The sequence below is a fragment of the Salvelinus namaycush genome, chromosome 12, assembly GCF_016432855.1.
Source record: "Salvelinus namaycush isolate Seneca chromosome 12, SaNama_1.0, whole genome shotgun sequence".
NCBI classification, from domain to species: domain Eukaryota; kingdom Metazoa; phylum Chordata; class Actinopteri; order Salmoniformes; family Salmonidae; genus Salvelinus; species Salvelinus namaycush.
Genome location: NC_052318.1, coordinates 34,596,747 through 34,722,832, shown reverse-complemented (window position 1 = coordinate 34,722,832; position 126,086 = coordinate 34,596,747). Strand labels below are relative to the sequence as shown.

Below are 126,086 nucleotides of genomic sequence, written 5' to 3'. Positions count from 1 at the left end.
AAAAGCCGTAATAATGTCTGGCTCATAATAATGTCTAGAACGGAGGAAATGGAAAAGCATCAAACACATGGAAACCATGTTTTTGATGTCTTTGATACCATTCCACCTATTCTGCTCCAGCCATTACTACGAGTGCATCCTCCCAATTTAAGGTGCCACCAACCTCCTGTGATGTAAATACATTTGACTGGTCATGGTTATTGGTCTATAGGTTAATTTGCATAATTTAGTGGAATGAAATTGGCACGTGTGTACAGTATATTCATTATGTATCTTATTTATCACACGCGTACAGAATACAGATAGAGAGCCCTTTGAGCGGAAAATGTGTCAGACAAAGCAAGAGCTGACGCTGGAGCATTTTGTGGGGCTTTCAAGGCAACTGGGAACTCGGAAAAATACGAGGTCAAATCATGACGTCAGTGATCTTCAGGTCGAAAAGTTGGAGCTCTAGAAAGAGTCAGAGATTTCCGAGTTCCCAGTTGTTAACTCAGCATCAAACGGCAACGGAAGGAAGGCTTCATCAGCGTGTCACACACCACTTTGCAATGAGCTGGAGGCAGTACCCATTTTGAAAACATATAATTAATTGTTTGAAACCTGAACGTTTGAATACATATTATGAGGCATGTCTTACCTTGCTTCAAAGTAGCCTATTAGAACTTCTCTCTTTCTAAATTGCTAACAGTTATTTTAATCTATGTCACATGAAACTGCTCGCATGTGCAGTGCCCTTTTGACAATGCTGTTTTCCTGCTAATTACATTATGGAACGAATATTCGGGCCTAGCCTACTGCCTTGTGTGCATTGCTGCGCTTATGTGAAAAAGTATAGTTTATTAACATTTAAAGCTAAACGTTCTGATCTGTTGCATCAGACTCATTGCTTTTGAAAAAAATATTATGTAGCATAGGTTGTACGAATTTGGGATCTATTGCCCGACAACTGTCCCAGAGTCGGTTTGGAATAGGCTAGTTCTTTCTCGACAAGCTGACCAATAAAATAGGTAGCCTAAACTTTTCTACTATAATAGATTGATATACGCTAATGATTTTGCTGTTTGATACTCATCTTATTGGCTGATGAAAAGTAAGTGTGGGCAGTTATTCTAACATGTTTAAAGTACACATCAGAATTCAGTAAGAAGGACCGCAGATCATTGCATCCTTGACTTGCATGTTCTGTTAATATGAATTACCATATTCTAAATATGATTTTTGTCATTCTTAGCACCGTGGATGGATGCACTAATCAGGTTACGCACCCAATGCATATGGGTCCGGTAAATTTCTCAAATGTCTGGTAAATTAAAATGTTGCTGCTCAAATGTCCGGCGCCACATTTTCCTAATTGAAACCCTGCTCCCAAGTGGGAAACTCAGGATCCGACTTCCGCCTAGGTTAGCAAGTCTGAAATTTTTTCAGAGTTTCCGACATGACGTGGACTCGGCATCAATCTAACCATCATGGCGTTCCGACCCAAGAGCAGCTCAGTGTAAACAAGCGTAATGGTAGGGTCCAAATCTTCTGGCTAGTGAGAGCAAATTAATGGCAGTCTGCCCATCACATAGAAGTCATGTTCCCCTGCTCAGGCCAGGCAAGGCCCCAGGCAAAGATGGTGGATAAATGAAGATAGTTCACTCAGGCCGTTTACCTTTTTTTATGGTAAATTCCGGTCTACTTAAATGGGTGTGTCTCCCATAGACACCAAAGCAATCGAGGGGTTGGTTGTTTAGCAACAAAATCGATGCCTGCACAACTATGGGTCAAAAATACGGGGTTGGCTTAGATTGTTGACAACATGTAAACTATATCTCATCGCCAATGTTTATTGAAAAGATAAATACATTTGCACATGGAGCAATTGTCTCTCAAATACATCATTTCAGTTGTTGGTTAGTTAGCTAGCGAAGTTTAGCCATATTTGTATAGACATGACATCAGTCAAAACACCTCAAAACAAGACATGGTATCAAGAACAAGATCAAACTAGCTGAAACGAGCCACCTTTGATTCCCCACATGGCAGCTTGTTGTTATTAGCTAGGATTCCATCCAATTGGCGACAGATTTTCATACAAATATTCTCAAATCTGCATGAAGAAAATATGCACATTTTCCCACCAAATGGCCGTGGTGCAGATAAAAATGCGTGATGACATAGTGCACACAAAAAGTAATTTTCATGTACCGAATAAAAATCTCAAGTTGAATGTGTTTCCATCGCATTTTCAACTCTACCGATAGTTTTGTCTCAAATGTTTCATTAAATAGCAAATGTGCCTACCCTGGTCTTGACATGTGCGCTTAAGCCAACAGCTTGCAGATACAGTGCGGGTAGACTGTGTGGGTTGTATTTGTCAAACGGCAGTCAAGCATCAATCATCATGCCACCAGAATCAGACCCTCGATATTTATTGGAAAGGAGCATCAAGATCACTGTGCACAAATCATAAATGATTTAGTCTGAAGCCTAATTAACTGCATGGTTTCCCGAGTGGTAGTGGGAGGACAACACACTATATCATCGCGTGACTCGAAGTTTAATTCGATATGATGGTTATTATATCAATATTTGCGCATAAAGGCAACATTTCTGTCCAACATTTCCACCAACATTTCTATCATTGTTAATTTTACAGACACAAAAAGATCCCACTATACATTTACATTTACATTTAAGTCATTTAGCAGACGCTCTTATCCAGAGCGACTTACAAATTGGTGCATTCACCTCATGATATCCAGTGGAACAGCCACTTTACAATAGTGCATCTAAATCTTTTAAGGGGGGGGGGGGGGGGGGGGGGTTAGAAGGATTACTTTATCCTATCCTAGGTATTCCTTAAAGAGGTGGGGTTTCAGGTGTCTCCGGAAGGTGGTGATTGACTCCGCTGTCCTGGCGTCGTGAGGGAGTTTGTTCCACCATTGGGGTGCCAGAGCAGCGAACAGTTTTGACTGGGCTGAGCGGGAACTGTACTTCCTCAGAGGTAGGGAGGCGAGCAGGCCAGAGGTGGATGAACGCAGTGCCCTTGTTTGGGTGTAGGGCCTGATCAGAGCCTGAAGGTACGGAGGTGCCGTTCCCCTCACAGCTCCGTAGGCAAGCACCATGGTCTTGTAGCGGATGCGAGCTTCAACTGGAAGCCAGTGGAGAGAGCGGAGGAGCGGGGTGACGTGAGAGAACTTGGGAAGGTTGAACACCAGACGGGCTGCGGCGTTCTGGATGAGTTGTAGGGGTTTAATGGCACAGGCAGGGAGCCCAGCCAACAGCGAGTTGCAGTAATCCAGACGGGAGATGACAAGTGCCTGGATTAGGGCCTGCGCCGCTTCCTGTGTGAGGCAGGGTCGTACTCTGCGGATGTTGTAGAGCATGAACCTACAGGAACGGGCCACCGCCTTGATGTTAGTTGAGAACGACAGGGTGTTGTCCAGGATCACGCCAAGGTTCTTAGCGCTCTGGGAGGAGGACACAATGGAGTTGTCAACCGTGATGGCGAGATCATGGAACGGGCAGTCCTTCCCCGGGAGGAAGAGCAGCTCCGTCTTGCCGAGGTTCAGCTTGAGGTGGTGATCCGTCATCCACACTGATATGTCTGCCAGACATGCAGAGATGCGATTCGCCACCTGGTTATCAGAAGGGGGAAAGGAGAAGATTAATTGTGTGTCGTCTGCATAGCAATGATAGGAGAGACCATGTGAGGTTATGACAGAGCCAAGTGACTTGGTGTATAGCGAGAATAGGAGCGGGCCTAGAACAGAGCCCTGGGGGACACCAGTGGTGAGAGCACGTGGTGAGGAGACAGATTCTCGCCACGCCACCTGGTAGGAGCGACCTGTCAGGTAGGACGCAATCCAAGCGTGGGCCACGCCGGAGATGCCCAACTCGGAGAGGGTGGAGAGGAGGATCTGATGGTTCACAGTATCAAAGGCAGCCGATAGGTCTAGAAGGATGAGAGCAGAGGAGAGAGAGTTAGCTTTAGCAGTGCGGAGCGCCTCCGTGACACAGAGAAGAGCAGTCTCAGTTGAATGACTAGTCTTGAAACCTGACTGATTTGGATCAAGAAGGTCATTCTGAGAGAGATAGCAGGAGAGCTGGCCAAGGACGGCACGTTCAAGAGTTTTGAGTTTTGACTATGTCGAACGAACAAATTATCTTTAGGTATTTAGACAATTGTACCGAAACTTCCTGTTTCCATAACTGCTGTCGTGATTTTTCTTTCATACGGTATGACTTTACTCGCATAAAAACTAGATGGAAACGTGGTTAGAGTTGCTAGCTATCTGGCCATCCAGAATCCCAACAACACACGGACTTCTGCCCTATTGAATCGTGCGCCTCGTTTTCGTGACATTGTCAGCTAACCCGTCTATATTGCAGCTGGGTCTGGTCTACTTCACTGACTTGAAGTGAACCAGAAAAAAACTAAGTGGGATGTCTCGCTTCCTCTTCCGTCTGGCCCAGGGGTGTAACATTGGTCATACAAAATATATATATTCTGTATTTGGAAGAGATGCCTGCCCTTAGTGACTCAATTCCACTGCTCCTGCCACCGCTGCACCACCACTGTCCTTATCAGGCTCTTAGCCTCTGCCTTGCTCATGGAAACCTCAACATCGTACTCCCCATCGCTAACGGCCTGCTTCGATAGTACATCAGATCTGCCTCATTTCACTCCGCCAAAGTAAATCAAAGTAAATCTAGGCTATATACCCATCTATATTAGTCGACCATGGGTTAGGATAATCTCATATAGCCGGTTCTGTCTGCTACGTGAGCTAAATGATAACTACTCTGTTTAGCTTGACTTCCTCCACCCACTGTCAAAGCCAACCGTATGACCATCAACTCTGTCGTGTATACAGCCAGGTGGTCTGTCATACCCCCAGTCAATACGGTGGGTTCGGAACTATTCCGTTTGAGACCCGGGGGCCTCGGCATCAACTCGGACTCGGGGGTGGGGCTTCATACCGGCGGAGCTCTTCCCGAGTCCGGGAGATTCATATTACTCTGGGTTCCGGCTAACACGGAACCCAAACCGGCGGCGCGCGTGCGCCATCGTGCGCTATCATGCATACATTTATTTTGCCCCCCCACACCAAACGCGATCACGACACGCAGGTTAAGCACGGAAATCGACTCTGCCGCTCGAGCATGCTTTTGCGGCACAGTCGATAGCGCGCCGGACCTCGGGCTAGAAGGTCGAGGGTTCGAGACCTGCGCCCTGCTGTTTCATTACACTGGTGTCAGAAGTGGGATCGGACCTTGCATCCACGACAGTGCGTGTGCTTGGCCGGTGAGCGCATTCCTGTAAGACGTAGAGTCGCAAGCTAGCTCGAGGACGCGCTCTTTGAAAGGAGGGAGTAGTGTAACGACCCTGGGTTTATATGCGGAAATCGACTCTGCCGCACGAGCATGCTTTTGCGGCACAGTCGATAGCGCGCCGGACCTCGGGCTAGGGGGTCGAGGGTTTGAGACCTGCTCCCTGCTGTTTCATTACAGTATTACCACGACAACCGGCAACAAAGTTCGTCTTTCAATCACCCACGTGGGTATAACCAATGAGGAGATGGCACGTGGGTACCTGCTTCTATAAACCAATGAGGAGATGACTTTCAGCGCGATCTTCGTCAGAAATAGGAACGACTTCTATTTTAGCCATTGGCAATGGCATACGCTCGTTGGCGCGCGCGAGCAGTGTGGGTGCAATAAATGAATAACATGGATTTCTAAATTTATTTTGCAACGCTCGCGCACGCGACGTGTCCCGTCTGGTCAGCATGTAATGGTACTTGGGTCGAGTCCACTTCAGCATATCTGTCTGTCCCGATAATTTTTTTCAGAAGTAGGCCATATGAGGTTTTTATTTGGCAGGTGATAGAATAATAAAAAAACGAATTAATGTAATAATTTCACCTCTAAAATTGGTCCCATTAGTCTATTAGATGGAGAAGGACCCTAGATAATCTATGCTATAAATTAATTAGATTTTACAACTTTTTTTTTTGGAACACCACTCACACTAATTCTATTCATTTCAGTGCTTTGGCCATTCCTGGCTTAATATAGTGTTATTAGCGATATTTAGGCATATGCTGGTGGCTATGTTAATTAAAAGACGACTTGGGATAGATGATCCACGACAAACAGCACATCTCAATGTCATAGGCCTATTTTTCTAAGGTAGACCTATCTGTAAACGACGATACATCATAACAAAATACACCATATGAGTGGCCCAATGTAGTTTTATGGACCTTCTAAACTGTCGAGAATAAACCCATAACTGATACAAATGGTTGTATTATCGAGGCTTTATTTCGGCATGAAACACAAAAGGCCGTTTGAGTGGTTATTCAAATTAGCCTACATCGCTGCAGTTTACAGCCTAGACAATAATTGTGTACTAAACGCTCAAAACGTCATGATTGGGTTTGATTCCCGGGCCGTGAACGGAAAATGAATGCATGCATACTGTCGCTTAGGATAAAAGCGTCTGTTGATGTCACATTTATTATTTTTTGCACACCTCATATTTGTGATGCATCGAACATTTACCTGCATGGAACTGTTGACATTCTGCGCATTCTGAAAGGAGAAATTCTCATGTATTGTTTATGTTTATGTTGTTCATAGTTCGGTTGATAGCTGCAATATTACTACCTACGTTTAATATAATATTACTACCTACATTTAATATTCACTTTTTTTTTTAAAGGGGGGGGGGGGGGGGGGGGGGGCATTGCTGGGCTGATTCTGTCCCTAAAATTGCAGCTTTGGCTCAGTTCAGGCTGCCAGATCCGGACCAAGTCTGTACCGTATTTCATTTCAGACTCAGGCTGGCAGTTTTAGATCTGGCATGTCGGAATCAGGCCAGGTGGGGGCCAGACATTTTGTGCTACCTGGGACGTTTCCTGACTGCAACCCCACTTTCCTAAACAACAAAGGCTATCCCAGTCCGACATGTCCTTGGGTCTTTTGATCCATCTGTGTATATGGGCATAAAATCCTGATATACAGTATCCAGTCATCTTTTAAATAACTTGCATGGATCAAACCCCTCCCTGTCTTTCGGTAATCTCTCCAACACTTGTAAATCAACTACTGGAGGTGGGAGTAGCCATGGTGGTGGACTCACAGGGATAGGTACCATGGGGCTGAACTCCCTGCCAAACAGTCCCATCTGCCTTGCCTGGGTATCAGCCACCCATCCAAAGCTTGTATTCTGTCCACAATCCATATCCCTGTAAGTTAACCCAATAGTTAATTGCCAGCTGTTGTTTTCTAATATGTAATGGAGTCTCCCCCATCCCCACCTGTAGAGCTGACTCTGGAGAGGTCTGAAAGGCCTCACTACATATTCTGAATCCTTGCGTCTGTATGACATCAAGCCTTTTCAGTGATGTCCTGTCTGCCGAATCATACACTATACTTTGTTACAGTCTATTACAGATGGAATCAAAGCAACATACATGGTCCTCAGTGAGAAATGCCCAGCCACTAACTCATCCCTGTGCATCACATATAGATATTTTTTTTACATTTTCCTACTACTCCCTCAATGTGTTCTGCCTAGGTCCCGGTTTCCCGATAGCGATGGAATTTAGGCTTAAGAGTGTTTTAAAGATGCATATTTCCTACAACTGCTGAAGACATAACATGCATTTATGTCCCAAAACACCACAGAGCAGCCTGGTCTCATAGACTAGATGTAACATAGTAGATGTAAATCCAAGACAATCATATTAGTATGATATGTTACGTTTGGGATGGTTACATAAGACAGAGATTTACTTAGGGTGGTTCCTCAGGATGGAGCAGTGGGTGTATAACTAATGTGAATGTCCAGCAACCCAAAGGTTGTGAGTTCAAATCTCATCATGAACAACTTTAGCATTTTAGCTAATTAGCAACTTTTCAACTACTTACTACTTTCTAGCTACTTTGTAACTACTAAGCATGTTAGCTAACCCTTCCCCTAACACCTAACTCCTAAACTTAACCCTAACTTGAACCCATAACCCTAACCTCTAGCCTAGCTAACGTTAGCCAGCTAGCTAGAATTCGTGACATATTATATGTTTTGCAAATTCGTAACATATTGTACATTTTGCACATTCATATCATACAAAATGAGTGATAAACATCCGCAAATGAATACATACCAGACGAAACATAACATACAAAATGGAGTGTCACGGATTTACATACAGAATAATACGAAATGCTCTGAGACCATTGTACATTTTGTTAATTCATAACATATTGTAACGACCCGGTATTGTGTTCTGTGTTTGTGGGTGTGTTATGGTTCTCATGGCTACTAGCAGGGGTTAAATATGTCAGGACAGATGGAAAGGTTGGGGGGGTATGATGGGTAATCCCGCGGGGTTTGGAAATGCATAAATAGGGATTACTGTCTCATCTCTCTCTCTTCTGTTCGGGGCCTTGATCTGTTCCTATGAGAGTGACCCTTAACTCGACATGGTATAATTGTGTACGTTCGGCATTTAGCGGCGTGGGCTGTGGCCTGAACAATAGCCCAGTTTAGGAATAAACCTGTGTTCTGACCTGCACACCTAGAGTCCTTCTCTTTTCTCCTTATGACCCAGCCGGGTCATTACATTGGCGTCAGAAGTGCTTTCGAACTACGGGATCGAGACTAGGCGAGTTAGCTGTTCAGTATAGGCCGGGTTGGCTTTAGCGTGACTCGCATCTACGGTCATGATGCTTGGGGCGAGGCGGAAAATTAAGGAAGAGTCGGACAAAGTGTCCGTTGTGGGCTCGGGGGTACCCGGTCGGGAGGGTCGGGCGGCGACTGCCGTAGAAGAGCTGGAGAGCCACATGGCGGGAGTTAAATTGTCAGTCAGCAAGATGGCAGAACTGGCGGGTTTTCCTTCACACCGCTCGAGAGCAGACGTCACGGCGACGGGGATATCGACGTCACCGGGTGCGGAAATGGCTGGACCTGCTTATGTAAACAGAGATGGCAGCGGCCTATTGCCATTAGCCACGGTAGCGGCTAAACTACCAAAGTTCAATGGACAAGGTAAATGGGAAGTTTTTTTCACTCAATTCGAGTTGTTGGCTAGAGCCGGGAGGTGGTCTGACGAGACGAAAGCGTTACAGCTTGCCCTGAGCCTGGCAGAGGAGGCGTCGGAATGCCTGTTAACGCTAGCCCCGGACGAGAGGGGCGACTACGGTGCGCTAGTGGAGGCATTGGGGGGCCGTTTCGGCAGCGACGCGCAGCCCAACATGCTGCGGATTGAACTGAGTAACAAAAAGAGACTTCAGGGGGAATCATTAAAGGCGTTGGCAAGTGGTATTCTGAGCCTGACCAGGCGGGCTTATGCAACTATGCCGATTGGGGTGCAAGACGAGCTGGCACGGGACAGTTTTATTAGAGCGCTCTCTTCCACCGAACTGGGTAAGCATGTTCAGATGGCGGACCCACCATCTCTGCGGGCTGCAGTGGAGATAGCCAGGAAGAGGGAGCTGATCTGGGGTGAGGGAGTGAGAGTGGAAGTCGCCAGTCAACCAGAGGTGAGAGCAGCGTTGGCTGGGGTGCCAGGGGTCACAAAACCAGAGTGGGTTGACGAGTTGGGCGGGCTAGTCAAGACTGCTTCGCTTGTCATGGAGAGGGGCTCCAGGCAACGTCGCAGTGTCAGCTCAACTCCTATTGTCTGCTGGGGTTGTGGCCAGCCTGGCCACATTCAGCGGGAGTGTGGCAGATTCTCCCGTCACCAGGGAAACGACAGCGGGTTCTCGCGCAGGGGGCAGCGCGGGCCCCCCCCCCGCCCCCGAACCCACTGTAAGCAAAAGAGGTACCCAGCAGCGCAGACAAGAGGGTGGGGACCTGCTCCCCCAGGGTGTAGCTGCCGCCGTGTTTCCTAGTCCGGTAGTTGTGGTGGGACGTACCACCGTTGGGGACTTCTGCAATGTCATCATCAAGGTAGAGGGGGTGGAATGTTTGGCCCTGGTCGACACGGGCTCTACAGTAACCCTGGTGAGACCAGACATACTACCTTTTGGGGTGCGGATGGAGCCGACCCTTGTCCAGCTACGGACTGTCACGGGGGAGCTAGCCCCCATGTTAGGGAAGTGTCAGCTATCTGTGACTGTGGGGGGGAGAACTGTGGGGTGTCCGGTGTGGGTAGCAGCGGTGCAGGACCCCTGTATACTGGGAATGGACTTTTTGAAAAACTGTGGGGCTCAGTTGGACTTAGCGTCGGGCACTTTGAGGCTGTCGGGGGGGCCCACAGTGGGAATGTCGCCTTCGGGAGGGCCAGCAGGGGGCAGGGCTGTCCCTCCGTCTTCCTCCAAGCTTGCAGAAACTCCACCGGTCATCCCGGCTGCTCCCTTGGTCGTTGTGCCATCCCAGCAGCTGTCTCCGGCGGCGACGGCCTTCACTCCCCATCATGGTGCAAGCACAGGCAGCCCAGTAGCCCAAAACACACTGGCTCCTTCACCCCATCAGCCCGACGGGGGGAAGGAGGAAGCTATCGACGCCGTCGAGGCTGTGTGGCTGAAGAACTGTCAGGGTCTGGATGAGAGACAACAGAGACAGTTAAAGCAGCTGCTGTTGGACTTTAAAGATAGCTTCGCTTGGGGGGAAGATGAGGTAGGACAAACGCACCTAGTTCAGCACGAAATAGACACTGGGGACGCCCGACCCATTAAAATTCGGCCCCGTCGTATCCCCCTTGCCAGGAGGGAAGCAGCAGACACAGCTATTGTTGACATGTTGCGGGCTGATTTCATTGAGCCATCAGATAGCCCATGGTCCGCGCCGGTCGTCATGGTGCCTAAGAAAGGGGGTAAACTTAGGTTTTGTGTTGACTACAGGGGCCTAAATTCTGTCACCACTAAAGACTCTTATCCCCTACCGAGGATTGATGAGTCGCTAGACCACGTGAGAGGGTCCTCGTGGTTCTCCTCCCTTGATCTGCGCAGTGGCTACTGGCAGGTGCCCCTCTCGCCAGGGGCACGTGAAAAAACGGCCTTCTCCACAGATAGGGGCCATTGGCAGTTCAAGGTGCTGTGCTTCGGGCTCTGTAATGCTCCTGCCACCTTTGAGAGGCTCATGGACAGAGTGCTGGCGGGGGTTCCGAGAGACGAGTGTGTTGTGTACCTAGACGACATATTGGTGCACGGCACATCGTTTGAGGGGGCACTGGGGGCAATTAGGCGAGTGTTGGAGAGGATCTCGGGGGCGGGGCTAAAATTGCATCCGGGAAAGTGCCATTTCATGCAAAGGGAGGTGGCGTTCCTGGGGCATCAGCTGGGTGGTGAGGGCATCAGCACGATGCCAGACAAAGTAGAGGCTGTGAGGGGGTGGCCAGTTCCAGGGGGGAAAAAAGAGGTTAAGAGCTTCCTGGGGCTGGCATCCTACTATCGTAGGTTTGTGAAGGGGTTTGCGGGGGTAGCGGCTCCTTTGAACCACCTTCTCAAGGAGGACACTGTTTTTCAGTGGACCGAAGAGCACCAGCGGGCATTTGAGGCCCTCAAACGTGCCCTGATGGAGGCCCCTGTCCTGGCCTCACCAGACCCGAACCGTCCGTTCATCCTGGACACCGACGCAAGCAATGAGGGTTTGGGGGCTGTGCTGGCTCAGCGTGGTCCTGATGGGGAACACGTAGTAGCTTATTACAGCAGAACTTTTGATAAGGCTGAAAAACGCTACTGCGTGACAAGGAGAGAGCTTTTGGCTGTCGTGGCAGCAGTACGCCATTTCAAGTACTACCTGGGGGGCCTGCCGTTTGTGGTCCGGACGGATCACTCCGCCCTGCAGTGGCTTCTCTCCTTCAAGGAGCCAGAGGGTCAGATTGCCCGCTGGCTGGAGGAGCTGCAACCCTACGACTTCCAGGTGGAGCACAGAGCCGGCCTTCGCCACAGCAATGCAGACGCCTTGTCCCGCCGCCCGTGTGCTGAGGATGGCTGTGGGTACTGCGCCAAACGGGTGGAGCGAGAGAGAGAACTGTGCAGGGAGGAGGGAGTCACCGCCACGGTGAGTCAGCTGAGTGTGACAGAGTGCCGGGAGCTTGAGGCTGTGGACGTTGGGGAGTGGAGGCGTCGCCAGGAGGAGGACGCAGAGCTGCGTCCTGTGCTGCGGTGGGTGGAAGAGAGAAGACGACCGCCGTGGGGGGAAGTAGCCCCTCTATCACCAGTCACCAAAGGACTGTGGGCTAAATTCACAGTCCTTAGAGTGGCTGAGGGAGTGCTCCAGAGGGGGTGGAAAAAGCCAGCGACTGGAGAAATTACGTGGCAGGTAGTGGTGCCCAAAAGGCTGCAGGGGAGCGTGTTACAGCAGCTTCATGGGGGAGTAGGCGCAGGGCATTTTGGGGTCTCCAAAACGTTAAAGCGCGTGCGTAAAGGCTTCTATTGGGCCAGGCACAGGAGGGATGTTGAGGACTTTTGTAGGCAGTGCGACGAGTGTGCTGCTAAAAAAGGACCTCCAGGTCAGTCACACGCCCTCCTACAACAATTCCCAGTAGGGGAGCCCATGGAGAGACTGGGGGTAGACATAGTAGGGCCGTTTCCAACCACAGACAGCGGTAATAGGTGGATTCTAACCGCTATGGACTACTTCACCAAGTGGCCGGAGGCTTACGCTCTCCCAGACCAGGAGGCAGAGACAGTAGCTGATGCGTTGGTGGGGGGAATAATCAGTCGGTTTGGGGTGCCACAGTCTATTCACAGCGACCAGGGGAGAAACTTCGAGTCACGGGTGTTCTCAGAGTTGTGTAGACGGTTAGGCGCGGAGAAGACGAGCACTACTCCGCTTCACCCCCAGAGTGATGGGCTGGTGGAAAGATTTAACAGAACATTAGCACAGCAGCTGGCCATCGTTACCTCAAAACACCAGAGAGATTGGGACACCCACTTACCGTTTATTCTTATGGCGTGTAGGTCGGCTGTTCAAGAATCGACTGCGTGCTCCCCAGCACTACTAATGTTAGGTCGTGAGTTGCGCACCCCAGCCGAACTGATGTTTGGCCACCCTCCTGATAATGACGACGGGGTTTTGCCTGGCCCGAACTATGTGTGTCGTCTGCAGAACCGGTTAGAAGCGGCTCACACCTTCGCAAGAGAGCAACTCGAGAACGCAGGGGTGCGCCAAAAGCGCCACTACGACTCGCGCGCTAGGGGGAGGCACTTTGGAGCGGGAGAATGTGTGTGGCTTCACAACCCCACTCGCAAGAAGGGGCGGTGCCCAAAGCTGGACAGTGCATGGGTGGGGCCGTGTCTGGTGATAGAGAGAGTGGGGGAGGTGACGTACCGGGTGGAGGTCCCCCCACGGAGCAGGAAGGTGGTGGTCCACCGGGATCGATTGGCACCCTACAGAGGGAGGAAAACGGTAGGGAATGGGAGTGAGGTCTCTGATGTGAGCCCACGGGAACAGTCTAACGAGGAGACTCTAGCGCAACCTGAGCCTGGGGAGGGGGCTGCTTCTTCGGAGGGCGCTGGAAATGACATTGGGGCAGAGGAGTGTTCTGGGGGTTCACCGGTGAGAGTCACGGGGAGGCCCAAGAGACTGATGCGACCTCCGGGTCGTTTTAAGGATTTTGTTGTGTAACCCTAGGGGCTAGGGTTTAGAAAGGGGGGGCTATGTAACGACCCGGTATTGTGTTCTGTGTTTGTGGGTGTGTTATGGTTCTCATGGCTACTAGCAGGGGTTAAATATGTCAGGACAGATGGAAAGGTTGGGGGGGTATGATGGGTAATCCCGCGGGGTTTGGAAATGCATAAATAGGGATTACTGTCTCATCTCTCTCTCTTCTGTTCGGGGCCTTGATCTGTTCCTATGAGAGTGACCCTTAACTCGACATGGTATAATTGTGTACGTTCGGCATTTAGCGGCGTGGGCTGTGGCCTGAACAATAGCCCAGTTTAGGAATAAACCTGTGTTCTGACCTGCACACCTAGAGTCCGTCTCTTTTCTCCTTATGACCCAGCCGGGTCATTACAATATAATACGAATTATAATTTGTAACATATTTTTTTTTTAAATGGTTGATGGACAACCACAAATTAATACATACCAATAAGAAACGCAACATTTCATATTAAATGATGGATCTCTGATTTATTTACAGAATGATAGGAAATGCTCTGAGACCAGTGTTGTGCAGAGAAAACGTTCGCTAAGTGCGTCGTTGAGGCATGATGTGTCGATACTGATAGGATCGAAAGAAAGGCAGCTCTGGTCTCAGCTTTCTCCTTTCAAAATGTACTTAACATTAGAATTATTCCACAATACTGACGGCGGATCAGCCCCTACCTAGAGAGATATTATCACCTATGGCTGCAAATATTGTGACAGCTTATTCTATTGCTTACTCTATAATAATGCACTAAATCAAGGTTTAACACATCATTGCGCCGACTTTTACATATCGTTTTTTGGTGGCTACAGCAAAGATGCAGATGTCACTTGGTTAGCTAGCAAGAAATGTAAATCACTTTGCTAGCTAGCTATGCTGATGCAAAATGTATTTGGCATCGATTAAATGGCTGTTCAGGCAGGCAAGTTCCCACTCCGTTGTCAAAACCTGGGTTGGGAAAAACATGCATTGGCAGGCAAGCTGCAGAAGGGTGAGCAGGCTACTTACTATTCCCCATCGTCTATCTGTGCAATATTGACAGCCAACTACAAACTGAAAAAGTTTGAGAGGGTTTATCTACTGTTCCCTCGTTAGATTACTGTGGTTAAGCCACCCACTCTGACGTTTACTTCTGAATTTTTTAAAATATATATATATTTTTTTTTAAATATATATTTTCTTCTTCTGAATGTAGTGAGCAAATACACAACACCTTACGGTATCGTGTGTTTTCTGGTAGGGAAACTGAGTCGGATGCACGCAGAGATAGAGTAGAGAAGACAGCTACAAATCATTCGAAGCAAACAGTTTGAATCACACTTATTCAATCATCCATAATAAAAAGTATACCAAATCGTTTATTTCAGCCTAACGGGGGTGCCTTTCCGCAAATGTTAAATTGTTAAAGCAAGATGTAAATACAGTCATGACATACAAACACTACAAACAGCACACAAAGTAGATTTGTTTAATACTACGAAAAAACACTGTGTGACCCTGTTTTAGCCCACTGCAGTAAAAAGGTAATGGATTTAATTGTCATTGTTTGTCAACACTCTACACTTCAAAAATCTTCAAACTATGTCAAATTGACAGCAGCATATCACCCTGCTGGCTTGCCTCTTAACCTAATCAGGGTTGCTCCTGGTCAGTTGCAGAATGGGAGACCAGCTGCTGCTGGAAGTGGTGTTGGAGGGCCAGTAGGAGGCACTCTTTCCTCTGGTCAAAATAATAAAATTACAATATATGCCCCAGGGCAGTGATTGGGGACATTGCTCTGTGTTGGGGGATGTCTTTCGGATGGGAAGTTAAATGGGTTTCCTGACTCTCTGTGGTCGCTAAAGATCCCATGTCACTTATTGTAAGAATAGAGATGTTAACCCTGGTGTCCTGGCTAAATTCCTAATCTGTCCCTCATACCATCATGGCCACCTAATCATCCCCAGCTTCCAATTGGCTCATTCATCATTGTAACTATTCCCCAGGTCATTGCTATAAATTAGATTGTGCTTTCAGTCAACTTACCTGGTAAAAAAATGGTCGTTGATCATGGCTAGACAACCATTTTCAAGTCTTGCATAGATTTTCAAGCAGATTTAAGTCAAAACTGTAACTCGGCCACCACTATGCTTGAAAATATGGAGAGTTGTACTCAGTAATGTGTTGTATTGGATTTGCCCCAAACATAACACTTGTATCAGGACAAAAGTGAATTGCTTTGCCACATTTATTTGTAGTATTATTATCAATCAATCACATTTATTTACATCCGCCGATCACAAAGGGCTGTATAGAAACCCAGCATAAAACCCCAAACAGCAAGCAATGCAGATGTAGAAGCACAGTGGATAGGAAAAACTCCCTAGAAAGGCAGAAACCTAGGAAGAAACCTAGAGAGGAAGCATGCTCTGAGGGGTGGCCAGTCCTCTTCTGGCTGTGCCAGATTGAGATTATAACAGTACATGGCCAACATGTTCAAATGTTCATAGATGACCAGCAGGGTCAAATAATAATCACAGTGGTTGTAGAGGGTGCAACAGGTCAGCACCTCAGGAGTAAATGTCAATTGTTTTTTCATAGCCAAGCATTCAGAGTTAGAGACAGCAGGTGCGGTAGAGAGAGAGTTTGCCTTGTTGCAAACAGGATGCATGTTTTGGAATATTTTTATTCTGTACAGGCTTCCTTCTTTTCACTGCCAATTAGGTTAGTATTGTGGAGTAACTACAATGTTGTTGATCCATCCTCAGACATCAATCTCTGTAACTGTTTTAAAGTCACCATTGGTCTCATGGTAAAATCCCTGAGCAGTTTCCTTCCTCTCCAGCAACTGAGTTAGGAAGGATGCCTGTATCTTTGTTGTGACTTGGTGTATTGGTACACCATCCAACGTGTAAATAATAACTTCAACATGCTCAAAGGGATATTCATTGTCTGCTTTTTTATTTTTACCCATCTACCAATATGTTCCCTTCTTTGCATGGCATTGGAAAACCTCCCTGGTCTTTGTAGTTGAATCTGTGTTTGAAATTCACTGCTCAACTGAGGGACCTTACAGATAATTGTATGTGTTGGGTAGAGATGAGGTGGTCATTCAAAAACCATGTTAAACACTATTATTGCACACAGTGTGAGTTCATGCAACTTATGTGACTTGTTAAGCACATTTTTTGTCCTGAACTTACCATAAGGGGTTGATTACTTATTGACTCAAGACATTTCAGCTTTTCATTTTTTTAAAATAATAAAACATTATTCCACTTTTATATTATGGGATATTGTGTGTATAGGCCAGTGACAAAAAATATAAATGTAATGAATTTTGATACAGATTTAACACAGTAAAATAGGATGGTAAACACTCCCACTAGTACATCACAGTGAACTTTGAGTGATTTTAATTAAGGCATTCATTCATGCAGACATGTGACAATGTTTACCATCCAATTTTACTGTGTTAAAATTAAAATGATAGTCCATCAAATTGCACTGTAATATAAAGTAAACTAGTGTTTTTCCTATATTGTAGCTGGCATGTGGATTAGGGACAATGGATTAGTGATCTACTAGTGGCAAACGTGTGACCAATTGTTTAACATCCATTTTTACTGTTTTAAAATTGAATTATGTTCCCTCGAAGTTCACTGTAATATACTGTAAACTAGTGTTTTTCCAATGTTGAAGCTGTCCTAGTATGGGCATGTTATACTGAATCAATAAGGCAGGAGGAGGTGTGATATATGGCCAATATACCAAGGCCAAGGGCTGTTCTTATTCACGACGCAATGCGGAGTGCCTGGACGCAGCCCTTAGCCGTGGCATATTGACCACATATCACAAACCCCCAAGGTGCCTTATTGCTATTATAAACTGGTTGCCAACGTAATTAGATCAGTAAAAACAAATGTTTTGTCACACCCATGGTATACGGTCTGAAATACCATGGCTGTCAGCCAATCAGCATTCAGGGCTCGAACCACCCAGTTTATAATTTGCAATGTTAATGACAATGGATTAGTGATGTACGAGTGGCAGACGTGACAAAATGTTTACCATCCATTTTTACTGTTTTCGAATGTAATTTAAATCACTGAAAGTTCACTATAATATACAGTAAACTAGTGTTTTTCCAATGTTGTAGCTGGCATAATATGGGCATGTTATGCTTTGCATTAAAAAGTACAATGGATTGGTGATCTACTAGTGGCAGACACAGGGATTGGAACCAAAATTATTTTCCAATCGTTTCGTTCTAAACAGAACCATTATTGTTTTTGTTCCATTCCACTGTTCCAGCAAAATAATGTTCTGAACCGGTTCGAAACTGTAACGTCCTGACCAGAGTTCTTATGTGTTTTGCTTGTTTAGTGTTGGTCAGGACGTGAGCTGGGTGGGAATTCTATGTTGTGTGTCTAGTTCGTCTGTTTCTGTGTTCAGCCTAATATGGTTCTCAATCAGAGACAGCTTTCAATCGTTGTCCCTGATTGAGAATCATATATAGGTGGCTTGTTTTGTGTTGGGGATTGTGGGTGGTTGTTTCCTGTCTTTGTGTTTTGTCTGCACCAGCTAGGACTGTGACGGTTAGTTCGTTTGTTATTTTGTATAGTGTCTATGTCTAACGTTAGTAGCTTGTGTATTGCACTTTTGTTTGTAGCTTCACGGTCGTTTGTTGTTTTGTATTAGTTTGTCAGTATCTTGTCTTTGTGTTAATTAAATTCATGGAAAATTACCACGCTGCACATTGGTCCTCCGATCCTTCTCTCCTCTCCTCGTCCGAGGAGGAGGAAGAGCTAGACTGCCGTTACAGAACCACCCACCAAACTCGGACCAAGCAGCGTGAGTACGAGCAGCAGCGGCCCACTACACAGGAATCCTGGACATGGGAGGAAATTCTGGAGGGTAAAGGACACTGGGCTCACATTGGAGAATATCGCTGCTCTCGGGAAGAGATGGAGGCAGCTAAAGCCCAGGAGCGGTGGTATGAGGAGGCAGCACGGAAGCGTGGCTGGAAGCCCGTGAAGAAACCCCAAACATTTCTTGGGGGGGGGGAGGCTAAAGGGTAGTGTGGCGAAGGTAGGTAGGAAACCTGCGCCCACTTCCCATGCTTACCGTGGAGAGCGGGAGTACGGGCAGACACCGTGTTATGCGGAAGAGCGCACGGTGTCTCCTGTACGTGTGCATAGCCCGGTGCGGGTTATTCCACCTCCCCGCACTGGCCGGGCTAGATTGAGCATTGAGCCAAGTGCCATGAAGCCGGCTCTACATATCTGGCCTCCAGTACGTCTCCTCGGGCCGGTGTACATGGCACCAACCTTACGCATGGTGTCCCCAGTTCGCCAACACAGCCCAGTGCGGGTTATTCCACCTCCCCGCACTGGACGGGCTACGGGGAGCATTCAACCAGGTAAGGTTGGGCAGGCTCGGTGCTCAAGGGAGCCAGTACGCCTGCACGGTCCGGTATATCCGGCGCCACCTTCCCGCCCCAGCCCAGTACCTCCAGTTCCAGCACTCTGCACTCGCCTTATGGTGCGTGGCCCCAGCCCAGTACCACCAGTGCCTACACCACGCACCAGGCTTCCAGTGCGTCTCCAGAGGCCTGTTCCTCCTCCACGCACTCTCCCTATGGTGCGTGTCTCCAGCCCAGTGCCTCCAGTTCCGGCACCACGCACCAAGCCTCCTGTGCGTCTCCAGAGCCCTGTACGCACTGTTCCTTCTCCCCGCACTCGCCCTGAGGTGCGTGCCCTCAGCCCAGTACCTCCAGTTCCGGTACCACGCACCAGGCCTATAGTGCGCCTCGAGAGTCCAGTGTGCCCTGTTCCTGTTCCCCGCACTAGCCCTGAGGTGCGTGCCCTCAGCCCAGTACCACCAGTTCCGGCACCACGCACCAGGCCTACTGTGCGCCTCAGCAGGTCAGAGTCGGCCGTCTGCCCAACGCCGCCTGCACTGCTCGTCTGCCCAGCGCCATCTGAGCTGCCTGCCTGCCCAGCACCATCTGAGCCATCCGTCTGCCCAGCGCCATCTGAGCCATCCGTCTGCCCAGCGCCATCTGAGCCATCCGTCTGCCCAGCGCCATCTGAGCCATCCGTCTGCCCAGCGCCATCTGAGCCATCCGTCTGCCCAGCGCCATCTGAGCCATCCGTCTGGCCAGCGCCATCTGAGCCATCCGTCTGGCCAGCGCCATCTGAGCCATCCGTCTGCCCAGCGCCATCTGAGCCATCCGTCTGCCACGAGCCTTCAGAGCCGCCTGTCTGTCCCGAGCCATTAGAGCCGTCCGCCAGTCAGGAGCCGCTATAGCCGTCCGTCAGTCAGGAGCCGCCAGCCAGTCAGGAGCTGCCAGAGCCGCCAGCCAGTCAGGAGCTGCCAGAGCCGCCTTCCAGTCATGAGCCGCCTTCCAGTCATGAGCTGCCTTCCAGTCATGAGCTGCCCTCCAGTCATGAGCTGCCCTACAGTCATGAGCTGCCCTACAGTCAGGAGCTGCCACTCAGTCCGGAGCTGCCACTCAGTCCGGAGCTGCCACTCAGTCCGGAGCTGCCACTCAGTCCGGAGCTGCCACTCAGTCCGGAGCTGCCACTCAGTCCGGAGCTGCCATTCAGTCCGGAGCTGCCATTCAGTCCGGAGCTGCCATTCGTCCTGAGTTGCCCCTCTGTCCTGAGTTGCCCCTCTGTCCTGAGTTGCCCCTCTGTCCTGAGTTGCCCCTCTGTCCTGAGTTGCCCCTCTGTCCTGAGCTACCTCTCTGTCCTGAGCTACCTCTCTGTCCTGAGCTACCTCCTAAATCATGTGGGGGCCTTGGGGAGGATTCTTAGGCCAAGGTCGTGGGTGAGGGTCGCCACTCAAAGGACGCTAAGGAGGGGGACAAAGACAGTGGTGGAGTGGTGTCCTCGTCCACCGCCGGAGCCGCCACCGCGGACAGTTGCCCACCCAGACCCTCCCCTTGAGTTTTAGGGGTGCGTTCGGAGTCCGCACCTCGGGGGGGGGGGTACTGTAACGTCCTGACCAGAGTTCTTATGTGTTTTGCTTGTTTAGTGTTGGTCAGGACGTGAGCTGGGTGGGAATTCTATGTTGTGTGTCTAGTTCGTCTGTTTCTGTGTTCAGCCTAATATGGTTCTCAATCAGAGACAGCTTTCAATCGTTGTCCCTGATTGAGAATCATATATAGGTGGCTTGTTTTGTGTTGGGGATTGTGGGTGGTTGTTTCCTGTCTTTGTGTTTTGTCTGCACCAGCTAGGACTGTGACGGTTAGTTCGTTTGTTATTTTGTATAGTGTCTATGTCTAACGTTAGTAGCTTGTGTATTGCACTTTTGTTTGTAGCTTCACGGTCGTTTGTTGTTTTGTATTAGTTTGTCAGTATCTTGTCTTTGTGTTAATTAAATTAATGGAAAATGACCACGCTGCACATTGGTCCTCTGATCCTTCTCTCCTCTCCTCGTCCGAGGAGGAAGAGCTAGACTGCCGTTACAGAAACCACCAAAAAGTATCAGTTTATATTGTTCCTTTTTAAACCTCTGAAATACACTGCTCAAAAAAATAAAGGGAACACTTAAACAACGCAATGTAACTCCAAGTCAATCACACTTCTGTGAAATCAAACTGTCCACTTAGGAAGCAACACTGATTGACAATACATTTCACATGCTGTTGTGCAAATGGAATAGACAAAAGGTGGAAATTATAGGCAATTAGCAAGACACCCCCAATAAAGGAGTGATTCTGCAGGTGGTGACCACAGACCACTTCTCAGTTCCTATGCTTCCTGGCTGATGTTTTGGTCACTTTTGAATGCTGGCGGTGCTCTCACTCTAGTGGTAGCATGAGACGGAGTCTATAACCCACACAAGTGGCTCAGGTAGTGCAGCTCATCCAGGATGGCACATCAATGCGAGCTGTGGCAAGAAGGTTTGCTGTGTCTGTCAGCGTAGTGTCCAGAGCATGGAGGCGCTACCAGGAGACAGGCCAGTACATCAGGAGACGTGGAGGAGGCCGTAGGAGGGCAACAACCCAGCAGCAGGACCGCTACCTCCGCCTTTGTGCAAGGAGGAGCACTACCAGAGCCCTGCAAAATGACCTCCAGCAGTAAGATATAAGACGAACACTGACACGAAATACACTATATAATTACAAAATAACAAACGCACGTAGACAGACCTGAACTAACGAACTTACATATACACGAAGAACGCATGAACAGGAACAGACTACATAAAATGAACGAACAAACCGAAACAGTCCCGTGTGGTGCATAGACACAGACACGGAAGACAACCACCCACAACAAACAATGTGAAACAACCTACCTTAATATGGCTCTCAATCAGAGGAAACGTAAACCACCTGCCTCTAATTGAGAACCATATCAGGTAACCCATTAACCAACATAGATACACATAACATAAAATGCCCACCCCAACTCACGCCCTGACCGACTAAACACATACAAAACAACAGAAAACAGATCAGGAACGTGACATAACCCCCCCCTCAAGGTGCGAACTCCGGACGCACCAGCATAAAGTCTAGGGGAGGGTCTGGGTGGGCATCTGACCACGGTGGTGGTTCAGGCTCTGGGCGAGTTCCCCACCCCACCATAGTCACTACCCGCTTTCGTAGCCTTCTCCAAATGGCCACCCTCCACATTAACCCCACTGGATTAAGGGGCAGCACCGGACTAAGGGGCATCACCGGACTAAGGGGCATCACCGGACTAAGGGGCAGCACCGGACTAAGGGGCAGCACCGGGATAAGGGGCAGCACCAGGATAAGGGGCAGCACCAGGATAAGGGGCAGCTCCGGACTGAGGGACGGATCCTGGCTGGATGGCGGATCCTGGCTGGCTGACTCTGGCGGATCCTGGCTGGATGACGGCTCTGGTGGATCCTGGCTGGACGGCTCATGGCTGGCTGACGGATCTGGCTGCTCATGGCTGGCTGACGGATCTGGCTGCTCATGGCTGGCTGACGGATCTGGCTGCTCATGGCTGGCTGACGGATCTGGCTGCTCATGGCTGGCTGACGGATCTGGCTGCTCATGGCTGGCTGACGGATCTGGCTGCTCATGGCTGGCTGACGGATCTGGCTGCTCATGGCTGGCTGACGGCTCTGGCTGGTCATGGCTCGCTGACGGCTCTGGCTGGTCATGGCTCGCTGACGGCTCTGGCTGGTCATGGCTCGCTGACGGCTCTGGCTGATCCGGTCTGGCGGAAGGCTCTGGCTGATCCGGTCTGGCGGAAGGCTCTGGCTGATCCGGTCTGGCGGAAGGCTCTGGCTGATCCGGTCTGGCGGAAGGCTCTGGCTGATCCGGTCTGGCGGAAGGCTCTGGCTGATCCGGTCTGGCGGAAGGCTCTGTCTGCTCCGGTCTGGCGGAAGGCTCTGGCTGATCCGGTCTGGCGGAAGGCTCTGGCTGCTCCTGTCTGGCGGAAGGCTCTAGCGGCTCCTGTCTGGCGGACGGCTCTAGCGGCTCCTGTCTGGCGGACGGCTCTGTAGGCTCATGGCAGACGGGCGGCTTTGCAGGCTCATGGCAGACGGGCGGCTTTGAAGGCTCAATACAGACGGGCAGTTCATGCGGCGCTTGGCAGACGGACAGTTCAGGCGCCGTTTGGCAGACGGGCAGTTCAGGCGCCGCTTGGCAGACGGGCAGTTCAGGCGCCGCTTGGCAGACGGGCAGTTCAGGCGCCGCTTGGCAGACGGGCAGTTCAGGCGCCGCTTGGCAGACGGGCAGTTCAGGCGCCGTTGGGCAGACGGCAGACTCTGGCCGGCTGAGACGCACTGTAGGCCTGGTGTGTGGTGCCGAAACTGGAGGTACCGGGCTAAGGACACGCACCTTCAGGCTAGTGCGGGGAACAACAACAGGGCACACTGGACTCTCAAGGCGTACTATAGGCCTGGTGCGTGGTACCGACACTGGTGGTACCGGGCTGAGGGCACGCACATCAGGGCGAGTACGGGGAGAAGGAACAGTGCGTACAGGGCTCTGGAGACGCCCTGAAAGCCTGGTGCGTGGTGCCGGAACTGGAGGTACCGGGCTAAGGACACGCACCTTCAGGCTAGTGCGTGGAGGAGGAACAGGGCTCTGGATACGCACTGGAAGCCTGGTGCGTGGTGTAGGCACTGGTGGTACTGGGTTAGGGCGGGGAGGTGGCGCCGGAAATACCGGACCATGCAGGCGTACTGGCTCCCTTGAGCACTGAGCCTGCCCAACCTTACCTGGTTGTATACTCCCCGTCGCCCGACCAGTACGGGGAGGTGGAATAACCCGCACCGGGCTATGTAGGCGAACCGGGGACACCATGCGTAAGGCTGGTGCCATGTAAGCCGGCCCGAGGAGACGCACTGGTGGCCAGATATGTAGGGCCGGCTTCATGACATCCGGCTCAATACTCAATCTAGCCCTGCCAGTGCGGGGAGGTGGAATAACCCGCACCGGGCTATGCACACGTACAGGAGACACCGTGCGCTCTACTGCGTAACACGGTGTCTGCCCGTACTTTCGCTCTCCACGGTAAGTACAGGGAGTAGGCGAAGGTCTCCTACCTGACTTCGCCACTCTCCCTTCTAGCCCCCACCCAATAAATTTTTGGGGTTTACTCACAGGCTTCCGTGCTAGACGCGTCCCCTCATAACGCCGGTTCCTCTCTCCGGTTTCCTCCGCTCTCCGAGCTGCCTCCAGCTGTTCCCATGGGAGGCGATCCTTTCCAGCCAGGATCTCCTCCCATGTGTAGCAACCCTTGCCGTTCAAAACATCCTCCCATGTCCATTCCTCCTTCGTGCGCTGTCTCTCTCTCCCGTTACACCGCTGCTTGATCCTTTGTTGGTGGGTGGTTCTGTAACGATCGTTTTTGGGTGAGAGAGTGGACCAAGGCGCAGCGGGTGATGAATACATAATGATTTATTTGACAAGACGAACACTGACACGAAATACACTATATAATTACAAAATAACAAACGCACGTAGACAGACCTGAACTAACGAACTTACATATACACGAAGAACGCATGAACAGGAACAGACTACATAAAATGAACGAACAAACCGAAACAGTCCCGTGTGGTGCATAGACACAGACACGGAAGACAACCACCCACAACAAACAATGTGAAACAACCTACCTTAATATGGCTCTCAATCAGAGGAAACGTAAACCACCTGCCTCTAATTGAGAACCATATCAGGTAACCCATTAACCAACATAGATACACATAACATAGAATGCCCACCCCAACTCACGCCCTGACCGACTAAACACATACAAAACAACAGAAAACAGGTCAGGAACGTGACAGTGTGGATGTTGCCTGTAATCCATGGCTTCTGGTTGGGATACGTACGTATGGTCACTGTAGGGACAATGTCATCGATGCACTTATTAATGAAGCCGATGACTGATGTGGTAAACTCCTCAATGCCATCGGATGAATTCTGGAACATATTAGAGTCTGTGCTAGCAAAACGGTCCAGTAGCTTAGCATCTGATTCTGGTACTTCCTGATAGAGTTTTTGCTTGTAAGCAGGAATCAGGAAGATAGAGTTATGGTCAGATTTGCCAAATGGAGGGCGAGGGCAAGCTTTTTATGCGTCTCTGTGTGGAGTAAAAGTGATCTCGAGTTTTTTTGCCTCTAGTTCACTGGTGACATGCTGGTAGAAATCAGGTTAAACAGATTTCCGTTTTCCTGCGTTAAAGTCACCGGCCATTAGGATTGCCACCTGTTGGTTATCATTTTCTTGTTTGCTAATGGCCCTATCACAGCTCTTTGAGTGCAGTCTTAGTGCCAGCATCGGTTTGTGGTGGTAAATAGACAGCTACAAATAATATAAACTCTCTTGGTAAATAGTGTGGTTGCAACATATCATGAGGTATTCTAACTCAGGCGAGCAAAACCTCAAGACTTCCTAATATTAGAGATTGCGCACCAGTTGTTGTTAACAAAGAGACACACACCACCTCTGAGCTTCTCCCCGATGCAGCCGTTCTGTCCTGCTGATATATAGGAAAACTATCTAAATTTACATTTACCATGTCCTTGTCCAGCCACGACTCTGAGAAACATAGGATATTACAGTTCTTCACATCACATCTAAAGGATAGTCTCGAACCGAGCTCATGCAGTTTATTCTCCAGTGGTTGCACAGGTGACATGCCAATAGATCGAAGGGTAGAGGCGATTTATCCACTCTCCAACATAGTCTTTTCAGGTATCCCGCACACCGGCCTCTATAGGCCCGCCTCATCCATCCTTCTTCGAGTGTCAGGATTTGGGCCTGGTCCACAATAATCAATATGTCTCAGACTCATTGAATTAGAACTCTTTGTCCAAATGGAGGTCAGTGATAGCTGTAATGATGTTCAGAAGCTCTTTTCGGTCATAGGAAACGATGGCAAAAACATTATGTAGAAACAGGAAAAAGTCTTTGCACACTTCCAGTCAGATGCAAATGTTTTTAATTATAGCTGAGCTTTCGGTCAGTCGACCTTCATCAGAGCATATCTCCACAAACAATAGCGGGACAGATAAGGCCACACAGCGAGCCAGAGGTAATTGCAGACACCTGTGGTAATCTAAAGTACCCAAAAGGGCCACAAGGTGTCATAATATCAGATACAGGATAAAATAGAACATGTTATAGATGTATTTCTACTAGAACAAAAACACATGTACACAGGGAATGTGGTTACTATAATTAATCCATACTCTCAAAGATAGCAATACAGGTGAAAAACTACAAAAAAAAGAAAGAAAAGGAAAACATATACAACACTATATACATATGCAGAACCAGGAGAAATCTAGAAAACAACCAGATAAAGGTAAACTGTCGGGGAAGTATCGGGCCACTAGGGCTGTCATGAATACAGGACACCCTAATAGCAGGGAGGGTGTGTGTGTGAAGCTAAGATGATGTAAAGATTATGTACAAAAAAGTTAAGATCAGCCCAATACAAAAACCAGGCCCTGATCGTGTGCAAGTTAGTAAATGTACACCCCTTACCAAGATGAACAGTCTACAGTCTATTATAATCAAATCATGTTGTGGGCCAATAGTTCCATCCCACTTGAAATTCCCTTTAAAGGTAGTTTAGTAATTGGTAGCTTGGAAGACTATATTTTCAGAGTAGCTTCCCCAGTGCTAACCACTGCTCCTATAGGGTTAACCCACTTGGGGGAGATTGTAACCCTAGGCACGGGTTGTTACTTGTTCCACTACCTACCCTCTTCATTCAGGAGAGTGTGGCTGTGGCCACAAACGCCTTTCCAATGACACCATCCTACTTATGATACCAGTGCAGTGAACAAAGACTGTGCACTGCCTCTTTCGGGTATTGAACTTGTGTCTCTTAGACCACAGGCAGACTTGCGAACCACTGCTCCAATAGAGGTTAACCTTAGGTTGTTGCTAATGTGACTAGAATGACGTTGTAAGTAACAATAAACTTTCCAGGACATAGACATGTCTTATATGTGTAACAGTATAACTTTACGTCTGTCCCCTCGCCCCCAGACCCGGGCGCGAACCAGGGACCCTCTGCACACATCAACAACTGACACCCACGAAGCATCGTTACCCATCGCTCCACAAAAGCCGCGGCCCTTGCAGAGCAAGGGGAACCACTACTTCAAGGTCTCAAAGCGAGTGACGTCACCGATTGAAACGCTATTAGCGCGCACCACCGCTAACTAGCTAGCCATTTCACATCGGTTACATATGGGCAGAAAGCTTAAATTCTTGTTAATCTAACTGAAGTGTCCAATTTACAGTAGCTATTTCAGTGAAAAAGACCATGCTATTGTTTGAGGAAAGTGCATAACAACAAAAACTTTTATCACGGCAACTGGTTTGATACATTCACCTTCAAATGTAGAAACTGGGTTCTACAGTTTGAACCCCTGCTGTGCCTGGCCCCACACCCACCCCGCCCGGCAATCTAGATGAATGAAGGTTATTATCTTTTCTGTAGGGAAGCTAATTATCCATAATTTATGACATTCCCGGGAGTTTGTAAACTTGTTTTTTTATTACCATATAATTTTTGTATGTTCTCTATAGTTATGTACTTGAAAATGTATCAATTGACCAATTCGGCACATTTGGGCAGAGATGATACAACATTTTGTGCAGTAATGCAAAGCTTCAATGGATCAGTCTGAAACTTTGCACATACACTGCTGCCATCTGGTGGCCAAAATCTAAATGGCCCCTAAACTCCTATGTGATTTAATGGCCTTTCTCTTGCATTTCAAAGATGATGGGGAAAAAAATATAGAAAACGCATGTTTTTTTGTTTGTATTATCTTTTACCAGATCTAATGTATTATATTCTTCCATCTTAATTTCACATTTCCACAAACTTCAAAGTGTTAACTTTCAAATGGTATCAAGAATATGCATATCCTTGCTTCAGGTCCTGAGCTACAGGCAGTTAGATTTGGGTGTCATTTTAGTCGAAAATTTAAAAAAGGGTCCGATCCTTATTAACCCACTTAGGGGATATGGTAAGGATGACCCAAGGGTCTTTACAATACTAATGTGGCGCCCAGGCGTTGTGACTGTGAGATCATCTGCGCAACTCGAGTAGCCTACTATAAAAAGATGTCCAGGAAGCGGCCAAATTAACATTTGAACTCAAAATGCCTGCAGCTCCGACCACACAGGACAGACTGGAACGCGCCCATTTTCAAATTTGCGCAGTCGCAATGATGAAAGCATTCGAGAAACACCGCCATTATTGCGTAGCTAGTCTGACTATTGCATTGTGTTATCGACCTAAACAAAAATTACCTGCAATAATGAGGGAAATTGTGGAATTTTGTGGGAGTAAGCCCATATAGTGCGCGCCGTTTGCATAAGGTGCCTTTGACCAGCTCAAGATGTCCGCAGAGATGCTCAGGTAACAAACATATCGACCGTTCAGCTGCCTGAGCAAGCCACTGTAGCTAGTAGGGCAAGCCGTAGATCGCTAACCTTAACTAGCTAGCTTATTTGCTGCCTGCTAGCTTCCTAAAGTCCTAAAGTAGTCAGTCCTCACATTCAAGCTACTAGTCCGACTTCAACTTCTGACATTTACATAATTAGTACATACATCAAGAGAGACCTAGCTATGTTTGCCCAACGTTATTGTTTGGTATTTATGTAGCTAGGTAACAAGCTTTACTGCTAGCTAACTAGCTATAAATTAGTTGAATGACGTACATTAACGTTAGCTAACGAGCTAGATAGTTAGATAAGTGATTTGTCAATGATCTGAGCCCGGTTTCCCAAAAGCATCTTTAGGCTAAGTTCAACGTTAGGAAAATATGGTGTATTTAGTCTTAAGATACCTTTGGGAAAACAGGCCCTGGTATTTTTTAGGGTAGCTCTCGGGAAAAACCTTAGTGTTCAAATGCAATAATTTCAAAGATTTTACTAAGTTATAGTTAATATAAGGAAATCAGTATGCTGAGTTAAATTCATCAGGCCCTGGATTTCACATGACAGGGCAGGGATGGAAGTCATGGGCTGGCGTGGTTGCATGTGGTCTGAGGTTGTGAGTCTGGGTGGATGTACTGCCAAATTCTCTAAAATGAAGTTGGAGGTGGCATAAGGTAGAGAACTTAACATTAAATTCTCTAGCAACAGTTCTGTTGGACATTCCTGCAGTCAGCATGCCAATTGCACGCTCCCTCAAAGCATGAGGCGTCTGTGGCGTTGTGACAAAACTGCACATTTTAGAGTGCCCTTTTAGTCCCCAGCACAAGGTGCACCAGTGTATTGATCATGTTTAATCAGCTATTTGATATGCCACACCTGTCAGGTGGATGGATTATCTTGGCAAAGGAGAAATGCAATCTAGCAGGAATGTAAACTAATTTCTGCACAAAATTTGAACGAAATGAGCTGTGTGTATTCAACATTTCTGGGATCTTTTATTTCAGCAGATATAACATGGGACCAACACTTTACATTGCGTTTTTGTTCAGTATACAATTCCGACACTGTTTTAACGTTTAGAAAAGCCAATCATCGCTTGCAAAACGATTTTTGAAAATACATAGCCCTTTCATATCAGCCAGAAAGAAACTTTCAAATAAAACTATACACTTACCGTAGCAGATTTGTACAGATCATATGCTGTGTGCCTCCAGTTGGAAAACTACACTTCCTCCCCAGTTACTTACACACAGGTGTTCGAACAGATAGCTAATTGGCACAGGTGATCGCCTCTGTGTACCTTCTGTAAACAAGTGCTGTAACATGGACATTAGTCTGGTTAATCAGGCTGTAATACACAATTAATTGGTATATCGCCTGAAGCTAATGCTTGCAACATCATGTAACTGTTCCTTACAAGCCAGAATGATTAATACAATTAAATTCAAACTTAACCGGTTGTGCATGCTCAGACATGTCACCCATTGAGCATGTTTGGGATGCTCTGGATCGAATAGTACGACAATGTGTTCCAGTTCCCGTCAATATCCAGCAACTTTGCACAGCCAGTGAAGAGTGGGACAACATTCCACAATCAACAGCCTGATCAACTCTATGTGAAGGAGATGTCACTCTAATGAGGCAAATGTGCTAATGAGGCAAATGGTGGTCACACCAGATACTGACTGGTTTTCTGATACACTCCCCTACCTTTGATTTTAAGGTATCTATTCCCAGTCATATGAAATCTGTAGATTAGGGCCTAATGAATTCATTTAAATTTAATATTTTCCTTATATGAACTGTAACTCAGTAAAATCATTGAAATTGTTGCATGTTGGTGCACCTTGTGCTGGTGACAATAAAAGGCCACTCTAAAATGTGGACTTCTGTCACACAACGCCACAGATGTCTCGTGTTTTGAGGGAGCATGCAATTGGAATGCTGACTGCAGGAATGTCCATCAGAGCTGTTGCCAGAGAATTGAATGTTAATTTCGCTACCATAAGCCTCCGTTGTTTTAGAGAATTTTACAGTACTTCCAACTGGCCTCAAAACTGCAGACTGTGTAACCATGCCAGCTCAGGACCTCCACATCCGGCTTCTTCACCTGCAGGATCGTCTGAGACCAGCCACCCGGACATTTGAATTAACTGAGGAATATTTCTGTCTTTTAATAAAGCCCTTTTGTGGGGAATAACTCATTCTGATTGGCTGGTCCTGGCTCCCCAGTGGGTGGGCCCATGTCCTCCCAAGTCCACCCATGGCTGAGCCCCTGCCCAGTCATGTGAAATCCATAGATCAGTGCCTAATTTATTTATTTATTTAAATTGCCTGATTTCCTTATGAACTGTAACTCAGTAAAATCGTTAAGTATAAATGTGATTTCTGTCATTCTGAGCACCGTGGGTGGACACCCTAATGGGTTACACACCCAATGCGTAAATGTATGGTACATTTCTCAAATGGCCGGTAAATTTAAAATCTTCCTGGTCACGTTGTCCACTGCCACATTTTCCTACTGGAAATCCTGCTAAATGGAGATAAACAGTTAAAGTTGGAAGTTTACATACACTTAGGTTGGAGTCATTAAAACTCGTTTTTCAACCAATCCACAAATTTCTTGTTAACAAACCATAGTTCTGGCAAGTCGGTTAAGACATCTACTTTGTGCATGACAAGTAATTTTTCCAATAATTTTTTACAGACATTATTTCACATATAATTCACTGTATCACAATTCCAGTGGGTCAGAAGTTTACATACACTAAGTTGACTGTGCCTTTAAACAGCTTGGAACATTACAGAAAATTATGTCATGGCTTTAGAAGCTTCTGATAGGCTAATTGACATAATTTGAGTCAATTGGAGGTGTACCTGTGGATGTATTTCAAGGCCTACCTTCAAACTCAGTGCCCCTTTGCTTGACATCATGAGAAAATCAAAAGAATCATCAAATCAAATCAAGTTTATTTGATATAGCCCTTCGTACATCAGCTAATATCTCGAAGTGCTGTACAGAAACCCAGCCTAAAACCCCAAACAGCAAGCAATGCAGGTGTAGAAGCACGGTGGCTAGGAAAAACTCCCTAGAAAGGCCAAAACCTAGGAAGAAACCTAGAGAGGAACCAGGCTATGAGGGGTGGCCAGTCCTCTTCTGGCTGTGCCGGGTGGAGATTATAACAGAACATGGCCAAGATGTTCAAAATGTTCATAAGTGACAAGCATGTTCAAATAATAATCAGGAATAAATGTCAGTTGGCTTTTCATAGCCGATCATTAAGAGTTGAAAACAGCAGGTCTGGGACAGGTAGGGGTTCCATAACCGCAGGCAGAACAGTTGAAACTGGAACAGCAGCAAGGCCAGGTGGACTGGGGACAGCAAGGAGTCATCATGCCCGGTAGTCCTGACGTATGGTCCTAGGGCTCAGGTTCTCCGAGAGAGAGAAAGAAAGAGAGAAGGAGAGAATTAGAGAGAGCATACTTAAATTCACACAGGACACTGGATAAGACAGGAGAAGTACTCCAGATATAACCAACTGACCCTAGCCCCCCGACACATAAACTACTGCAGCATAAATACTGGAGGCTGAGACAGGAGGGGTCAGGAGACACTGTGGCCCCATCCGATGATACCCCCGGACAGGGCCAAACAGGAAGGATATAACCCCACCCACTTTGCCAAAGCACAGCCCCCGCACCACTAGAGGGATATCTTCAACCACCAACTTACAATCCTGAGACAAGGCCGAGTATAGCCCACAAAGATCTCCACCACAGCACAAACCAAGGGGGGGCGCCAACCCAGACAGGAAGATCACGTCAGTAACTCAACCCACTCAAGTGACGCACCCCTCCTAGGGACGGCATGAAAGAGCACCAGTAAGCCAGTGACTCAGCCCCTGTAATAGGGTTAGAGGCAGAGAATCCCAGTGGAGAGAGGGGAACCGGCCAGGCAGAGACAGCAAGGGCGGTTCGTTGCTCCAGAGCCTTTCCGTTCACCTTCACACTCCTGGGCCAGACTACACTCAATCATATGAGCTACTGAAGAGATAAGTCTTCAGTAAAGACTTAAAGGTTGAGACCGAGTCTGCGTCTCTCACATGGGTAGGCAGGCCGTTCCATAAAAATGGAGATCTATAGGAGAAAACCCTGCCTCCAGCTGTTTGCTTAGAAATTCTAGGGACAATTAGGAGGCCTGCGTCTTGTGACCGTAGCGTACGTGTAGGTATGTACGGCAGGACCAACTCGGAAAGATAGGTAGGAGCAAGCCCATGTAACGCTTTATAGGTTAACAGTAAAACCTTGAAATCAGCCCTTGCCTTAACAGGAAGCCAGTGTAGGGAAGCTAGCACTGGAGTAATATGATCAAATTTCTTGGTTCTAGTCAGGATTCTAGCAGCCGTATTTAGCACTAACTGAAGTTTATTTAGTGCTTTATCCGGGTAGCCGGAAAGTAGAGCATTGCAGTAGTCTAACCTAGAAGTAACAAATGCATGGATTAATTTTTCTGCATCATTTTTGGACAGAAAATGTCTGATTTTTGCAATGTTACGTAGATGGAAAAAAGCTGTCCTTGAAACAGTCTTGATATGTTCGTCAAAAGAGAGATCAGGGTCAAGAGTAACGCCGAGGTCCTTCACAGTTTTATTTGAGACGACTTTACAACCATCAAGATTAATTGTCAGATTTAACAGAAGATCTCTTTGTTTCTTGGGACCTAGAACAAGCATCTCTGTTTTGTCCGAGTTTAAAAGAAAGTTTTCAGCCATCCACTTCCTTATGTCTGAAACACAGGCTTTTAGCGAGGGCAATTTTGGGGCTTCACCATGTTTCATTGAAATGTACAGCTGTGTGTCATCCGCATAGCAGTGAAAGTTAACATTATGTTTTCGAATAACATCCCCAAGAGGTAAAATATATAGTGAAAACAATAGTGGTCCTAAAACGGAACCTTGAGGAACACCGAAATGTACAGTTGATTTGTCAGAGGACAAACCATTCACAGAGACAAACTGATATCTTTCCGACAGATAAGATCTAAACCAGGCCAGAACTTGTCCGTGTAGACCAATTTGGGTTTCCAGTCTCTCCAAAAGAATGTGGTGATCGATGGTGTCAAAGGCAGCACTAAGGTCTAGTAGCACGAGGACAGATGCAGAGCCTCGGTCTGACGCCATTAAAAGGTCCTTTATCACCTTCACAAGTGCAGTCTCAGTGCTATGATGGGGTCTAAAACCAGACTGAAGCATTTCGTATACATTGTTTGTCTTCAGGAAGGCAGTGAGTTGCTGCGCAACAGCTTTTTCTAAAATTTTTGAGAGGAATGGAAGATTCGATATAGGCCGATTCGTTTTTTTATATTTTCCGGGTCAAGGTTTGGCTTTTTCAAGAGAGGCTTTATTACTGCCACTTTTAGTGAGTTTGGTACACATCCGGTGGATAGAGAGCCGTTTATTATGTTCAACATAGGAGGGCCAAGCACATGAAGCAGCTCTTTCAGTAGTTTATTTGGAATAGGATCCAGTATGCAGCTTGAAGGTTTAGAGGCCATGATTATTTTCATCATTGTGTCAAGAGATATAGTACTAAAACACTTAAGTGTCTCTCCCGATCCCAGGCCCTTGCAGAGCTGTGCAGATCCAGGACAGCTAAGCCCTGGAGGAATACGCAGATTTAAAGAGGAGTCCGTAATTTGCTTTCTAATGATCATGATCTTTTCCTCAAAGAAGTTCATGAATTTATTACTGCTGAAGTGAAAGCCACCCTCTCTTGGGGAATGCTGCTTTTTAGTTAGCTTTGCAACAGTATCAAAAATAAATTTTGGATTGTTCTTATTTTCCTCAATTAAGTTGGAAAAGTAGGATGATCGAGCAGCAGTGAGGGCTCTTCGATACTGCACGGTACTGTCTTTCCAAGCTAGTCGGAAGACTTCCAGTTTGGTTTGGCGCCATTTCCACTCCAATTTTCTGGAAGCTTGCTTCAGAGCTCGGGTATTTTCTGTATACCAGGGAGCTAGTTTCTTATGACAAATGTTTTTCGTTTTTAGGGGTGCAACTGCATCTAGGGTATTGCGCAAGGTTAAATTGAGTTCCTCAGTTAGGTGGTTAACTGATTTTTGTCCTCTGACGTCCTTGGGTAGGCAGAAGGAGTCTGGAAGGGCATCAAGGAATTTTTGTGTTGTCTGAGAATTTATTCTGAGCAGATTATTTGTTGCGATTGCAAACGTAATAAAATGGTGGTCCGATAGTCCAGGATTATGAGGAAAAACATTAAGATCTACAACATTTATTCCATGGGACAAAACTAGGTCCAGAGTATGACTGTGGCAGTGAGTAGGTCCAGAGACAAAACCCACTGAGTCGATGATGGCTCCGAAAGCCTTTTGGAGTGGGTCTGTGGACTTCTCCATATGAATATTAAAATCACCAAAAATTAGAATATGATCTGCTATGACTACAAGGTCCGATAGGAATTCAGGGAACTCAGAGAGGAATGCTGTGTATGGCCCAGGAGGCCTGTAAACAGTAGCTATAAAAAGTGATTGAGTAGGCTGCATAGATTTCATGACTAGAAGCTCAAAAGACGAAAACGTCATTTTTTTTTTTGTAAATTGAAATTTGCTATCGTAAATGTTAGCAACACCTCCGCCTTTGCGGGATGCACGGGGGATATGGTCGCTAGTGTAACCAGGAGGAGAGGCCTCATTTAACACAGTAAATTCATCAGGCTTAAGCCATGTTTCAGTCAGGCCAATCACATCAAGATTATGATCAGTGATTAGTTCATTGACTATAACTGCCTTTGAAGTGAGGGATCTAACATTAAGTAACCCTATTTTGAGATGTGAGGTATCACGATCTCTTTCAATAATGGCAGGAATGGAGGAGGTCTTTATCCTAATGAGATTGCTAAGGCGAACACCGCCATGTTTAGTTTTGCCCAACCTAGGTCGAGGCACAGAAACAGTCTCAATGGGGATGGCTGAGCTGACTACACTGACTATGCTAATGGTGGGAGCCTTCGGCGTCTCAGACCCCGTAACGGGAGGAGTAGAGACAAGAGAAGACTCGGCCTCAGACTCCGACTCGCTACTTAATGGGGAAAACCGGTTGAAAGTTTCTGTCGGCTGAATGAGCGACACCAGTTGAGCATTCCTACAGCATTTCCCTCCAGAAGCCATGAGAAAGTTGTCCGGCTGCGGGGACTGTGCGGGGGGATTTATACTAACGTTGCTATCTGTACTTACTGGTGGCACAGACGCTGTTTCATCCTTTCCTACACTGAAATTACCCTTGCCTAACGATTGCGTCTGAAGCTGGGCTTGCAGCACAGCTATCCTCGCCATAAGGCGATCGTTCTCCTGTATATTATGAGTACAGCGACTGCAATTAGAAGACATCATGTTAATGTTACTACTTAGCTTCGGCTGTTGAAAGTGCTGACGAACCATGTCCAGATAAAGCGTCCGGAGGGAAAAAAGTTGTGAAATCAGCCAAGACTTCAGAAAAAAAATTGTAGACCTCCACAAGTCTGCTTCATCCTTGGGAGCAATTTCCAAATGCCTGAAGATACCACGTTCATCTGTACAAACAATAGTACGCAAGTATAAACAGCATGGGACCACGCAGCCGTCACACTGATCAGGAAGGAGACGCGTTCTGTCTCCTAGAGATGAACGTACTTTGGTGCGAAAAGGGTAAATCAATCCCAGAACAACAGCAAAGGACCTTGTGAAGATGGAGGAAATGGGTACAAAAGTATCTATATCCACAGTAAAATGTGTCCTATATCGACATAACCTGAAAGGCTTCTCAGCAAGGAAGAAGCCACTGCTCCAAAACCGCCATTAAAAAAGCCAGACTACGGTTTGCAACTGCACATGGGGACAAAGATTGTACTTTTTGGAGAAATGTCCTCTGGTCTGATGAAGCAAAAATAGAACTCTTTGGCCATAATGACCATATTTATGTTTGGAGGGAAAAGGGGGACGCTTGCAAGCCAAGAACACCATCCCAACCGTGAAACACGGGGGTAGAAGCATCATGTTGTGGGGGTTCTTTGCTGCAGGAGGGACTGGTGCACTTCACAAAATAGATGGCATCATGAGGGAGGAAAATTATGTGGATATATTGAAGCAACATCTCAAGACATCAATCAGGAAGTTAAAGCTTGGTCGCAAATGGGTCTTCCAAATGATCAATGACTCCAAGTGTACTTCCAAAGTTGTTGCAAAATGGCTTAAGGACAACAAAGTCGAGGTATTGGAGTGGCTATCACAAAGCCCTGACCTCAATCCCATAGAACATTTGTGTGCAGAACTGAAAAAGCATGTGCGAGTAAGTAGGCCTACAAACCTGACTCAGTTACACCAGCTCTGTCAGGAGGAATGGGCAGAAATTCACCCAACTTATTGTGGAAGGCTACCCGAAACGTTTGACCCAAGTTAAACAATTTAAAGGCAATGCTACCAAATACTAATTGAGTGTATGTAAACTTTTGACCACTGGGAATGTGATGAAAGAAATAAAAGCTGAAATAAATCACTCTACTATTATTCTGACATGTCACATTCTTAAAATAAAGTGGTGATCCTACCTGACCTAAGACAGGGCATTTTTACTCTGATTAAATGTCAGGAATTGTGAAAAACTGAGTTTAAATCTGTTTGGCTAAGGTGTATGTAAACTTCCGACTTCAACTGTATGGCTTTGTGGAAATGCTAACCCTATAAAGGTGCTACACATAGGATGTTTTTGAATATTTGCATTTTAATTTCAGAATTTACATAATATATCTGCCGCTAATAGTGGAATGATAGTGTTTCACAGTATTACTTACCCACAATAGTTGTGATATTCGCCTATTGATTTCTCCCGCCGGAGCGGCATCTGTTGTCAAACTGGGAAAGCTGTTTTGACTTTGGCTGTGTTATCTAGTGGAAATCTCAATTTTATGGTTCCTAAAATTCTACGCTGTTAGTTCAGTTTCAGTTAGAGAACAAGCACTGGGTAATGTAGGGAATCATTGTATCTAAATCGTTGGGAAATACACTACATGACCAAAAGTATGTGGACACCTGCTCGTCAAACATCTCATTCTAAAATCATGGGCATTAATATGGAGTTGATCCCCTTTGCTGCTATAACAGCCTCAAGTCTTCTGGGAAGGCTTTCCACTAGATTTTGGAAAATTGCTGTGGGGACTTGCTTCCATTCAGCCACGAGCGTTAGTGAGGTCGGGCAATGATGTTGGGCAATTAGGCGTGGCTTGCCGTCTGTGTTCCAATTCATCCCAAAGGTTTTCGAAGGGGTTGAGGTCAAGGCTCTGTGCATGCCAGTCAAGTTCTTCCACCGATTTTCATCAAACCATTTCTGTATGGACCTCGCTTTGTGCACGGGGGGATTGTCATGCTGAAACAGGAAAGGGCCTTCCCCAAACTGCTGCCACAAAGTTGGAAGCACAGCCGCTTCTAGAATGTCATTGTATGCTGTAGCATTTCCCTTCACTGGAACTACGGGGCCTAGCTAGACCCATGGAAAAACAGCCCCAGTCCATTATTCCTCCTCCACTTTACATTTGGCACTATGCATTGGTGCCGGTAGCGTTCTCCTTGCATCCGCCAAACCCAGATTTTGTCCGTCGGACTGCAAGATAGGGAAGCCAGATGGAGAAGCTTGTTTTCGTCACTCCAGAGAACACGTTTCTACTGCTCCAGGGTCCGATGGCGGCGAGCTTTACACCACTCCAGCCGACGCTTGGCAATGCACAAGGTGATCTTAGGCTTGTGTGCAGCTGCTCGACCATGTTCTTGTGCTGACGTTGCTTCCAGAGGTAGTTTGGAACTCCGTAGTGAGTGTTGCAACTGAGGACAGACAATTTTTATTTGCTGCGTGCTTCAGCACTCGGTGGTCTCATTTGGTAAGCTTGTGTGGCCTACCACTTCGCAGCTGAACCGTTGTTGCTCCTTGACATTTCCACTTCACAATAACATCACCGCCTTTGTATGACAACTGCTCGGCATCTGACCATAAGGCGCTACAGAGGGTAGTGCGAACTAGAGGTCGACCGATTATGATTTTTCAATACCGATACCAATTATTGGAGGACAAAAAAAGCCGATACCGATTTAATCGGCCAATTTTATTAAAAAAAAAATATATATATTTTTTTAAATATATATCATACACACACACACACATACATTTTTTGTAATAATGACAATTGCAACAATACTGAATGAACAATGAACACTTAAAAAAACAAAACTTAATATAATACATAAATACACACACGCACACAGCTCTGAAGTGACAATGATACTGAAGAGTCTGCTTAGGAGACAAATACTCTCAACTGTTTGAATAAAAACAGAGTTTAAGTTACCTGTGATGAATGTTGAAAACAAAAACTTTAATTTCTATATGCAGGAAATCCTATTTTAATAATGGGCATGGTAAGAATTGACAACCAAAGTGCGAGTCATAATTCCCATGACACCTAGCAAAATCTGAAAAGCGGTTCATTTATTCCATAGGATATTTTTAGATTCACTTAAAATAAGGTCTGTGTTTCGTGTAGGCTTACATCACCGTGCCAGTTTTATAACTGTGTAGATATCCATAGGACAAGGTAACTCTGATCAATATCGGCTAAATATAAGCGAAGATAAAAAAAATAAAAATAAATTGTAGAGTGGATTTATGAAAATATGTTGACAAACGTTACCTTATCCTAGTGAGATTTACACGGGTATCAAAACGTCGAGGCGGTTTAAGCCTGCACGAAACACAGACCTTATTTGAAGTAGATCAAGACATTCTCTATGGAAGACATGAACGGTAAAATAAAGAAGGAACCCCTTTCAAATTCAGCCGCAAGTTATTACAGGAATTATAACGCGTCGACTATTTCTCTCTAAACCATATACCTTTGACTAATCCGGAAACTATCACCTCGAAAACAAAACGTTTATTCCGTTCCGTAATTTTATCTAACGGGTGGCATCCATGAGTCTAAATATTCCTGTTACATTGCACAACCTTCAATGTTGTCATAATTACGTAAAGTTCTGGCAAATTAGTTCGCAAAGAGCCAGGCGGCCCAAACTGTTGCATATACCCTGACTCTACGAGAAATGACACAATTTCACCTGGTTAATATTGCCTGCTAACCTGGATTTCTTTTAGCTAAATATACAGGTTTAAAAATATATACTTGTGTATTGATTTTAAGAAAGGCATTGATGTTTATGGTTAAGTACACATTGGAGCAATGACAGTCATTGATTGATTGTTTTTTTATAAGATACGTTTAATGCTAGCTAGCAACTTACCTTAGCTTACTGCATTCGCTAACAGGCAGGCTCCTTGTGGAGTGCAATGTAATCAATGCAAGATTGGATCCCCCAAGCTGACACGGTTAAAAATCTGTCGTTAACGTTCCTAGGCCGTCATTGAAAATAAGAATGTGTTCTTAACTGACTTGCCTAGTTAAATAAAGATTAAATAAAGGTGTAAAAAAAAAAAAAAAAACTGCAAATCGGCGCCCAAAAATACCGATTTCCGATTGTTATGAAAACTTGAAATCGGCCCCGAATAATCGGCAATTCCGATTAATCGGTCGACCTCTAGTGCGAACGGCCCAGTACATCACTGGGGGCCAAGCTTCCTGCCATCCAGGACCTATATAATAGGTGGTGTCAGAGGAAAGTAAAAAAATTGTCAGACTCCAGTCACCTGAGTTAGACTGTTTTCTGTGCTACCGCACGGCAAGCGGTACCGGAGCGCCAAGTCTAGGACCAAAAGACTCCTCAACAGCTTCTACCCCCAATCCATTAGACTGCTGAACAATTCATAAAAATCGTCACAGGGCAATTTACATGGACCCCCTCCTCTTTCTTCACTGCTGCTACTTTCTGTTTGTTTGTTTTACCTATGCATAGTCACTTTGCCCCCACCTACATGTACAGATTACCTCAACTAGCCTGCACACTGACTCGGTACTGGTGCCCCTTGTATATAGCCTCGTTATTCTTATTGTGTTACTTTATTACTTTTTATTTTAGTCTACTTGGTAAATATTTTCTTCTTGAACTGCACTGTTGGTTAAGGGCTTGTAAGTAAGAATTTCGCGGTAAAGTCTACACTTGTTGTATTCGGCGCATGTGACAAATAAGTATGATTTGACTTAAAATTGACCGGGGAAGCTCTAGCAGGGCAGAAATTTGACAAACTGACGGATTGGGAAGGTGGCATTCTATGACGGTGCCACGTTGAAAGTCGCTATGCTCCTCAGTGAGGCCAATCTACTGCCAATGTTTTGTCTATGGAGATTGCATGGCTATGTGCTCAGCAACGGGTTTGGCTGAAATAGCCGACTCCGCTAATTTGAAGGGGTGTCCAGATGCTTTTGTATATACAGTTTATTCGGAAAGTATTCAGACCCTTTGACTTTTTCCACATTTTGTTATGTTATAGCCGTATTCTAAAATTGATTAAATAGCTTTTTCCACTCATCAATCTAAACACAATACCCCCATAATAACAAAGCACAAATAGGTTTTTATCATTTTTGGAAATATATAGAAAATGAAATATTACATTTACATAAGTATTCAGACCGTTTACTCAGTACTTTGTTGAAGCACCTTTGGCCACGATTACAGCCTCAAGTATTCTTGGGTATGACGCTACAAGCTCTATTTGGGGAGTTTCTCCCATTTATTCTCTCCAGATCCTCTCAAGCGCTGTCAGTTTAGATGGGGAGCGTCACTGCACAGCTATTTTCAGGTCTCTCCAGAGCTGTTTGATCGGGTTCATGTCCAGGCTCTGGTTGAGCCACTCAAGGACATTGAGACTTGTCCCGAAGCCACTCCTGCGTTGTCTTGGCTGTGTACTTGATGTCGTTGTCTTGTTGGAAGGTGAACATTAGCTTTTCACCAAGGATCTCTCTGTACTTCGCGCCGTCCATCTTTCCCTCGATCCTGACTAGTCTCCCAGTCTCTGCCGCTGAAAAACATGATGCTGCCACTATGCTTCATTGTAGGGATGGTGCAAGTTTTCCTCCGGAATTCAGGCCAAAGAGTTCAATCTTGGTTTCATCAGACCAGAGAATCTTGTTTCTCATGGTCTGAGAGTCTTTAAGTGCATTTTGGCAAACTCAAAGTGGGCGGTTATGTGCCTTGTACTGAGGAGTGGCTTTCGTCTGGCCAATTTACCATAAAGGCCTAATTGGTGGAGTGCTGCGGAGAGGGTTGTCCTTCTGGAAGTTTCTCCCATCTCCACAGAGGAACTCTGGACCTCTTTCAGTGACCATTGGGTTCTTGGTCACCTCCCTAACCAAGGCCCTTCTCCCCCGATTGCTCAGTTTGGCCAGGCGGCCAGCTCTAGGAAGAGTATTGGTGGTTCCAAACTTCTTCCATTGAAGAATGATGGAGGCCACTGTTCTTCGGGATCTTCAATGCTGCAGAAGTGTTTTGGTACACTTCCCCAGATCTGTGCCTCAACACAATCCTGTCTAGGGGTTCTACGGACAATTCCTTCGACCTCATGGCTTTCTTTTTGCTCTGACATGCACTGTCAACTGTGGGACCTTACATAAACAGTTGTGTGCCTTTTGAAATCATGTCCAATCAATTGAATTTACCACATGTGGACTCCAATCAAGCTGTAGAAACATCTCAAGGATGATCATTGGAAACAACATGATGCACCTGAGCTCAGTTTTGAGTCTCATAGCAAAGGGTCTGAATACTTATGTAAATAAGGTATTTATGTTTTGAATGAATAAATTGGCAAACATTTCTAAACCTGTTTTTGCTTTGTCTTTAGGAGGTACTGTGTGTAGATTGTTTTTTGTTTTTTTTAAGTCCATTTTAGGATAAGGCTGTAATATAACAAAATGGGGGAAAAGTCAAGGGGTCTTAATACTTTCCGAATGCACTGTATAGTGTATCTTATCAATAACAAACTATCGTTTTTACAGCTGGTGGAAAACTCGAAAGTAACCAGCTTCAAACAGCTGTAAAACATTTTTTGTTTTGTTATTTGTTAGATATTTCACAGCGATTTAGATGGTACAATGATTCTCTACACTATTCAGTGCTTGTCTACACACAAACTGAAATTTAGTAGACAATGTAGAATTTTAGCAACCAGGAAATGACAGTGCGAATTCCACTAGATAACGCATGCACAAAGTCAGAACAGCTTCCCATTTTGACAATAGTTGCTGTTCCGGCGGGAGAAATCAGTCGGCGAATATCACAGCTAATCACAACATGTGATTTAAGTAATCCTTTGAAACACTAGCGCAAGATATATTTGGACATATTCTGAAATTACAATGCCAAAAGGCGAACTAATTCTACTGTATGTGTTGCACCTTTTAAAAAATGTTTCTCGCTGATATGAAATGTTTTCCTTATGTTTCCAAAATGCGTATTGCTTGCGGTTCGGTTAACGTTTAGAGAAAGTGTTGGAGCTCTTAACAAAATTCTTCCAGCAAGAAGATGCCTTCATCAATAGGCGCTTAAAGTAGTCAACGTCTATGAATGGGCTAGCATTAGGGTAAAATAGCTAGCTAGCCTATTGAATCGTGATAACTGTTTCTGAAGTAAAGGGACAGAGAAGGTCAAGGACAGATATGTTCACATCATACCAGTAGCTATGGCATATCCACATACTTTGGTTAGGAATTTAAACAAAGGTGTATAGCTTTCTAGAAAGAAACTCGTGAGGTATGCTGGATTTTTATTAATTTGGCTGTCATTCCTCTTAGCATTCCTCTTGGCACGAGCAAGCTCAATGTGTTGGTGACCAAACTGCATGGGTTCTTGGCTCATGCTCCAGAGGAAGATGACGACACACTGGTGACTGAAAGTCCTGAGGGTGAGAACTGTAATAAGTACACCTTTAACTCAGTAGGTATAGTGGTGTTGTCTGGCCATTATTGTCTGCTGATTTTAATTCACAGGTATAACGAACAAGGACTGTGTGGAGCCACACTCAACAGACCGAACCTCCATTGAGGTATTGACATGAAAAATATCAGTATTGGCTGTTCTAGACCAAAGAATATTTAGTATTGATGCAGATCTAGAAGATGTAGTTATTACATATTTCTTGTTGAATACAGACCTCAACAGACGCCTTGAAGCAGTCCAGATGTGGTTCCAGGAGGTGGGCTTTCTTCTAATATTTTGACATATGTGCTAGTTTATGTACATGTTGTTTATGGACAGGAAACTCATAAAAACATTTTGTCAGACTCCTATCCTCTAATGCAGAGGTTTTCAAACTTTTCAACTGGGACCCCAAGCCATTCCATATATTTGAACTATTCCTGAGTTAGCATGCCCAATTCAATTTGTCAAGTAATTACACACCCTTATTGAGGTCAATCAGGTGAGCTAGTTTAGGGCTCCAACAAAATTGTGAAATGTCTGGGGGTCACTGAGGAGGTTTGAAAAACCACTGCTCTAATCAATGTCACTTGTTGTATTACAGAAAACCTTCCGTTGTGATTAAACACAGTGGACTGGATGTATCTGGTGCTTCAAATGAAAGTGATGATGACTGCTTGATCGTCAATTCAAACGGTTATCCTGATGTAACAAGATTGCCTAAAGGTTTGTTTTTCTGCTACTTCTTTCAATAGTGTAAGGGGATATTAACCCTGGAAATGCATAATGTATGACTGGATTTATAAACAGAAAATGCCTTTGTTTCCATGCGTTTGTTTTTACATTTCTTATGCACAAAGGGACTGCACTGGTGAGGCCTGAGCCGGTAGAAAATGTCAGAGATGACTTCCGAGGTACAGAATTCCTTTGTGGAAAATCTGGTAATCTGAGGAGAGTTTTTTCCAGGAGACGTGGAGGTGAGCTTTCATGAATTAATATGAAAATGCATATCCTTTACCCTAAAATAGTGTGCCGCAGAATGACAATGAATTAATGTTTGTAATCAATCAAATCAAATTTCTACATGAGCAGATGTCACAAAGTGCTATACAGAAACCCAGCCTAAAACAGCAAGCAATGCAGATATAGAAGCACGGTGGCTAGGAAAAACTCCCTAGGAAGGCAGGAACCTAGGAAAAAACCTGGAGAGGAACCATGCTCTGAGGGGTGGCCAGTCCTCTTCTGGCTGTGCCGGGTGGAGATTATAAGAGTACATGGCCATTAAAGCCAGATTGTTCTTCAAGATGTTCATAGATGACCAGCAGGGTCAAATAAAAGTTGGTGGTTGTAGAGGGTGCAACAGGTCGGTACCTCAGGAGTAAATGTCAGTTGGCTTTTCATAGCCAAGCATTCAGAGGTTGAGAGGGCAAGAAAGTTGGGGGGAAAACAGCAGGTCTGGGACAAGGTAGCACCTCCTGTGAATAGGTCAGGGTTCCATAGCCTCAGGCAGAACAGTTGGAACTGGAGCTGCAGTACGACCAGGTGGACTGGGGACAGCTAGGAGTCATCAGTCCAGGTAGTCCTGAGCCATGGCCCTAGGGCTCAGGTCCTCCGGGAGGGGGAGAGAGAATTAGAGGGCACATACTTAAATTCACACAAGACACTAGATGATAAGACAGGAGAATTACACCAGATATAACCCTAGCCCCCCCACCACCACCACATAGACTATTGCAGCATAGATACTGGAGGCTGAGACAGCGGGAAGTCGTCCGACAATACCCCCGGACAGGGCCAACCAGGCAGGATATAACCCCACCCACTTTGCCAAAACACAGCCCCACACCACTAGAGGGATATCAACAGACCACCGACTTACTACCCTGAGACAAGGCTGAGTATAGCCCACAAAGATCTCCTCCACCACACAAGCCTGAGGGGGTGCAAAACCCAGACAGGAAGATCACATCAGTGACTCAACCCACTCAAGTGATGCACCTTTCCTAGGGACTGCATGGAAGAGCACTAGTAAGCTAGTGACTCAGCCCCCGTAATAGGGTCAGAGAATCCCAGTGGAGAGAAGGGCGCCGGCCAGGCAGAGACAGCAAGGGCAGTTAGATGCTCCAGTACCTTGCCGTTCACCTTCGGATCCCTGGGCCAGGTTAGCTTTGTAGGTTAGCAGTAAAACCTTTAAAATCAGCCCTTGCCTTAACAGGAAGTCAGTGTAGAGAGGAAGTTCTAGTCAAGATACTAGCAGTCGTGTTTAGCACTAACTGAGGTTTATTTAATGCTTTAGCCGGATAACCGGAGAGTAGAGCTTTGCAGTCATCTAATCTAGAAGTGACAAAAGCATGGATTAGCTTTTCTGCATAATTTTTAGACAAAAAGTTATATTTTTGCAATATTACGAAGATGGACAAAAGCTGTCCTATAAATATTCTTGATATGTTCGTCAAAAGTGAGATCAGGGTCTAGAATAACGCTGAGGTCCTTCAGTTTTAATTGAGACGACTGTACAACCATCAAGATTAATTGTCAGATCCAACAGCAGATCTCTTTGTTTCTTGGGATCTAGAACAAGCATCTCTGTTTTGTCAGAGTTTTAAAGTAAAACATTTGCTGCCCGCCACTTCCTTATGTCTAAAACACAGGCTTCCAGGGTAAGCAATTTTGGGGCTTCACCATGTTTCCTCGAAATGTGCAGCTGTGTATTGTCTGCATAGCAGTGACTGTTGACATTGTGTGCATCTCCAAGAGGTAGGGGGGGGGGGGGGGGTGTATACAGTTGAAGTCGGAAGTTTACATATACCTTAGCCAAATACATTTAAACTCAGTTTCACAATTCCTGACATTTAATCCTAGTAAAAATTCCCTGTCTTATAGGTCAGTTAGGATCACCACTTTATTTTAAGAATGTGAAATGTCAGAATAATAGTAGAGGGAATGATTTATTTCAGCTTTTATTTCTTTCATCACATTCTCAGTGGGTCAGAAGTTTGCATACACAATTCGTATTTGGTAGCATTGCCTTTAAATTGTTTAACTTGGGTCAAATGTTTTGGGTAGCCTTCCACAAGCTTCCCACAATAAGTTGGGTGAATTTTGGCCCATTCCTCCTGACAGAGCTGGTGTAACTGAGTCAGGTTTGTAGACCTCCTGAAATAATCTGTCTGTAAACAATTGTTGGAAAAATTACTTGTGTCATGCACAAAGTAGATGTCCTAACCGACTTGTCAAAACTATAGTTTGTTTACAAGAAATTTGTGGAGTGGTTGAAAAACATATTTGAATGACTCCAACCTAAGCGTATGTAAACTTCCGACTTCAACTGTATGTTTGTGTGCGTGTATGTGGTCCTAAAACAGTACCTTGAGGAACACCGAAACGTACAATTGATTTGTCAGAGAACAAAACATTAAGAGACTGATATCTTTTCGACAAATAAGATCTAAACCAGGCAAGAACTTGTCCGTGTAGACCAATTAGGGTTTTCAATCTCTCAAAAAGAATGTGGTGGTCGATGGTGTCAAAAGCAGCACTAAGGTCTAGGAGCACATGGACAGATGCAGTCTGACGCTATTAAAAGGTAATTTACCACCTTCACGAGTGCAGTCTCAGTGCTATGATGGGGTCGAAAACCAGACTGAAGTGTTTCCAAGATGGCGTAGCAGTTGGGCGTCTTTTGTCTTGTCGTGTCCCGTGTATATATATTTTATCTTCGCGTATATTTTTCTTAACCCCAACTTCAACATACTCTCCTGCAACCCGCCTCACCCAATGTGGTATGGATCTGCTATTTTCTTTACTTCAGAACCGGAACACCCAACAGAAGCTAGACAGCTAACTAGCTAGTAGTCAGCTAGCCACTGCTAGCGGTCATCAGCTAAACTTTAGCCCGGACAACTCCTGCCAGTCTGCACAACGCGATTCAACCCAGAGCGTATCGGACTTCTTACTCTGCATATCCCTGGATTCCTACTGCAAGCTCTGAACCTCTTCACCTGGATCATCGCAGCTAGCGATTGGCTTCTCCTGGCTAACGTCTCTGTCCCAAAGAATGCACCAATTAGCCTGGAGCTAGCCTATGCTAGGCACATTTCCTGGCTAGCTGAAGAGGTCCATCAGCCACTCCTTGGGCTACAATACCTATTTTGCCAATTGGCCTGGACCCCTTTTATTGCTGATACGGAGCCCCGCCGATCCATCACGACTGGACTACCGACGTAATCTGCCCGAGGGGGTTTTTCAACTGGCTCCCCCATCGTGACGTCCCCTGAATGCCCATCTGCTAGCCTGCTAGCCGTGGCCCACTAGCTCTCTAGAGCACACCGGACTGTTAGCTGAAGAGGTCCAAAAGCCAAATTTCCTGGGCTACAATACCTATTTTGCCAATTGGCCAGGACCCTTTTACTACACGGAGCCCTGCTGATCCATCACGACTGATCTACCGACGTAACCGCATGAAGGGGCTACAACTGACTTCTTCCGTTCCGACGTCCCTCTTAAGGCCCTTCTGCTAGCCCCAGCCCACTAGCTGTCTGAATCGGCGTGTCTCCAGCTCGCCCAGTTACTCACTGGACCCAATGATCACTCCGCTATGCATGCCTCTCCCTAATGTCAATATGCCTTGTTCATTGCTGTTTTGGTTAGTTATTATTGCCTTATTTCACTGTAGAGCCTCTAGCCCTGCTCAATACGCCTTAGCTAACCCTTTAGTTCCACCTCCCACACTTGCGGTGACCTCACCTGGTTTAAATTATGTTTCTAGAGACACTATCTCTCTCATCGTCACTCAGTGCCTAGGTTTACCTCCACTGTATTCGCATCCTACCATACCCTTGTCTGTACATTATGCCTTGAATCTGGGGCCCCGTGTGGCTCAGTTGGTAGAGCATGGCGCTTGCAACGCCAGGGTTGTGGGTTCGATTCCCACGGGGGGCCAGTACAAAAAAAAAAAAAAGGATGAATGTATGTACTTGTAAGTCGCTCTGGATAAGAGCGTCTGCTAAATGACTTAAATGTAAATGTAAATCTATTCTACCGTGCCCAGAAACCTGCTCCTTTTACTCTCTTCCGAACATAATAGACAACCAGTTCTTATAGCCTTTAGCCGTACCCTTATCCTATTCCTCCTTTGTTTCTCTGGTGATGTAGAGGTTAATCCAGGCCCTGCAGTGCCTAGCTCCACTCCCATTCTCCAGGCACTCTCATTTGTTGACTTCTGTAACCGTAAAAGCCTTGGTTTCATGCATGTTAACATTAGAAGCCTCCTCCCTAAATTTGTTTTATTCACTGCTTTAGCACACTCTGCCAACCCGGATGTCCTAGCCGTGTCTGAATCCTGGCTTAGGAAGGCCACCAAAACCCTGAAATTTCCATCCCTAACTATAACATTTGCTGACAAGATAGAACTGCCAGAGTTCTGTCTTACTATCCAGGTCTGTGCCCAAACAATTTGAGCTTCTACTTTTAAAAATCAACCTTTCCAGAAACAAGTCTCTCACTGTTGCCGCTTGCTATAGACCCCTTCTGCCCCCAGCTGTGCCCTGGACACCATATGTGAGTTGATTGCCCCCCATCTATCTTCAGAGCTCATACGGTTAGGTGACCTAAACTGGGACATGCTTAAAACCCCGGCCGTCCTACAATCTAAGCTTGATGCCCTCAATCTCACACAAATTATCAATGAACCTACCAGGTACAACCCCAAATCCGTAAACATGGGCACCCTCATATATATATCATCCTACCAACGTGCCCTCTAAATACACCTCTGCTGTCTTCAACCAGGATCTCAGCGATCACTGCCTCATTGGCTGCGTCCATAATGGGTCTGCAGTCAAACGACCACCCCTCATCACTGTTAAACGCTCCCTAAAACACTTCAGTGAGCAGGCCTTTCTAATCGACCTGGCCCGGGTATCCTGGATGGATATTGACCTCATTCCGTCAGTAGACGATGCCTGGTTACTCTTTAAAAGTGCTTTACTCACCATCTTAAATAAGCATGCCCCATTTAAATAATAATAATAATAATAATAATGAACCAGGAACAGATATAGCCCTTGGTTCACTCCAGACCTGACTGCCCTTCACCAGCACAAAAACATCCTGTGGCGTACTGCATTAGCATCGAATAGCCCCCGCAATATGCAACTTTTCAGGGAAGTTAGGAACCAATATACACAGGCAGTTAGGAAAGCAAAGGCTAGCTTTTTCAAACAGACATTTGCATCCTGTAGCACAAACTCCAAAAAGTTCTGGGACACTGTAAAGTCCATGGAGAATAAGAGTACCTCCTCCCAGCTGCCCACTGCACTGAGGCTAGGAAACAGTCACCACTGATAAATCTACGATAATTGAGAATTTCAACAAGCATTTTTCTACGGCTGGCCATGCTTTCCACCTGGCTACCCCTACCCCGGTCAACAGCCCTGCACCCCCCACAGCAACTTGCCCAAGCCTCCCCTATTTTCTCTTTAACCCAAATCCAGTCAGCTGATGTTCTGAAAGAGCTGCAAAATCTGGATCCCTACAAATCAGCTGGGCTAGACAATCTTGCCCCTCTCTTTCTAAAATGATCCGCTGAAATTGTTGCAACCCCTATCTATTAACTAGCCTATTCAACCTCTCTTTCGTATCGTCTGAGATCCCCAAAGATTGGAATGCTGCCGCGGTCATCCCCCTCTTTAAAGGGGAGACACTCTAGACCCAAACTGTTACCTATATCTATCCTACCCTTTCTAAGGGCTTCTAAAGCCAAGTTAACAAACAGATCACCGACCATTTCGAATCCCACCGTACCTTCTCCGCTATGCAATCTGGTTTCCGAGCTGGTCATGGGTGCACCTCAGCCACGCTCAAGGTCCTAAACGATATCATAACAGCCATTGATAAGAGACAATAATGTGCAGCTGGCCAAGGCTTTCGACTCTGTCAATCACAACATTCTTATCGGCAGACTCAACAGCCTTGGTTTCTCAAATGACTGCCTCGCCTGGTTCACCAACTACTTCTCAGAGTTCAGTGTGTCAAATCGGAGGGCCTGTTGTCCGAACCTTTGGCAGTCTCTATGGGGGTGCCACAGGGTTCAATTCTCGGGCTGACTCTTTTCTCTGTATACATCAATGATGTCGCTCTTGCTGCTGGTGATTCTCTGATCCACCTCTACACAGACGACACCATTTTGTATACTCCTGGCCCTTCTTTGTACACTGTGTTAACTAACCTCCAGACGAGCTTCAATGCCATACAACTCTCCTTCCGTGGCCTCCAACTGCTCTTAAATGCAAGTAAAACTAAATGCATGCTCTTCAACCGATCGCTTCCCGCCCGCCCGACTAGCATCACTACTCTGGACGGTTCTGACTTAGAATATGTGGACAACTACAAATACCTAGGTGTTTGGTTAGACTGTAAACTCTCCGTCCAGATTCACATTAAGCATCTCCAATCCTAAATTAAATCCAGAGTCGGCTTCCTATTTCGCAACACTCATGCACTCATCCTTCACTCATGCTGCCAAACATACCCTCATAAAGCTGACTATCCTACCGATCCTTGACTTCGGCGATGCCATTTACAAAATAGCCTCCAACACTCAACTCAGCAAACTGGATGTAGTCTATCACAGTGCCATCTGTGTTGTCACCAAAGCCCCATATACTACCCACCACTGCGACCTGTATGCTGTCGTTGGCTGGCCCTCGCTTCCTTTTTCGTAGCCAAACCCACTGGCTCCAGGTCATCTATAACTATTTGCTAGGTTAAGCCCCGCCTTATCTCAGCTCACTGGTCACCATAGCAACACCCATCCGTAGCACGTGTTCCAGCAGGTATATCTCACTGGTCACCCCCAAAGCAACTCCTCCTTTGGCCGCCTTTCATTCCAGTTCTCTGCTGCCAATGACTGGAACGAACTGCAAAAATCACTGAAGATAGAGACTCATATCTCCCTCACTAACTTTAAGCACCAGCTGTCAGAGCAGCTCACAGATCACTGCATCTGTAAATAGCCCATCTGTAAATAGCCCATCCAACTACCTCATCCCCCATACTGTTATTTATTTGATTTATTTTGCTCCTTTGCACCCCAGTATCTCTACTTGCACACTCATCTTCTGCACATCCATCACTCCAGTGTTTAATTGCCATTTTGTAATTATTTCGCCACTATGGCCTATTTATTACCTTACGTCCCTTATCCTACCTCCTTTGCACACACGCTATATACACTTTTTCTAGTGTATTATTGACTGCATGTTTGTTTATTCCATGTTTAACTCTGTTGTTTTTGTCGCACTGCTTTGCTTTATCTTGGCCAGGTCGCAGTTGTAAATGAGAACTTGTTCTCAACTAGCCTACCTGGTTAAATAAAGGTGAAATAATAATTCATTAGTTGTCTTCAGGAAGGCAGTGAGTTGCTGCCAACACCGTTCTCAATTTTTATTTTGAGGAATCGGAGATTCGATATAGGCTAATTATTTAATTTTTGTTTTCGTGTCAAGATTTAGCTTTTTCTAGAGAGGCTTTATTACTGCCACTTTTAGTGAGTTTGGTACACATCTGGAGGATAGGGTGCAATTTACTATGTTCAACATAGGAGGGCCAAGCACAGGAAGTAGCTCTTTTAGTAGTTTAGTTGGAATAGGGTCCAGTATGCAGCTTGCAGGTTTAGAGGCCATTACTATTTTCATGAATGTGCCAAGAGATGCAGGATTACAAAACTTGAGTATCTCCTTGATCCTAGGTCCTGGCAGTTCTGTGCAAACAACTGAGCATTGGAGAAATATGCAGATTCAAAGAGGAGTCCATAATTTGCTTTCTAATGATCATAATCTTTTCATGGAAGAAGTTCGTGAATTCATCACTGCTGAAGTTGAAAGCCATCCTCTCTTGGGGAATGATGCTTTTTCTTAGCCAGCCTAAAACCCCAAAGAGCAAGCAATGCAGATTTAGAAGCATTGATTGATCGATTGTGTGTTTTGTAGGAGGTGAACACTTGGAGATTGTTAGCTGTACAGCCTGTGGCCAGCAAGTTAACCACTTCCAGAGGGACTCCTTCAATCAGCATCCGGTACTCAAAGTACTTATTTGCAAGGTGAGGTGATCCTGGGTCTGTCAAAGATTGGGACAATTATAGTGAACACAAATATAAGCTCAACATGCAACAATGTCAAATATTTTACTGTGTTACAGTTTATATAAAGAAATAAGTACATTTAAATAAATTCATTAAGACCTAATCTATGGATTTCACATGACTGGGAGTCCATATGTTGGTCAGAGATGCCTTAAAAGAAAACCAGTCAGTATCTGGTGTGACCACCATTTGCGTCATGCAGCGCGACACATCTCCTTCACGTAGAGTTTATCAGGCTGTTGATTTTGGCCTGTGGAATGTTGTCCTACTCCTCTTTAATAGCTGTGTGAAGTTCCTGGATATTGGCGTGAATTGGAACACGCTGTCAAACACGTCAATCCAGAGCATCCCAAACATGCCCAATGTCTGGTGATTATGCAGGCCATGGAAGAACTGGGTCATTTTCAGCTTCCAGGAATCAGGAACAGATCCTTACGACATGGTGCTGTGCATTATCATGGCCCTCAGGATCTTGTCATGGTATCTCTGTGCATTTAAATTGCTGTCTATAAAATGTTATTGTTTGTTGTCCGTAGCTTATGCTGCCCATACCAAAACGCCACCACGGGGCACTCTGTTCACAACGTTGACATCAGCAAACCGCTCACCCACACAACGCCATACACGTGGTCTGTGGTTGTGAGCCAGTTGGACGTACTGCCAAATTCTCTAAAACATTGAAGGAGGCTTACGGTAGTGAAATTAACATTAAATTCTCTGGCAAAATCTGTTGGACATTCCTGCAGTCAGCTTGCCAATTGCACACTCCATCAACTTGAGACATCTGTGGCATTGTGTTGTGTGACAAAACTGCACATTTTAGAGTGGCTTTTTATTCTCCCCGGCATAAGATGCACCTGTGTAATGATTAGGGCAGTCCCCGACAAAATCAAAAATCTTGGTTGACTGAAAGTCGTCTGTTCAATTGCTCAACATTTTTAAACATGTATTTTTCCGTATATAGACACACCATATATGTTTAAATAAAATCAACTATTTGCATTGAGCTTGTCTGATGCTTTAAGCGTACAGTTTGATGCCTAGAGGGCGCCAGAGATCTCAATAACCTTAACTTGACCCAACTATTCTCCTCCCGCTCCTGCTGGCTTTCGCTCATTCTGCCATTACTCTCCTGAAGTTGCCGGTAATAGGCTACATGAGGAGTTGGCAACCTTTCTCATGTGGAATGCCAATTTATCTTACCATTTCTACTCATCTGCGTGCCAGTTATGGTTTTCATATGCACATTTTAGTGAAACTGTTTAATTTATAATAATGTCTTCATATCTTAATCATTGTCATGTGGTTAATCAACATTCTATTTAAATCTAAATTAAAATGATACAAACATAAAAAGTTACTTCTATTGCCATTGCCAACTACTTAAAAATAGCCTACATAAAGCCAACAAATAAAAACATTGCGCCTGCAGGTAGAAAAAATCATCTTAGAAATCAGATTGGCTACATTCTGCCTGTTTGCAACAAACTTGAAACGTATCAACTATTAACTTGCGTCCAGCCAAAACTTGCTCTAGTGAACTTGCAACATTGTATAAAATATTCTGGGCCCTCAGTTTCCTGTGCCAGTGAGCTTGGGACAGACCCATTTGTAGGCTATTTGCGCAAAGGATAAGAAGCAGTGCTTGACTTGGGCAGGAGTTCACCTGAGCTGAGTACCAGCACCTCAAATGTTCTACTGCTTGAGCTCCTGTTCCTCTTATAGAATATTAGCTCTAAAGTATTGTGGAGCTCCTGCACCAGCACCCAAAATGAGTACCAGAACCTATTTCAGTCCAAGTCCAGCTCTGACATTTCCACTGGATCAGAGCATGACATTTTTGCCTTTCACGCTGAGTGGTTATCGAAAGGGAGAGCACTGGAAAGATTTTCAAATACATTGAGGAATTAATGTAATTCTCAATGGAAAGAAAAACAGACTTTGTTTGCTGTTTGAGGTGAAGAAAACATTACTTTGAGGAGCTCCACAGGTCATTAGTGGTGGCGTGTTAAGCCAATCATAAATGTGCCCGTTTGGGGATCCGATTAGTATTTCTATGCCTGCATTTGTGCGCAGGCCATTTGTGCACAGGCCATTTGTGCACAGGCCACTTCTATGTGTATGTGTCCTTACTCAATATTGACAGGGGTGCTCCAAACAAAAGACGATGACTAAATTGGCAGAACTCATAAATAGAATTAAATAAACCAAAAGTTGTTTCTCACAAGTATAGCATAGGTTGTGGACTTTGTAAATAATGTGTCCACTCCGACAATGAGAACAAGACTGGAATAATATTGAATGCATTAAAAGAAATGACCGTAACCAAAGTAACAAACTTTAGATTAGGAATTAACAGTAAATTTACTGGTGATATGTCATGGGGAATTGATATACACTAATAATCAAACGCAAACAATTCACACAATGAAGTTATGACACAATGAATGTGAGTTTTGGAGGGAGAGAAGTGCATTGTTCATCTGGGCGCATGGTCAATCACACGTCTGCATTGGCCGTGCAGGATTTATGGTGATATGGCATCCGCAGACGTCAGGGCATTCATACTTCTTGCGCTTTGCGGAGCAGGATGTGCTGCCCCCACCCACCGTCAACCCATCATGTCAATGGGGAGCTATACAGAGCCCTCCGCATTAAAACATTTGGGAGGCGCATGGCGATGTGGTACAGAGTTCGATTTGGCCTCTGCATGCCTCTCCAGGCTCCGCAATATGGAGCCGCCGACCACATTTTCGAATCGAGTATAAATTGGCTTTTAGTCCAAGACTCCAATGGATTAGTTCACTGAGATGGGCGCATATATACACTTGTTACTGCTCGACTAAAACAATCTGTCGACCAACAGCCTAACGACCAAACAATCGACCAGTCGACTAATTGGGATCAACCCTAGTAATGATCATGCTGTTTAATCAGCTTCTTCATATGCCACACCTGTCAGGTGGATGGATTATCTTTGCAAAGGAGAAATGGTCACTAAATGTAAACAAACATTATATGGAAATAAGCTTTTTGTGCATATGGAACATTTCTGGGATATTTTATTTCAGCTCATGAAACATGGGACCAACACTACATGTTGCATTTATATTTTTGTTCAGTGTGTGTGTGTGTCATTCTCCAACAATATTTTGTTAAGCTCAGCTACATTTTTGGAGGCTATGTCCTTATTGTCTTATTTTCTCAGTCTTGTTTCAAGTATTACTCAAGTGATGACATCAGCAAGGATTGTGATGGCATGGACGAACAGTGCAGGTACGACGGGGTGGTTCTTCTATACAACAAGATGCTGCAAGCAAATCCTGAAACGTTAAAAAACATACAGGTTGTTACGTTAATCATTACTTCAAACTATTATATTTGCTTCTTACAGATGGTGTGCAGAGGGGGGAAACCTGATCTGCTGCGACTTTTGCCCCAACGCCTTCTGTAAGAAATGTATTTTGCGTAATCTGGGGCGAAAGGAGCTGTCTGGCATCCTAGACGAGGAGAGTAAGTGGTACTGCTACGTATGCAGCCCAGAGCCTCTTCTGGACCTGGTCGTCGCCTGTGACAACGTCCTTGACAACCTGGGGAGTTTGTGGCAAGACCACCGCAAGAGGGGCAGAGGTGATGGCAAATCTGGACATTGTGACTCCCATCCCAGGCATTCTCAAAACATTCCCACGGGTCATTGGAAACATAGTGGCATAGATGGTCATGTGGTGTTCAACTACAACACCCTTCAAATTCCAGAAGAGATGGCCAAAAAGGCAAAAAACCTTGTGGACTCTACGAACACTGTAAACACAACTTTTGTGAAGTTCATTCAAGGTGGAATGGATTTTAAGCGACAATACTTGAAGACTTTCCAGTCAGTACTGAAGGGTCTAAAGAAGTCCCACACAGCTCTGGAGGAAGCCCTTTGGGAGGAGTTCAAAGAGATTGGTCTGCCAAATGATGGGGGAAACCCCACTTTTGATACTGATGCACCTCAACAAGCACAAAAGGGTTGTGTGGAAATGGACATTGTTGATAAAAATTGCCTGCATTTCTTAAAGAAAATTGCAGCTGAACATTTGGAAGATAATTATTCAGACTCTAAGGGCTTTACGGATGATGAAAGGCCTTCGTCCTCAAGTGAAATGAAAGGTGTCCTTGGCACAGAGATAATGCCCCGTCGAGGTAGAGGCAGGCCACGGAAAAACTCTAAACCCAGAGAAGATCCTTCCAACATGACAAAACAACTGGTGGTGCAACTTACACCTGTCCCTGTTGAAAAACAGCCACCCTCTGGCCCCCCAGAGTTGGAGTTGGAGGAGAAAAAGGAGTTGGAGGAAGAAATAAAAGAAAAAGTGGATGAACGTAAGAGAGACTGTGAATCTATTGAACCTGCAACAGAAGGGGAGTATGAATCTGCTGAGGAGGGAAACGAATCTCTGGTGCTGGAACTGGAAGATGAACCAGAGAATAGACGCTCACCTCGGGTAAAGACCACGCCCTTACGCAGGCCAGGTGAGGGCAAGACCAAGTCTACCCCCTCAGGCGCTGACAGTGAGGGTGACTCTGACCCTGACACCAACCCCAATGTTGAAGTACCTCAAGGAGCTGATGAGGAAGGGCTTGGAAGAGGAATTGAAGACTCGGACTCCGATGAGGTCCCTGCTGTCCTTCAGCGGGCAGCCATGGCTCACAGTTCAGATGAAGCCAGGAGTGACGATGGAGACCTTCGGAGCGTGACCAAGAAATGCCTCTTCGGCCTGAAGAAGAACACTCCCCTCTCTCCAGAAAGAGTGGTCCGCAAACGCAAGGTGCAAGACCGCTCCTCTGACTCCGACTCCTCCAGTGACAATCCAGACCTGCAAAAGGAGATCAAGACAATGAGCAGGCCCCGGGGGAGGCCTCGGAAGGTTAAGAGAGAGGATGAACCTACCCCCAGCAAGGATAGTCCACAACATAGGCCCCCGGGCAGACCTCGGAAGGTCAAGAAAGAGAATGAATCCGCATTCAGCAAGGAGGGTTATACCCAGGTAACCAAGCCTAAAAGCACACCTCGGTCCCAGCAGAGAACAAAGCAGTCGCCATCCTCTTCCAGTCAAGAAGAGGGAGACCAGGATTCTGAGTCTAGCGATGACAGTGGTGACCAGAAGATTAAGCCTATCACTGAGGAGGTGGCCTTACTGGGGTCAGCAGCTTTCCACCAGTCGTCTGGTGAGTTGGTCTCTCACTTTCTCTGCACTTTTGAGGTAAACCACTGCATTCATGAGCTGTATTTCAACCCTATTCAGGTAGCCATGTAGATTTCCTCATTGGCAAATGTTGAACTGACCTTTTTTTTTTTTGTACTCTTACCCTGTAGGCGATGAAGAGCAGACCCGGTCTGGGCCTTCTTGGGAAGCAGAAGATGATGACGATCCAGAAAATAGGTATGGTTCCGAACAAACGGACTTAGCCTTTGTAACACACCCTAGGCGCGGGAGAAAGGCCACGCCACGGAACTCTAAGTCGGGTGCTAATAATGGTGACTCCTCCGTTGTCAAGACCCCTTCCCAATCAATCTCATCTCGTCCAACCCGCAGCTGCAGTAAACCAGCAGCTATCCCATACAATTTCTAGTGTAGAGCAGAGGTACCGTGTCAAGCACAGGGAGAAACCCCTCACACCTTGCTAAGGCTGTGTTATGAATGATAGGCTACTTATGCCACTGTTTTACCTTTTTCTTAAAACATTTTTGACATTTTTGAAAATGTAATTTAAAGTTAAATGTGAGTTGTCTATTAGCAGAATGTGGCATCATTTGTCCATATCTGTGCATTTCAAGGTGATTAAGAGGGGGAAAATGCTGGTTATCGTATTAGTTTGCACAAAAGCCTGATGCACTTATTAAAACAGATTAAACAAATTATTTTATACCTCATAGTTTCTCATTGGTTAACAATACTGTAAGTCATCCTTATTTCTTCCAGATATAGTATTCTAGTTTTTACCAAAAATAACAGTATACTGTATATTAAGTATTTTAAGCCATGTTAAAGGTATCGATTGCATTATTTGTTAATAGTGTGATTATACTTTTCTTTTTAAATAAAAGCTAATGAACCACACCAGGGTACTGAATACACATCTGAACGTACCCTTAGACTTAATTTACAGGTCTGGATATATTTATCTTTGACTATACTAGGACTATACTCACTGGGAATTGGTCATCATGGAGTTTGATGTCATTTCTGGACCCCAACCCTCATATTATACATCCCCTAATGGTCAGTTCATGATCAGGCATTCTTTAGGGGGACTGTATTGTACATGACTGCACCCTTCTGGCTGCTGGATGTTGCCCATTTCTCTAAGGCAGTGTAAAAGCATACACATTACTGCTAGTATTAGGTAATTGTGTTGGTGTATGGTTACTGTATGGAAGATTTTTTTTCTTGATATATTTGAAGTGCATGTGCAATATGCCAGTGGTGTAGTGGCTGTATTTAGCACTGCTATTCTGACACAGTTGAGTACTAATACGATTGGTTGACTATCCAATGATTCTCTGAACAGACTGGAAAACTCTATTCTGCTTGATTGAATCTTTAACATTTATATGATTTATTGCTTCTGACCAGGTTGAGGGCTTAGCCGAGAAAGAGGACTTGTGATGCTAAACAGCAGTATACCAAAGACACTGATTATAAGACCCTACTGTACTGTATTTGACATACTTTCTTTGTGCCTTTTTTCACCACAGGCACCTAGCTGAATTTCTTGTATGCTTTGTGATACTAATTGCATAACCATATTTAGAGTATTTTCATGTTTGTTTTGCATGCAAGGCCATATTTATTGGCCATTTACCTACATTTTAAATGATTTAAAAACTGCTAATTTAATGCAATTGCATTTTACTTTGGAGGAGCTCGATGCCTAAAGGCAACCGCTCTTCAAGCTGGTCCTGTAGAATGGTTGTAATGCATTTTATTCAACCACAACTTTGTCCTCTTGTGACCTCGGAGGTCAGCCTTACACCATTGCTGTGAGACGAGGAGGCATGTTGTCTTATGTAGTGAAGTGTCTTTTTTTTCTTTATTTTCTCCCCAGTTTAAACACTTGCGGTAAGGCCTCAGGCCCAGGCTGTTGCCGGCCGCTGCTGTTTGATACTGCCTCATATGAGGGGCCCTCATGTACACTTACTTCTCGCTGAGGCTTCATCCGAGGCTTCATTCAACTATTATTCTGCCAAAAGGATTGTTTCTTAAAAACATATTCTTGTGTAAGTAGATACATGTATTTCACCGAATATTGAACTTCGTAAAAAGCCCAACAAAACCTTTTTTTTCTTTTTCTTTTTCTTTTTACCCATCACAAACTATTTCCTGCATACCACCTAAAAATAAAGTGGTTGTAAGAACTTATTTTCAAATTGAAGTAATAATTATGCTGTCATTAGCTCTGAGGTGCTGTAGTGTTAGCCTTGTTAAAGGCCTGTTGTAGAGCATGCGTTAAACCAAGGATATGTTCTTACTTTTGTCATTGACTGAACTCTGTAAGAGAAACTATCCGTTGTAATAAATGAATACCCTTTATAATGTCTCGTATGTCTTCATTATTCTATATAGGACCAGCTTTGTTCATCTTGTGAGTTATACGTCTTAGATGTTTGTTATGGAGGGGAGGGGTTGATTCAAATGTGCTTACAAAGTCGTTAAGTTATCTGGCCTTTGACTCCTCAATGTGTTGCGTTTTTAAGATTAAATTAAGTGAAATGGTCTTTGACAGAGCATTTCAGCTGTCTATTTGGTCACATAACAGATATTTACATCAGTAAAGAAAGAAAAACATTCAACCACTTAATGCAATGGCTGTAAAACTGTATTGTCGGTTGTTTACAGGTCAGGGAATGCAAAGCGGTATTAGAATAGCTAGCATTGTTATTTTCATTAATTCTAGAAGAAATGTATCTTCTGGTGATATTGCTAAGTTTAAGGTGATATCCTACGTTTTGATTGTAAGACAAGTTCCTTTAGAGAATAAACCTATTAAGCAGGGCTTGTTGGATTTGATGTGATGATCATTAAAATGATCCTCCGGTCCCTTTTCCCTCTCTTCCTTGCTTCTGAAAGAATCGCTAAGAAAATGCTCTTGGCCCAAATCAAAGCCAACTACTCATCGGGGGAGGATTTCTCTTCAGACGAGGAGTCATCACAGGATGATGAATCTGACAGGGAAGAGAAGGCGCAGGAAGATGGGAAAGATGAAAGCTCAGATGAGAATGGTAAGTGATCCCTCCTTTCCTCCACCGAAATTTCAATTTTTTTGTTTTTTTTGTCATTAAGCTGAAATACTGTCCTGACATGGCCTGTTTCTTATTAACTGGGCATTAAAGTAGGCCCATATTGTAATTGTGGTGATCTAAGACATCGCCATGTGTCACTGCTTATTAGTGTACAGGTTGAATTAACATTTGCTATAGGAATATGATGTCCTCCTGACATTATACCATGTTTCTGCTGCAGGGCAGACCTCCAGTTTGACCTCTGACTCTGGGTCCAGTAAAACTCGTCACAGACACTGTCTGCTACGCCACAAGCTCAGCCTTGACGATGGAAATCCAAGTGATCAGAAAACAGCTGAAGAAAATGGGAACGAGCAGAAAGTCAAGAAGTCTAGAAGAACCGAAGGTGTGTGTGGGATGGGTTCTGTGGAACGACTATGATTGGATTCCATCAGTGCCCTAGACTAGTTTTGGAGTTGGTCCAATTACTTTGAGCTTGTTTTTTGCTTTCTTCCATTGCCTCAGGTGAGACATTGGAGAGCCAGAGTAGTGATGATAGCCTATCAGAGCAGGAAGAGTCTGGTATGAGTGAAGAGCTGAGCCAATCTGAGAATGAGGGCAATGAACAGAAGCCCAAAAGGTAAGAAGACTGCTAACCTGGAAGGAAACCATGTTTTCTGTCATCGTTACATGTAATTGTGGTTGCATTCTTTTTATTAGTGAAATATCTTTGCTCTTTTGTCTCCTTAGCTCATCTACCTCTAGAGTCGAGAGAGAATCAGTCCGTAGTTATCTACAGAAGAAGCAGCAACCCTCATATATTGTGCTGTCTGACTCCAGCATCGATAAGGTAATAACGAGTGGATGTCACCATCTCATTTTACCTTTGCATTGTCAGTCGCCCTTTTATATTCTTCTTAATAACTTCATGATGTGCAACTATTTGATTTCTGAGAGGTATGATCATCATTCTGCTATTCTTGTTCACTGTTTGTGTATCAATCAATCAATCAAGTTTATTTTATATAGCCCTTCGTACATCAGCTAATATCTCGAAGTGCTGTACAGAAACCCAGCCTAAAACCCCAAACAGCAAGCAATGCAGGTGTAGAAGCACGGTGGCTAGGAAAAACTCCCTAGAAAGGCCAAAACCTAGGAAGAAACCTAGAGAGGAACCAGGCTATGAGGGGTGGCCAGTCCTCTTCTGGCTGTGCCGGGTGGAGATTATAACAGAACATGGCCAAGATGTTCAAAATGTTCATAAATGACAAGCATGGTCAAATAATAATCAGGAATAAATGTCAGTTGGCTTTTCATAGCCGATAATTAAGAGTTGAATACAGCAGGTCTGGGACAGGTAGGGGTTCCATAACCGCAGGCAGAACAGTTGAAACTGGGACAGCAGCAAGGCCAGGTGGACTGGGGACAGCAAGGAGTCATCATGCCCGGTAGTCCTGACGTATGGTCCTTAGGGCTCAGTTCCTCCGAGAGAGAGAAAGAAAGAGAGAAGGAGAGAATTAGAGAGAGCCAAGATTTTCAAAATGTTCATAAATGACAAGCATGGTCAAATAATAATCAGGAATAAATGTCAGTTGGCTTTTCATAGCCGATCATTAAGAGTTGAAAACAGCAGGTTTGGGACAGGTAGGGGTTCCATAACTGCAGGCAGAACAGTTTAGCACCTGTATCAGGTGCTAAATGTTAAATTGTATGTTTTTCTTTTACTGGTAAAAGCGTTGTTGTGCTGGTGACCTCCGGATCTGTCTATCTAAACAGAGTGAAGATGACGAGAAGGACGGAGAGGAAGGTGACAACAAAGGTACACCTAAGGGCCGCAAGAAGATCCGCAGAATCATCATAGATGAGCACCTCCGCTCAGAGACCCAGAGAGCCCTGAAGGAGGAGGAGGATAGATGCAGACGCCTTGCAGAAAGAGAGCAGAGGGAGGACTTCAGAGAGGTACACTACACACAGCTGACCCTCTCCATGCACACTCACTGTAGAAACCATGCTCTCTCAGAAATGTCATACTGTTAGTCTATTTTATTTGAATACGTTATATATTATATCTATATATGGTTTATATGATCAGTTTTGGTCTAATGGTGGTTTCCTCGCAGGTGATTGTTATTGACGATGAGGTGTCTCAAGTGGCCTGTCCAATCACCACTAAGCTGGTCTTGGATCAGGATGAGGGGACCAGGGAGCCACTCATTCAGGTGCACAGGAACCTGGTGACCAGGCTCAAGCCTCACCAGGTGGATGGTAAGTCTTGGTTTTTATTTGTTGTACAAGTCCAATACATACAATAATTAACATAGATTGGCAAATACAGCAGTGTCCCTTCGATTTGCTGTATTTCTTCCTTTTGATAGGTGTGCAGTTTATCTGGGACTGTTGTTGTGAGTCAGTGAAGAAGGCCAATTCCACCCCTGGATCAGGTTGCTTACTGGCCCACTGCATGGGCCTAGGGAAGACACTGCAGGTAAGAGGAAGGGAAGAGAGAACAAAATGAGTGTTTAGGATTTTATATGGATCCCCATTAGCTGTTGCAAAAGCAGTAGCTACTCTTCCTGGGGTCTAAAAATAATAATAAAACATGATGTAATACAGAATAATAATAGACATGAACAGCTCAAGAACAGTGCAACGTACCAGTCGTTTGGACACACCTACTCATTCAAGGGTTTTTCTTTATTTAATTTTTTTTTTTACATTGTAGAACAATAGTGAAGACATCAAAACTATGAAATAACACATATGGAATCACGTAGTAACCAAAAAAGTGTTAAACAAATCAAAATATATTTTAGATTCTTCAAAGTAGCTACCCTTTGCCTTGATGACAGCTTTGCACACTCTTGGCATTCTCTTAACCAGCTTCACCTGGAATGCTTTTCCAACACTCTTGAAGGAGTTCCCACATATGCTAAGCACTTGTTGGCTGCTTTTCCTTCACTCTGTGGTCTAACTCATCCCAAACCATCTCATTTGGGTTGAGGTCGGGTGATTGTGGAGACCAGGTAATCTGATGCAGCACTCCATCACTCTCCTCCTTGGTCAAATAGCCCATATATCGCCTGGAGGTGTGTTCGGTCATTGTCCTGTTGAAAAACGAATGATGGTCCCACTAAGCGCCAACCAGATGGGATGGTGTATTTCTGCAGAATGCTGTGGTGGCTATGCTGGTTAAGTGTGCCTTGAATTCTAAATAAACCACGGACAGTGTTACCAGCAAAGCACCATCACACCTCCTCCATGCTACACTCTGCGTCTCACAAAGACGCGGTGGTTGGAACCCAAAATCTCAAATTTGGACAGATTTCCACCGGTCTAATGTCCGTTGTGTTTCTTGGCCCAAGCAAGTCTCTTCTTCTTATTGGTGTCCTTTAGTCGTGGTTTCTTTGCAGCAATTTGACCATGAAGGCCTGATTCATGCAGTCCTCTGAACAGTTGATGTGTCTGTTACTTGAGCTCTGAAGCATTTATTTGGGCTGCAATTTCTGAGGCTAGTAACTCTAATGAACTTATCCTGATGATGAGCCAGTTTCATCATAGCGCTTGATGGTTTTTGCGACTGCACTTGAAGAACGTTCAAAGTTCTTGATATTCCGGATTGACTGACCTTCATGTCTTAAAGTAATGGACTGTCGTTTCTCTTTGCTTATTTGCGCTGTTCTTGCCATAATATGGAATTGTTCTTTTACCAAATAGGGCTATCTTCTGTATACCACCCCTACCTTGTCACAGCACAACTGATTGGCTCAAACGCATTAGGAAGGAAAGAAATTCCACAAATTAACTTTTAACAAGGCACACATGTTAATTGAAATGCATTCCAGGTGACTACCTCGTGAAGCTAGTTGAGAGAATGCCAAGAGTGTGCAATGCTGTCATCAAGACAAAGGGTGGCTACTTTGCAGAATCTCAATATAAAATATATTTTGATTTAACTCTTTTTTTGGTTACTACATGATTCCATGTGTTATTTCATAGTTTTGATGTCTACACTATTATTCTATTCAAAATGATGAAAAACCCTTGAATGAGGTTGTCCAAACTTTTGATATACAAGTTATTTAGGTATGTGTGCTGTGAGATGTTTAAAAATATATATATATATATTTAGCTGTTTGCTTTGGTAATTTGAGACGGAAGGGTGTTACATGTAACTATGGCTCTGTACAATACTGTGCGTTGCCTTAAATTTGTTTTGGACTTGGAGATTGTGAAGAGATCCTTGGTGGCATGTCTGGCAGGGTATCTATGTCTGTCAGAGCTGTGACAGACGTGTTGTCGTATGCATGTGTCATTAACAAAACAGTATATTTTGTTAATGATACTAGTCTTGCTAAAATATTTTTCTCATTTAGGTGGTGACATTCCTCCACACAATGCTGCAGTCAAAGTGCCTGAACTTCAGGACTGCCTTGGTGGTGTGTCCACTCAACACTATCCTTAACTGGGTCAACGAGTTTGACAAGTGGCAAGTTAACATGGGAGCTGACAAAGTCAAGGTAGTTGGAGATTAGATGTTTTTCTTTGAAGGTAAATACATGCAGAGGTTATTCATATACAATGTAGTATCAAGAAATAGCAATGGCATCTTTTTGTAGGCACTAACTCCGCCATGGTTAAGCCTATGTGAAAATAAATTGTGTTTTTGGATAAACACCGATAATAGGGCTTCAGAGATTTTAGACGTTTTGTTCTATGAGATCAGCTAATGTCACTTTTTGTGAATTTTGAGCACATAAAAAAAGCACATAACTGCGTCATAATTCATGAAGGACATGTTGACTGACTGTTATCTCATAGAACAAAACGTATAAGATCTCCTAAGCTTGTGTTGACCTCAGACCTTGTTTTCGGCGTTTATCCCAAAACCCTGTTCTTTCCCCGTTAATTGTTGCCATAGGAATGGCTGAATGAACCAGAGGTAACTAATATCCGGGTTTTTGGACTACAAGCTGGCGAGCTCTATATTCAAAGTATTTAATGTTTCTTTCATCTCCCTGTCTCGACCTCTTCATTTCTCTCACCATTTTTCTCTCGGTCTCTATACACTAACATACACCTCGTAGGTGACAGAGTTGGCAACATTGAAGCGACCTCAGGAGCGTTATATTGCGCTGCAGAAATGGCAGAAGGATGGTGGTGTTATGATCATGGGCTATGAGATGTACCGCAACCTCACACTAGGCCTCAAAGTCACCCACAGACAATTCAAAAAGACCTTTAACAGCACACTGGTCGATCCAGGTACATCCTCTACTAAATCTATGCATGTAGTGTTGAGAGGTATGCACCATTTAATTTGTTTGTTTATTGTGTTGAAACTCTAATACACTCCACTACTTTTGTTGTACTCCAGGTCCAGACTTTGTGATCTGTGATGAGGGGCACATCCTTAAGAACGAGGCGTCCAACATCTCCAAAGCTATGAGTGCCATTAAGACCAAACGGAGAGTGGTGCTGACAGGCACGCCACTGCAGAACAACCTCAATGAGTGTAAGGAGGCCTGCTTCAGTCTATGACTACCTTTCCATTTAAAACTGTACTCTGACCAGTATCCCAACATTTGGCCAAGTTCATTCATATTTCAGTTTTAATATATCTCAAAACTTTTAGGAGAACATAATTTGCATGATCATTTCCTTGTTAATGTTCAAGTCTAGTCATATATATGTTGGTTCTTTCAGACCACTGCATGGTGAACTTCATCAAGGAGAACCTTCTGGGCTCAATCAAGGAGTTCCGGAATCGGTTTATCAACCCCATTCAGAATGGCCAGTGTGCAGACTCCACCCCCAGAGATGTCCGCATCATGAAGAATCGCGCCCATGTCCTTCATGCAATGTTGGCGGGATGTGTACAGGTGAGATGGCTCAATTACTAGGAGTGTATGGCACTTTTATTTGTAGTTTATCAGAACCACTGACTACTTTTTGCAAGTATTTGTTATTCTTTGTCAGTCTCCAGTGGATACACTTAGTGTGTTTTTCCTTTCTCAGAGGAGAGACTACTCAGCCTTGACCAAGTTCCTGCCCCCTAAACATGAGTATGTTATGGCGGTTAGGGTGACCCCCCTCCAGTACAGACTGTATCGCTACTACCTGGACAACTTCACTGGTAAGAACCTCCAGCCAGTTAGCTCAGAAAGCTCTGTAATTAAATGTGTATGATATTTAGAGACATTTAGGCTTTTACTGAGAATATAGGGGGAAAAAGCTGTGTGTGTCTGTAGGAGCAAGATCCGTAGTTGAGGGAGCCAGGGGAAAGACTGGAACCAGCCTCTTTAAGGACTTCCAGATACTCAGCCGAATCTGGACGCATCCCTGGTGTCTGCAGCTCAACTATATCAGTAAAGAAAATAAGGTGAAGACCCATCAGATGCAGATTTGACCAAAAATACTATTTTCTCATCACCAGACAGATCCTGATGCATCAGTCAAACTGTCACCAACTGAGATTCTCTTTGTTTTCAGGGCCATTTTGATGGAAAGCACCAGGGGAAAGCTGAGAGGTGTGTAAGCATGAATATTCAGGCTACCCCTTGTCACAGATCTCTAAAGTAGGCTTGCACGGTATCCATATTGTCATACCTTCATACCTAACTTGGCCCATACCGGTATATTCCGTAATACCAGCACTGAACACAAGGGGTGCTATTTTCAAACCCCACTGGGCCTCTGTAATCCGGAGGTTAGCAATGCTAACAAGTAAATGTGAAGTCCCATAGAGAATGCTAACTAAATGCTAATGAGTGCATTGCTAACATTTTATACAGTCTCTGACCTAAACTACTTGTAGGACAGACATCCCTGCTCATAAAGATATACAAGTAACTCAAAAATACTACTCACAGTTTGCTGCACGCACAAAATAAATATTAGACAGCGAGGCTTTTGTTCCAGGAGGGGATTCTCTGCTGTTACCAAGTGAAGCTTGATTTTGGAAAAAGCTAACCACTGTCGCTGAGAAATAGCTAACTAGCTACTAAATTAGCAAAACTGCAGAGCATTAGAACATTTGACAGTTAACTCATTTGTTATAAGATACCTAGCTGGAAAACATTTAGTTATGACTTCCATACTGTAACTAGATCACATGCTTCACAACAGTAAGTGACTCAAGGCTACAGTCTCTTGACTGGGAACTACTATGTGACTGGGAACTACTGGTAAGCTTGATGATGAAAAATGATGTGACAGGTGAAATGAACACGGTTTCTTTATCTCCTAATGTATTGCGCAAGTTGACTGCAGGTAAAACTTAAACCGTTTCAATGGTATCGACAGTATTGGAAAAACCATCCCGTGGCTATTTCCAAATAGCCCAGTATACGGTATATATGGTATACTGCTAAAGCCTACTCTTAAGCAGTCCACAAAGTTAATGCGTGTATGTACGCTTGGGTGGAGTCCGATTTTTATTTCACTTTTGATTTTTTTTTGCAATGCACACCTTTTGGTAACATAATACCTCGCCTGTCCATTCGTTTCTAGACTCCCAAAAAGCGAACTTCACAAGAAGGCGATAGCAGAGGTTTTCTTTTTGTCTGCCCGTTTGTGGTAAAGGAAAAGAAGAATCACATTGAAAACATCACCACTGCAAGCTAATTTGAATGAAAACCAACTGCATATTTAAATAATACCTACATGTAATGAAAGTTTAGTTTTTTAAATTTTATTTAACCTTTATTTAACTAGGCAAGTCAGTTAAGAACAAATTCTTATTTACAAGGACGGCCTAGGAACAGTGGGTTAACTGCCTTGTTCAGGGGCAGAACGACACATTTTTACCTTGTCAGCTCGGGCATTCGATCCAGCAACCTTTCGGTTACTGGCCCAACGCTCTAACCACTAGGCTACCTGCTGTTTTCCATTCACTTAGTTTTGTGCCTTCCAGTAGACTACATCTTGCTAGCTACAGTACATGACCAATAGTATGTGGACATCTGCTCGTCAAATCTCATTCCAAAATCATGGGCATTAATATGACGTTGGTCCCCCTTTGCTGCTATATCAGCTTCCACTCTTCTGTGAAGGCTTTCCACTAAATCTTGGCACATTGCTGCGGGGACTTGCTTCCATTCAGCCACAAGAGCATTAGTGAGGTCGGGCACTGATGTGGGCCATTAGGCCTGGCTCGCAGTCTCTGTTCCATTTCACCCCAAAGGTGTTTGATGGGGTTGAGGTCCGGGCTCAGTGCAGGCCAGTCCAGTTCTTCCACACCGATCTTGACAAACCATTTCTGTATGGACTTCACTTTGTGCACGGGGGCTTTGTCATGCTGAAATAGGAAAGGATCTTCCCAAAACTGTTGCCACTAAGTTGGAAGCATAGAATTGTCTAGAATGTCACTATGCTGTAGCGTTAAGATTTTCCTTCACTGGAACGAAAGGGCCTAGACTGAACCATAAAAAAACAGCCCCAGACTATTATTCCTCCACCAAACGTTACAGTTGGCACTATACATTGGGGCAGGTAGCGTTCTTCTGGCATCTGTCAAACCCAGATTCATCCATCGGGCTGCCAGATTGTGAAGCGTGATTCATCACTCCAGAGAATGCATTTTCACTGCCCCAGAGTCGAATGGCGGGGACCTTTACACCACTCCAGCTGACGCTTGGCATTGCGTATGGTGATCTTAGGTTTGTGTGTGGCTGCTCGCCCATGGAAACCCATTTCATGAAGCTCCCAATGAACAGTTCTTGTGCTGACGTTCTTTGAGGCCGTTTAGAACTCGGTAGTGAGTGTTGCAACCAAGGACAGATGATTTTTATACGCTACACGCCTACACGCTTCAGCACTCGGCAGTCCCATTCTGTGCGCTTGTGTGGCCTATCATCTTGCGGTGAGCCGTTGTTGCTCCTAGACGTTTCCACTTCACAATAACAGCCCTTAGAGCTGCCCGGTCAACTGTATCAGGGCAGAAATTTGACGAACTGACTTGTTGGAAAGGTGCCACGTTGAAAGTTCCTGAGCTCTTCAGTAAGGCCATTCTACTGCCTATGTTTGTCTATGGAGATTACATGGCTGTGTGCTCGATTTTATACACCTGTCATCAACGGGTGTGGCTGTAATAGCCAAATCCACAAATTTGAAGGGGTGTTATATATATATATACACTGCTCAAAAAAATTAAGGGAACACTTAAACAACGCAATGTAACTCCAAGTCAATCACACTTCTGTGAAATCAAACTTTCCACTTAGGAAGCAACACTGATTGACAATAAATTTCACATGCTGTTGTGCAAATGGAATAGACAAAAGGTGGAAATTATCGGCAATTAGCAAGACACCCCCAATAAAGGAGTGATTCTGCAGGTGGTGACCACAGACCACTTCTCAGTTCCTATGCTTCCTGGCTGATGTTTTGGTCACTTTTGAATGCTGGCGGTGCTTTCACTCTAGTGGTAGCATGAGACGGAGTCTACAACCCACACAAGTGGCTCAGGTAGTGCAGCTCATCCAGGATGGCACATCAATGCGAGCTGTGGCAAGAAGGTTTGCTGTGTCTGTCAGCGTAGTGTCCAGAGCATGGAGGCGCTACCAGGAGACAGGCCAGTACATCAGGAGACGTGGAGGAGGCCGTAGGAGGGCAACAACCCAGCAGCAGGACCGCTACCTCCGCCTTTGTGCAAGGAGGGGCACTGCCAGAGCCCTGCAAAATGACCTCCAGCAGGCCACAAATGTGCATATAAATATATAAATAAATACAAAATTACTCTCACACACGCACACACGCACACACACACACACACACACATATCTGGCTAAAAACAGCAAGCAAACTAGCCTTTTAGCTTCCCACATCTCCATCATGTGAAATAATCTGATTTATAAATAATATGCCCTGGCATATACTTGCCAGTGTAATTTATACCAGTTTGATATGCTGCTTGAATGTATTCGCTCCCTTATCAGATAAGCATAGAATGTGCCTATTTACTCCATGAGGAAAAATTACATGGCTACAACTGTTTTCACTTTCAAAATGGCCTACAATCACGTAGGTATTACTTCTAAACAAAATACATTTTGCAGGTGTTTCTAATAAGGCTACATCATTTGAACTGTCGCTGAGATTATATTTGGTTATCGTTGCAAAATAGACTGCTTATTTATTTTTGATGCATAGCCTATAGATCAACTCAGGAACTAAGCAAGTTGGTTCAGCCTCATCTACACAACACTGCCACCATCGCAACGTAAGGAATAATACATTGCGTTTCGAAATTTGCGTTGCACAAATGTGCGTAGCAAGCAACATAGGCGCCAGGACTTCATACTGCAAGGAGCTGTTCATTTTGTGACAAAAAACAGCATTCACGTACAGCGTTGCTTAGCGTTTGCGTTAACTGCGTAACGTCTGCCGAGCTCTTTAATTACTATGACAGTGTGATGCTTACAGTGTGATGCTTATCTATCACCATCAAAAGGTAATCTCATGCAAATAATAGATTGTTGCCTTTCATCCTTTCCTTTGTCCCACTCAGTAAAGAGAAGGAGAACAAGGGAAAATTGCGTAATGCTGATGAAAAAAGCAATGATGTGGAAGTGATCATGGTGTGGAACAGCTCATCAAAGAGTGTCAATGTGGAAGGAGACCAGCGAGCAGGTCCACTGGTTACAGTGGTAGATGGTAGTAGTCTCTCTTAAATTAAGGAAATTACTTTGCCATGTATTTTACATTAGCTTCTTGTGTTACAATTGAACATTTTAAATGATTTACAATTAAGTCATTAATATAAGGTGAACATATTCATGAGGTCAATGGTGATATTGTATGCTTTGTGTTCAGCGGTGAAAGCGTCCACCAGTTTCAGGCCTGACAGTCCGGCTGCAGACTGGTACAAGGATATGCTGAGTGATTCAGACGCCACCATCCTGGGACACTCAGGGAAGATGGTGCTGCTGTTTGAGATTCTCCGAATGGCAGAGGAACTGGACGACAAACTGTAAGTGTGCTTGAGAAATGCATTCAGGCACCGGGGGGTATTTAAAAAGAAGGATCGAGTTAGCCAGAGGTTTATAGAGCAGATTTGTTGAATTAACCTTTTCTTCATCAATTTTTGTTTGTATATTCACAGGTTGGTGTTCAGTCAATCCTTGATCTCATTAGACATGATTGAAGATTTCTTGGACCTCGCTAACAAAGCCAAAGACAACGGACAATCATCCCTATACAAAGGTACGGTTCCCATTGGCTGTTCACATATTCAAGCATATGTTATAGTGTTACAAAACAATTGTTTTCTTCAGATTGTCTATAATTGTTATAATTTGTTTCCTTTTCCAAACTGTAGGTGATGGCAGCTGGATCAGAAACATTGACTATTACCGTATTGATGGGTCCACCAGTGCCACATCCAGGAAGAAATGGGCTGAAGAGTTCAATGATGCCACCAATGAGCGGTACGTCTCTGACTGCTGTACTATTCTACATCTCAAATTTCACTGTGCCAAACCTCAACACAGTATGTAGCATAACACTTAGTATTGTATTATTATTCATGACAAAGCATCAGTAATTGTAGACAGTGTGATTTCTTGAGATGGTCTGTTTAAGATTCTACTCACACTCACTCCTTTGATTTCATTTCTAACCAATTTACTTTCAGAGGTCGTCTGTTTCTCATCTCGACAAGAGCTGGGTCCCTTGGGATCAACCTGGTAGCAGCTAACAGGGTCATAATTTTTGACGCTTCGTGGAACCCCTCCTATGACATCCAGAGCATCTTCAGGGTGTACCGTTTTGGCCAGCTGAAGGCAGTGTTTGTCTACCGCTTCTTGGCACAGGTAATGACATCTCGTATGCACCCCATCTTCTGTAATATGATTGTGGGACACATTTTGTGTTTTTTACATACACAGTCACATCCAAAATTGTTGATAAGATTAGCAAAAAAGACTATTAAATAAATACAAATACGAGCTATATTGTATGCACACACAAAAAATCTAAATAGCTTACATTCTGTTAATAAAAATAAAAAAAGGTTAATTATTGGCACCCCTAATGATTCTTATAAATATAATCAAACAATGTGATCTGCATTAACATTCTACTATTTAAAGTTAAAGGCCAGGCACCACACCCTAATAGGGGATTTTTTTTCTCCTTAATCATATCACAGTCAACTTTTACCAGTTGAATGAAGATACGCATAATATTTTTTTAATATATATGCAAATGAGGTGATATTTCATTAAATATGCACATTTTGCATATCCCGCAAAAAAAAATGTTGGTTCACTGGATTAAGTCGGCGTAACTATTTAGGTAAAATGGTCCTGAAACATTCATGCACACGTGAAGGGGAACCAATTGTATTGATTCAAGTTATTAGAAAAAATGAAAATCACAATTTTTTTTGCGTTATGAGGTTTGCATCCGACATTGACTATTTGCATATCCCGCAAATCCATTTTTCAGGACACTGGATTAAGTCTGCATAAAAATTGTAGTTTAATTTTGTTAAGACACTCCGGTACGTAAAATGCATTTTTGGCCAATATTTCTAAACAAAATGTTACCTAGAATAACAAATTGAGAACATATCAACAATAACCTCTGGGAAAGTCTCAAATATATCCAAGGATAACCACACAATCTGGTGAATGTAGATTCTTCTGAAACTGAGGAAAATTAGTTGGCATGTGGGAAGAGTCTGACTTTCGGTAAATGGCAGTTAAAGACAAGTACACTGAATTTAGATGACCAAACATCTATTTAGACCCAATCACCATCTCTTCAAAGTAAGTTACTACATATAGTCCAGTTTGTTACATTCTCTAAAATAAAATATACATTTTCATGAAGATTTTGACATTTTTGTTTACTTTTTGAAAATACTCATATTTATGGGACAAAATACCAACAAATCTAAAAATTGATAGGTACTGTAGATGCAAAAATGTCATTTCAGTCTGTGGTGCCTTGCGTCAAGGAACTGTATTGTGGCCTTTCATGGCTTCCTGTTTCACTGGGTATAAAAATGTGGTAACATGCATGTTGTTAGGTTCTGAACAAACAGAGTAAAAACTGAAACGGACGACTCGATAAAGCTCAAACCAAGTTTATTCACCCACTGGTTCATGCAGCTGCAAAGACGAAGCATGATTACACAAGCACATTTATTTATTACCTCCTCCTTGGCGTGGGTCAACTTCTACACCTCTAGACAGCCAATACATATCTGTTGCTAGGAAGGAACTTAATTGGTTCCTCTCACTGGTGTAGTCATGGCCCTGCCTGATGCTAGAACCTTTGGGCGTTGGCGTGTACAGTGTATTCGGAAAGTATTCAGACCACTTGACTTTTTCCACATTTTGTTACGTTAGTCTCAATTTTTTTGCAAATGTAATTTAAAAAAAAATGAAATTTCACATAGGTATTCAGACCCTTTACTCAGTAATTTGTTGAAGCACCTTTGGCAGCGATTACATCCTCGAGTCTTCTTGGGTATGACGCTACAAGCTTGGCACACCTGTATTTGGGGAGTTTCTCCCACTCAACTGCAATCCTCTCAAGCTCTGTCAGGTTAGATGGGGAGCGTCGCTGCGCAAGCTATTTTCAGGTCTCTACAGAGAATTTCGATCAGGTTCATGACCCGGCTCTGGCTGGGTCACTAAGGACATTCAGAGATGCGGAGAGATCACTCACTATTAGGGCAAAACATTTTGAAGGTTAAAACCACTGGTACAGTGGTTAACTTTCCTGGTAGAGGACCCACGTGTATCTTGTCCCCACGCACAGTGAGGAAGATGGTTCCGGAGGCACAGAAAAGTCCAAGGGCCACAGTTGGAGAGCTGAGAACTTGGTTGCATCTTGGGCTCACCATGTCTCCAAATCTACAATTACATCCACCTCCATGTCAATAGGCAATTTGGAAGTGTTGTCATAAAAAAGCTCTTTGAGGGCAACCAACAAATGTGAACGCTCAGTTAGCTGAACGGCCTTGTTGTTTTGGAACCAGGTGCTATGGTCAGATGAGATAATATTAGAGCTCATACATACTGTAAAATATGGTGGTGGATCTTTGATCTTATGGGGCTGTTTTATTTCCACTGGTCCTGAGGCACTTGTTGTGGCGCCCGCATGCTTCCCAGACGGAACAGTTCGTGCATATATTATGACGACATTTTGTGACGTTTTTGTTAGTTTTGGACTTCGGCAAGTGTTCTTTCAGTTGTTCGAGCACACATTGTTTTTCTCTAGGCAAGCTGAAGTCCGTAGCCGAAGTCTACGCCCCCTCGTCGGCGATTGGTCAACAGTAGGTGTTGTGAAGGCTTCAGGGCGCCCAAGAAAGTATAGCAAGCGCCAGGACCGTCTCCTAAAGTTGATTCAGCTGCAGGATCGGTGCACCACCAGTACAGAGCTTGCTCAGGAATGGCAGCAGGCAGGTGTGAGTGCATCTGCACGCACAGTGAGGCGAAGACTTTTGGAGGATGGCCTGGTGTCAAGAAGGGCAGCAAAGAAGCCACTTCTCTCCAGGAAAAACATCAGGGACAGACTGATATTCTGCAAAAGGTACAGGGATTGGTCTGCTGAAGACTGGGGTAAAGTCATTTTCTCTGACGAATCCCCTTTCCGATTGTTTGGGGCATCCGGAAAAAAGCTTGTCTGGAGAAGACAAGGTGAGCGCTACCATCAGTCCTGTGTCATGCCAACAGTAAAGCATCCTGAGACCTTTCATGTGTGGGGTTGCTTCTCAGCCAAGGGAGTGGCTCACTCACAATTTTGCCTAAGAACACAGCCATAAATAAAGAATGGTACCAACACATCCTCCGAGAGCAACTTCTCCCAACCATCCAGGAACAGTTTGGTGATGAACAATGCCTTTTCCAGCATGATGGAGCACCTTGCCATACGGCAAAAGTGATAACTAAGTGGCTCGGGCGGGGAACAAAACATCGAGTAGTGCCTTTTGTCATTTTTTGCACTTGAGAAATATTGCACCAAACATCCTAATCGGATGCAAAATTGTGCGGCTAAGATCTCTTCTGCTTAAACATCAAAATTAATGACAGATTTCTTGAGAGATTAATTAGTGGGAGTGTATACTGGCTATGGCATCTCAAGATGGACAAACAGTACTATTACCTGCTGCTTTTTTCTTGTTTTTCATGCAAAGGTTTTTTAAGGGAATATGTGACCACACTCGTTTGGTTCGGCTAGCTGAGGTCGGCTAGGCGCCAGCCGAATTGATGCATGCTGACGCCTTTAAGATCCACGGCATCATGACATGAACTCTACCAAGTATCAGGACATTTTAGCCAAAAACCTGGTTGCCTCTGCCAGGAGGCTGACACTGGGCCGCAAGTGGATCATCCAGCAAGACGATGACCCTAAGCACACACACAAATCCACAAAGTAATGGTTAATTGATCACAAAATCAACATTTTGCATTGGCCATCTCAAACCTGTGGTTTGAATTGAAGAGGGCAGCCCATAAGCGCAGACCGAAGGTTATCAAGAATCTGGAAGGATTCTGTATGGAGGATGGTCTAAGATCCCTCCCAATGTGTTCTTCAATCTCATAAAACGTTATAGAAAAAGGTTAAGTGCTGTTATCCTCACAATAGGAGGGTGCACAAAGTATTGAAAATAGGGGTGGCAATCATTTTTACACTTTTTTTATTACTTGTTAAAGAAATGTTTTTCTCGGCAATTGTATTAGTACAATATCGCTCAGTATTTGTATAATTCATATATATATATTGTTTTGCTCATCTTTATCAAGGGTGACAATTTTGGATGTGACTGTAATTCTGTAATCACTGATATTAAATTGCTGTTTCTTTCCAGGGTACCATGGAGGAGAAGATCTACGACCGGCAGGTGGCCAAGCAATCTCTATCGTTCCGGGTGGTGGACCAGCAGCAGATACAGAGACACTTCACTCTGTTTGAACTGACAGAGCTTTACATGTTTGGGCCAGACCTGCTGGATGACCCCAACTCTGAGAAGAAGAGCAAGAGGATCACACCCCTGCTGCCCAAGGTGACCAAAGCTACAAATTAAACACACAAGACCATTAAATTCTCAATTGACCCTTTGCTAAGCCCCGCCTCCCTTGGCTAATGTCACTACCTCTGACAACATTTTCCCGGGAAGCTCAATTCCCCATTCAAGAAATCACCTCGCAATATTCTCAAAATGTGCTTCTAATACACAATGAAATTTAACAGACTACCCCCTGCTCATCAGGAGACATTGTGTATGTTATGGTGAACTGTCATGGAAATTGCTTCACGGGAACCTGGTGAAATTATGCTTGTAGTGTAGCTAGCCACTGAATAGCTCTGAATTCACCATCAGCATATGCAGTCAAAGCTACAATTGAAGTCGGAAGTTTACATACACCTTAGCCAAATACATTTAAACTCAGTTTTTCACAATTCCTGACATTTAATCCTGGTAAAAATTCACTGTCTTAGGTCAGTTAGGATCACCACTTTATTTTAAGAATGTGAAATGTCAGAAATATAGTAGAGTGATTTATTTCAGCTTTTATTTCTTTCATCACATTCCCAGTGGGTCAGAAGTTTACACACACTCAATTAGTATTTGGTAGCATTGCCTTTAAATTGTTTAACTTGGGTCAAACGTTTCGGGTAGCCTTCCACAAGCTTCCCACAATAAGTTGGGTTAATTTTGGCCCATTCCTCTTGACAGAGCTGGTGTAACTGAGTCAGGTTTGTAGGCCTCCTTGCTCGCATATGCTTTTTCAGTTCTGCCCACACATTTTCTATAGGATTGAGGTCAGGGCTTTGTGATGGCCACTCCAATACCTTGACTTTGTTGTCCTTAAGCCATTTTGCCACAACTTTGGAAGTCTGCTTGTGGTCATTGTCCATTTGGAAGACCCATTTGCGACCAAGCTTTAACTTCCTGACTGATGTCTTGAGATGTCGCTTCAATATATCCACATAATTTTCCTCCCTCGTGATGCCATCTATTTAGTGAAGTGCACCAGTCCCTGCTGCAGCAAAGCACCCCCAAAACATTATGCTTCCACCCCTGTTCATCACAGTTGGGATGGTGTTTCTCCAAAAAGTACGATCTTTGTCCCCATGTGCAGTTGCAAACCGTAGTCTGGCTTTTGTTATGGTGGTTTTGGAGCAGTGGCTTCTTCCTTCCTGAGAAGCCTTTCAGGTTATGTCGATATAGGACTTGTTTTCATGTGGATATAGATACTTTTGTAACTGTTTCCTCCAGCATCTTCACAAGATCCTTTGCTGTTGTTCTGGGATTGGTTTACCCTTTTCGCACCAAAGTACGTTCATCTCTAGGAGACAGAACGCGTCTCCTTCCTGATCAGTGTGACGGCTGCGTGGTCCCATGGTGTTTATACTTGCATACTATTGTTTGTACAGATGAACGTGGTACCTTCAGGCATTTGGAAATTGCTCCCAAGGATGAACCAGACTTGTGGAAATCTACAGTTTTTTTTTTTTTTAGGTTTTGGCTGATTTCTTTTGATTTTCTCATGATGTCAAGCAAATAGGCACTGAGTTTGAAGGTAGGCCTTGAAATACATCCACAGGTACACCTCCAATTGACTCAAATTATGTCAATTAGCCTATCAGAAGCTTCTAAAGCCATGACATAATTTTCTGGAATGTTCCAAGCTGTTTAAAGGCACAGTCAACTTAGTGTATGTAAACTTCTGACCCACTGGAATTGTGATGAACAGTGAAATAATCTGTCTGTAAAAAATTATTGGAAAAATTACTTGTCATGCACAAAGCAAAGATGTCCTAACCGACTTGCCAGAACTATAGTTTGTTAACAAGAAATGTGTGGAGTGGTTGAAAAACAACTTTTATTGACTCCAACCTAAGTATGTAAACTTCCGACTTCAACTGTATATACACTTTTGGAGCTAACTAGTGCTCTCAAATCGTATCCTGATGTCGATAGCAATGTTATGAATACCACTCATAACTTAGCTTGCTAACAAGGTGTATTAAGTGGCTAGCTAGCTAGCGTTAGAAATGTTTGGTAGTCAATGAGACTGAGAGCTAGCCAACCTGCTGAGCTATCAAACAATGTAACACAAGTATAATTTCGGATTTGAAAAATACTTCAACAGGCTCTGCATTTCAGAAATCACAGTAGCAAGTACTCCTGGTAAATTGTTCAATTATTTAGCCATAAAAAGTAAATAAATAAAAACTGGTTTTGCCATAGCCCTCATTGGCTTTCATGCAATTTAAATATGAGCTTATCTGAGGTGTTGGACACAACGACAGTTTCTGTCCATTGGAGCGCTGTGATTGGTTGACCAAAATTCTAGGGCTTGGCGAAGGGTGAATTAGTATTTTTACTTCAACAGTAGAGTAGGGATTGACATTGTATGTCTGTTTCCCAGGACATGGTCCTGGCAGAGCTGCTGCAGATCTGTAAGGAGCAGATTGTCTGCTACCATGAACATGAGTCCCTGCTAGACCACAAAGAGGAGGAGGAGCTCAGTGAGGCCGACCGCAAAGCTGCCTGGGCTGAGTACGAGGCAGAGGTAAAGAGGAACTACTACACACATTCTCTGACAAAACAGCTAAATATGTTTTCATAGACCGTGGTGAGCAGCCTCTAGTAATCTCACCCTCTCCTGCTCTCGCCTATAAACACTGAGAAATTATGGTTTTGAATCAATTCAACGTCCTTACTTGAATTCTCGTCTATCAAGAAGTAAAGTAGTAATGATATATGCATTATGTGTAAAAACAGGTGTATGTTTATCTCTCCTCTACAAAGGGTGCATTCTTCTTGAACAAGGCAGCACACACCAGCACCAACGTTCCCAGCCCCTCCACCTCTCGTACGGCCAACAGTCTGTCATCCCTGTACAAGAAGACTAATGAGCAGCTGAAGGTATTAGCCATGTCTCCCCACCAGACCTGTGTGGAAATCAGTTGCTTTTCTCTAAAGTTTATGTTTGAGATTATCTCTCAATAGATAGATGCCTCTCACATCAACATTTTAATGCGTCTCTCTCCTGAATGACAGAACATGATTAATGCCAGCCGTGACAAGGTCAGCGAGGCCATCAAGTCCCTGCATTCCTTAAAGAACCTCTCCGTGGATGACTATGTGTTGCGCTTGGTTAGTCCCTCGTATTATATTACGTTAATATGATAATAATCTTTGTGTAGAAAAAAATGTGATGTGCATTACGACGACATGTGACTTGTTTTTACAGTGGCACGATAACCCAAGTCTAGATGAGAAGCAGGTGAAAGTCCTGGCCCAGACCTGGAAAACCAGCAATGACAAGGAGCGGGAGCGAAGACGGGCCTTATATCATGACCTTCTCTCAGAACAACAATCAGTAAGCTTCAATTGTCAACAACAACATTGTTCTAATTTTCTTTCTGCTTTTGATATTCCTTTGTAACTACTTAACCCTGCATCTTTCCCTTACTCCCCTCGACAGCTTACAATGTGCATCCAGACCATTTTGACCAGTAGAAAAATTGAAGTGACACAGACTGCCACTGTCACCAATCAGACACCAGCCTTGACAGACTCCGTTAAGAAACCCATGCAGTGAGACAGGAGAGACGTCTCTAGCCTCAGTCCCGTTCCACTAGAGGACACTCTAGTCTAACCGCAGTAACTATAGAGGGTACTTAATCCCCCCCAAAGGGGTGATAGATGAAACATTTCGGTTAAGGATTTCCTTTATTTTACATTGAAAATGAATGTATGTGGCGGCAGGTAGCCTAGTGGTTAGAGCGTTGGGCCAATAACTGAAAGGTTGCTGGTTCGAATCCCCGTCATTAATGGCTGATCCCTAGCTGTGAACCCACTCTCCGAGGGTGTCTTATGGGGAGTGGGATATGCAAAAAAATTCGCTATGTACATGTGTGAAATAGGACCCACCCTATTATTATTATGCTCTATAGCAGGGGTATTAAACCCTTACCCTACAAAGTCCAGAGCCTGCTGGTTTTCTATTCTACCTGATAATTAATTGCACGCACCTGGTGCGCCAGGTTCTAAATCAGTCCCTGATTAGACGAAACAATAAAAACAAGCAGTGGAACTGGCTTTGAGGTCCAGAGTTGAGTTTGAGGATTCTTTCGCAAAGATATTATGTTAAAGGGGCAGTGCAGTAAAAAAAATTGATTGAAATTGTGAAAATTATGATAATGCCCTTTTAGTTTAAGAGCTTTTTATAAGAAAACGCCTGGAATTTCAGTCTGTTCAGGTGGGATTGAGTTTTTGGTCCACATGACAGCACAATCTGATCTGATTATTCTGCCAATAACCAATCATCTTTGCATATGTATTCTCCTACTTTAAAAGGGTAAGCGGGGTAGGCTCCAGAGTGTAGACGATCCTATCCGTCAATAAGGGCTGTGTATGTAAATATATTTATATTTGTATCAACACACCCACACGATCAGACTGAACATTTCAATGGCAAAATGAGGCTCAGGGAAATAAATTATACAAAATATATTTTGGTGTTATTTTCATGATAAACACAGTGATTTATTCCATTTAAAAACTGCATGGGGGCTTTAAATAAATATTCTGCCTTGGAAAAGGTTTTCCTATGTGATTAATGGTATAATTGTCTGTTTCTCTGATGCTATAATAAAAATCTGTTCATTCGTTTTGTTTTAAAGGTTGTGTGGTTTTTGTTATGGTGAATTATTTGCCTTGGTAATTACACTTTATTTTATGGTTACAGTCAGAAATTACCAGGCATATACTTTAAAATAAGATTGTAACAATGATTGGTAATTTTTGGTACTACATTTTAAGTAGTTCCAAAAATACTTAATTTGTAATTTTTTTGGACTAAAGGTCGCTAGTAGAGGTACTGAATCACTTAAACAACACATCCTCTTTAATACATCCTCTCTCGGCAAACAACAGATTTGGATTATAAAAATTGTTTCTGTTATAGAGTTGTAGAGGTATTTTTCATGAGAATAAGTGTTTGCGCTCAGCAGTTTCGTTTTTTTTACTTTAGTGCAGAGCAGGGGCTAAACTGATGCTCCAGAAAGGTTTAATCAAACGGAAGAAAACCGGTCAGAGCCTACAGATGGATATGTTTATTTACACAAATACATGTGCCACAATGGAGCACTTTGGCAGTTTACATTAACTAAAACTGAATTGCAGTGCATCTTACATAAGAACATTAAAAGAAACTCAATTAAAACTACCCCATCTAGTGTCTGTTTAAAAGCCTAAATAAGGATGGTTTTGTTTTTTAGGATTGTGTTCCATCTGATCTCCAGTAGTTGCTCGTCCTGCCTTTTCCTTACTCCTGGTTGCTTATCCCTTGTAGGTGGCAGCCAGCTGGAGAATTTGTTTGAACCCTGCATCTTAAGAGGACATTTCAGACAAAGCTCATCTGTAGGGTTTGGCAGGCCACCGAGTATGTTGAATAGTCAGAACCTAGGATGAACTTGAGGGCCCTCTGGACTCTTAAGGTCTGGCAGCACATACACTTACACGCACCAACTTATTAATGGACTGCTGAATCATTTTTCCTCTCGCTTTGTTTGCTCTTTTCCATGTTTATCTCTAAGCTACCCAGGAAAGGGCTAAAAATAGCCCATATTAATATATGTTGCCTTAGAAATAAGGTTCATAAAATAAATAACTTGCTAACATCAGATTACATTCATATATTAGCCATTTCTGACACTCACTTATATCATTCCTTTGATACAGCAGTAGCAATACGAAGATATATAACATCTTTTCGACCAGGAAGTCCTGATTCATGCAGTCTCCTTTGAACAGTTGATGTTGAGATGTGTCTGTTACTTAAACTCTGTAAAGCATTTATTTGGGCATCTGAGGTGCAGTTACCTCTAATGAACTTATCCTCTGCAGTAGAGGTAACTCTGGGTCTTCCTTTCCTTTGGCGGTCCTCATGAGAGCCAGGTTCATCATAGCGCTTTATGGTTTTTGCGACTGCACTTGAAGAAACTTTCAGTTTTTCCGGATTGGCTGACCTTCATGTCTTAAAGTAATGATGGACTGTCGTTTCGCTTTGCTTATTTGAGCTGTTTTTGCCATAATATGGACTTGGTCTTTTAGCAAATAAGGCTATCTTCTGTATACCACCCATACCTTGTCACAACACAAACGCATTAAGAAGGAAAGAAATTCCACAAATTAACAAGGCACACATGTTAATTGAAATGCATTCCAGGTGACAACTTCATGAAGCTGGTTGAGAAAATGCCAAGAGTGTGCAAAGCTGTCAAGGCAAAGGGTGACTAATTTTAAGAATATAAAATATATTTGGATTTGTTTAAAACTTTTTGGGTTACTACATGATTCCATGTGTTATTTAATAGTTTTGATGTCTTCACTTTATTCGACAATGTAGAAAATAGTACTGTATAAATAAAGAAAAACCCTTGAATCAATAGGTGTGTCCAAACTTTTAACTGGTACTTTAGACGAGTCCCAAGACCCTTGTGGGGGTCGTAGCAAAAACGGAGAACACTATCGTCTTCATGAGTGTCTCATCTTTCCATAGAGAGGTCATAATAGTTTTGTAGGCCAAACCGCTTAGACGATACAGACGGGATGTCTTATGGTATGATAAACACCACTCTAGGTCTGTCACCTTTCACCGCAGATGCAGAAGTGTGACATCGGCAGATGTGGTGGTTTGAGATGCATCCAATGCAAAAAACACATCTCCAGCTTACACTGACAGATTTTTATGGGGCTATTTTATTATTATGCTAATTCTATTTTTACAGGGGGGGGGACATCGACTCTGGAAATTCCAAATTGTTTGCATAGTCAACTTACGCACAGCACTGACACACACACACTTAACCCACCAGACATGCCCCCAGGGGTCTTTTCAGAGTCCCCAGGTCTAGAACAAATTCAAAGAAACGTACAGTATTTTACAGAGCCATGAGTGCATGGAACTCCCTTCCATCTCATACAGCGCAAGTGAACAGCAAACCTGCTTTAAAAAAACTAATAAAGCAACACCTCACGGCACCACGCCTCTCCCCCATGTGACCTACTTGTTGTGTGTATGTACTGACATGTATGTGGAACTGATAGATGCACACACACGCACACTACATGTTTTTAAATGTATGTAAAGTATTTTGTCTAATGTATTTCTCATTATATGTCGGACCCCAGTCAGACTAGCTGTTGCCATTTGCGTCGTCTAATGGGGATCCTAATAAATCAAATCACTGGGTAAAAACTGGTTGAATCAACCCACTTTGCACACACTGGTTAAATCAATGTTTCCACATCCTTTCAGCAAAATTACTTTGAAGCAATGTGGAATAGACATGGAATTGACGTATGCGCCCAGTAGGAACGTCATTTGAACCCCAAAAATCAATGTGATGACGTTAAATCTACCTGGGAAACTAATTGGATTTGCAAAAAGTCATCAACTTTAATGACCTGGTGATTTTGTTGTTGAATTCACGTTTGTTGTTACCCTACCACTGGTTGGCTATTGAATGAGCGACGGATAAATGGTAGCCTAATATTTGTTGTGTAGCAGGAATAAATCAGTCATGTCAGAAAACTGGCGCACGGAAGTTTTAGAGTATTTTTTTGTGCCGCACGCACCTTGGATAAATGAGGCCCCAGGACATTTTAGCCAAAAACCTGGTTGCCTCTGCCAGGAGGATGAAACTTGGCCAAAAATAGATCTTCCAGCAAGACAATAACCCCAAGCACACATCAAAATCCACAAAGAAATGGTGAATTGACCACAAAATCAAAGTTTTGCAATGGCCATCTCAGTTTCCGGACAGGAACCCCATTGTAAACCTGTAGTTTGTATTGAAGAGGGCAGTCCATAACCGCAGACGAAGGATATCAAGGATCTGGAAAGATTCTGTACAGATGAATGGTCTAAGATCCCTCCCAATGTGTTCTCCAACTCATAAAACATTTTAGAAAAAGGCTCGCAAGGGGAGGGTGCTGGAGTAGGGGATCAAATAATTTAGAACAACTTTTTAAAAATGTTTTTATTTGTATTACTTGTTCAACTAAATCTCTTTCTCTGAGCAATTGTATAAGTACTTTTATTTGTTGTTACATACAATATACAGTTGAAGTCGGAAGTTTACATACACCTAGGTTGGAGTCAATAAAACTCGTTTTTGTCATGAATACCACCGAAGGTGGCTCCCCTTCCTGTTCGGGTGGCGCTCGGCGGTCGTCGTCACCGGTCTACTAGCTGCCACCGATCCCTTTTTCCTTTTCGTTTGTTTTTGTCTAATTGTTTTCACCTGTTCCTTGTTGGGGTTTTGGGATGGGTGTTATTTAAGTTCGTTTAGCCCGCTGGTGTTTGTGCGGGCTTGTTGTTATTTTTGACGTATGTGGTCTTTGTGTTCTTTTGGGTTTTTGCTGTCCAAGTTTTTTTTTAGTAACTATGGTTTTGGGTTTTGTTGCACCTGTGTTTTGGGCTTCACCCATGATTTTAACTGGTTACTAGCCGAAAGGACATTAAAGCGTTTTTCCCGTCTACCTTCTGCTCTCTGCGTCTGACTCCACACCCATCACTCTCCAGACGTTACAGTTTTTCAACCACTCCACAAATTTCTTGTTAACAAACTATAGTTTTGGCAAGCCGGTTAGGACATCTACTTTGTGCATGACACAAGTAATTTTTCCAACAAATGTTTACAGACAGATTATTTAATTTATAATTCACTGTATCACAATTCCAGTGGGTCAGAAATTTACATACACTAAGTTGACTGTGGCTTTAAACAGCTTGGAACATTACAGAAAATGATGTCATGGCTTTAAAAGCTCCTGATAGGCTAATTGACATAATTTGAGTCAATTGGAGGTGTACCTGTGGATGTATTTCAAGGCCTACCTTCAAACTCAGTGCCTCTTTGCTTGACATCATGGGAAAATCAACAGAAATCAGCCAAGACCTTAGAAAAAAAACTGTAGACCTCCACAAGTCTGGTTCATCCTTGGGAGCAATTTCCAAACGCCTGAAGGTACCACGTTCATCTGTACAAACAATAGTATGCAAGTATAAACACCAAGGGACCACGCAGCCGTCACACAGCTCAGGAAGGAGACGCGTTCTGTCTCCTAGAGATGAACGTACTTTGGTGCAAAAAGGGTAAACCAATCCCAGAACAACAGCAAAGGATCTTGTGAAGATGCTGGAGGAAACGGGTACAAAAGTATCTATATCCACAGTAAAATGTGTCCTATATCGACATAACCTGAAAGGCTTCTCAGCAAGGAAGAAGCCACTGCTCCAAAACCGCCATAAAAAAGCCAGACTACAGTTTGCAACTGTACATGGGGACAAAGATCGTACTTTTTGGAGAAATGTCTTCTGGTCTGATGAAATGTTTGGCCATAATCACCATCGTTATGTTTAGAGGAAAAAGAGGGAGGCTTGCAAGCCGAAGAACACCATCCCAACTGTGATGCACGGGGGTGGCAGCATCATGTTGTGGGGGTGCTTTGCTGCAGGAGGGACTGGTGCACTTCACTAAATAGATGGCATCATGAGGGAGGAAAATGATGTGGATATATTGAAGCAACATCTCAAGACATCAGTCAGGAAGTTAAAGTTTGGTTGCAAATGGGTCTTCCAAATGGACAATGACTCCAAGCATACTTCCAAAGTTGTGGCAAAATGGCTTAAGGACAACAAAGTCAAGGTATTGGAGTGGCCATCACAAAGCCCTGACCTAAATCCTATAGAAAATTTGTAACCAGAACTGAAAAAGCATGTGCGAGCAAGGAGGCCTACAAACCTGACTCAGTTACACCAGCTCTGTCAAGAGGAATGGGCCAAAATTCACCCAACTTATTGTGGGAAGCTTGTGGATGGCTACATGAAACGTTTGACCCAAGTTAAACAATTTGAAGGCAATGATACCAAATACTAATTGAGTGTATGTAAACTTCTGACCCACTGGGAATGTGATGAAAGAAATAAAAGCGTAAATAAATCATTCTCTCTGCTATTATTCTGACATTTCACATTCTTAAAATGAAGTGGTGATCCTAACTGACCTAAAACAGGGAATTTTTACTCGGATTAAATGTCAGGAATTGTATTTGGAGTTTAAATGTATTTGGCTAAGGTGTATGGAAACTTCCAACTTCAACTGTATCTCAATATTTGTATTATTTATTTTATACAGTCTATTTTGTTTTATTTTTTGCACCTTACATAAATTAAATTAAGTATATTATTTTTGCATCTCGGCCTCTTTGGGCTATTCCTTTTCATTATCCCTTTTCATTATCCCTTTTCATTATCCCTTTTTATTGCCCCTTTTCATTATCCCTTTTCATTATCCCTTTTTATTGCCCCTTTTCATTATCCCTTTTTATTATCCCTTTTCATTATCCCTTTTTATTGCCCCTTTTCATTATCCCTTTTTATTATCCCTTTTCATTATCCCTTTTCATTATCCCTTTTTATTGCCCCTTTTCATTATCCCTTTTTATTATCCCTTTTCATTATCCCTTTTCACTATCCCTTTTTATTATTCCTTTACATTATCCCTTTTTATTATTCCTTTTTATGATCCCTTTTCATTATCCCTTTGTATTATTCCTTTTCATTATCCCTTTTTATTATTCCTTTTCATGGTTTGAGTGCAAGTACCTTTTGAACTCTATTTTTCTCCTACGCACCACCCACCTTTTCTTTTTAGCCTGAGCGCAAACCATCAGACTGGCTTTCTACCAGTGGTGTAAAGTACTTAAGTAAAAATACTAGTTCTACTTAAGTAGTTTTTAGGGTACAGTATCTGTACTCTACTTTACTATTTATATTTTTGGCAACTTTTACTTTTACTTCACTACATTCTTAAAGAAAATGATGTACTTTTTACTCCATACATTTTCCCTGACACCCAAAAGTATTCGTTACATTTTAAATGCTTAGCAGGACAGGAAAATGTCTAATTTACACACTTATCAAGAGACCATCCCTGGTCATCCCTACTGCCTCTGATATGGCGGACTCACTAAACACATGCTTGGTTTGTAAATGACGTCTGAGTGTTGGAGCGTGCTCCTGGCTATCTGTAAATTAAAAAAACTAGAAAATGTGGCTGTCTGCTTTGCTTAATATAAGGATTTATTTATTATTTATACTCTTACTTTTGATACTTAAGTATATTTTAGCATTTACATTTACTTTTGATACTTAAGTATATTTAAAACCAAATATTTTTAGACTTTTACTCAAGTAGTATTTTACTGGGTGACTTTCACTTTTACTTGAGCTATTTTCTATTAAGGTATCTTTACTTTATGTACTGTATGACAATTGGGTACTTTTTCCACCACTGCTTCATAGTCCTTTTTTCTCATCTTTATCAAGGGATCCATTAATTGTGGACCTCATTGCAGCTCAGTATTTGTATAATTTATTTTATACAGTCTTTTTCTGGTCATCTTTATCAAGGGGTCCAATAAATAAAGGGTAAGTGAGAAAAAGGGTAAACAATAAATGCGCACGAATTGGCGGGAGTCAGTTCGTAGTGGAGAGAGACCTTCCTCCAGCATGTCTTCCCCACACAATGACAACTGTATATTCATTCCATTTATAAACAGTCTCAGCCATATATCAAATGTTATCTGAACTTCTACAAAGCCACAGCCTTGTCATAAAAACATAATTGAACAAAAAGTTGCATAGCAGTTGAATAGCCTCAGTGAACTGTTTACAATAGGAAATTAGGTACATTTGGACTTGGAGAGCAGCAGTGGTAGAATTGTGAGACAGCAGAGGAAGTCACGGCCTGAGTGAACACTGAAGGCATTGTAGAGGTAAAGTGATTGCACTCATTTCTCTTTGGCTTCCTCTAAACATAGCTCAAACACACATCTCTCAGTGGACACGGCCATCAGAAGACTGATTCAACAGGGTTCACTGGACTGATGACAAGTATGCAACAGTATTGGACCACAGAGAGAGGTACTGTCAACTTTCTCATGTTTATTTTTGTTCTACTAGAAATTGAACATGGTAGCCACGGAACCAAAACAGCAGAGAAGTTGAGCCTCACACTTAGTTGTTGTGGAAATTGACCTACTATGCTGTTTACTTTCTTCATCTACATTATATCGATGAGTCTAACTGTAATAACATGTGAAAAATCCTTCCTGTAAAGTGGCTCTGGCTATTTTTGTTAGATTTTTACATGGATTAAAATGACCCATTAGTAAACCTCTTTTTCTATCACTCATACTGTTGGTCAGTTTTGTAAAGTAACCAGAACATCTGATAGTAAAGTGAATATTTATGCCCTCTATTTATGCCTCTCTAGTGGCTGTAAAAATGTATACAGGCAGCATCGGAAGAGGAGAGGACCATAATTAAATGCCTCAATATAATGTAGTGTTAGTTTTCACTTTTCAGTCTCTCTATGCTGTCTTTTTACCTTCCAGCACACACAGTACATTTTCCATACCTTTGTCTCCCTTCCTTTATTCAAAGGTCTAACTGGAGGCACAGACAATATGAGTCTGGAGTCAGGGATGAGTAATCTGACATGTGATTGTCCCATCGACAGCTTCAAGCGCAGTGTGTTTCCTGCTACGTACCTGCTCATCTTCTTCCTGGGCCTAATAGCCAACAGCGCCTCCCTCTGGGTCTTTCTGAGCATGTACAGGAGGAGGAGGAGCATCACCATGGTCAACCTGTACATGGTGAACCTGCTGATGTCTGACCTCATGCTGGTGTGCTCTCTGCCTCTCAGATCAGCATACTACCTGCTGGACTCCCATTGGCCGTTTGGGGACCTCACCTGCCGCCTGGTCTCCTACGTATTCTATATCAACATGTATGGCTCTGTCTACTTTCTGCTGGCCCTGAGTGTCCTCCGTTACCTAGCCGTATCACACCCCTACACCTTCATGAGTCTGGAGGGTGGATCCTGTGGTTGGGGAGGGTGTCTACTCATCTGGATCTTTGTGTCCCTGGCCTCTACACCCCTACTGAGTATTGGGACTATCCAGGAGGGGGAAGAGCAGACCCGCTGTCTGGAGCTGGGCAGCAGCTTGGGCACCATCATCCTTCTGAACCGTGCTGCCCTGGTGGTGGGCTTTGCCTTGCCCTTCACTGTCATCTCTGTCTGCTACATGTGTGTGCTGCTCAGCCTGAGGCAGTGTAGGGCTGGGGTGGAGGGGATGAGGAAGCCCTCTACACGAAAGTCTTGTGCCCTTGTCATCCTCGGTCTCTGCATCTTCCTGATCTGCTTCCTGCCCTATCATGTGGTGCGAACCCTCTTCCTGGCAGCAGAGCGGAATGCTCAACTAAATGGCTGTGAGGATTCTTGCAGCTACCTCCAGGGGATTCGGAAGGCTGCCGTGGTAACGCTCTGTCTTGCAGCGGGTAACAGCTGCCTGGACCCGTTCCTTTTCTTCTTTGTGGGAGAAAACTTCAGAGATTTCTGCACAAAAAATTGTGGGAGGCAGAGTAGAGTTATTAACAACACAGAGAGACCAAGGATTCAAGAGCTGCAGCCCATAGAATTAACAGTCAATTTATAATAAACTTGACACTTCAAGCTTATCAAAAATGTTGCATTCACTTTCACGTTCAAATAAAATGTACACCTAGTCTATGGATGGATGATTTGTAGTTATAAAATTCCTGTAGAGCCAAATTGTTTGTGGATTTATAATTATGGGACCATTGAAAATAGGTTTATGATGAGACTAGGCCTGGGTCTTCTTCAAAAATGGTGGCTTTTTAACCAGCAGACTTTTTTAAACGATTGAACTTGTTTTTTTAGTTAAAACCCCTTAACATTATAAATCAACATATATTACAGCTTAATGTATTTTGATATTTTTACTACATTAAATAAAAAATGAATAAATAAATGCCTGCCTGCTGAAAATCTTTGCCAGTGCGTGTGTAGGCAACCTGCCCCTCCGAAGCATGGTCTAGTACAGTGGTTCCCAGCCTTTTTCATTTACTGTACCACCTACGAAATTTTGCTCTGCCTGGAGTACCCCTGAAGTACCCCCTAATGTGCATTTTACCAGTAAGCCTATAGTCTCATGAGTCTTCTCAAGTACCCCCTGTGGATAGGCCAAGTACGCCCAGGGGTCCTAGTACCCCTGGTTGGGAACAACTGGTCAAGTAGTGTGATTCAGAAATTAGGGAGAGAGATTTTTTATTAGAGAAGAATGGATTAACCTTTTCAATGCTAGTTAAGGAAACCATAGTTATCATGTTTCACATTTGATTTATTAACTACAAAAAGGTAAGAAGTGTTTTTATTTTAATTCTGGTGCTGCTCTGCACACACATGCTTGTTAGCTAGCTGGTCCAACATTAAGCTAACTCTATGAAGTTCAAAGACATTCAAAGTTATTTCATAGAAGCCTGTAGGTATAATTCTGTGAGCCTAATTCAGATAATGCATGTCATAACAACAAGATGCCCAACGCTTCAACCCAAACCTCCTCTACCCTCTCTCTGTCTCTCCCAACCCGCAAAATGTCACTCGCATCTCGCACCCTACACTCGTCTGTCTAATTCATGTTAATAGCTTGCCCGCTCCATAGCAAGCTGCTCTATCTGGACTGATTGGTGAAGTAATTTAATGTTGAGCTCAATGTATTTTTTTTATTGATTTCAGAGATTTAAAAAGGAAGAGTTAGCAACGATATAAACCGTTACTTTTTTGGGGTTCAACCCGGTTCAGAACTTTATTCTGCTGGTCGGAACAGTGGAACAGAATAAAAATATATATATTTTCACAACGAAATTATTGGAAAATAACATAGGTTCCAACCCATGAACACCAGTGACACATCTTAAGGCCTCGCATGAAATGATAAAATGAATCATCAAATTGCTAACATTTGAAGAGAAAGTGCAGACTCTCCACGTGGTTTTCAAAACAGCCCCACCAACCTGGACTAACATAGTAAATGTAAATCCATTGACACTCCAATTAGTCTGGTATGTTCGTTTCGTCAGTGGTGAAAAAAGTACTCAATTGTCATGCTTGAGTAAAAGTAAAAATACCTTAATAGAAAATATACCCTGCCTAGTGGTACGTTCCGTTGAGTTTTGGCATATGAGAAGAAAATAAGCGACTTTTTAGCTTCAGCTAACCATCCTAAAATCTCATTAGAAATTAGGTGTACACAAGCACCATTGTGAGAAGTGATAATCTTCTATTTGTAATAATAATCATAATATGTGATGAGTATGACTATTAGGCGTAGGCAACAGATCTTGATGAGATGTCATTTAAAGCGATTGGAGCGCCCTTCGTGGTGCTGAAAGGACAGCTCCAGGATCGTGCAATGATGTGAGAGAAGTTCAATGGAACTGTAGGTTGTCCCGGTAGTCATAGGCCTGCATCTGTTTGCATTTGTTTTATTGGATAATTATATGGAGAGTTGAACAAATTGCTGTCTTTAATACTGAACAAAATATAAACGCAATAAGTAAAGTGTTGGTCCCATGTTTCATGAGCTGAAATAAAAGATCCTAGAAATGTTCCATACGCACAAAAAGCGTATTACTGTAAGGCCTGGGTGTCGGAGTGTGAAGTCAAAGCGCAGGAAACAGCAGGTGCAAATACAAATGTTCTTTAATGAACACGGACAAACTAGGCCACCCTACTAACACACTGGGTGTACTTCTTAACCAACCCCAGACACGGGGGAAACGAACACAGTCCAGTAAACACGTAGCACAAAACCAACACCGCTACTTACAAACAAACAATCCCGCACAAAGAAACGTGCGGGCCGGCTGACTAATAAGCCCAACTAATTAACCCTAATACAAAACAGGTGAACCCAATAAACACATAGGGAGGGGGAGAAAAGGATCAGTGGCAGCTAATAGGCCGGTGACGACGACCGCCGAACGCCACCCGAACGGGAAGGAGAGCCTGCCTCGGACGAAGTCGTGACAATTACTCCTAAAATGTGTTTACATACCTGTTAGTGAGCACTTATCCTTTGCCAAGATAATCCATCCACCTGACAGGTGTGGCATATTAATAAGCCAGTTAAACAGCATGTTCATTACACAGGTGCACCTATGGCACTGTGCTGGGGACAATAAAAGGACACTCCAAAATGTGTAGTTTTGCCACATAACACAATGCCACAGATGTCTCAAGTTTTGAAGGAGTGTGCAATTGGCATGCTGACTGCAGGAATGTCCAACAGAGCTGTTGCCAGATAATTTTATGTTAATTTCTCTACCATAAGTCACCTCCAACATTGTTTTAGAGAATTTGGCAGTACGTCCAACCAGCCTCACAACCGCAGATCACGTGTAACCACGCCAGCCCAGGACCTCCACATCCGGCTTCTTCACCTTCGGGATCGTCTGAGACATGTCACGCCAACAAGTGATGAAACTGTGGGTTTACACAACCAAAGAATTTCTGCACAAACTGTCAGAAACCGTCTCAAGGAAGCTCATCTGCCTCCTCACCAGGGTTTTGACCTGACTGCAGTTCGGCGTCGTAACCGACTTCAGTAGGCAAATGCTCACCTTCGATGGTCACTGGCACGCTGGAGAAGTGTGCTCTTCACGGATTAATCACAGTTTCAACTGTACCGAGCAGACGGCAGACAGCCTGTATGGCGTTGTGTGGGCGAGCGGTTTGCTGATGTCAAGGTTGTGAACAGAGTGCCCCATGGTGGCAGTGAGGTTATGGTATGGGCAGGCATAAGCTACGAACACAACTGCATTTTATCGAGATACCGTGTCGAGATCCTGAGGCCCATTGTTGTGTCATTCATCTGCCTCCATCACCTCATGTTTCAGCATGATAATGCATGGCCCCATGTCACAAGGATCTGTACACAATTCCTGGAAGCTGAAAAAGTCCCCGTTTTTCCATGGCCTGCATACTCACCAGACATGTCACCCATTGAGCAGTTTGGGATGCTCTGGATTGATGTGTACAACAGCATGTTCCAGTTCCCACCAACATCCGCAAAACTATTGAAGAGGAGTGGGACAACATTCTACAGGCCACAATCAACCGCCTGATCAACTCTATGCGAAGGAGATGTGTCGCGCTGCATAGTGCAAATGGTGGTCACACCAGATACTGACTAGTTTTCTGATCCACGCCCCTACCTTATTTTTAAAGGTATCTGTGACCAACAGATGCATATCTGTATTCCCAGTCATGTGAAATCCATAGATTAGGGCCTAATGAATTAATTTAAATTCACTGATTTCTTTATATGAACTGTAACTCAGTAAAATCTTTGAAATTGTTGCATGTTAAATTTATATTTGGGGGGGTGGCTGTGTCCATGGGGGGAAGTAGTGGGGGGAGTAGCGGAGGGAATGTACATAGGGGGAGTAGCAGGGGGTAGGGGGGAGCAGGTAGCTGACTAGCGGTGGCTATTCAGCAGCCTGATGGTCTGAGGGTAGAAACCTTTGGCCAGTCTTTCAGTTTTTGCCATGATGCTTATGTAGTGCCCGCATCTGAGTAATTGAAGCAGGGAGAACATGGCATGGCTTGGGTGGGACAGGCCAAATTTCTTCAGCATCCTGAGGTTGAAGAGTCGCTGTCGTACCTTCTTCACTACGGCATCCGTGCGAAGATGAGTAGGCCGAGGAATTTGAAGTTATTGACCGTCTCCACGGCGGACCCATTGATGAGGATGGGGGCGTGTCCAGCCTGGTTCCTCCTGAAGTCCACAATCAGCTCCTTTGTTTTGCTAACATTGAGGGAGAGGTTGTTTACCTGGCACCACGCCGTCAGAGTGCCTATCTCCTCCCTGTAGGCTGTCTCGTCGTTGTTGGTGGTCAGGCCTACTACTGTTGTGTCGTCAGCGAACTTGATGACGGAGTTGCGACTGTGTGAGGCCACTTAGTCATGGGTATACACAGGATACAGGAGGGGACTCTGGACACACCCTTGTGGGGCCCCGTGTTGAGGATCAGTGTCGAGGAGGTAATGTTGCCTACCTTCACCACCTGGGGGCGGCCCGTCAGGAAGTCCAGGACCCAGTTGCAAAAGGGAAGAGTTCAGACCCAGGGCTGTGAGCTTTGTAATGAGCTTATAGGGCACTATGGTATTGAAGGCTGAGCTGTAGTCAATGAACAGCATCCTAATGTAACGGATGTGAAATGGCTAGCTAGTTAGCGGGTACGCGCTAGTAGCGTTTCAATCAGTTACGTCACTTGCTCTGAAACCTAGATGTAGTGTTGCCCCTTGCTCTGCAAGGGCCGTGGCCTTTGTGGAGCGATGGGTAACGATGCTTCGTGGGCGACCGTTGTTGATGTGTGCAGAAGGTCCCTGGTTCGCGCCCGTGTCGGGGCGAGGGGACGGTTTAAAGTTATACTGTTACATTGGTGCCGTGACCCGGATCACTGGTTGCTGCGGAAAAGGAGGAGGTTGAAAGGGGGGTGAGTGTAACGGATGTGAAATGGCTAGCGGGTACGCGCTAGTAGCGTTTCAATCAGTTACGTCACTTGCTCTGAAACCTAGATGTAGTGTTGCCCCTTGCTCTGCAAGGGCCGTGGCCTTTGTGGAGCGATGGGTAACGATGCTTCGTGGGCGACCGTTGTTGATGTGTGCAGAAGGTCCCTGGTTCGCGCCCGTGTCTGGTGCGAGGGGACGGTTTAAAGTTATACTGTTACACTAACATATGCATTCCTTTTGTCCAGGTGGGTGAGGTCAGTGTGCATTGCAATGGCGATTGCGTAGTTCGTGGATCTGTCAGGGCAGTAGGCAAATTGGAGGGTCGAGTGTGTCAGGGAGGGAGGAGGTGATATGGTCTTTGATTAGCCTCTCTGTAACGGTTCTCTAGCTCTTCCTCCTCCTCGGACGAGGAGAGGAGAGAGGGATCGGACGACCAATGTGCAGCGAGGTATGATGACATAATATTTATTTAAACAAGAAACAGACGAAGACGGAAAACTCTTGAACAAAATACAAAACAACAAACGAAGTAGACAGACCTGGACTACGAACTTACACGTAACGAAGAACGAACGAACAAGTACTGACTACAAACAAAACGAACGAACGATACAGTCCCGTATGGTGCAAAAAACACAGACACAGGAAACAACCACCCACAACAAACAATGTGAAACAACCTACCTTAATATGGCTCTCAATCAGAGGAAACGTAAACCACCTGCCTCTAATTGAGAACCATATCAGGTAACCCATAACCAACATAGATACACATAACATAGAATGCCCACCCCAACTCACGCCCTGACCGACTAAACACATACAAAACAACAGAAAACAGGTCAGGAACGTGACATAACCCCCCCCTCAAGGTGCGAACTCCGGACGCACCAGCATAAAGTCTAGGGGAGGGTCTGGGTGGGCATCTGACCACGGTGGTGGTTCAGGCTCTGGGCGTGGTCCCCACCCCACCATAGTCAATCCCAGCTTCCCTATCCCCCTCCCAATGACCACCCTCCAACTAAACCCACCTAAATTAAGGGGCAGCATCGGGATAAGGGGCAGCACCGGGATAAGGGGCAGCTCCGGACTGAGGGACGGCAGCTCCGGGCTGAGGGACGGCAGCTCCGGGCTGAGGGACGGCAGCTCCGGGCTGAGGGACGGCAGCTCCGGGCTGAGGGACGGCTCTGGCAGATCCTGGCTGAGGGACGGCTCTGGCGGATCCTGGCTGGACGGCTCTGGCGGATCCTGGCTGGACGGCTCTGGCGGATCCTGGCTGGACGGCTCTGGCGGATCCTGGCTGGACGGCTCTGGCGGGTCCTGGCTGGACGGCTCTGGCGGGTCCTGGCTGGACGGCTCTGGCGGGTCCTGGCTGGACGGCTCTGGCGGGTCCTGGCTGGACGGCTCTGGCTGGTCCTGGCTGGACGGCTCTGGCTGGTCCTGGCTGGACGGCTCTGGCTGGTCCTGGCTGGACGACGGCTCTGGACAAACGGGCAGCTCTGACAGCTCGGGACAGACAGCCAGTTCTGGGCAGACTGGCAGTGCAGGCGGCTCATGACAGACTGGCACACCTGTAGGGAGGAGACGGAGAGACAGCCTGGTGCATGGGGCTGCCACAGGACCCACCAGGCTGGAGAGACCTACAGGAGGCTTGATGTTAAGAGGAGGCACCTGAAGGATCGGGCTGTGGAGGAGCACTGGAGCTCTGGTGCGCAGCCTTTGCACCACTCCCCCAGGCTGGAGTACTATTCCAGCCCATACCCTCCAGAATGCAGGCACAGGTTGAACCGGGCTGTGGATGAGCACTGGAGATCTAGTGCCTACTACGCGCACCTCTCTCTTAGGCTCCACTCCCACATTTGCCCGGTACGAGCGAAGCGTAGGCATAGGACGCACTGCACCCTCCCAGCGCCCCGGAGACACAGCACGCAGAGCCGGCGCAGGATACCCTGGACCGAAACTGCGTACCGGAGACCAGATGCGCTGAGCAGGCACAATACGCCCCGGCTGGATGCCCACACTCACACGACACTTTCGGGGGGCTGCCCTATAGCGCACCGGGCTATGGGCACGCACTGGCGACACCGTGCGCTTCACCGCATAACACGGTGCCTGACCAGTGACGCGTTGCTTATAATAAGCACGAGGAGTGCGCTCAGGTCTGCTACCTGGCTTAGCCACACTCCTTTCTAGCCCCCCCCCCAAAATTTTTTTTATGGGGCTGCCTCTCGTACCTGTCGCGCTGCCTTGCTGCCTCCTCATATCGCCGCCGCTCAGCTTTCGCTTCCTCCAGCTCAGCTTTGGGGCGGCGATACTCCCCAGCCTGTGCCCAGGGTCCTTCTCCGTTCAAGATCTCCTCCCATGTCCATGAATCCTGGGATTTCTGCGGTTGCTGTCGCTGCCCTTTTCCCCGCTGCTTGATCCTTGAGAGGTGGGTGGTTCTGTAACGGTTCTCTAGCTCTTCCTCCTCCTCGGACGAGGAGAGGAGAGAGGGATCGGACGACCAATGTGCAGCGAGGTATGATGACATAATATTTATTTAAACAAGAAACAGACGAAGACGGAAAACTCTTGAACAAAATACAAAACAACAAACGAAGTAGACAGACCTGGACTACGAACTTACACGTAACGAAGAACGAACGAACAAGTACTGACTACAAACAAAACGAACGAACGATACAGTCCCGTATGGTGCAAAAAACACAGACACAGGAAACAACCACCCACAACAAACAATGTGAAACAACCTACCTTAATATGGCTCTCAATCAGAGGAAACGTAAACCACCTGCCTCTAATTGAGAACCATATCAGGTAACCCATAACCAACATAGATACACATAACATAGAATGCCCACCCCAACTCACGCCCTGACCGACTAAACACATACAAAACAACAGAAAACAGGTCAGGAACGTGACACTCTCGAAGCACTTCATGATGACGGAAGTGAGTGCTACTGGTCGGTAGTCATTCAGTTCAGTTACTTTCCTTTTCTTGGACACAGGGATGATAGTGGACATCTTGAAGCAGGTGTGTATAGAGGCCTGAGCTAGGGAGATATTGAAAATGTCAGAGAACACAACAGCCAGCTGGTCTGCACATGCTCTGAAGGCATGGCTAGAGATGTCATCTGGGCCGGCAGCCTTGCGAGGGTTACAGGTTTGAATGACTTACAGTCCTCAGCGGAGACTGTGAGTGTGTAGCCCACGTTGTCATCAGGGGCTCTCCTCGGCAACTCAGGGTCATTGTGCCCTAACCCTAACCCTAACCCTCATCTGGTAGGGTGGCGTTGTTGACAGTGATGTCGCTGGCTTTCTTTTTGTAATCCATGATCGTTAGGAGCCCCTGCCACATTCGCCTTGTGTCCTACCCGCTGAATTGCTCCTCCACTTTGTCTCTGTACTTATGTTTTGTCAATTTTCGCCTAAAATGGCATACCCAAACTGCCTGTAGCGCAAGACCTGAAGCAAGGATATGCATATTCTTGATACCATATGAAAGGAAACACTTTGAAATTTGTGGAAATGTGAAATTAATGTAGGAGAATACAACACGTTAGATCTGCTAAAAGATAATAACTTTTTTTAATCATCTTTGGTCACTAGATGGCAGCAGTGTACGTGCAAAGTTTTAGACTGATTCAATGAACCATTGTATTTCTGTTCAAAATGTTGACCAAATGCCCAAATGTGCCTAAGTGGTTTATTAATACATTTTCAAGTTCATAACTGTGCACTGTCCTCAAACAATAGCATGGTATTATTTCACTGTAATAGCTATTGTAAATTGGACAGTGCAGTTAGATTAACAAGAATTTAAGCTTTCTGCCCATATCAGATATGTCTATGTCCTGGGAAATGTTCTTGTTACTTACAACCTCATGCTAATAACATTAGCCTACGTTAGCTCAACCGTCCCGCGTAGTGGACACTGATCCTGTAGAGGTTAACAAAACTATTGTCCTCGGTCTCCTTGCCCTGTTTATAAGTAGCATCTCTCTCTTTCAGTTTCCTACAAGGCTGCTATTAATCCACGGTTTTTGATTCGGGTACGTTTTGAAAGATACTTTCGGTATCAAGTCATATGCGTTTTTTTTATGAATCCGATGACTGAGTCGACGTATTCATTGACATTTTCTCTAGAGGCAACCCGGAACATATTCCAGTCCATGTGATCAAAACAGAATTAGAGTATGAATTCTGATTGGTCAGACCAATACTGTATAGACCTGATCACCAGAACTTCCCACCTGAGTCTTTGTTTGTAGGCAGGGAGAAGCAAGATGGAGTCATGGTCGGATTTTCTGAAAGGAGGATGGGAGAGGGCCTTATACCTGTGTCGAAAAGGCATGTAGCAGTGGTCAAGAAAATAATTTCAATGTGTTGGCAATATTTTTGGAGCACGGTTCTCAAATTACTTTTGTTGAAGTCCCCCGCAACAATGAATGCTGCCTCCGGGAATGCAGTCTCCAGTTTGTTCAGGGTCCAATGAAGATCTTTGAGAGCCTTTGTGGTGTCGGTTTGGGGCGAGATGTACACAGCCATGGCGATAATCCCGGTGAACTTTCTCGGAAGGTAAAAAAGGACAACATTTTATGACCAAGTATTCCAAGTCGGCAGAGCAGAAACTGGCAAGTTACTGTATGTTTCTCCTGTCACACCATGTGTTGTTGGTCATGAAGCAAAGCCCCCCACCCTTGCTCTTGCCAGAAAGAGCCCACTTCCTATCCGCTTGAAAATCTGTAAAACCCGCTGGTTGTATAAAATCCATCTGGATGTCGGAGGAATGCCAAGTCTCAGAAGAACAGAGAATGTTGCAGGATCTACTGTCCCTCTGGAAGGAGATTCTCGCTCTGAGTTCCTCAAGTTTGTTGATTAATGATTGAACATTGGCGAGTAGTATAATCGGTAGTGGAGAATGGGTCGCCCCGGCATCTTAATCTCACTAAGACCCCGCCACATCTGCTTCTCCATCTGCGTCTTCGCTTCCTACTCTCCGGTAGGACTCCTAAGCAGCTCGGCTCCTTGTCGAAGAAGCTAGCCCATTGTTCTGCTGTCTCAGGGAATTCGGGGAGGTCGGGTGGACGGTGAGTACCCAGCGATTTGTATTCCAAAAGTTCTACTCGGGTGTGTGTAGTAATGCACAAAACAAACTGATTAAGAAAATTTGAGAAAAACACTAGAAAAAACACTAGAAAAAATAGAAACCTGCAATGTTTTATCGGAGCTCAAGGTGAGGTCCCTCTGTCGGCGCCATCTTAACTCATAGATCTGTTCCCATTCTTAAGTTTCGTTTTTGCATCTTTTGTACATCAGCTTCAAAATGTTGAAAATATAATATTTGTGGTAATTGAAAATATATTTCACAGCTGTTTAGATGGTACAATGATTCTCTACATTATACTTGCTTGTTTTGTCACATAAACTGAAATTAGGCAAACTATTAGAATTTTAGCAATCAGGAAACGGTGGAGACATTTCTGCATATTGCATCTTTAAACACTTTTATATATAAGCACCATGGCATGAGATTGAGGATCCATCTTGAATCAGGCATATATCTTAGTTTACATGAATGAAATCCAATATGCATTCATATCTATTCCTGTACTGCATGGAGAGTTGGCACTGAATGCATAATTGACACAGCAAAAGTACCTGAGATCAGTATTCTCTAGCAATACAGCTCCGATTCATTGTATTTTATGAGCATGCATCCAATAGCTTATGTGATGAAAAAAAAAGGAAATTACATTGAAATTTGGGTCATTTAGCAGAGACTCTTATCTAGAGCAACTTACTAGTGAGTGTGATATTGGTGATATGGATTTATCATTGTTATATTATCATTATTCATTTCGACAGCTTATCAAATCAAATCAAACTTTATTTGCCACATGCGCCGAATACAACAAGTGTAGACTTCACCGTGAAATGCTTACTTACAAGCCCTTAACCAACAGTGCAGTTCAAGAAGAAGAAACTATTTACCAAGTAGGCTAAAATAAAAAGTAATAATAAAAAGCAACACAATAAGAATAACAATAATGAGGCTATATACAGGGGGCACCGGTACCGAGTCAGTGTGCAGGGGTACAGGCTAGTTGAGGTAATCTGTACATGTAGGTGGGAGCGAAGTGACTATGCATAGGTAACAAACAAACAGCGAGTAGCAGCAGTGTACAAGGGGGGTCAATGTAAATTGTCCGGTGGCGATTTTTATGAATTGTCCAGCAATATAATGGATTGGGGGTAGAAGCTGTTGAGGAGCCTTTTGGTCCTAGACTTGGCGCTCCGGTACCCCTTGCCGTGTGGTAGCAGAGAAAAAAGTCTATAACTTGGGTGACTGGAGTCTGACAATTTTATAGACTTTCCTCTGACACCGCCTATTATATAGGTCCTGGATGGCAGGAAGCTTGGCCCCAGTGATGTACTAGGCCATTCGCACTACCCTATGTAGCGCCTTACGGTCAGATGCCGAGCAGTTTCCATACCAGGCGGTGATGCAACTGGTCAGGATGCTCTCGATGGTGCAGCTGTAGAACCTTTTGAGGATCTGGGGACCCAAATCTTTTCAGTATCCTGAGGGGAAAAGGTTTTGTCATGCCCTCTTCACGACTGTCTTGGTAAGTTTGGGCCATGATAGTTTGTTGGTGATGGACACCAAGGAACTTGAAACTCTCGACCCGCTCCACTACAGCCCCGCCAATGTTAATGGGGGCCTTTTCGGCCCGCCTTTTCCTGTAGTCCACGATCAGCTCCTTTGTCTTGCTCATATTGATGGAGAGGTTGTTGTCCTGGCACCACGCTGACAGTTCTCTGACCTCCCTATAGGCCGTCTCATTATTGTCGGTGATCAGGCCTACCACTGTTGTGTCGTCAGCAAACTTAATGACGGTGTTGGAGTCGTGTTTGGCCACGCAGCCGTGGGTGAACAGGGAATACAGGAGGGGACTAAGTACACACCCCTGTGGGGCCCCAGTGTTAAGGATCAGCGTGAGAGACCTGTTGTTGTCTACTCTTACCACCTGGGGCGGCCCGTCAGGAAGTCCAGGATCCAGTTGCAGAGGGAGGTGTTTAGCTTAGTGATGAGCTTTGTGGGCACTATGGTGTTGAACGCTGAGCTGTAGTCAATGAACAGCATTCTCACATAGGTGTTCCTTTTGTCCAGGTGAGAAAGGGCAGTGTGGAGTGCGACTGAGATTGCATCATCTGTGGATCTGCTGGGGTGGTATGCGAATTGGAGTGTGTCTAGCTTATGCTTCCATAGATAGTAACAGAGAGCCATGTTAATTTAGAAACTTTTGTGAATATGGAATAAAAAACCTTCATAACCTGAGTTTTAGACCCTGACAAGGGCGGTGTTGATGTCAATTCCCATTCTTTTATACTAATAATAATAATAATACATGATTACATGAATTAAAAAATATATATTTACAAACAAAAAACACTTCGCAATACAGCCATTGAACAGACATTATTAAATAAAGCATACTTCATATTTCCATAGAGGCAGTACACATGACAGGCGACACCACTCCATCTCAAAGCAGCTTAACAAACCATTAAGAGTGCAATGGACGCGTTGTTCTTCTCAGGAATGCAGATTGCGAACCCTGGGTGAACCTCAATTGTAATTCTTTGATTCCTCATGTCCTCTCTCCTTTACCCCTTCTCAAAATGCATTTGAGGATTAGAGCCAAGGTCCCTACCCTCGGAACTTCTCCACCAATGCGTTTCTAGAAGGAGACGAGGAAATGGACACATGGGATCAAGGAAAGACAAAATGAGATCCACCATCTGTGTTCTTGGGAGGCGCAGTAGAGGGAGGGGTCACCTGGGGGCGTGTGGGAGAGGAGCGGGCCCTGGCGGGTTAAACGTGTCCCCACTGGACGAGTGTCGAGACGGGGCCTTCCGCCTCTTTAAACTCTATGGCTCGCTCTGCTGCTTCTCAAAGTCCCCCTCATAGCTGGGGGAAAAACAGGAGGGAGCGGAAGATGGTGGACAGAGAAGAGAGAAAACAAGGTTCATAAAGAGATAGACGGTTGATGACAATGATGATAAAACTAGTCATTCAGCTCAAAGTACTGTATGTACATATATTAACAATGAGATGGTGTGTGTGCGTGCGTGTGCGTGTGCGTGCGTGCGCGTACGTGTGCGTGCGTGCGTGCGCGTGCGAACGCCACTGTGTGGGTTCAAGATTAAACTGATTTTACATGATCCACAGTAGATCCATTAAAGGGGCCATCAGCAGTTGAAACAATAACAAAGCATTCGGTTTCACAAGCCTATGGCGATGAGGCGCAAGGTGGAGTTCTACAGGAAAGTGAGGATGGAGTTTTAAGAGTCTTTTCAGATGACGAGATGGAGAAACTGTATAACGCCAATGTCTAGCAACGTTTAGCATGTTAGCTAACCCTAACCATAACCGTTTTAACTAACCCTTCACCTAACCCTAACCTTAAGCCTTTTAGCTAACCCTTCACATAACCCTAACCTAACTCTTTAGCCTAACTCCTAAACTTAACCTTAACCTTAACCTGTAGCCTACAGTGGCTAACATTATTCGTAACATTTAATATGATATGTAATTCGTAACATATCATACGAAATGGGTGATGAACATTCACATATCAAAGATGGCGTAGCAGTCAGACGTGTGTGTTTGTCTTTGTCTTATCCCGTGTAAATAGCCGGTCTTTTTTGTATATATCTTAATCTCACTTTCTATCTACGAACTAAATATACTTTCCTGCAACCCGCCTCACTCAATGTGGTACGGATCTGCTATTTTTATTCCTTATAACTGGAACTACCATCAGGAGTTAGCCAGCTAACTAGCTACTAGTCTTTGTTAGCCACGGCTAGCGGTCTTCACCTTTTTCTCGGTCACCAGCCAGCCTTAGCTCGGACAATACCTGCCAGTCTGCACAGCGCGATGTCAACATAGAGCATTTCGGACTGCTTCTCTCTACCACATCACCGGATTCCTGCCGCTCTGGATCATTACACCGAATCATCGCAGCTAGCTAGCTGCAAACGAGTGGCTACTGTTAGCTAACGCCTCTGTCCCGAAGCAAGCACCAGCTAGCCTTGAGCTAGCCTCAAGCTAGGCCCATATACCAGCTAATTCTAGGGCTACAATACCTCCTTTGCCAATTGACCTGGACCCTTTATTGTCGACACGGAGCCCCGCCGATCCATCACGACTGGACTGCCGACGTGATCGCCCAATGTGGTCTCAACAGGCTATTCTGTTACAATGTCACCGAAGAACCATCTACTAGCCCCGACCCGCTAGCTTTTCTGAACGCTGTGTCCCCTGCTCGCCTAGAGTAGTAGTGACCGAACAGCACCCTGACTCACCTATTGCTGCTCTTTTGACCCTATGATCACTCGGCTACACAGCTGAAGCCCCCTGGACTGTTTCAATAACACGGTACCTCATTTTGTTAACCTGTCGGCCCCAGCCTTGAACTCAGGTCCTGTATGTACCTAACTGACCCGCTCTGCCCATTCATTGCCATTTACCCATTGTTGTCTTAGCTCTCCTGATCAACACCTGTGATTGCTTTATGCCTCTCTCTAATGTCAATATGCCTTGTCTACTGCTGTATTGGCTAGTTCTTATTGTTTTATTTCACTGTAGAGCCCTCAGTCTTGCTCAAAATGCCTTAGATAGCTCTTTTGTCCCACCCCACACACATGCGGAGACCTCACCTGGCTTAACTGGTGCCTCCAGAGACGAAACCTCTCTCACCGTCACTCAACGCCTAGGTTTACCTCCACTGTACCCACATCCTACCATTCCATTGTCTGTACATTATGCCCTGAATCTATTCTCCCACGCCCAGAAATCTGCTCCTTTTATTCTCTGTCCCCAATGCACTAGACGACCAGTTCTTATAGCCTTTAGCCGTACCCTTATACTAATCCTCCTCTGTTCCTCTGGTGATGTAAAGGTTAACCCAGGCCCTGTAGCCCCCAGTTCCACTCCCATTCCCCAGGCGCTATCATTTGTTGACTTCTGTAACCGTAAAAGCCTTGGTTTCATGCATGTTAAGATCAGAAGCCTCCTCCATAAGTTAGTTTTATTCACTGCTTTAGCACACTCCGCCAACCCTGATGTCCTAGCAGTGTCTGAATCCTGGCTTAGGAAGGCCACCAAAAATTATGACATTTCCATCCCCAACTACAACATCTTCCGCCAAGATATAACTGCCAAAGGGGGTGGAGTTGCAATCTACTGCAGAGATAGCCTGCAGAGTTCTGTCATGCTATCTATGTCTGTGCCCAAACAATTCGAGCTTCTACTTTAAAAAATCTACCTTTCCAGAAATAAGTCTTTCACTGTTGCCACTTGCTATAGACCCCCCTCAGCCCCCAGCTGCCCTGGACACCATATGTGAATTAATTACCCCTCATTTATCTAGAGAGTTTGTAGAGTTTGTACTGTTAGGTGACCTAAACTGGGATATGCTTTACACCCTGGCCGTCCTACAATCTAAGCTAGATGCCCTCAATCTCACACAAATTATCAAGGAACCTACCAAGTACAACCCTAAATCCGTAAACACGGGCACCCTCATAGATATCATCCTGATCAGCCTGCCCTCTAAATACACCTCTGCTGTCTTCAACCAGGATCTCAGCGATCACTGCCTCATTGCCTGCATCCATAATGGGTCCGCGGTCAAACAACCACCCCTCATCACTGTCAAACGCTCCCTAAAACACTTCAGCGAGCAGGCCTTTCTAATCGACCTGGCCCAGGTATCCTGGAAGGATATTGACTTCATTCCGTCAGTAGAGGATGCCTGGTTATTCTTTAAAAGTGCTTGCCTCACCATCTTTAATAAGCATGCCCCATTCAAAAAATGTAGAACTAAGAACAGATATATAGCCCTGGGTTCACTCCAGACCTGACTGCCCTTGACCAGTACAAAAACATCCTGTGGCGTACTCCATTAGCATCGAATAGCCCCCGCGACATGCAACTTTTCAGGGAAGTTAAGAACCAATATACACAGGCAGTTAGGAAAGCAAACGCTAGCTTTTTCAAACAGAAATTTGCATCCGGTAGCACAAACTCCAAAAAGTTCTGGGACACTAAATTCCATGGAGAATAAGAGCACCTCCTACCAGCTGCCCACTGCACTGAGGCTAGGAAACACTGTCACCACCGATAAATCTATGATAATTGAGAAGCATTTTTCTACGGCTGGCCATGCTTTCCACCTGGCTACCCCTACCCCGGTCAACAGCCCTGTATCCCCTCAGCAACTTGCCCAAGCCTCCCCCATTTATCCTTTACCCAAATTCAGATAGCTGATGATCTGAAAGAGCTGCAAAATCTGGACCCCTTAAAATCAGCTGGGCTAGACAATCTGGACCCTCTCTTTCTAAAATGATCCGCTGCAATTGTTGCAACCCCTATTACTAGCCTGTTCAACCTCTCTTTCATATCGTCTGAGATCCCTAAAGATTGGAAAGCTGCCGTGGTCATCCCCCTCTTCAAAGGGGGAGACACTCTAGACCCAAACTGTTACAGATCTATATCTATCCTGCCCTGCCTTTCTAAGGTCTTCGAAAGCCAAGTTACCAAACAGATCACCGACCATTTCAAATCCCACCGTACCTTCTCCGCTATGCAATCTGGTTTCCGAGCTGGTCATGGGTGCACCTCAGCCACGCTCAAGGTCCTAAACGATATCATAACCGCCATTGATAAAATACAATACTGTGCAGCCGTCTTCATCGACTTGGCCAAGGCTTTCGACTCTGTCAATCACCGCATTCTTATCGGCAGACTCAACAGCCTTGGTTTCTTAAATGACTGCCTCGCCTGGTTTACCAACTACTTCTCAGAAAGAGTTCAGTGTGTCAAATCGGAGGGCCTGTTGTCCGAACCTCTTGCAGTCTCTATGGGGGTGCCACAGGGTTCAATTCTCGGGCCGACTCTTTTCTCTGTATACAGCAATGATGCCGCTCTTGTTGCTGGTGATTCTCTGATCCACCTCTACGCAGATGACACCATTTTGTATACTTCTGGGCCTTCTTTGGACACTGTGTTAACAAACTGTTTAGATAATTATGTTCTCAATGTTCATAAACTGAACTTCAATTAACTACTCAGTCTGCAACCCAGAATTTGTAAGATACTGGTTGAAATGTAAACAGACAGAGGCCCAGCCTACAATAGTCAAATGTTTATTCACGAGAGCGCTCTGAAGTCCATTATACAAAGACATCCATTTTATAGCTGCACACATACTTCCACACAAACAGTAGATATCCTACGCACATACATACACACAAACAGTAGGTATCCTTCGCACATACATACATGTTCAAATCTTAAGCTACGCCTTGCTCAGACAGTCTGTGTTTTCCCACTATACAGATACATTGTTTCTTTAATCTGCAACATGTTTCATAATCTTCTGCAAGCCTAACAGTTTCTCCCCTCCACGGGTGGAGACAGAATGTCCTGTAAGGAACACAGTGGTCCAGCTTGTCTGTCGATAGCCCATCTTATCATTTGTTTCCCACTTGCACCCTGCTTACATACTAAAAAGGAACAAAAGGTCCTTGTTCTAATTCTGACTAAAACTACACACATCATCAGATTATAGTTTTATGATTCTAATAAATTTCATACAATTATATGGTTTCAGGGTGGAATATTCTAATCATTAATTTAAACATATAAATTCCATTATCACAAACCTCCAAATGAGCTTCAATGTCATACAACACTCCTTCCGTGTCTTCCAACTGCTCTTAAATGCTAGTGAAACTAAATGCATGCTCTTCAACCGATTGCTGCCCGCATCCGCCCGACCGACTAGCATCACTACTCGGTTCTGACTTAGAACGGTTCTGACTTAGAATATGTGGACAACTACAAATACCTAGGTGTCTGGTTAGACTGTAAACTCTCCTTCCAGACTCACATTAAGCATCTCCAATCCAAAATTAAATCTAGAATTGGCTTCCTATTTTGAAACAAAGTCTCCTTCACTCATGCTGCCGAACATATTGTTGTAAAACTGGCTATCCTACCGATCCTTGACTTCGGCGATGTCATTTACAAAATAGCCTCCAACACTCTACTCAGCAAACTGGATGTAGTCTATCACAGTGCCATCCGTTTTGTCACCAAAGCCTCATCTACTACCCACCACTGCAACCTGTATGCTCTCGTTGGCTGGCCCTCGCTACATATTTGTCGCCAAACCCACTGGCTCCAAGTCATCTATAATCTTTGCTAGGTAAAGCCCCGCCTTATCTCAGCTCACTGGTCACCATAGCAACACCCACCCGTAGCACTTTAAGCATCAGCTGTCAGAGCAACTTACCAATCACTGTACCTGTACACAGCCAATCTGTAAATAGCACACCCAACTACCTCATCCCCATATTGTTATTTATCTTCTTGCTCTTTTGCACCCCAGTATCTCTACTTGCACATCAAATCAAATCAAATGTATTTATATAGCCCTTCTTACATCAGCTGATATCTCAAAGTGCTGTACAGAAACCCAGCCTAAAACCCCAACAGCAAGCAATGCAGGTGTAGAAGCACGGTGGCTAGGAAAAACTCCCTAGAAAGGCCAAAACCTAGGAAGAAACCTAGAGAGGAACCAGGCTATGAGGGGTGGCCAGTCCTCTTCTGGCTGTGCCGGGTGGAGATTATAATAGAACATGGCCAAGATGTTCAAATGTTCATAAATGACCAGCATGGTCAAATAATAATAATCACAGTAGTTGTCGAGGGTGCAACAGGTCAGCACCTCAGGAGTAAATGTCAGTTGGCTTTCATAGCCGATTATTGAGAGTATCTCTACCGCTCCTGCTGTCTTTAGAGAGTTGAAAACAGTAGGTCTGGGACAGATAGCACGTCCGGTGAACAGGTCAGGGTTCCATAGCCGCAGGCAGAACAGTTGAAACTGGAGCAGCAGCACGGCCAGGTGGACTGGGGACAGCAAGGAGTCATCATGCCAGGTAGTCCTGAGGCATGGTCCTAGGGCTCAGGTCCCCCGAGAGAGAGAAAGAAAGAAAGAGAGAAAGAAAGAGAGAATTAGAGAGAGCATACTTACATTCACACAGGACACTGGAGAAATACTCCAGATATAACAGACTGACCCTAGCCCCCCGACACATAAACTACTGCAGCATAAATACTGGAGGCTGAGACAGGAGGGGTCAGGAGACACTGTGGCCCCATCCGATGATACCCCCGGACAGGGCCAAACAGGCAGGATATAACCCCACCCACTTTGCCAAAGCACAGCCCCCACACCACTAGAGGGATATTTTCAACCACCAACTTTCCATCCTGAGACAAGGCCGAGTATAGCCACATCATCATCTGCACATCTATCACTCCAGTGTTAATGCTAAATTGTAATTATTTCGCCTCTATGGCCTATTTATTGCCTTACCTCCCTAATCTTCTACATTTGCACACACTGTACATAGATTTTTCTATTGTGTTATTGACTGTACGTTTGTTTATGTGTAACTCTGTGTTGTTGTTTTTGTCGCACAACTTTGCTTTATCTTGGCCAGGTCCCAGTTGTAAATGAGAACTTGTTCTCAACTGGCCTACCTTGTTAAATTTTTTATTTATTTATTTATTTCACCTTTATTTAACCAGGTAGGCAAATTGAGAACACGTTCTCATTTACAATTGCGACCTGGCCAAGATAAAGCAAAGCAGTTCGACACATACAACAACACATAGTTACACATGGAGTAAAACAAACATACAGTCAATAATACAGTGAAAAATAAGTCTATATACAATGTGAGCAAGTGAGGTGAGATAAGGGAGGTGAAGGCAAACAAAATATATATATAAATAAATAAAAATATAAAAAAGGCCATCGTGGCGAAGTAAATACAATATAGCAAGTAAAAAAACACTGGAATGGTTGGTTTGCAGTGGAAGAAAGTGCAAAGTAGAGATAGAAATAATGGGGTGCAAAGGAGCAAAATAAATAAATAAATACAGTAGGTAAAGAGGTAGTTGTTTGGGCTAAATTATAGATGGGCTATGTACAGGTGCAGTAATCTATGAGCTGCTCTGACAGCTGGTGCTTAAAGCTAGTGAGGGAGATAAGTGTTTCCAGTTCGTTCCAGTCATTGGCAGCAGAGAACTGGAAGGAGAGGCGGCCAAAAATAATAAAGGTGAAATAAAGAAATAAAAATTATTGACCTGTAATTTCTGTAATTTGTGTGGTATTAAAAAAGATTCTGCTAATATGTAAAATTACGTGTAATAGCTAGAAAAAAAAATTCAAGGCAATTTTTTTCTCAGACTTGCAAAAACAATGATAGATTATTGCAGTGCTTTTACTGTAATAGAGATGTTTCCACCCCTACTGTACTCTTGTCCACACTGGTCTGCGAACCCACAATCTTCTGGCCCGCAGCCCTGTACGCTTTTAAAATGAATGCATTCCCATATAATTTCTACAGGGCGAAAAACAGTTTCTAAAACTGCATAACTAAGGCTTTCGTCTGTCCAATAAGTGAGGGTAAATGGTAGACATGTTCTCTGCCATCCACTTTATGTTTTAGTTATTCTTTTGGATATAGGGGTGGGTCACTTGTTTTTTTTTTCAAGCATACAGTTAGGTAAAATATATTTTGCTCAAGGGAGTGTCATCCATTTTCATTTCAGAGAGCCATGTAACCCATATTATAAATAACATTTACTTCCTTAGCATGCTGATGATTTCAAGTTGTATTGGATTAATTTTTTTATCTGTTGACATTTAATACATGTTGTTTAGTATATTTAGTACATTTAGTATTTTCTGTTTTCTCTGTGAGAAGCAAGTTCATTAAAGTTTTAAGTGATTTGGTTTATGTAGATACAATGTTGTTAACACACAGTAACCAAAAACCTGATCTAATTTGCATATTCATACTGAGTTTGCAGCAAATTTGCAGCAAACAGTAGAATGTTCTCCAATAGTTTCCCATAATTGTTTGCCAGAAGTTCACAAGTCGCTCCAAATCTGCCGCAACAGTTGGCAACAAAACTAATTTGCATGTGATAATATGAACTCGCAGCAAATTGGCCAAAGGTTTGCCACAACTGTTTGCCAGTCTCTGCTCTAGGCCTACTTTAGTTCAAGGACAGCGTGCCTGCCTGGTGATCCAGATACACTCACTTTGGAGGACTGACTCATTCTAGTTCTGTGCTTGTATCACAGTATTAAACACACACAAACACAATAACAACTAAGACACTCATGAATTAATAACATGTTTATTAATTCACTCTTCACTTCCCTGACATAAGCTGCCGGTATTACAGGGTTATAATAAGATGCGTGCGTGTTGCAATGAAATAATTCCTACTGGCCAAAAGTGCCCCAACCGCTAACTGCATCTTTTCTGGTTGAACATACTACTACAGTTTAGCTCGTTGAGGATTTACATTTACAAAGCCGTGTCGTTACCATGGGGCTCAGCATCACTTCCACTGAAGGGCCTCGGAGCTGATGTTGAGCACGGGCGATACCGTCACAGCTTTTACATATTGACGGTAGCTCCACCCAATCAGACTTCCTTGTATCTTATTTTCGACCAATACATTCAGTTGACATTGTGTAGGGGGCGGTAGTTATACATTCTCGGTTATTGAACCGCTACATTCAACAGTGGCGGCGGCTTCCAATCTGTCAGGTATCGAAGAGAGGTGTACTCGTTCATGCCAGAGACACGATTTGACTTCATTGGATATATTTTATTTTAAGAATTATAATGCTCTCCAAGGTGTAGGAGTTGGGTTCCGTTTTCGAGCACATCACCACAGGTATGTCTCTATCCTTAGGAGAGTACTGTAAGCTAACGTTAACACGTTACTTAGCTAGCTACGAGATATAGAAGCTAGCTAGCTAACAAGCATTTACCAACACAGAATAGCCAACGTGCCAGTTTGTAGTGGAATTATGCTATCATACAGTATGATAGTTAGCACTGCAGAAAACATAATTTTGTTTGCTAGCCATATCGCTAGCTTGTGTGTAGCTAACCAGATGTTGTTGGCTAGCTAAGTTCTGGCCGGCTAAACTAGTTAACGTTAATGCAAAGAGACTCTTATCTTCATCTGTGGTTTCAGTACCTGAAGCGCACTGATTATAGCTCAAGTTAGTTACTCAGTACTTACTAGGCCTACATTTAGTTTTGTCGACATTGATGGCTGTGGTGTGCATGTCTAAGATGTGATTGATGGACTGTCTATTTCTTGTAACTTAGGTCTGTGGACATTGCGACCAATGCAGAGAGATGGAGGCGGGCTCAGTGGTGCAGGAGGACATTACATTCCGAGGAGTGGAGTTTGCTGTGAAGATAGAACTAAAAGAAGGATTGCTAATAGTCGAGATCTCTGATGCAATGACAGCTGACCAGTGGAGGGGAGGGTTTGACCCAGCATGTAAGTGAAGCATTGTGAAATGACATAGTTCATTTCCATGGATATTATAGACATTACTATTTATTATTATAATGTTTTCATTGTGTCCCAGACATCGAAGACCTAACTCGCAAAACAGGCAACTTCAAGCAGTTTCCCATCTTCTGCAGCATGTTGGAATCTGCTGTTAGTAAGGTGAGTCTGCGAGGCAGTAAAGGAAGTTAAAACATGTCTAAAAGTGTTCTGACTAGGGTGAGTATAATTTGTGGAACGTTCCAACAGGAATCGGTTCCAAAAACTTTGTAAAGTACAAGGTTGCCAACAAAATTCACCTAGCTAACTAGCTGCCGAATAGGCATACTCTCACCACGTAGCTTATTCTTGATGTTTGTCCATCGGCTACCAGAGTGAGGACAGACATTTTTCGGGATAAACGTTGGGAGTGAAAAAAGTAATTAAATTGCCCACGCCCTACCCGGTATCTTATTCTGCCGCTATACAACTTTATATGCGTTGTTTGTTGGGAGCCTTGTTATTTACGACGTTTTTTCAACAGATTCCTGTTGGAACGTTCCACAAATTATACCCACACTTCTGATTATGGTGCATGCTTTTTCTTCAGACTAGTGAGTCTGTTACCCTTGACCTCTTGACCTATGCTGACCTGGAGCTCTTGCGGAACCGGAAGGCTGGAGTCGTTGGTCGTCCCCGAGCCCAACAGCAATCTCCTAACCTCAGTGCCAAAAGATATCTAATTCTTATCTACACTGTGGAATTTGACAGGTTTGTCTCTCTTTTTAGTGATATCACTACCATAAGCTTGACTCAAACTCTGCTTGAAATGTACAACTGCGAAATTGCCATGTTAACCTTTCCCTATAGAATCCACTACCCCCTGCCCCTGCCCTACCATGGCAAGCCTGACCCTGCCGCCCTGCAGAAGGACATCAGAGCCCTGAAGACTGAGCTAAACGCCCTGGCCAACCATGCAGGTCACAAACCAGCAGAGCCAGAGATACGCCGGCTACGGGCAGAGTAAGTTATGATTTGTTACACTGTATTAATCAGGACAGTCTGTGTTGTTTTCTTCAGGTCAGAGGTTAAGGGCCCTGACTGTTCTGTCTGTTGTTAGACTCACGTTGGTCAGAGAGGAGAAAGAGGCTCTGGCCAAGGCTCTGGAGCGTCTGCAGTTAGTGAGGTCTGCTTCCACCCCTGGAGGAGGGGCTCGGGGGCTGAGAGAGGTGGTCAGGAGTTTAGAGGACCAGCTCCTCAGAGAGAGGGCCAAGAGTCAGCGCTCAGCCAGCAAGAGGGGCCAGGAGCAGCGCCTCCTACTGGAGCAGGTTGGTCCTTGTTTGCATCATATTTCAAATAAGCATGTACTCTGTAACTTTTATAACTTTGAATAATTTAGAATGCCTGGCCTACAGTTGATGCAAATAATGTAGTAACATAGATTCCTGCATATCAAACAAATGTATTGTGTGCATGTCAACACTTGGAAGTAGACATTTTTGCGCCATTATAAGTAGGATTGCTTGGAGCTGATTCCATTGTTCAGCTGGTAGGCTAATTCTGACGTTTCCTGTCTCTCCTAGTTGGAGGAGCTAAGGGCATCGGAGCGAGCTCTACGGATTCGCGTTAAGAGTTTGACCAATGAACTGGCGTTGCTAAGACGAGGGTTAGTCAATCTAAGCATGTATGTCTTTACTTTTTCTTTCTCTCTTTCACTTTCACTCACTCACTCCCACCTACTTACTCACTCCTTACAATACTCTCCCTGTGGCTAATGTTGTATACTATGTGTGTCTGTTTTTAGTAGGGTGACCAGTGGGGTGACCCCTGCCCTTTCTGGGTGCAGTGCCTCGCGGGGTGATGGGGAGATCAGGCGTTCACTGTCCCGGGAACGTAGTTTGGGACGTGTTGTAGTTCGGGCTCACTCAGGGTCCAGAGAGAGGACAGAAGAGAGGGGTCGGAGGTCAGAAGGCCAGAGGGCAGACTCCTCAGGGCCCCGCTCGTATGTTGCCAGACCCTCACCTTCTCCCACAGGTATCTTGTTTTTTCTGTCTCTATAGGAGTTTGGAGTTGACTGGTAATTCAGCTTCATTGCATTGATTGTTTTGACTTGGTGTAAATTTGGTAATGAAAAGGATACAATTAAAGTTGACACCACCAAGTCTGAGTAAAGCTAACAGGGCTTGATTAACTGCTTGATCTGCTATCTTCAATGAAAAATCCACTCAAAATCTTTTGGTAACAAAATATAGTTTGAGTGGATTTTCCCTTTAAGTATGAGCTCCCAGCCAATCCTGTCGTTCCTGTTTTCAGGTTCGCGGACGCCACGCTTTGACCCCACTGCATATATCCAGGACAGACAGCGCCGACTGAGAGAGGCGGAACTCAAAAAGTCAGTCTCATCTCCCTCTATCCATTTCACTGTCATAACTGTATCTGCAGTGCAAGCTTCTGCCAATTATAACAGTGTATTTTGCATGTGAGACACTGGTATAGTGATTTTCATGTGTTGAAATGCTCAAGGATTTCAAATGGCAACCCATTTTATCTTATGCTAATAGGAAAACCAATACTGAGTGAAACGTTCCCTGTAATCATGACTTAACTTGGCCTCCTGTGTTCTCTCTCTCCGTCAGCCAGAGAAAGGTCAGAAGAGAAATGTTAGCGTCACCTGTTCTGGAGAGGGGCCTAGAGAGGGGGCGGTCTCGGTCCAGGGAGGCTTATCCCCAGCTGACCAGGGCAGGCAGTGGGAGCAGAGGGAGGAGCTTATCAATTGAGAGTATGAGAAGCAGACAGTCCTCTGAGAATTCATTGGTGGAGTTGGATGAGTTGACAATCAGGTAATTTATGCTTTACCATGCTATATCACTTGGTATTACAGTCCAAATGGGGTTTGTTTAAGTAAGTGAGAGATGTTCTGTTGCTTTACTGTGTGTCTCAGACAGTTCCTCATTTTGTTCTGTGTTTCAGAGGAAGGAAGCAGACCTACAATGGTCCAACCATGGTGAGTGTGGTATGTTATTTTTTACAGCTTGTGATAGACCTTGATTTAACATCTTTGTGTTGAGTGACAGTTATTTATTTTTGTAGCCCAGAGGAAGACATTTGACCAGGAAGCCCCATTGTAGCACTCCCACACACAGGGTACGATCAGACAAAGGTAACCAATCAATGCCTACTCTTCAATCTAAAGTTTAATCAGAGTCAGTTAGCTAAAAAAAAATGAATGTACTTTTAATATGAGCCCTGGTGACACATTCTGTGTGAGAACCTTGCTGAAACCAATGATTTACCATTATCTGTGCATTGCTTGTCCTTTACCCAGAAGGCTCCATAGATGGGGCTGACCTGTCAGAGATCGATGCCCGGCTGCAGGCCCTACAGGACTACATGAGGGACCTGGACACGGGACACTAAACCCTAGGCAGGAAAAATTTGTTCTAAGACTTCCCTGTGCTGCAAACTTAGACCAAGGACTACTACTATTCGACATTACTAGTCGACACTGTGACTAAACAAGATCACTGCACTACACTGTGATATTTTAGCACACATTATCAGCTGATAGGCTTTTGCAAGTGCAAACACAGATGGATGCACACACTGCTTATTTTGTCACCCTCTGTGAGACGGTGCCTGATCTGTGGATAAAGATACCACTGTGAAGGCTGTTAAGCCACTGTTAGTGTATTGAACTAGAACTGAGGCATGACTGGTTTTATAACTTATGCATTGTGTCTGTTGATGTGACCGTAATACCCCATTCCCCCCCCCCCCTTTTTTAACGAGTGATTGATGAATGTGATTTCAGATGTTTTAGTCTGTAAATATAACTTTATTTGAAACATTCTGGGGGGGTGGTTGCTTTTGGTGAGAAGTATCTTTTTTTGAAAAATGTTTTTATATATAAATTAAATCTAGTTTCTCATTTAATTTTATTGAAATGTCCACCCATGTTCTATTATCATTACTTCCTCTCTAGCTGTGTGTTATGACTTGATGATGGGGGTAATGCTGAGTGTCTGTTAAGGTGTTTTGGCCCATTGGATCAGAGATGGATTTTCACCAAATGCTGCATGAGGATTTATTGCTTTGTTTTTGTGCCATTAATTTTCTAATAGGTATTTAGCCAAAATCTTTGTATTTTTTTCTACTTTTACTAGACATATCTTCTCTATTAATAATCACTGCAGCAGCTTTGTCTCTCAGTAATGTGGTGTGAGTGAGTGCACTGTGTCCTCCCCCTCTGCAGTAGAGTTAGTTGGTTGGGTGGGCTGAAGGTTCCTCCCTAGGGCTTTACTCAAAGGGCTGCAGCTCCACTACAGCTGACTGAGTCTCATGAATTAATAGCTAACCTACCCGGCCTGGACCCTTCCTCTCCGGGTTGAGCAACTGGGCCGTAGGAACAGCTGCTTCCATCTGCACTACTGTAGGAGGATGAGAATAGTGGAGAGAGCTGAGAGGCGTTTTGTGCTGTTTTTAGATTTTACCTCCGCTGCTAATAAAATGTAAGATGCTTTCCACTTACCTAAAACACCATCTATCAGAATTAAAGCCCTGTACCAGAGGCTGAAATTAAATGTACCTATCAGTTTTGGGATTTGTTGGTATTTTGTTACATTAATATTAGTATTTTCAAAATGTAAAAAACTTAATGTATATTTTCTTTAGATTATCATACTACTGTCACCAGTTTTATGAATTCTAACCACTTTAAAAATGGACATGCATCAATACATTCAAAGCTCACTATGTTGAATTACACAATTTCAAAGTCCATTTCATAGAGAATTTACAAACTGGACTACATTTAGTAACTTACTTTGAAGAAATGAGGATGTGTCTACATAAGCTTTTGCTGTTTGGTAGTCATAATTCAGTGTACTTGTCTTTAACTGCCATTTCCCGAAAGTCAGACTTCCCACACGCCAACTCATTTTCTCAGCTTCAGAAGCATCTGCTTTTACCAAATTTATATGGGGGGAAACGTGTATCCACAATCTGTGCTGGACAAGTCCGGTCCTGGAGTGTCTTAACAAAATGAAACAAAAATAGTTAGGCTGACTTCATCCAGTGTCCAGAAAAATGCAGTTGTGTTGTGTACAAATGTGCACATATTTAATGAGATTGCCTCATTTGCATATTTTAATAAACATTTTCTGAAATATTATCCAAAAAAGTGTTATACTTGTGTCTACATTCAACTGGGACAAGTTTGTGATATGATTGAGAGAGAAAAAAATCCCTATTGGGGTTTCCTGCCTGGCCTTAAAAGGATCAAATCACAACTTGACACATTCAATCTCTTTCAATGGGTCATAGTTATGCTAGCAAAATGTTGTGATTGTGTAGCACTTGCTAAATACTTTATATTGTAACCAAATATATACTAACCCAAGATAGTTGATCTGTGTCGTTTCGAATAAGAGCAAATTGAGCATAGTGGGCAGAACAAGCATGGAGGTGGGCAAAGCCAAGCATGAGTTAGCGAGATCCTATTGGCGCGTTGTAGCATTATGATCATATTTCCGTTTTAAAAACTTTGGCAAAGCGTCATGTATATAAAATGTAGCTGTGTTCGTAACAGATTTTAGTTTTGTGAACAGAACAGTTATTGAGATCCGATGTTTCATCGATGAGAAAATTAGCAGAATCTCGGCCCAGTTTCACCCTCTCAACTACACGCGACTGGACTTCCTCTCACTACCATATTTGGTGGTAAGAAAACGTTCTAAACGGATGTTTCAGTTTATAGCCCCTGTGACTTCTCTTTGGGTTTCCCTTTATGTCTGTGCTAAAATTGCTTCTCCAATAGAAATCCCCCGATCACACTTGTAGGCGAGGTGGGTTCGTTTAGCGTATGCGTAGAAACATGTATTACGGTCTTACGTCATCTCGCGCCGAACTGCGCATGTGCAAACCGTCAAATCAGAGGCACTCTTTCGATATATCTAGTTTTTTTGACGAAAATGAAAAACGATTTGGGGTTTAACAAATCAATGGGAGAAGTGAAACATTCTCCCTTAGTTGTTAATTTTTTCGAAATCTTAAGGCACAACCTAGATTCGAGCAAATGTCTTAAGTAGTTGAACATATTACTACTCCAACCTCATGAAAGTGACAAATTGACACGTTCATTTTCGTCAAAAACAACTATCGATGGCGTGCACACGCACAGTGCGGCGCAAGGCGACCGTTATAACCGATGACCTTCTTTCTGCCCATGAGTTTAGCTAGCCAACGTTGCAATGGCGTGATCAGGGATTTCTATTGGAAAAGCAATTTATGCCCATCTTCATACTGTACTGTCTTTGCTACAGCTACTCCTCGATGATTTACATATACATATTGATTAACGGACAATAAATCATTGTCGTTTAGGGGTGGGGTTAACAATAGCTAATGCAATTCTAGCCCCCCCATGTGGCGACGAAGTATTATTGCAAGCACCTGGTTGAAAATATTTGGTCGTGATTTGGTGAATGTCGTTAGAAATTTAAACTTCTCGGAGACTGGCATATCTGCATTATCGCACGTGCAAACGGTAATGTAACTAGCTATTGGCTGCGTTGGTGGTTAAACTGGTTTGAACGGTTAAAAAGGTGCATCAAGTTGCGGAGATCAACCAGGGTATTGTCCGTTCAATTATTGCTTCAATCCAAGATGAAACGTACGGTGGGCGTGGCTCCCTATTTTCGTTTGGACTAGCTAACTAACCTCCGCAGCAGCAAAATCAGGTGAGGCTGCACTCATTCACCACAAAAATTCTGATGAGGATGACTAAAACTCCAGTGACCACAGTTCGAGCCCGAGGAGCAAGGGGGATATGAACCACAGTTGCTCAAACGCGTCGGAGGAGCTAGTGTTGTCGGCGAACGGGAAGACAGACTCCACAAAACATGCTGCTGATTTCCCCTCACATTGCGAAACCGTACACGAAAATGTTACACAACTGGTGGTCACATGTGAATCGAGCCGAATTGAATTGGAGGCCATGAGGATTAGCGGACTCTCGGTTGGATCTCATCCCGACGAGGAGTCGATTTGCTCGGACAGTGGGTTCGGAGGCTCCCCCGCGTCTCTTCTCCTCAGAAAACTGTCAAACGCCTCGTCTGTGTTGTCACCAGCCTCGTCTTTTGAAGAAAATGAGGACGACCGCGGCTGTCCTGATGAGGTCCCCCGGGTGAGTGTAGGCGGTCATGATGAGGTCCCCCGGGTGAGTAGGCGGTCATGATGAGGTCCCCCGGGTGAGTAGGCGGTCATGATGAGGTCCCCCGGGTGAGTGTAGGCTGTCCTGATGAGGTCCCCCGGGTGAGTGTAGGCTGTCCTGATGAGGTCCCCCGGGTGAGTGTAGGCGGTCATGATAATGATTATAATGCTCTATCAGCTGCAATATGATTGGACCAATCGGCATGAGTCTATGTAACGTTCTGCTCAGGAAGATGCATGTGTCATTAGAATATATCATACCAAAACATCTTTGATTGTATGATTAGAACTGGTTTTGGTTCAACAGTTCTGCTTAGTTTAATCTGAACTGATTGAAATTAGGGCAAAGTGTGACTTCTGAAGTCCCAGTAAATTTCCATCTGTCATGATGCCTGTACATCTTATGCTTTTTTTTTACTGCTGTGGAAGCACTAGTGCTGGGTGGATCTGTAAACACTGACACAGAAACTGTAAACACTTGTATCCTAGGTGCCCACTCTCCCTACCCCCTCTCCTCATCCCTCTATACACAGACAGAGGCTCAAAGCCTGAGACTGTATAGGCTGAGCTGGGGATAGGATAGGTTTATCACAGAACAAGGAGCCACGGGCCTCCCGAGTGGAGCAGCGTTCTAAGGCATTGCTAGAGGCATCACTACAGACCCGGGTTCGACCCCAGGCTGTGTCGCAGCCTGCCGCGACCGGGAGACCCATGAGGCGGCGCACAATTGACCCAGCATCGTCTAGGTTAGGGTAGGGTTTGGCTGGCCGGGATGTCCTTGTCCCAGCTAGCGACTCCTTGTGGTGGGCTGGGCGCATGCATGCTGACTTCGGTCGCCGGTTGTACAGTGTTTCCTCCGACACATTGGTGCGGCTGGCTTCCGGGTTAAGCGAGCAGTGTCAAGAAGCAGTGTGGCGTTTCAGGGGATGCATGGCTCTCGACTTTTGCCTCTCCCGAGTCTGTACGGGAGTTGCAGCGACGGGACAAGACTGTAACTTCCAATTTGGTATCACGAAATTCGGGAGAAAAAGGGGTAAAAAAGAAGAACAATGAGCCAGATATTTCACTGGATGTATAAGTGTGAAGCATCCGATTGGCGTTTCCACTCACTACCACATATAGTGATGAGAGGAAGCCCAGTGGCAGCAGTGGGAGAAGATGGCGTGAGATGGATTTTAGCTGACATTATTCTCATTTTCTCATTGATGAAACGTTTGATCTCAGTTTTCTGTTCCCCAAACTATAATCTGTTAAGAACAGAGTAAGTTTGTAGATTTTACCCTTTGCCCCAAAAATGTAAAATTGCTTTGTTTAGAAGAAGCGCAAGGGCGAATTGAGTTACTGTTCACTTCAGAGTAGGCGCCAATAGGCTCTTGCTAGCTCGTGCTTGGCTCTGCCTTCCTACTTGCTTGTTCTGCCCACTGACTAATTTGTTCCTATTGGGAATGACAGGCTGTGGTCTGTCTTGTTATAACACATCTTTGGTTTTGTCATGCTAGTAGGCCTTTTAGGGCATTAGAGTATTAGACTGTATGGATAATATTAGAGACTGGACAAAGATGGGACAGTCCTTCTTTGAAATCTCATTGTATTTATATGGTAAACATGTAGTCTAGGCAACTAAGGTTTGAAGTACAATAAGGTTTGTTCAACTCAACTTGCGGTGTAGCCTCTCCTTGCCAGGGGGTTTTGTAATGTTTAGTTTCAGGTGTAGCTGCAGGCCACTGCATACATAGAGAACAGGTTGGGCAAGTATTTCCACAGATCCTCATCTGTACATATTTCCAGGGGACACGTTTAGAGTATTGTCAAACTACAGAGACATAGAGCAGAAGAATAGAAACTTAATAAAAGAGAGAGACATGTTAGCACCTTTTAATAAAAAAAAAAATATATATAATATATATACATAAAAATCTTTGATGTAAACAATGCCAGAGTGCTGCTGACAATTCCCTATGAAGTGACCTGCTGTAAAGAAGCAAAAAATAACAGCGAATTTAACAGATGGTTTTATTGATTAGCGTTTAGGATTATGTTATTCCAAGTCTGTTGTGGTGTCAACAAATTGCATGTCTGCTTTCGCTGGACATCTTCATAGGTTTTGAAAACCATGAGAAATAAACAGCCCAACGCGGAAGCCTCAATTATCACTTAGCAACGGCCATGGAGGAAAAAGTGACGCTCTCGGAACATTCAGACAGAAACAGCGTTGGCCGTTCTGTCCTGTTTGTCTATCTGTGAATGACTCTGCACATACTCACTGGGGTACTTTAATGTGTGTTGTGGTCCAGACTTTTCTCAAGTTCATCACAGCTTTCAACAAAACAAGTCCAGCAGCCTGTAAATTATTGAATGTGTGCAGCTGTTACACAAGATCCCAGCCCAACCCCTCCTACATGTCTTGGCTCAGTCTGGTGGCCAATGGTTGTTTCCATAGAGACGCTCGGCCATAGGTCAGAAAGTTGTGTGATGGAGTTTGAGGTTGTCGCTCTCATGACAGTGTCTCTCAGTAGGGGGAGGACAGACAGGAGTGAATGTAAGCTAGAGGTGTTGTACTGTACACTAAGTCATGAGGTGTAATTGCACGATTGATTGCTCTCCCCATGCAGAGTGTCACATGGAAGAAACCCAGAAGCACAGGGACCTCGTCTCCCCTCTCAGTGCCCCCCAAGAAGCCACAGCCCTGGGTGCAAGTAGTCGGACATGCAGGTTGGTTCTTTCTGTCTGACTTTTTCTTTAATTGATCAACTTAATTTTAACCATTATTTAACTAGGCAAGTCAGTTAAGAACAAATTCTTATTTTACAATGACGGCCTACCCCGGCCAAACCCTCCCCTAACCCGGATGACGCTGGGCCAGTTGTGCGCCGCCCTATGGGACTCCCGATCATGGCAGGTTGTGATACAGTCCGGGATCGAACCAGGCTCTTTAGTGACGCCTCTAGCACTGAGATGCAGTGCCTTAGATTGCTGCGCCACTCGGGAGCTGACTTCTGCCTTTCTGTATAGTGAAGTTAGTCTTTCTTGCTGGCTTACTGCTAATAGAAGATGGCTGTGTAGTACTAATGTGTTTTGAGAGTATAACATGCCCCCCCCCCCCCCCCCCCCCTTTGCCCTCTCGTGGCTGGTGGTCCAGGGAGCTTCCATGCAGGGGACTATGGGATGCTGCTGAAGCGCTACACTGAGGGAGAGCAAAAGTGCCTGCAGAGGCTAATGGAGGACTCTCTGAGACCCTTTGTGCCAGGCTACCATGGAGTGGTGCAGCGGGCCGAGCAGGACTACAACATGATGGACGACCTGCTCACACACTTCAACTCCCCTGCAATCATGGATTGCAAGATGGGCACCCGGTGAGTGAGACTGTGATTTAGAGACACTGGGGGCTGGAAATGTTTGCAAAAAAACCCAGATACCTTATTTATTTAAGTTTTCAGACCCGTTGCTATGAGACTCGAAATTGAGCTCCGGTGCATCCTGTTTCCGTTGATCATCCTTGAGATGTTTCTACAACTTGATTGGAGTCCACCTGTGGTAAATTCAGTTGATTGGACATGATTAGGAAAGGCACACACACAGGTCCCACAGTTGACAGTGCATGTCAGACAGAGCAAAAACCGAGCCATGAGGTTGAAGGAATTGTCCGTAGAGTTCCCGAAACAGGATTGTGTTGGCACAAATCTGGAGAAAGGTACAAAAAAATGTCAGCAGCATTTAAGGTCCCCAGGAACACAGTGGCCTCCATTCTTAAATGAAGGAAGTTTGGAAGAGAGAAGGTCCTTGGTCAGCCAGGTGACCAAGAACCCGATGGTCACTCTGACAGAGCTCCTCTGTGGAGATGGAGAACCTTTCAGAAGGACAACCATCTCTGCAGCACTCCACCAATCAGGCCTTATGGTAGAGTGGCCAGACAAGCCACTCTTCAGTAAAAGGCACATGATAGCCCGCTTGGAGTTTGCCTGAAGGACTGAGAAACCAGATTCTCTGGTTTGATGAAACCAAAATTGAGCTCTTTAGCCTGAATGGGAAAAATGAATGTACAGAGATCCTTAATGAAAACCTGCTCCAGAGTGCTCAGGACCTCAGACTGGAGTGAAGGTTCACCTTCCAACAGGACAACGACCCTGAGCACACAGCCAAGACAATGCAGGAGTGGCTTCGGGACAAGTCTCTGAATGTACTTGAGTGGCCCAGCCAGAGCCCGGAATAGAACCCAATCGAACATCTCTGGAGAGACATGAAAATAGCTGTACAGCGACGCTCCCCATCCAACCTGACCGAGCTTGAGAGGATCTGCAGAGAAGAATGGGAGAAACTCTCCAAATACAGGTGTGCCAAGATTGTAGCTTCATACCCAAGAAGACTCGAGGCTGTAATCGCTGCCGAAGATGCTTCAACAAAGTACTGAGTAAAGGGTCTGAATATCTGAATACTCATGTAAATGTGATATTTTTTTTAATTTGTAAATTTGTCTAAACCAGTTTCTGCTTTGTCGTTATTGGGTATTGTGTGTAGATTGATGGGGGGGGGGGGACGACAATTGAATCAATTTTAGAATAAGGCTGTAATGTAACAAAATGTGGAAAAAGTGAAGGTGTCTGAATACTTTCCGAATGCACTGTAACTATTGTTTGATTGCATTTTCATTGTCTATAGGGAAGGCCTAATGTAATTTTTGGTAGTAAAAAATGACGCAAAATGCACATCAGGTCACCCTCCCAAATGAGTTAATTTGAACTGGACACTAGAACAGTCCAGAAAAATAGGATGTGGAGATGTTTTTTTTTTTAATAGATTTTCTTAGTATCTCATGTGAGCTGCACTGCAACTCAGTTTTCTGTATTGTAAAGTGCACCAGTGTATAGGCCCTTAGTTGACTATAAAATGTAGATCACTAAACCCATTTAAAGAGAAACAAGTTATTAATGTGTTTGATAAGATTACAGATTCTCTCAGGGGACCCACATGGGTCCCTGACCCCAAGTTTGGGAACCACTGCAATAACCTCTCTTTCTGCTTGCTTCCTCTCTCTGTGTAACTCCTTTGCCCCCTGCATTGCAGCTTGCCACTGGCTTTCTCACTACTCTCTGTAAAGAAAAGTTATTTTGTGAGAATTTATAGTAGCCTTTTTTAAAGATTATAGCTAGCTTAATTTCTGTCAACTGCTCCTGCTGAGGTCAGGCTCCGTTTAACTTCATCCTTCTAGCCAGCTAGTTGTACAGTGAGCTATCTGGTTAACAGTAGCCAGGTCACCGTTAGCTAGCCGTCTGACTGAAATATCAGCGACTATTTACCAATTGTACACTCATTCCCTGAGAGTCAGGTTTTTTGTTTGTTTGGGGGATGTCTGTTGACACGGCAGGAGTCAAGGGACGTTAAAAAAATTGCCTTAGACCACTGCGCTACTCGGGAGGCTTAAGGTGCTTGAGGTGTCACTACAGACCCGGGTTCGATCTCGGGCTGTGTCGCAGCCGGCTGCAACCAGGAGACCGCGCACAATTGGCCCAGTATTGTCCATGTTAGGGGAGGGTTTGTCCGGTTGGGATGTCCTGGCGACTCCTGTGGCGGGTCGGGTGCATGCACGCTGACCCGGGCGCAAGGTGTACGGTGTTTCCTCCAACACATTGGTGCGGCTGGCTTCCAGGTTTAGCGAGCAGTGTGTCAAGAAGCAGTGCGACGTGGCAGGGTCGTGTTTCTGGGGACGCATGGCTCTCGACCATCGCCTCTCCCGAGTCCCATCGTTGCAACTACCGTACGGACAAGACTGTAACTACCAATTGGGGAGTAAAAAATATAATTTTTTTTACATACGTCCGGCATTTCGCAAGACCATTGTCAGCAGCTTCTCTCTCTGCCACTTGCCAGCGTTGGTCTGGGCAGAGGTAGTTTGTTTCACATCTCGGCCTGAGTTTGCCATTGGGCAGAGTGGTAAATGAAATGCGCTGCTGACAAGGCACATCCCGGGGGAGCAGGTGAGCATACCTGAATTATGAATACACTCGTTCGCAGAGGCAGGCGTGGTTAGAATATTAGCGTTCTGAGACTTGATCAACGCTGGGAACGCAATAATAATAAGTGGGTAAACTATAATTAACAGAATAAAAAGGTTAGTAAACACTTTCACAAATTAAAAAAAGTGCAGAAATGGTGATTACATGCGTTTACCCTCCAGTACATCCCTGCTTCT

The 126,086-nt window shown here is 44.4% G+C and overlaps 4 protein-coding genes and 1 non-coding gene across 5 annotated transcripts in view; all 5 read left to right on the top strand.

The window, feature by feature from the left end:
• The first annotated feature begins 28,307 nt into the window (after positions 1-28,307).
• On the top strand, positions 28,308-81,461 carry LOC120057162 (transcriptional regulator ATRX-like). The gene is made up of 35 exons (XM_039005631.1): positions 28,308-28,474; positions 43,276-43,385; positions 43,471-43,526; positions 43,633-43,676; positions 44,004-44,125; positions 44,260-44,376; positions 52,390-52,499; positions 55,750-55,817; positions 55,936-57,752; positions 57,901-57,967; positions 60,656-60,807; positions 61,049-61,213; positions 61,333-61,447; positions 61,558-61,657; positions 62,584-62,766; positions 62,928-63,072; positions 63,183-63,292; positions 65,181-65,324; positions 65,892-66,069; positions 66,182-66,319; positions 66,511-66,686; positions 66,823-66,940; positions 67,056-67,186; positions 67,297-67,334; positions 71,315-71,460; positions 71,620-71,776; positions 71,909-72,009; positions 72,125-72,233; positions 72,440-72,617; positions 76,631-76,825; positions 79,200-79,343; positions 79,583-79,699; positions 79,835-79,930; positions 80,028-80,156; positions 80,262-81,461. The coding sequence occupies exons 1-35, from the start codon at positions 28,455-28,457 to the stop codon at positions 80,376-80,378; spliced, it is 5,913 nt and encodes a 1,970-aa protein (XP_038861559.1). The 5' UTR covers positions 28,308-28,454; the 3' UTR covers positions 80,379-81,461.
• On the top strand, positions 48,266-48,341 carry trnaa-ugc. Its single transcript has one exon. It is a non-coding gene; the product is annotated as a tRNA-Ala (tRNA).
• A 7,859-nt stretch (positions 81,462-89,320) lies between the features above and the next one.
• On the top strand, positions 89,321-90,352 carry LOC120057504 (cysteinyl leukotriene receptor 2-like). Its single transcript, XM_039006103.1, has one exon. The coding sequence runs from the start codon at positions 89,321-89,323 to the stop codon at positions 90,350-90,352; it is 1,032 nt and encodes a 343-aa protein (XP_038862031.1).
• Positions 90,353-112,530: 22,178 nt separating this feature from the next.
• On the top strand, positions 112,531-116,479 carry LOC120056560 (centrosomal protein CCDC61-like). The gene is made up of 12 exons (XM_039004742.1): positions 112,531-112,699; positions 112,791-112,873; positions 113,301-113,461; positions 113,561-113,713; positions 113,811-114,018; positions 114,274-114,356; positions 114,507-114,724; positions 115,004-115,112; positions 115,324-115,530; positions 115,661-115,694; positions 115,781-115,850; positions 116,016-116,479. The coding sequence occupies exons 1-12, from the start codon at positions 112,552-112,554 to the stop codon at positions 116,105-116,107; spliced, it is 1,566 nt and encodes a 521-aa protein (XP_038860670.1). The 5' UTR covers positions 112,531-112,551; the 3' UTR covers positions 116,108-116,479.
• A 2,682-nt stretch (positions 116,480-119,161) lies between these two features.
• The window catches only part of itpkca (inositol-trisphosphate 3-kinase Ca), a 31,406-nt gene continuing 24,481 nt past the window's right edge, over positions 119,162-126,086 (top strand). Inside the window, exons 1-3 of the mRNA XM_039005629.1 lie at positions 119,162-119,873; positions 122,512-122,611; positions 123,039-123,252. Of these exons, the coding sequence (XP_038861557.1) occupies positions 119,517-119,873; positions 122,512-122,611; positions 123,039-123,252 (671 nt within the window). The 5' untranslated portion in view covers positions 119,162-119,516. The remainder of the gene's footprint in view (positions 119,874-122,511; positions 122,612-123,038; positions 123,253-126,086) is intronic.

What these genes read in the sequence shown, in the direction of transcription:
- LOC120057162 (XM_039005631.1), top strand. Translation starts at nt 28,455, where the DNA reads ATGTCCGCAGAGATGCTCAG. An exon ending in ACAATCATCCCTATACAAAG is followed by an intron (nt 72,010 to 72,124) that starts GTACGGTTCCCA and finishes TCCAAACTGTAG; the next exon opens with GTGATGGCAGCTGGATCAGA. An exon ending in AGACTAATGAGCAGCTGAAG is followed by an intron (nt 79,700 to 79,834) that starts GTATTAGCCATG and finishes CCTGAATGACAG; the next exon opens with AACATGATTAATGCCAGCCG.
- LOC120057504 (XM_039006103.1), top strand. Translation starts at nt 89,321, where the DNA reads ATGAGTCTGGAGTCAGGGATGAGTAATCTGACATGTGATTGTCCCATC.
- LOC120056560 (XM_039004742.1), top strand. Translation starts at nt 112,552, where the DNA reads ATGGAGGCGGGCTCAGTGGTGCAGGAGGACATTACATTCCGAGGAGTG. An exon ending in TGGAATCTGCTGTTAGTAAG is followed by an intron (nt 112,874 to 113,300) that starts GTGAGTCTGCGA and finishes CTTTTTCTTCAG; the next exon opens with ACTAGTGAGTCTGTTACCCT. An exon ending in TTGGATGAGTTGACAATCAG is followed by an intron (nt 115,531 to 115,660) that starts GTAATTTATGCT and finishes TCTGTGTTTCAG; the next exon opens with AGGAAGGAAGCAGACCTACA.